The 126328-nt window shown below is 49.4% G+C and overlaps 1 protein-coding gene across 1 annotated transcript; it reads left to right on the top strand.

The window, feature by feature from the left end:
* The first annotated feature begins 17524 nt into the window (after positions 1 to 17524).
* On the top strand, positions 17525 to 126056 carry LOC147736968 (uncharacterized). The gene is made up of 7 exons (XM_086954193.1): positions 17525 to 17658; positions 40104 to 40230; positions 44330 to 44440; positions 68257 to 68358; positions 76990 to 77091; positions 110850 to 110960; positions 124887 to 126056. The coding sequence occupies exons 1-7, from the start codon at positions 17617 to 17619 to the stop codon at positions 125564 to 125566; spliced, it is 1275 nt and encodes a 424-aa protein (XP_086810319.1). The 5' UTR covers positions 17525 to 17616; the 3' UTR covers positions 125567 to 126056.
* The last annotated feature ends 272 nt before the right edge of the window (positions 126057 to 126328 follow it).

Here is a 126328-nt window from a genome sequence, read left to right as displayed (position 1 = left end):
GTAGGACAAAAACACATCTATGACAAGGGAACCAAGTGGAGAACCCTGCAGGTAAATGACTGGGTGCTGGTCCTCCAATCAACCTCCCTCTCCACTATCAAAAGGTAATGGAAGGGTCCATTCAGAGTGGTAGCCACCATAGGAAAAACCACATATAGACTCCAGCTGGGTCCCAACAAGTACCAAATGTACTACATTAATCTACTCAAACAATGGATAGGGCCGCCACCCTACAACAACCACCTGGTCCTGTCCATGAAAAATAAATCCTGTACATTGGAGGATCTGATAGTTAACAACTCCCTAATGAATAACCAACAGGTAGCCCTGTTAGACGTATTAGAGTCCTCTGCCTCCCTTTTTTCTGACCTCCCAGGAAGGACCAACTTGGTAGAGCACTGTATCGAGACCTCCCTGGGAAGGTGGTCCACCAGCGGCCCTATAGGATACCAGCTGCTCTCCAGACTGCCATTGCTGAGGAAGTAAAAAAAATGCTACAGATGGGCGTTATTCGGCCCTCACGGAGTGAGTGGACCTCCCCCATTGTTATGGTGCCCAAACATGATGGGTCCATCCAGTTCTGCATAGTCTTCTGCCAAGTAAACACCATCTCTAAACTAGATACTTTTACCCCTTGCCCAGAGTGGATGAACTTATTGAAAGGTTGGGGAACCGACGCCTGCAGACACCATGCTTTCGGAATCTCTATGAGAGGTCGCTCATGCCCTACATTTCTAAAAGGTACTGCTTGCGGATCTTCCTGACACCGTAGCTGGCCCGCGATCCCGCTGTCAGCCAGAACTCTTTGGATTTGTTTGCTCACAATGCCGTGATAGCCCCAGATGGAGCTATCAACTCACCTGGAGCTCACTCACTCGCCTGGAAGAGGTGATGGCTACCAGAAATGCAGTTTTAAGAGTTAAAAGCCCCAAAGGACAGTTGTGAAGCAGCTCAAAGGGAGCACACATCAAATAAGTTAACATCAGGTTCAATTACCGCTGAGGCATAACGATGGGAATAGGTGGAAAGAGATGAGTTATGCCTTTCAAGAAACGATTTACAACCTGGTGCTTGAAAAGGAAAGGATGGTCTGGAAACCGAAGGGAGGCAGAGATGGCTGAGAGTTAGCCCTTGATAGTGCCCAGAGCACAGCCCTGCTGGGCCAAAGAAACAAGAAAACCTCAGAAAGAGGGGCAGAGAGGGAATCCACAGCTTTGCTGCCCACCATGCCACAAATTTGTTCCACTGCCAGGCGTATGCCGTCTTAGTGGAGGGACGCCTGGCTGACAGAATCACATCACAGACTTCGGGAGGCAAGTCAAATGATGTCAACTGCCGCCACTCAATCTCCACGCAAGGAGGCGGATAGGTTTGGGTGGAGGACAGTCCCCTGTTGATGCGACAGAAGATCCTCCCAAAGTGGCAGATGGATTGGAGGATCAATGGCAATGTTGAGCAGCTCAGGATACCAGACTCTTCATGCCCAATCCGGAGCCACAAGAATGACTTGGGCCCGGTCGAGCCTGATCTTCCTCAGCATTGTGGGCAGAAGTGGTATAGGCGGGAAGGCATACAACAGACCGCAACTCCACTTGCGACGAAAAGCGTTGCCTAGCGAGTGCCGCCTTGGAAATTCCAACATGCAGGATTGCTGACATTGCGCATTCTCTTCGGTGGTGAATAGATCTAACCAAGGCTCTCGTCATTTGTTGTTAGAGACCTTGCACCACCTTCGAGTGAAGATGCCATTCGTGATCCATCATGCACCTGCGACTGAGTTTGTTGGCCCTGGCTTTCAGTGAACCTGCCAGGTGTTGAACCACCAGGGATATGCCCTGATGTTTCAGCCATGTACAGAGGCGGAGGGCCTCTTGACAGAGGGTCCATGACCCCACCCCGCCCTGTTTGTTGCAGTACCACATGGCGGTGGTGCTGTCCATGAACACCTGCACCACTCTTCCCCGGACAGAGGGAAGGAATGCCTTGAGTGCAAGATGGATCGCCCAGAGCTCCAGGAGGTTGATATGGACCCCTGATATCTGCCTCTTCCATGTGACCACCCCATCCCAGAAGGGTTGCGCCCGTCACCACTGTGTGTTCTGGTTGGGGAAGGGAGAGGGATCTGCCTTTGACCCAATCCTGGTTCGTGAGCCACCACTGCAGTTGTCGAGCAGTGCCCTCCGAGATCGGAAAGTAATCGGACAGATTCCCCATGTGCTGCCCCCACTGGAACTTCAGGTCCCACTGCAGAGCCCACCTGGCATGATCTACCAGCAGGATGCAGGAGGCCATGTGGCCCAGCAACCTCAGGGTCAGTCTGACCAAAACGTGGGATATTGGCTGAAAGATCGGAATCATAGCCCAAATATCCTGGACTCGCTATTCGGGAGGATAGAACCGAAACCGCATCGTGTCCAGAATGGCTCCAATGAAGAGGAGCTTCTGAGAGGGACTCAGATGTGACTTCAGCACATTGATGGAGAACCCCAGGGAATGCAGAAGGTTGGCCATAGTCTGGAGGTGGGAGACGACTGCCTGGGGCGAGACAGCCTTCAATAACAAGTCGTCGAGATAAGGGAAGACTGGAACCCCTGATCTGCACAGATGAGCTGCGACCACCATCACTCTGGTAAAGCCATAGGGGAGCACGGTAAACTGAAAATGCTTGTGGCCTACTGTGAACCGCAGGTAACACCGTTGGGCCGGAGGGACCGGGATCTGAAAATAAGCGTCCTGCAAATCCAACGCTACCATCCATTCTTGCGTTTCGAGGGCAGAGAAGACCTGAGCAATTGTCAACATATTGAACTCCTCCTTCGGGGGAAGCAGTTGACGTTCCTGAGATCCAAGATAGGACGCAGGCCCTTCTCCTTCTTGGGAACCAGAAAGTAGTGGGACTAACTACTTCTGGGATAGGAACGTGCTTGATGGCTCCCATGACTAAGAGAGCCGTAACTTCCTGCTGGAGAAGGTCCAGGTGACCCTCCGACATGCAGTGGTATTGCGGTGGTATGGCTGGAGGGGTAGCCTCGAAGGAGAGGGAGTAGCCCCTTCGGATTATCTGCAAAACCCACCTGCCCAACGTGATGGTGCACCAGAGGAGGAGGTGATGGCGAATCCTGCCGCCCACTGGCGTTTGTTGGGTCTGAAATGTTGGACTAGGAAGGTTTAGAGGCTGCTGCAGAGGGGGGTTGGTGGACTGGCCCGCCCACTGGCCCCCAGAACCACGATGGTTGTTCCCACGTCCCTGACCGCGCGAAGGTTGGATAACTTGCTGGGGCCTGTGGCTCTGGGCGGGACGTAGCTGGGTTCCCCTTCCGTAGCCACGGAATGGGCAAAAAGCAGACTGTGCGGTTGGTGGATGGAGAGGCCCAAAGACTTGGCCATAGCTTGTGAGTCCTTGAAACGCTATAAAGCTTTGTCCGCTTTTTCGCCGAAAAGGTGACGGCCATCAAAGGGCATGTTCATGAGGGTATTATTATATACATCCCCTGAAAAGCCAGTGGATCTCATCCAGGCATAGCGTCTAAGAGCTACTGACGTAGAAATCGTTCAACCCAGAGTCAGCAGTATCCAGTCCACAACAGATGGCAAACTTTGCCACATCCCTCCCGGCGGCAATAGCCTGGAAGAGGACTGTCCGGGCAATCGAGTCCCACACAGAGTGGGAATAACGTCCCAATAGACATGTGGTGTTTATCGACCACTGTCCCAAGCTGGCGGAAGAGAAAATCTTCTTCCGAAGATGATCCAGCTTCTTGGATTCCCTTTCCAGTGGAGTGGTAGAGAATGCCCTTTTGGAAGTAGATGCTTGGAGCACTATCAGGGGTGGGGTGTTGGGAGAGGAAAATGGGGTTGCCCGGGGCCGGGCGGTGGAATCGGGCAATAATCATGTCTACGGGAGTCCCCATGTTGAGCCTGGACTAGGTGCCCAAAAGGATGTCAGTAAGGGCCTCGTTGAACGGAAGCAGAGGCTCCGAAGAGAGCACCTCCGGCTGAAGCACCTGTCAGGAGGTTAGTCCTGACTTCCACGATAGGGAGTTCGAGGTTGAGAGCCTCGGCTGCCCTACACAACACCACTGCGAATGAAGCTCTCTCGTCCGTAGCCACGGTAGGAGGAGATAACATGCCAAGGTCAGGGGAGGTTTCCAGACCATTCACATCCCCCAGTTCCTCTCTCCAGTCCTGCTCAGATTCCATCTGATCAGTTAGAGGGTCTCCTGACCCCTCCCAGTCCTCCACCTCATCCTCTGGGTGCCAATCTGGCTGAAAAGGGACCCCAAGAGGTACAAAAACCATCTCGGCGCCGGATCCGGTGTCGAGCGATGCCGGTCCGGCTCCAGGTCCACATCGGGATGGAGGCCGGGGTCAACGGCGACCGCGGGGCCGACCGGTGTTGAATTCGGTAATGGTGTCGAAGGAAGCTGCGCCGGTGGAGGTGTAATCATGTCAACTGGCGCTGTTCCTGATCCAGGCCTGGATCCAAGGGGGGCCTGCAGTGCCGTAGCCGTCGGCAGAGAAGACCTAGGCCCCCCAACCGGTTCCGTGGGGCTCAAAGGTGCGCCGGTGGGTCTGTGCCGCCAAAAGATTGCATGGATCGCCTAGTAGAATGTACGAAGCTGGGCAGAAGCCCCCACCTTTCACTCCTGAAGGATATTGAGTCATGTGAAATACTGACTGTAGCACAGAAGTGTGATTTCACAACAAAGAATGGATGTTACTTGTTTTCAGCACTGTTTTGCCACATAACTGAATTTGCAATGAACTCGCTATTTTTCTAGAGTTCCACCAGAAAAGCTATGTTAGTGCAGAAACTGTGGGTGTAAAATTAGAATGTTGTTCGCCCCACTCACCCACACTCTTCAACTTTTAGATGGAACAATGTACTAGAAACCATTCCTCATTCAAACATGAACTCCAACAAGCAAAGTGGTGGCAGAAATTAAGGCAAGGTGTCGACTACAAGATTACTGGCATGGAAGGCACTAATGATGCCCAAGTCTTTGTACATACATACCTGGCACATCACCTCACCCTACCTTTAAAACTAGTGTTGACGGAGAATTCCAAATGGTCGAGAATCAGGAAAATACTGCAATCATCCTTTTAATGCTAGCTTTAAATAAATAGAAAAAAGCCCGAGCTGAAAAAAGTAAAGCAATAATTCCTGTCCGACTAGCAGCTTTTTGGGGTGCCATAAGCAGCTGTGTGTGCACAACAGTTAGCCTTAGGTTCCATTTTAATGCTGGGGACTGGATTAGGTTTAGCACTGGTTGAGTTAGGGGAGAGAGACTGAAATACATTTTCAGTGTAAAAGAATTTGTTGCAGCAGTTTTACTTTAGGGATTTTTCTGATGTTACCAAATCGTTTAGGTTTCTATTCAGATATTTATCTGTGACAGTATTTCTCTAACCAGTTTTACCTCTATAGTAGTGTCTCTCTGAAAGCGTTGTTTATAGTGACAGTGAGTGAGCCATATGGGTAGGCTGGGCCATGAGCGAATTAGGCTGCCCTGCAGAAGGTGACAACATTTACCATTGCTTTGAAATTATTCTTCATAAAAAACCACCCTTGGAAGAGCCAGGCTTTGCCAAGTCCTAGAACTTCCTATCTGTTCCAGAGGAGAAGAACATGCCCGATGCAAGTGTGTCACCCCCATGCTATGGTTCCTTCTGGTTGGTATTTAGTCTGTCAAGTTTTTCAGTCTGGAGTCTCCTTAGTGAGCTGTTGTCTAAAGCATTGTCAGGGCACTTTTCTCCCGTGTTGGACCAACTCAGCTGGTGCTCTTATGAGGAGTTTCTACTTTGTATGGACTTGCAGTACCATTAAACCAAAGCAAAATGAGTCAGTGAAGTAGTCTGAGAAATATCATGCTTAACTCGCTTGAGTAGGTGCTTCATATAGGCTAACGCTCACATGGGCTGGTCTTCAGTCCTGTTGGGGTTAGTGAACCTGTCCTGCAACAAACATTTCGAAAACGGGGATGATGTGCAGGCAGGATTAAACACCCATCCAACCCCAAAGGCAGATGCGATGGAAAAATAGGGGTAGGCAGTGATAATCAAATTATCAGACTGTTGCACTCTCTCCTCAGATTTGCATGGACTATAATTTGAGTTTGAGCCCCCAGTTTCATCCGACCCGCCTTCTGCATATGATTGATGTAAACTGAGCTTGTCCCCATCCTGATACACCTGCACTGTTAAACAGTTCAGCATTGACATAAAGTGAGCTTGATCACCTGGACCCCCCCTGCACTCTCTCTGCAGTTTAGGATTTGTCTAAACTGAGATTAAACCTCCAGATGCACCTGTGCTCTTCACTCAGGCTGGTATGGATCATTAGCTGACCTTGAGCTCCCACATTCATGTGCATTCCTTGGCACGGACCTGCTTTGACCATTGGTCACCTAGATTCACCCGTACCTGTTTGATCTTTAGCTCCTCTTATTCCCCAGATGCATCCAGATTTGTTGGTAAGGGCTAGCATTAAATACTGTTTGATTATCACAGACCATAAGCTGATCTTGAGCCCCAGATGGGTGTGTATCCCTTGGTATGGGCTAGCACTGACCATACGCTGATCTTAAAACCCAGAAACATCTGAAATCCCACCAGCAGCCCAGCATTGACATTAACTGTGATTTGGCTTCAATTGCAGCTGTTGACAGAGAAGGAAGATCCTTGGATGAAGGGAAAATCTAGGAGAAAGTCTTTAGACACTTCAGGAACACCAAGGAACATCTAGTACTTAGTGGGATCGGGGGATTCTTGAATGTAAGACCACTAGGGATGCCTATGTGTGACATTTCCCTGGTTTATGGCCTAGCCCTGGCCTGGATGCTTATGTATTTGAATTTAAAAGCATTTCTATAGCGCACTTTTACCGTACGGTTTCTTGGCGCTGTTGGATTGTGAGGAAGCAGGCAGGAGCGGAGGGGGATTTAAGCATTGTAAGCTCGGGAAAAGAGAAACGTTTTGAGACCCTTCCGGAACTCGATATAGGAAGATGACATGCGGAGTTCCGAAGGAAGGGAGTTCCAAAACGCAGGAGCAAGCACTGCGAATTTCGTACCGCCAGTCTTTTTCTTGCTGAAGCGGGGGATGGTTAGCAGAGCCTGATGAGTGGACCTAAGCTCTCGTCCAGGTGTGTAGGGGGTGATGGCGGAACAAATAAATTCCGGGGCGGTGCCCATTTTAGCCTGAAAAGTGGTGCAGCCAAGCTTAAACAGGGCGCGCTCTTTCACCGGCAGCCAGTGCAAGGCCTGCAATAAGGGGGTGGCTCGATGGTATTTAGGCAGGCCATGAATCAGGCGGGCAGCCTGATTCTGCACTAGCTGCAAGCGGCGAATGGCGTAAGCTGGAGCGCCATTATAAATGATGTTCCCATAGTCGAGGCGCGAAAGCACCATGGCCATCACTATAATTTTTAGGGCGGGTAAAGAAAAAAAACGAGAAATCTTCCTGATGATTCAGAGGGAAAAGAAACAGGAGGAAACAACCGAATTGACCTGGGAGTGAACGGAAAGTGAGGGATCCAGGAAGATGCCAAGGGTCTTGACCTTGGGAACTGGGAGCGGGGGAACACCAAGTGAGGGGGGCCAGTGAGAAGGGGACCAGGGACTGCAACCACCTCTGGTCAAGACTAACTCCGTCTTGTCCGGGTTGAGTTTGAGGTGGTTGCAGTTCATCCAATCCTGGATGAACAACATGACGGATTGGACATTTGAAGCGGAGGAAGAGGAGTGGGAGAGGTTAAAAATTAGCTGGAGGTCATCGGCGTAATTGAACACCGTGACCTCGAGCTGCTGTAACATAAAAATGAGGGGGTAAATGTATAGATTAAACAAAAGAGGGGAGAGGGAGGAACCTTGGGGGACTCCACATACAACCTTACGAGGGGCAGCGGTGAAACCAGCAAGATGGACTGCCTGAGCCCTATCACTCAGGAAGGACTTAAGCCAGGCGAGGGCCAGGCCCTCTATGCCCGCCGCCTTGACACGGGTGAGGAGGATGGAGTGGTCCACCGTGTCAAAAGCTGCGGATAGATCTAAAAGAATGAGGGCCTGGGGGAGGTTGGTATCAATGCCCTCGCGTAGGCTGTCCATCACTGAGATCACTACCTTCTCCGTAGAGTGGAGGGGGCGAAAGCCCGCCTGCCGGGGGGAGAGGCAGTGGTTGGTTTCCACGTAGGTACTCAGGGTGCTGGTTACATGGGTCTCTAAAACCTTGGCCAAGTAAGGTAGAAGGGAGATGGGGCGGTAATTGGAAGGGGATGAGGGGTCGGCACCGGGTTTTTTTAGGATGGGGATGACTGCCGCGAATTTATGGGCAGTAGGGACCACTCCAGATTTGAGTGAGTCGTTTAGAAGTGTGAGGGGAGGGGTAGGACAGTGTAGGAAGACTTCTCGCAAAATGCGAGCAGGGGCAAAGTCTAGGGGGGAACCTGACTTTACCTTTTGAAGCAGGGGAGAGAGTGTAGCTATAGTCAAAGGGGGGAAGGAAGTGAATTTGGAAGTGATGGCGGGAGGGGAGGGATTGATGAAGGTAGGGGAAGGGGGGGAGATATTAGCCTTGATCTTGGCAACCTTATCAACGAAAAAATCGTTGAGGGAGTCGCAGAGCGGTTGAGAAGGGGGGATCAAGGCCGTGGCTCTGTTGGACGAGCCAAGCTCATGTACTGTAGCAAAAATCTCTTTAGATTGAGATTCAGCTGCTAGTATCCTGTTTGAATAAAACAGGGTCTTGGCATCAAGTATGCTTTGTTTATATGCTTTGAGCACAGAAAGGTAGATGGTTTTTTTGGCGGGGCAGTATTCTCTTCTCCAGGCGCGCTCTGCTCTGCGTGCCGCTAATTTCTTCTCCTTGAGGTCGGGGGTAAACCAGCGATTGGCAGCATGGGCACGTTTCACCGTGATCCGTCTCAGAGGAGCAAAGTCATCGCCTGCCCGGGTCAACCAGCCATCGATGGTAGTCAGCTGGTCCGGGGCGGCGAGGCCTGAGAGGTCAGGGCAGGAGTTGGCCAGGGATGAGCAAAAGGATGGCATGTCTGCCTTACCCCATTTTCTAGCCCAGGTGTTCTTGGGGAGAGGAGGTTTAGGCGCTGGGGCTAACGCGAGAGAAAAGGAGATTAAAAAATGATCCGACCAAGGGCAGGGGGAGATGACAGGGGGAATAGTGGGGATATTTAGGGTCCAAACCTGGTCAAGCGAGTGGCCATGAACATGAGTGGGGCTGTGGACGAGGGGAGAAAAGTTAAGACTGGTCATGAGGCTGGTAAATTCTCTAGAGAGGGGGCTTTCGGCGGGATCGTTAGGCCAAAAGTTGAAGTCACCCAACACCAACACTGAAGAGTTGTTAATAACCAGTGTGGCGAGGATGTCTTGAAAGCAAGAGACAAAGTTGGAAGTTGCGTGGGGGGGTCGATAAATGAGAACAGCAGTAAGGGGGGTCGAGTGAGAGCTAGCGCGAATTATTAGGTAGTCTACCTCAGGGATAGGAGGAGAGGGGAGTATTTGAAAGTGGGAGTCAGTATGTGTTATCAAGGCTACTCCGCCGCCTCTCCTACCCTCCGGGCGATCCGCTCGAATGATGGAATAAGAGGGAGGGAGTGCGGCTAAGACGTTGGGAAGGGAGTCTGCCTTGAGCCAGGTCTCTGTTAAAAACAAGAGATCCGGATTGTGGGTGTCAAGAAAGTCGTGTAGCTCATGCTGATGGCTAACGACGGATCTAGTGTTGAGGAGCGTGGCAGTAGTATTATAGGACGGCGTGTGGGGAATAGGCAAAAGGGAATGAGTAGGAGCAGCGGCACAAGGCCGAGGAAAACAGCTTTGGATAACGGCGGGTGGAACAGCGGGGGGGCTCGTGAGGAGATTTAAGTGTAGTAAAGAGTTAGACACAGTAGCTTATGTGCGACATTTCCATGGTTTAGGGCTTGCCTGCTGGCTTAACTCATGTCATACATTTACCCGAGTATTGTTCTTTGCTCAAATTGGTGCATGGAGCACTGGAATATTTCACATGTCCCATTTCAATGCATTAGTCATTTTAGCAAATTTATTCCAAAATTGTGCTTTAAATGCACTTTTGATTTACTCTTTTTGAACATTTTTACTGGGCAGGGGAAGGCACCCTTGCTGAAATTCAGATCGGTATTACATCTGATTTTCAGCAGTGCCAGTTGAGGATGTGGGTGGAGCCAATAGAGGAAGTAGGTGGAGCTAGTGGAGAAAGTGGGTGGAGCTGGGGGAAGTGGGTGTGGCCTCCAACAAACATTTGAGCGCCTGGACCTCATATTTTACAAATTAAGCACTGGTTGTGACTCTCTATGGTTGTGATTCTGTACGGGTGTGACTCTCTATGGGTGTGACTCTCTATGGTTGTGACTCTCTATGGGTGTGTCTCTCTATGGTTGTGACTCTCTATAGTTGTGACTCTCTATGGTTGTGACTCTGTATGGTTGTGACTCTCTATGGGTGTGACTCTCTATGGGTGTGACTCTCTATGGTTGTGACTCTCTATGGGTGTGACTCTCTACGACTCTCTATGGGTGTGACTCTCTATGGTTGTGACTCTGAATGGTTGTGACTCTCTATGGGTGTGACTCTCTATGGGTGTGACTTTCTATGACCCTCTATGGGTGTGACTCTCTACGACTCTCTATGGTTGTGACTGTATGGGTGTGACTCTCTATGGTTGTGACTCTCTATGGTTGTGACTCTCTAGTGGAGAAGTGTGGCTCACTGGTTAGAGCAGGCAGACCCTGAAGCAGAGGTCAGACCCGGGACCAGGGTTCAATTCCCGACGCGGCAGGGTCTTGAGCTCAAATGTCCATGGACTTGATAATTCTCGCTTCGGTGCCTGACCTAATCATGGGTTCACACTCTGCAACTCTGGGCATTAAGCTTGCTTAATCTCCACAACGGCCCCCCCACGGCGGGATGCCTGGCTTTCACCTTGGGGATGCCCTGTAGGGGCTATCTCACAGGAAAAAACCAGGACGGGTTCCCAAGGCAAGCGCGGAGATACCCCTTCGGGGGTCGATTCTGGCGCTATATAAGAATATAATAATAATAATAATAATATGGGTGTGACTCTCTATGGTTGTGACTCTCTATGGGTGTGACTCTCTATGGTTGTGACTCTCTATGGGTGTGACTCTCTATGGGTGTGACTCTCTATGGTTGTGACTCTCTATGGGTGTGTCTTTCTATGGTTGTGACTCTATGGGTGTGACTCTCTATGGTTGTGACTCTCTGTGGTTGTGACTCTCTATGACTCTCTATGGTTGTGACTCTCTATGGTTGTGACTCTCTATGGGTGTGACTCTCAATGGGTGTGACTCTCTATGACTCTCTATGGGTGTGACTCTCTATTACTCTCTATGGTTGTGACTCTGTATGGGTGTGACTCTCTATGGTTGTGAGTCTCTATGGGTGTGACTCTCTATTGGTGTGACTCTCTATGACTCTCTATGGTTGTGACTCTCTATGGGTGTGACTGTCTATGGGTGTTACTCTTTATGACTCTCTATGGGTGTGACTCTCTATGGTTGTGACTCTCTATGGGTGTGACTCTCTATGGGTGTGACTCTCTATGACTCTCTATGGTTGTGACTCTCTATGGTTGTGAGTCTCTATGGGTGTGACTCTCTATGGTTGTGACTCTCTATGGTTGTGACACTCTATGGTTTTGACTCTATGGGTGTGACTCTCTACGGGTGTGACTCTCTATGGTTGTGACTCTCTATGGTTATGACTCTCTATGGGTGTGACTCTCTATGATTGTGACTCTATGGTACTGACTCTCTATGGGTGTGACTCTCTATGGCTGTGACTGTCTATGGTTGTGATGGGGAACTAGGTGCTCATGGGTAATTGAGTTTTTTGAATAAGTGTTAGGTAGAGGATGGGGTTTGTGGGCCAGAGCTTCCGACGCAGGTGCTGGAGACCAGGGTTCGAGCCTTGGGGGCGCATCCACCTCCTGCGATTCTGGGCGAATCACTTCATCTGCGCGTGCCTGAATGTGTAATGTAAATACGTTGCTCGTGTAAAGCGCTCCAATACCTTTGGGGCGAGTTGGCGCTACATAAATATGAAAAAACAAAAATTGTTCTTAGGTCTCGCACCTGCGACGCATCGCGAAGCGAGACCTATAGTCGGCGAGTCTGCTTTCAAGGAGACAAGAGATGGGCACACGCAGCATGCCGTAATCGGATCAGGTTGCGCGTGCGTTCACCATCTCCTGTCTCCCTTGAAAGCCTCCAACACACACAGCCACACCCCCCTGCTTTTGCTTCGCACACACACGCAAACACACACAAACACACACACACAGAGACACATGCACGCACACACACACACATGAGCGCACAGAGAGACACACGCACGCACACACTCGAGCGCACATACACGCACGCACACACACACACACAATCGCACACATACAGAGACACACACCACACCCCCGCCACCCCCCTCCCGTACAACTAAGCCCCACTCACCGCATCGGCGCCACTCCGGACTTCTGCAGCCTCCGCGGGGCTCTCCCTCGGGCATGGGAGCCCTGCGTCACCACTGCTCCTCTGGGTCAGCCACTCCATTGTCGCGGGCTTCAGAAGACGGAAGTCCCGCCCCACAAAAGACGTGACGTTCCCTAACTTCTGGTACATCTCCTCGCAGCTTGCAATTTTACTAATTTATTTTTAATACCGGGCATCGCCTAGTGTTTGCGCAGTTTTCATGCTCCCTTTTTGCCATCTAATCGCAGCTTGCTAGTTTATTTATTTATTTGCTTTTAATCCTGGGCCTTGTTTTGTAGCAGGTGTTAGTGTCTCCCTGTCTGGTTGTCCGTCACTGCCTCAGTTCTCCTTTTCCTTTTCGTGGCATCTCTGCCCCTTGTCTCGATCCCCATGTCTGTTTCCCCCCTAACACCGTCCCCTTCACCTCCATCCCTTCCCCCGTTGGTCTTTCTGGCCCAGTGTACAGATTTGTTCTCTCTTGCTTTCATTTAGTGCAAGCGCGATATTTAGGTATTGCAGCCCTTTGCACATCACATACGTTATAGATGAAAACATTTGTTTTCGGTAGGTGCGCAGAGATTGTTATTCCTGATGACTGTGTGGGTGGAGTCAAGACTGCTCTCCTTAGGTATGTGACTCAGGTTGCCATGGAGCTAATGGCGCCGTGCCGTTACGTTGCAGGGACGATGGCCAAGCAGGTTCTTGTCCAGACCGAGGCACCTGCCCTGGTGCCGTTGCTAGAGGTGCAGCCCTCCAAGCTGTTGCATTTTTCATTAGAAGCTCTTCGGGGAATGACCCAGGGCAAACCGGAGGCACAGAGCTGTAGGGCAGTGTTAGATGGTATGCCATTGCTGTATGTGTGTGGTGCCTGTCTGCAGTGTGTGTATGCAGTGCCTGTCTGCCATGTATGTGTGCGTGTGTGGTGGCTGTCTGCAGTATGTGTATGCAGTGCCTGTCTGCGGTGTATGTGTGCTTGTGCGGTGGCTGTCTCCAGTGTGTGTATGCAGTGCCTGTCTGCGGTGTATGTGTGCGCCTGCGGTGCCTGTCTGCAGTGTGTGTATGCAGTGCCTGTCGGTGGTGTATGTGTGCGCATGCGGTGGCTGGCTGCAGTGTGTGTATGCAGTGCCTGTCTGCGGTGTATGTGTGCGCGTGCGATGGCTGTCTGCAGTGTGTGTATGCAGTGCCTGTCTGCGGTGTATGTGTGCGCGTGCGGTGGCTGTCTGCAGTGTGTGTATGCAGTGGCTGTCTGCGGTGTATGTGTGCGCGTGCGGTGGCTGTCTGCAGTGTGTGTATGCAGTGCCTGTCTGCGGTGTATGTGTGCGCGTGCGGTGGCTGGTTGCAGTGTGTGTATGCAGTGCCTGTCTGCAGTGTGTGTATGCAGTGCCTGTCTGCAGTGTGTGTATGCAGTGCCTGTCTGAGGTGTGTGTGCGCGTGCGGTGCCTGTCTGCAGTGGGTGTAAGCAGTGCCTGTCTGCGGTGTATGTGTGCCCGTGTGGTGCCTGTCTGCAGTGTGTGTATGCAGTGCCTGTCTGTGGTGTATGTGTGCGCGTGCGGTGGCTGTCTGCAGTGTGTGTATGCAGTGCCTGTCTGCGGTGTATGTGTGCACGTGCGGTGCCTGTCTGCAGTGTGTGTATGCAGTGCCTGTCTGCGGTGTATGTGTGCGCGTGCGGTGGCTGTCTGCAGTGTGTGTATGCAGTGCCTGTCTGCGGTGTATGTGTGCGTGTGCGGTGGCTGTCTGCAGTGTTTGTATGCACTGCCTATCTGTGGTGTGTGTATGCGCGTGCAGTGGCTGTCTGCAGTGTGTGTATGCAGTGCCTGTCTGTGGTGTATGTGTGCGCGTGCGGTGGCTGTCTGCAGTGTGTGTATGCAGTGCCTGTCTGCGGTGTATGTGTGCGCGTGCGGTGCCTGTCTGCAGTGTGTGTATGCAGTGCCTGTCTGCGGTGTATGTGTGCGCGTGCAGTGGCTGTCCGCAGTGTGTGTATGCAGTGCCTGTCTGCGGTGTATGTGTGCGTGTGCGGTGGCTGTCTGCAGTGTGTGTATGCAGTGCCTATCTGCGGTGTATGTGTGCGCGTGCAGTGGCTGTCCGCATTGTGTGTATGCAGTGCCTGTCTGTGGTGTATGTGTGCGCGTGCGGTGGCTGTCTGCAGTGTGTGTATGCAGTGCCTGTCTGCGGTGTATGTGTGCGCATGCGGTGCCTGTCTGCAGTGTGTGTATGCAGTGCCTGTCTGCGGTGTATGTGTGCGCGTGCGGTGGCTGTCTGCAGTGTGTGTATGCAGTGCCTGTCTGCGGTGTATGTGTGCGCGTGCGGTGGCTGGTTGCAGTGTGTGTATGCAGTGCCTGTCTGCAGTGTGTGTATGCAGTGCCTGTCTGTGGTGTGTATACGCGTGCGGTGCCTGTCTGCAGTGGGTGTAAGCAGTGCCTGTCTGCGGTGTATGTGTGCCCGTGTGGTGCCTGTCTGCAGTGTGTGTATGCAGTGCCTGTCTGTGGTGTATGTGTGCGCGTGCGGTGGCTGTCTGCAGTGTGTGTATGCAGTGCCTGTCTGCGGTGTATGTGTGCGCATGCGGTGGCTGTCTGCAGTGTGTGTATGCAGTGCCTGTCTGCGGTGTATGTGTGCGCGTGCGGTGGCTGTCCGCAGTGTGTGTATGCAGTGCCTGTCTGCGGTGTATGTGTGCGCGTGCGGTGGCTGTCTGCAGTGTGTGTATGCAGTGCCTGTCTGCAGCGTGTGTATGCAGTGCCTGTCTGAGGTGTATGTGTGGGCGTGCGGTGGCTGTCTGCAGCGTGTGTATGCAGTGCCTGTCTGCGGTGTATGTGTGCGCGTGCGGTGGCTGTCCGCAGTGTGTGTATGCAGTGCCTGTCTGCGGTGTATGTGTGCGTGTGCGGTGGCTGTCTGCAGTATGTGTATGCAGTGCCTGTCTGCGGTGTATGTGTGCTTGTGCGGTGGCTGTCTGCAGTGTGTGTATGCAGTGCCTGTCTGCGGTGTATGTGTGCGCGTGCGGTGCCTGTCTGCAGTGTGTGTATGCAGTGCCTGTCGGTGGTGTATGTGTGCGCATGCGGTGGCTGGCTGCAGTGTGTGTATGCAGTGCCTGTCTGCGGTGTATGTGTGCGCGTGCGGTGGCTGTCTGCAGTGTGTGTATGCAGTGCCTGTCTGCGGTGTATGTGTGCGCGTGCGGTAGCTGTCTGCAGTGTGTGTATGCAGTGCCTGTCTGCGGTGTATGTGTGCGCGTGCGGTGGCTGGTTGCAGTGTGTGTATGCAGTGCCTGTCTGCAGTGTGTGTATGCAGTGCCTGTCTGCAGTGTGTGTATGCAGTGCCTGTCTGTGGTGTGTGTGCGCGTGCGGTGCCTGTCTGCAGTGGGTGTAAGCAGTGCCTGTCTGCGGTGTATGTGTGCCCGTGTGGTGCCTGTCTGCAGTGTGTGTATGCAGTGCCTGTCTGTGGTGTATGTGTGCGCGTGCGGTGGCTGTCTGCAGTGTGTGTATGCAGTGCCTGTCTGCGGTGTATGTGTGCGCGTGCGGTGCCTGTCTGCAGTGTGTGTATGCAGTGCCTGTCTGCGGTGTATGTGTGCGCGTGCGGTGGCTGTCTGCAGTGTGTGTATGCAGTGCCTGTCTGCGGTGTATGTGTGCATGTGCGGTGGCTGTCTGCAGTGTTTGTATGCAGTGCCTATCTGCGGTGTGTGTATGAGCGTGCAGTGGCTGTCTGCAGTGTGTGTATGCAGTGCCTGTCTGTGGTGTATGTGTGCGCGTGCGGTGGCTGTCTGCAGTGTGTGTATGCAGTGCCTGTCTGCGGTGTATGTGTGTGCGTGCGGTGCCTGTCTGCAGTGTGTGTATGCAGTGCCTGTCTGCGGTGTATGTGTGCGCGTGCAGTGGCTGTCTGCAGTGTGTGTATGCAGTGCCTGTCTGCGGTGTATGTGTGCGTGTGCGGTGGCTGTCTGCAGTGTGTGTATGCAGTGCCTATCTGCGGTGTATGTGTGCGCGTGCAGTGGCTGTCCGCATTGTGTGTATGCAGTGCCTGTCTGTGGTGTATGTGTGCGCGTGCGGTGGCTGTCTGCAGTGTGTGTATGCAGTGCCTGTCTGCGGTGTGTGTGCGGTGCCTGTCTGCAGTTTGTGTATGCAGTGCCTGTCTGCGGTGTATGTGTGCGCGTGCGGTGCCTGTCTGCAGCGTGTGTCTGCGGTGTATGTGTGCGCGTGCAGTGGCTGTCCGCAGTGTTTGCATCAAGTAATCAGTATTAACTGAACAGACACAAATGAAACTAGATAAAAATACATTTTAAATACATCTTTATTGCTCAATAACGTTCTACACTCCAGCATGGGTATTTTGGGGTGCTGCAGCTCCACCTGCACCCCTAATTCCAGTGCCTACATCCGGATCATGTTGAAAATAATACTCCAAATATTACTTCTGCCAAAAGCATAGATGCTCCTGAACGTGCCGAGATTCACTAACAGCTATGCTCATGTGTGGAAGAGAATACGAGACCTGTTGCATTGCAAATGCTTATTTTTATTCAAACACCGTTGGCGTAGCGATCTCACATGGCGCATGCGCAGACAGACGTGTCTGTCGCAGATGGGCGTGGCCAGCCGGATATCACCACCCTGGTCATGCGCATGTGACCCACTGTGTACCACGAGCGTGGACGCGGCCCGAGGGATCATACTGAGCACGCGCACATCGAGCAGTTCAAAGTCAATGGAGCATGCGCGGACGAGCATGTCTCTCTAGTGGGCGATCGGCGTTTAATCATACTGCGCATGCGTAGGCTCGCAAAACTTCAGTTTTTTTTTACTAGTATCATCCACTGAGCATGCCCAAAAGAAGAACAGCAGATGGGCGTGGTCTGGCTGTAATCTGCCGTTGACCATGCGCGGATGGTTAGTGTCTTAAGTGTGCGCTCATACATCTTTTCTGCGCATGCGCCGATGGATAGTCTCCCCAGTATGCGTTTATATATTTCCTCTGCGCATGAGCAGTTTGTTTAATATCTTGATTGTAGGCACCGAGGTCTCTTCTGCGCATGCGCCAGCAGAGGCTGACAGTGAAGGCTGAAGACAGCGACCCTGACCCTTCACTCTGAGGCCTCTGAGCAGAGAGCGGCGACCATGAGAGGCCGAGGAGAGCTGTGTCAGCAGGCCCCAGGGGAGGTGAGTGCAGAGGATGAGAGGAGAGAGCTGTGTCAGCAGGTCCCAGGGGAGGTGAGTGCAGAGGATGAGAGGAGAGAGCTGTGCCAGCAGGCCCCAGGGGAGGTGAGTGCAGAGGATGAGAGGAGAGGAGAGAGCTGTGCCAGCAGGCCCCAGGGGAGGTGAGTGCAGAGGATGAGAGGAGAGAGCTTTGCCTGCAGGCCCCAGGGGAGGTGAGTGCAGAGGATGAGAGGAGAGAGCTGTGCCAGCAGGCCCCAGGGGAGGTGAGTGCAGAGGATGAGAGGAGAGGAGAGAGCTGTGCCAGCAGGCCCCAGGGGAGGTGAGTGCAGAGGATGAGAGGAGAGAGCTGTGCCAGCAGGCCCCGGGGAGGTGAGTGCAGAGGATGAGAGGAGAGAGCTGTGCCAGCAGGCCCCAGGGGAGGTGAGTGCAGAGGATGAGAGGAGAGAGCTGTGCCAGCAGGCCCCAGGGGAGGTGAGTGCAGAGGATGAGAGGAGAGAGCTGTGCCAGCAGGCCCCAGGGGAGGTGAGTGCAGAGGATGAGAGGAGAGAGCTGTGCCAGCAGGCCCCAGGGGAGGTGAGTGCAGAGGATGAGAGGAGAGAGCTGTGCCAGCAGGCCCCAGGGGAGGTGAGTGCAGAGGATGAGAGGAGAGGAGAGAGCTTTGCCTGCAGGCCCCAGGGGAGGTGAGTGCAGAGGATGAGAGGAGAGGAGAGAGCTGTGCCAGCAGGCCCCAGGGGAGGTGAGTGCAGAGGATGAGAGGAGAGAGCTGTGTCAGCAGGCCCCAGGGGAGGTGAGTGCAGAGGATGAGAGGAGAGAGCTGTGCCAGCAGGCCCCGGGGGAGGTGAGTGCAGAGGATGAGAGGAGAGGAGAGAGCTGTGCCATCAGGCCCCAGGGGAGGTGAGTGCAGAGGATGAGAGAGGAGAGAGCTGTGCCAGCAGGCCCCAGGGGAGCTGAGTGCAGAGGATGAGAGGAGAGAGCTGTGCCAGCAGGCCCCGGGGGAGGTGAGTGCAGAGGATGAGAGAGGAGAGAGCTGTGCCAGCAGGCCCCAGGGGAGGTGAGTGCAGAGGATGAGAGGAGAGGAGAGAGCTGTGCCAGCAGGCCCCAGGGGAGGAGAGTGCAGAGGATGAGAGGAGAGAGCTGTGCCAGCAGGCCCCAGGGGAGGTGAGTGCAGAGGATGAGAGGAGAGAGCTGTGCCAGCAGGCCCCAGGGGAGGTGAGTGCAGAGGATGAGAGGAGAGGAGAGAGCTGTGCCAGCAGGCCCCAGGGGAGGAGAGTGCAGAGGATGAGAGGAGAGAGCTGTGCCAGCAGGCCCCAGGGGAGGTGAGTGCAGAGGATGAGGGAGGAGAGAGCTGTGTCAGCAGGCCCTAGGGGAGGTGAGTGCAGAGGATGAGAGGAGAGAGCTGTGCCAGCAGTCCCCAGGGGGGTGAGTGCAGAGGATGAGAGGAGAGAGCTGTGCCAGCAGGCCCTAGGGGAGGTGAGTGCAGAGGATGAGAGGAGAGGAGAGAGCTGTGCCAGCAGGCCCCAGGGGAGGTGAGTGCAGAGGATGAGAGGAGAGGAGAGAGCTGTGCCAGCAGGCCCTAGGGGAGGTGAGTGCAGAGGATGAGAGGAGAGAGCTGTGCCAGCAGGCCCCAGGGGAGGTGAGTGCAGAGGATGAGAGGAGAGGAGAGAGCTGTGCCAGCAGGCCCCAGGGGAGGTGAGTGCAGAGGATGAGAGGAGAGAGCTGTGCCAGCAGGCCCCAGGGGAGGAGAGTGCAGAGGATGAGAGGAGAGAGCTGTGCCAGCAGGCCCCAGGGGAGGTGAGTGCAGAGGATGAGAGGAGAGGAGAGAGCTTTGCCTGCAGGCCCCAGGGGAGGTGAGTGCAGAGGATGAGAGGAGAGAGCTGTGTCAGCAGGCCCCAGGGGAGGTGAGTGCAGAGGATGAGAGAGGAGAGGAGAGAGCTGTGCCAGCAGGCCCCAGGGGAGGTGAGTGCAGAGGATGAGAGGAGAGAGTTGTGCCAGCAGGCCCCAGGGGAGGTGAGTGCAGAGGATGAGAGGAGAGAGCTGTGCCAGCAGGCCCCAGGGGAGGTGAGTGCAGAGGATGAGAGGAGAGGAGAGAGCTTTGCCTGCAGGCCCCAGGGGAGGTGAGTGCAGAGGATGAGAGGAGAGAGCTGTGTCAGCAGGCCCTAGGGGAGGTGAGTGCAGAGGATGAGAGAGGAGAGGAGAGAGCTGTGCCAGCAGGCCCCAGGGGAGGTGAGTGCAGAGGATGAGAGGAGAGAGTTGTGCCAGCAGGCCCCAGGGGAGGTGAGTGCAGAGGATGAGAGGAGAGGAGAGAGCTTTGCCTGCAGGCCCCAGGGGAGGTGAGTGCAGAGGATGAGAGGAGAGAGCTGTGTCAGCAGGCCCCAGGGGAGGTGAGTGCAGAGGATGAGAGGAGAGGAGAGAGCTGTGCCAGCAGGCCCCAGGGGAGGTGAGTGCAGAGGATGAGAGGAGAGAGCTGTGCCAGCAGGCCCCAGGGGAGGAGAGTGCAGAGGATGAGAGGAGAGAGCTGTGCCAGCAGGCCCCAGGGGAGGTGAGTGCAGAGGATGAGAGGAGAGAGCTGTGCCAGCAGGCCCTAGGGGAGGTGAGTGCAGAGGATGAGAGGAGAGGAGAGAGCTGTGCCAGCAGGCCCCAGGGGAGGTGAGTGCAGAGGATGAGAGGAGAGGAGAGAGCTGTGCCAGCAGGCCCTAGGGGAGGTGAGTGCAGAGGATGAGAGGAGAGAGCTGTGCCAGCAGGCCCCAGGGGAGGTGAGTGCAGAGGATGAGAGGAGAGGAGAGAGCTGTGCCAGCAGGCCCCAGGGGAGGTGAGTGCAGAGGATGAGAGGAGAGAGCTGTGCCAGCAGGCCCCAGGGGAGGAGAGTGCAGAGGATGAGAGGAGAGAGCTGTGCCAGCAGGCCCCAGGGGAGGTGAGTGCAGAGGATGAGAGGAGAGGAGAGAGCTTTGCCTGCAGGCCCCAGGGGAGGTGAGTGCAGAGGATGAGAGGAGAGAGCTGTGTCAGCAGGCCCCAGGGGAGGTGAGTGCAGAGGATGAGAGAGGAGAGGAGAGAGCTGTGCCAGCAGGCCCCAGGGGAGGTGAGTGCAGAGGATGAGAGGAGAGAGTTGTGCCAGCAGGCCCCAGGGGAGGTGAGTGCAGAGGATGAGAGGAGAGGAGAGAGCTTTGCCTGCAGGCCCCAGGGGAGGTGAGTGCAGAGGATGAGAGGAGAGAGCTGTGTCAGCAGGCCCCAGGGGAGGTGAGTGCAGAGGATGAGAGAGGAGAGGAGAGAGCTGTGCCAGCAGGCCCCAGGGGAGGTGAGTGCAGCAGGATGAGAGGAGAGGGCTGTGCCAGCAGGCCCCAGGGGAGGTGAGTGCAGCAGGATGGGTGGAGAGGAGAGAGCTGTGCCAGCAGGCCCCAGGGGAGGTGAGTGCAGAGGATGAGAGGAGAGAGCTGTGCCAGCAGGCCCCAGGGGAGGTGAGTGCAGAGGATGAGAGGAGAGAGCTGTGCCAGCAGGCCCCAGGGGAGGAGAGTGCAGAGGATGAGAGGAGAGAGCTGTGCCAGCAGGCCCCAGGGGAGGTGAGTGCAGAGGATGAGAGGAGAGAGCTGTGCCAGCAGGCCCTAGGGGAGGTGAGTGCAGAGGATGAGAGGAGAGGAGAGAGCTGTGCCAGCAGGCCCCAGGGGAGGTGAGTGCAGAGGATGAGAGGAGAGAGCTGTGCCAGCAGGCCCCAGGGGAGGTGAGTGCAGAGGATGAGAGGAGAGAGCTGTGCCAGCAGGCCCCAGGGGAGGTGAGTGCAGAGGATGAGAGGAGAGAGCTGTGCCAGCAGGCCCCAGGGGAGGAGAGTGCAGAGGATGAGAGGAGAGAGCTGTGCCAGCAGGCCCCAGGGGAGGTGAGTGCAGAGGATGAGAGGAGAGGAGAGAGCTGTGCCAGCAGGCCCCAGGGGAGGTGAGTGCAGAGGATGAGAGGAGAGGAGAGAGCTGTGCCAGCAGGCCCTAGGGGAGGTGAGTGCAGAGGATGAGAGGAGAGAGCTGTGCCAGCAGGCCCCAGGGGAGGTGAGTGCAGAGGATGAGAGGAGAGGAGAGAGCTGTGCCAGCAGGCCCCAGGGGAGGTGAGTGCAGAGGATGAGAGGAGAGAGCTGTGCCAGCAGGCCCCAGGGGAGGAGAGTGCAGAGGATGAGAGGAGAGAGCTGTGCCAGCAGGCCCCAGGGGAGGTGAGTGCAGAGGATGAGAGGAGAGGAGAGAGCTTTGCCTGCAGGCCCCAGGGGAGGTGAGTGCAGAGGATGAGAGGAGAGAGCTGTGTCAGCAGGCCCCAGGGGAGGTGAGTGCAGAGGATGAGAGAGGAGAGGAGAGAGCTGTGCCAGCAGGCCCCAGGGGAGGTGAGTGCAGAGGATGAGAGGAGAGAGTTGTGCCAGCAGGCCCCAGGGGAGGTGAGTGCAGAGGATGAGAGGAGAGGAGAGAGCTTTGCCTGCAGGCCCCAGGGGAGGTGAGTGCAGAGGATGAGAGGAGAGAGCTGTGTCAGCAGGCCCCAGGGGAGGTGAGTGCAGAGGATGAGAGAGGAGAGGTGAGAGCTGTGCCAGCAGGCCCCAGGGGAGGTGAGTGCAGAGGATGAGAGGAGAGAGTTGTGCCAGCAGGCCCCAGGGGAGGTGAGTGCAGAGGATGAGAGGAGAGGAGAGAGCTTTGCCTGCAGGCCCCAGGGGAGGTGAGTGCAGAGGATGAGAGGAGAGAGCTGTGTCAGCAGGCCCCAGGGGAGGTGAGTGCAGAGGATGAGAGGAGAGGAGAGAGCTGTGCCAGCAGGCCCCTGGGGAGGTGAGTGCAGAGGATGAGAGGAGAGAGCTGTGCCAGCAGGCCCCAGGGGAGGAGAGTGCAGAGGATGAGAGGAGAGAGCTGTGCCAGCAGGCCCCAGGGGAGGTGAGTGCAGAGGATGAGAGGAGAGAGCTGTGCCAGCAGGCCCTAGGGGAGGTGAGTGCAGAGGATGAGAGGAGAGGAGAGAGCTGTGCCAGCAGGCCCCAGGGGAGGTGAGTGCAGAGGATGAGAGGAGAGGAGAGAGCTGTGCCAGCAGGCCCTAGGGGAGGTGAGTGCAGAGGATGAGAGGAGAGAGCTGTGCCAGCAGGCCCCAGGGGAGGTGAGTGCAGAGGATGAGAGGAGAGGAGAGAGCTGTGCCAGCAGGCCCCAGGGGAGGTGAGTGCAGAGGATGAGAGGAGAGAGCTGTGCCAGCAGGCCCCAGGGGAGGAGAGTGCAGAGGATGAGAGGAGAGAGCTGTGCCAGCAGGCCCCAGGGGAGGTGAGTGCAGAGGATGAGAGGAGAGGAGAGAGCTTTGCCTGCAGGCCCCAGGGGAGGTGAGTGCAGAGGATGAGAGGAGAGAGCTGTGTCAGCAGGCCCCAGGGGAGGTGAGTGCAGAGGATGAGAGAGGAGAGGAGAGAGCTGTGCCAGCAGGCCCCAGGGGAGGTGAGTGCAGAGGATGAGAGGAGAGAGTTGTGCCAGCAGGCCCCAGGGGAGGTGAGTGCAGAGGATGAGAGGAGAGGAGAGAGCTTTGCCTGCAGGCCCCAGGGGAGGTGAGTGCAGAGGATGAGAGGAGAGAGCTGTGTCAGCAGGCCCCAGGGGAGGTGAGTGCAGAGGATGAGAGAGGAGAGGAGAGAGCTGTGCCAGCAGGCCCCAGGGGAGGTGAGTGCAGCAGGATGAGAGGAGAGGGCTGTGCCAGCAGGCCCCAGGGGAGGTGAGTGCAGCAGGATGGGTGGAGAGGAGAGAGCTGTGCCAGCAGGCCCCAGGGGAGGTGAGTGCAGAGGATGAGAGGAGAGAGCTGTGTCAGCAGGCCCCAGGGGAGGTGAGTGCAGAGGATGAGAGGAGAGGAGAGAGCTGTGCCAGCAGGCCCCAGGGGAGGTGAGTGCAGAGGAAGAGAGAGGAGAGAGCTGTGCCAGCAGGCCCCAGGGGAGGTGAGTGCAGAGGATGAGAGGAGAGGAGAGAGCTGTGCCAGCAGGCCCTAGGGGAGGTGAGGGCAGAGGTTGAGAGGAGAGGAGAGAGCTGTGCCAGCAGGCCCCAGGGGAGGTGAGTGCAGAGGATGAGAGGAGAGGAGAGAGCTGTGCCAGCAGGCCCCAGGGGAGGTGAGTGCAGCAGGATGAGAGGAGAGGGCTGTGCCAGCAGGCCCCAGGGGAGGTGAGTGCAGCAGGATGGGTGGAGAGGAGAGAGCTGTGCCAGCAGGCCCCAGGGGAGGTGAGTGCAGAGGATGAGAGGAGAGAGCTGTCCCAGCAGGCCCCAGGGGAGGTGAGTGCAGAGGATGAGAGGAGAGGAGAGAGCTTTGCCTGCAGGCCCCAGGGGAGGTGAGTGCAGCAGGATGGGTGGAGAGGAGAGAGCTGTGCCAGCAGGCCCCAGGGGAGGTGAGTGCAGAGGATGAGAGGAGAGAGCTGTGCCCGCAGGCCCCAGGGGAGGTGAGTGCAGAGGATGAGAGGAGAGGAGAGGAGAGAGCTGTGCCAGAGGCCCCAGGGGAGGTGAGTGCAGCAGGATGAGAGAGGAGAGAGCTGTGCCATCAGGCCCCAGGGGAGGTGAGTGCAGAGGATGAGAGAGGAGAGAGCTGTGCCAGCAGGCCCCAGGGGAGCTGAGTGCAGAGGATGAGAGGAGAGAGCTGTGCCAGCAGGCCCCGGGGGAGGTGAGTGCAGAGGATGAGAGAGGAGAGAGCTGTGCCTGCAGGCCCCAGGGGAGGTGAGTGCAGAGGATGAGAGGAGAGGAGAGAGCTTTGCCTGCAGGCCCCAGGGGAGGTGAGTGCAGAGGATGAGAGGAGAGAGCTGTGCCAGCAGGCCCCAGGGGAGGTGAGTGCAGAGGATGAGAGAGAGGAGAGAGCTGTGCCAGCAGGCCCCATGGGAGGTGAGTGCAGAGGATGAGAGGAGGGAGCTGTGCCAGCAGGCCCCATGGGAGGTGAGTGCAGAGGATGAGAGGAGAGAGCTGTGCCAGCAGGCCCCATGGGAGGTGAGTGCAGAGGATGAGAGAGGAGAGAGCTGTGCCAGCAGGCCCCAGGGGAGCTGAGTGCAGAGGATGAGAGGAGAGAGCTGTGCCAGCAAACCCCAGGGGAGGTGAGTGCAGAGGATGAGAGAGGAGAGAGCTGTGCCAGCAGGCCCCAGGGGAGGTGAGTGCAGAGGATGAGAGAGGAGAGAGCTGTGCCAGCAGGCCCCAGGGGAGGTGAGTGCAGAGGATGAGAGGAGAGGAGAGAGCTTTGCCTGCAGGCCCCAGGGGAGGTGAGTGCAGAGGATGAGAGGAGAGAGCTGTGCCAGCAGGCCCCATGGGAGGTGAGTGCAGAGGATGAGAGAAGAGAGCTGTGCCCGCAGGCCCCAGGGGAGGTGAGTGCAGAGGATAAGAGGAGAGAGCTGTGCCAGCAGGCCCCAGGGGAGGTGAGTGCAGCAGGATGAGAGAGGAGAGAGCTGTGCCAGCAGGCCTCAGGGGAGGGGAGTGCAGAGGATGAGAGGAGAGAGCTGTGCCAGCAGGCCCCAGGGGAGGTGAGTGCAGCAGGATGAGAGGAGAGAGCTGTGCCAGCAGGCCCCAGGGGAGGTGAGTGCAGAGGATGAGAGGAGAGAGCTGTGCCAGCAGGCCACATGGGAGGTGAGTGCAGAGGATGAGAGGAGAGAGCTGTGCCAGCAGGCCCCAGGGGAGGTGAGTGCAGAGGATGAGAGAAGAGAGAGCTGTGTCAGCAGGCCCCATGGGAGGTGAGTGCAGAGGATGAGAGGAGAGAGCTGTGCCAGCAGGCCCCGGGGGAGATGAGTGCAGAGGATGAGAGAGGAGAGAGCTGTGCCAGCAGGCCCCGGGGGAGGTGAGTGCAGAGGATGAGAGAGGAGAGAGCTGTGCTAGCAGGCCCCGGGGGAGGTGAGTGCAGAGGATGAGAGGAGAGGAGAGAGCTTTGCCTGCAGGCCCCAGGGGAGGTGAGTGCAGAGGATGAGAGGAGAGAGCTGTGCCAGCAGGCCCCATGGGAGGTGAGTGCAGAGGATGAGAGGAGAGAGCTGTGCCAGCAGGCCCCAGGGGAGGTGAGTGCAGAGGATGAGAGAGGAGAGAGCTGTGCCAGCAGGCCCCAGGGGAGGTGAGTGCAGAGGATGAGAGGAGAGGAGAGAGCTTTGCCTGCAGGCCCCAGGGGAGGTGAGTGCAGAGGATGAGAGGAGAGAGCTGTGCCAGCAGGCCCCAGGGGAGGTGAGTGCAGAGGATGAGAGAGAGGAGAGAGCTGTGCCCGCAGGCCCCAGGGGAGGTGAGTGCAGAGGATGAGAGAAAAGAGCTGTGCCCGCAGGCCCCAGGGGAGGTGAGTGCAGAGGATGAGAGGAGAGAGCTGTGCCAGCAGGCCCCAGGGGAGGCGAGTGCAGCAGGATGAGAGAGGGGAGAGCTGTGCCAGCAGGCCTCAGGGGAGGTGAGTGCAGAGGATGAGAGGAGAGAGCTGTGCCCGCAGGCCCCAGGGGAGGTGAGTGCAGAGGATGAGAGGAGAGAGCTGTGCCAGCAGGCCCCAGGGGAGGTGAGTGCAGAGGATGAGAGGAGAGGAGAGGAGAGAGCTGTGCCAGCAGGCCCCAGGGGAGCTGAGTGCAGTGGGATGAGAGAGGAGAGAGCTGTCCCAGCAGGCCCCAGGGGAGGTGAGTGCAGAGGATGAGAGGAGAGGAGAGAGCTGTGCCAGCAGGCCCCAGGGGAGGTGAGTGCAGAGGATGAGAGAGGAGAGAGCTGTGCCAGCAGGCCCCATGGGAGGTGAGTGCAGAGGATGAGAGGAGAGAGCTGTCCCAGCAGGCCCCAGGGAGGTGAGTGCAGAGGATGAGAGAGGAGAGGAAAGAGCTGTGCCAGCAGGCCCCAGGGGAGGTGAGTGCAGAGGATGAGAGGAGAGAGCTGTCCCAGCAGGCCCCAGGGGAGGTGAGTGCAGAGGAAGAGAGGAGAGAGCTGTGCCAGCAGGCCCTAGGGGAGGTGAGTGCAGAGGATGAGAGAGGAGAGAGCTGTGCCAGCAGGCCCCAGGGGAGGTGAGTGCAGAGGATGAGAGAAGAGAGAGCTGTGCCCGCTGGCCCCAGGGGAGATGAGTGCAGAGGATGAGAGAGGAGAGAGCTGTGCCAGCAGGCCCCATGGGAGGTGAGTGCAGAGGATGAGAGAGGAGAGAGCTGTGTCAGCAGGTCCCAGGGGAGGTGAGTGCAGAGGATGAGAGGAGAGAGCTGTGCCAGCAGGCCCCAGGGGAGGTGAGTGCAGAGGATGAGAGGAGAGAGCGCCAGCAGGCCCCATGGGAGGTGAGTGCAGAGGATGAGAGGAGAGAGCTGTGCCCGCAGGCCCCAGGGGAGGTGAGCGCAGAGGATGAGAGGAGAGGAGAGAGCTGTTCCAGCAGGCCCCAGGGGAGGTGAGTGCAGAGGATGAGAGGAGAGAGCTGTGCCAGCAGGCCCCATGGGAGGTGAGTGCAGAGGATGAGAGGAGAGAGCTGTGCCAGCAGGCCCCAGGGGAGGTGAGTGCAGAGGATGAGAGAGGAGAGAGCTGTGCCAGCAGGCCCCATGGGAGGTGAGTGCAGAGGATGAGAGGAGAGAGCTGTGCCAGCAGGCCCCATGGGAGGTGAGTGCAGAGGATGAGAGGAGAGAGCTGTGCCAGCAGGCCCCAGGGGAGGTGAGTGCAGAGGATGAGAGAAGAGAGAGCTTTGTCAGCAGGCCCCAGGGGAGGTGAGTGCAGAGGATGAGAGGAGAGGAGAGAGCTGTGCCCGCAGGCCCCAGGGGAGGTGAGTGCAGAGGATGAGTGGAGAGGAGAGAGCTGTCCCAGCAGGCCCCAGCGGAGGTGAGTGCTTCGTATTACTATTGGTTGTCGTAGTGTTGATGTTATCGTACTTTTGAGCGAATGTATAGACTCTTCCCTGTTGGTAATCATTTAGGTCGCGTCTGAATTTTCAATTTTTTCTCTGTATGATATCTTCTTCATATTCATCCAGGAATTTGTTCAAGATGTCATAGTTCTTTACGGTAATTTCTCCCCAGTTGGCTTCTTCAATTCTCTTAGATAGATTGTCCACTCCTTTTTTATTTGTTTCATATTCCTCCTGTGCAATATCAATTAATTGTCTTATTATGTTGTTGGATGCTGTACGGAGATTTTCCTCCCATAGTTGTAATTTTTCTGGGGATGTGGTATCTATTGGGGGGAAGATAAGGATACGGAGACTTCGTGGGATAAGATTGTGTTCCAGATATTTTTTAAGTGATGCTCCTTCCCACCATTTGGAGGTCTCTTTCTTCGCTGCTCTTTCTAGTGCTTGGAAGGTACTTTTTGCTGACGTCAAGTTGGTTGTGCTGGGTGTTTTGCTAATTGCGGCTCCGGTAGGGTCAAAGGCTTCTGCTAGTCTGTTGTTGCGTCTATCCCGGCGATTGCCGTATGATGACATTGTAGTCGTAGTTATAATCTTTCCTTTTTTGACCAAATTGGTTTCGATTTTTTTAGCACTCTGGTCACATACTTTGATTTAGTTGGATATGGTGCTTGGATGTCCATTCATTTGTTTTCTACAGAGAGGGAGTGGTCCACAGGAAAATCCAAGTCCACATCAGTTTTCACAAGGCTTTGGTGACGGTAACACACTCAAAAAAACTCTGGACCTCTTGAGTTTTTAGACAATTAAGTTTTGAAGGGGGTAATGAGTGTGTTAGGTGTTAGGTCTTAATGTCCTTAGGCTCAATCCTTATTTGTATAAACAGAATCAAGAAAGTCCTTATTTTGTAGAAAAGTTGCTCTTTATTTGTGTAGATAAAAACGTGGACAGCCGACACGTGTTTCGCCCCTATGGCGATTTGCGCCAGGGCTTTTTCAAGGCTGTAAGGAATCACAATTGAATATGTAAGTGTACATGAATTAGGAAAGAATGCCTTTGACCCCAATACACGTGCAAGGATTCGAGAAAAAAGTAGTGTAAAGTCAGGACATGTTAGTGTAGTTTCTGATATATGATCAACGGATAGATAAGACCCCAATGGTGAGTTTTTGAGAACATGGAAAAAAGGGTAAGTGCATAAAGGCAAGGACCATTAACCATGTGATTTGACTACCTAGGTTTTGTGAGAGTTATATGTAAAGTTGTTAAGAGTGAAAATACAGGTTTGTTAGAGGTGAAAGAAGATCAGAGTGATCATGATTTAGAAAACACTAATGCTCTGCGGGTATGGCTTCCTTTCATTCTTCTACATGGGACACACAATGATGCTCTGCGGGTATGGCTTCCTTTCATTCTTCTACATGGGACACACAATGATGCTCTGCGGGTGTGGCTTCCTTTCCTCCTTCTACATAGGAAACGCACTAATGCTCTGCGGGTATGGCTTCCTTTCATTCTTCTACATGGGACACACAATGATGCTCTGCGGGTGTGGCTTCCTTTCCTTCTTCTACATGGGGACGCAGTGATGCTCTGCAGTTGTGGCTTCCTTTTCTTCTTCTACAGAGAGGACACAGGGATGCTCTGCGGCTGTGGCTTCCTTTCCTTCTTCTACATGGGGACGCAGTGATGCTCTGCGGGTGTGGCTTCCTTTCCTCCTTCTACATGGGGACACAATGATGTTCTGCGGGTGTGGCTTCCTTTCGTTCTTCTACAAGGGGACACAGTGATGCTCTGCGGCTGTGGCTTCCTTTCCTTCTTCTACATGGAGACGCAGTGATGTTCTGCGGGTGTGGCTTCCTTTCCTCCTTCTACATGGGGACACAATGATGTTCTGCGGGTGTGGCTTCCTTTCCTTCTTCTACAAGGGGACACAGTGATGCTCTGCGGCTGTGGCTTCCTTTCCTTCTTCTACATGGGAGACACAGTGATGCTCTGCGGCTTCTTTTCCTTCTTCTACAAGGGAGACACAATGATGCTCTGCGGCTGTGGCTTCCTTTCCTTCTTCTACATGGGGACACAGCGATGCTCTGCAGTTGTGGCTTCCTTTTCTTCTTCTACAGAGAGGACACAGGGATGCTCTGCGGCTGTGGCTTCCTTTCCTTCTTCTACATGGGGACACAGTGATGCTCTGCGGCTGTGGCTTCCTTTCCTTCTTCTACAAGGGGACACAGTGATGCTCTGCGGCTGTGGCTTCCTTTCCTTCTTCTACATGGAGACGCAGTGATGTTCTGCGGGTGTGGCTTCCTTTCCTCCTTCTACATGGAGACACACTAATGCTCTGCGGGTGTGGCTTCTTTCCTTCTTCTACATGGGAGACACAGTGATGCTCTGCGGCTTCTTTTCCTTCTTCTACAAGGGAGACACAATGATGCTCTGCGGCTGTGGCTTCCTTTCCTTCTTCTACATGGGGACACAGCGATGCTCTGCAGTTGTGGCTTCCTTTTCTTCTTCTACAGAGAGGACACAGGGATGCTCTGCGGCTGTGGCTTCCTTTCCTTCTTCTACAGAGAGGACACAGTGATGCTCTGCGGGTGTGGCTTTGTTTAATTCTTCTATATGGGGACGCAGTGATGCTCTGCTGGTGTGGCTTCTTTCCTTCTTCTACATGGGGACGCAGTGATGCTCTGCGGGTGTGGCTTACTTTCCTTATTCTACGTAGGGAACACAATGATGCTCTGCGGGTGTGGCTTCCTTTCCTTCTTCTACATAGGGGACACAGTGACGCTCTGCGGGTGTGGCTTACTTTCCTTATTCTACGTAGGGAACACAATGATGCTCTGCGGGTGTGGCTTCCTTTCCTTCTTCTACATGGGAGACACAGTGATGCTCTGCAGGAAGCCACACCCGCAGAGCATCCCTGTGTGCCCCATGTAGAAGTAGGAAAGGAAGCCACAGCCGCAGAACATCACTGTGTCCCCATGTAGAAGAAGGAAAGGAAGCCACACCCGCAGAGCATCCCTGTGTGTCCCATGTAGAAGAAGTAAAGGAAGCCACAGCCACAGAACATCATTGTGTCTCCCAAGTAGAAGAAGGAAAGGAAGCCACACCCGCAGAGCATCACAGTGTCCCCATGCTGAAGAAGGAAAGGAAGCCACAGCCGCAGAGCATCACTGCGTCCCCATGTAGAAGAAGTAAAGGAAGCCACAGCCACAGAACATCATTGTGTCTCCCAAGTAGAAGAAGGAAAGGAAGCCACAGCCGCAGAGCATCACTGCGTCCCCATGCTGAAGAAGGAAAGGAAGCCTCAACCGCAGAGCATCACTGTGTCCCCATGTAGAAGAAGGAAAGGAAACCACACCAGCAGAGCATCACTGTGTCCCCATGTAGAAAAAGGAAATTAAGTCACACCCGCAGAGCATCACTGCGTCCCCATGTAGAAGAAGGAAAGGAAACCACACCAGCAGAGCATCACTGTGTCCCCATGTAGAAGAAGGAAATGAAGTCACACCCGCAGAGCATCACTGCATCCCCATGTAGAAGAAGGAAAGGAAGCCACACCCGCAGAGCATCTCTTCGTCCCTGTTAGACCCGGCCTCGTGGCGTGGTCCTCCCTGACCCGTAGCAACACCCTTCCGAGCTTTACACCACACCAGACCCCTGAGTCCCCCGGCCTAGCCAACCCTTCCCTCCATGTTACCCATAACCATCCCCGGACTTCCCCGTCCGTGCCTCCATCTTCCCGGCCCGTAGGCCCTGTGTGCCCACTTTCCGGCACCTAAGATGGCCGCCCGAGCCAGCGTGGCCTAGGCCGAGAGGCGCCACCCTGGCTGGAGGACAGAGCGCTCCCCTTGAGTGGGAGAAGAAGAAGCGGTATCATTCACACCTCCGACCTCTCCTCGAGAAGTGGGTTTCGATCGCCCCTCCGGCCACCCGGAGGGCTGGCTCCACGCCTGCTGTGTATCTGGGACTCCTCCCGAACCTGACATGAATGGATCAAAGGGCCGCGTGGCAGGAAACCCCAACAAGCGGCCCCCAGGTGCTAAGACCCCTGCAGACCAGAACTCCGGAGATCAAAGAGGACCAGTCCTATAACTGGGGTTGCTCCGGGACTATCGAGAGATTCGATTCTGGAATGACGAGAGCCCTGCTGACGTGGTCGCGGCTCGCTTGGCAGAGAAGGACTTCTGCTGGAACCACCTGAGCCCTGATGAGTGACTCATGGCTCCCTTGCAACTTTGAAACACTTGAGCCCTGCTGAGTGACTCGCGGCTCCCCTGAAGATCGTAAGACCTCCGACATCTTGCTTGAGCCCTGCTGAGTGACTCGCGGCTCCCCTGAAGATCGTAAGACATCCGACATCTTGCTTGAGCCCTGCTGAGTGACTCGCGGCTCCCCTGAAGATTGTAAGACCTCCGCCATCTTGCTTGAGCCCTGCCGAGTGACTCGCGGCTCCCTGACTCTCCGGGTCCGGCTGGACCCCAAAGATCGCATTGTATCCCCCGGCTCGAGGATTGAGAGCTGTGCGCCGGATACACACCAATATTGACACTGATCCCGAAAGACTGTCCCGCTACCTTTACCCTAACCAAGATTCTTTGAACCTTACTCTATTTGTAACCACCTGCCTTTGCCGATCATAAAGATCCCTTGAATCACGAGATAAAGAAACGTTCTTAAGAAGCTACGGTGTGGTGTCTCTTTGTCGTGTGGTGCTTGTGCAGGGTGTACGATCCTAGGTTCGAGACTCTCCCCCTGAGAAGTCTCCCGCCAGCGCTCATCTTGGTAACTAGGGAGGTGGATCCCAGGGTGGTCGGGTACTCTTCCTGCCCTCCCCTGATGTCGCCTTCTAACAGTCCCCATGTAGAAGAAGGATATGAAGGCACACGCGCAGAGCATCACTGCGTCCTCATGTAGAAGAAGGAAAGAAAGCCACACCCGCAGAGCATCTCTTTGTCCCCATATAGAAGAATGAAACAAAGCTACACCCGCAGAGCATCACTTTGTCCTCTCTGTAGAAGAAGGAAAGGAAGCCACACCTGAAGAGCATCACTGCGTCCCCATGTAGAAGAAGGAAAGGAAGCCACACCGCAGAGCATCACTGCGTCCCCATGTAGAAGAACAAAAGGAAGCCACACCTGAAGAGCATCACTGTGTCCCCATGTAGAAGAAGGAAAGGAAGCCACACCGCAGAGCATCACTGCGTCCCCATGTAGAAGAACAAAAGGAAGCCACACCCGCAGAGCATCACTGCGTCCCCATGTAGAAGAAGGAAAGGAAGCCACAGCCGCAGAGCATCACTGCGTCCCCATGTAGAAGAAGGAAAGGAAGCCACACCGCAGAGCATCACTGCGTCCCCATGTAGAAGAAGGAAAGGAAGCCACACCGCAGAGCATCACTGCGTCCCCATGTAGAAGAAGGAAAGGAAGCCACAGCCGCAGAGCATCACTGCGTCCCCTTGTAGAAGAAGGAAAGGAAGCCACACCGCAGAGCATCACTGCGTCCCCATGTAGAAGAAGGAAAGGAAGCCACAGCCGCAGAGCATCACTGTGTCCCCTTGTAGAAGAAGTAAAGGAAGCCACACCCACAGAGCATCACTGCGTCCCCATGTAGAAGAAGGAAAGGAAGCCACAGCCGCAGAGCATCCCTGCGTCCCCATGTAGAAGAAGGAAAGGAAGCCACAGCCGCAGAGCATCACTGTGTCCCCTTGTAGAAGAAGTAAAGGAAGCCACACCCACAGAGCATCACTGCGTCCCCATGTAGAAGAAGGAAAGGAAGCCACACCCGCAGAGCATCACTGTGTCCCCATGTAGAAGAAGGAAAGGAAGCCACAGCCGCAGAGCATCACTGTGTCCCCATGTAGAAGAAGGAAAGGAAGCCTCAGCCACAGAGCATCACTGTGTCTCCCATGTAGAAGGACAGGAAGCCACAGCCGCAGAGCATCACTGCGTCCCCTTGTAGAAGAACGAAAGGAAGCCACACCGCAGAGCATCACTGTGTCCCCATGTAGAAGAAGGAAAGGAAGCCACACCACAGAGCATCACTGCGTCCCCTTGTAGAAGAACGAAAGGAAGCCACACCGCAGAGCATCACTGTGCCCCCATGTAGAAGAAGGAAAGGAAGCCACACCGCAGAGCATCACTGCGTCCCCATGTAGAAGAACAAAAGGAAGCCACAGCCGCAGAGCATCACTGCGTCCCCATGTAGAAGAAGGAAAGGAAGCCACAGCCGCAGAGCATCACTGTGTCCTCTCTGTAGAAGAAGGAAAGGAAGCCACAGCCGCAGAGCATCACTGTGTCCTCTCTGTAGAAGAAGGAAAGGAAGCCACACCCGCAGAGCATCACTGCGTCCCCATGTAGAAGAAGGAAGGGAAGCCACAGCCGCAGAGCATCACTGCGTCCCCTTGTAGAAGAAGGAAAGGAAGCCACACCCGCAGAGCATCACTGTGTCCCCATGTAGAAGAAGGAAAGGAAGCCACACCGCAGAGCATCACTGTATCTCCGATGTAGAAGAAGGAAAGGAAGCCACAGCCGCAGAGCATCACTGCGTCCCCTTGTAGAAGAACGAAAGGAAGCCACACCGCAGAGCATCACTGCGTCCCCATGTAGAAGAACAAAAGGAAGCCACACCCGCAGAGCATCACTGCGTCCCCATGTAGAAGAAGGAAAGGAAGCCACACCGCAGAGCATCACTGCGTCCCCTTGTAGAAGAACGAAAGGAAGCCACAGCCGCAGAGCATCACTGCGTCCCCTTGTAGAAGAAGGAAAGGAAGCCACAGCCGCAGAGCATCACTGCGTCCCCATGCTGAAGAAGGAAAGGAAGCCACACACGCAGAGCATCACTGCGTCCCCATGTAGAAGAAGGAAAGGAAGCCACAGCCGCAGAGCATCATTGTGTCTCCCATGTAGAAGAAGGAAAGAAAGCCGCAGAGCATCACTGCGTCCCCATGTAGAAGAAGGAAAGGAAGCCACAGCCGCAGAGCATCACTGCGTCCCCTTGTAGAAGAACGAAAGGAAGCCACAGCCGCAGAGCATCACTGCGTCCCCTTGTAGAAGAACGAAAGGAAGCCACACCGCAGAGCATCACTGTGTCCCCATGTAGAAGAAGGAAAGGAAGCCTCAGCCGCAGAGCATCACTGCGTCCCCATGTAGAAGAAGGAAAGGAAGCCTCAGCCGCAGAGCATCACTGCGTCCCCTTGTAGAAGAAGGAAAGGAAGCCACGCCGCAGAGCATCACTGCGTCCCCATGTAGAAGAAGGAAAGGAAGCCACAGCCGCAGAGCATCACTGCGTCCCCTTGTAGAAGAACGAAAGGAAGCCACACCGCAGAGCATCACTGCGTCCCCATGTAGAAGAAGGAAAGGAAGCCACAGCCGCAGAGCATCACTGCGTCCCCATGCTGAAGAAGGAAAGGAAGCCACAGCCGCAGAGCATCACTGCGTCCCCATGTAGAAGAAGGAAAGGAAGCCACAGCCGCAGAGCATCACTGTGTCCTCTCTGTAGAAGAAGGAAAGGAAGCCACACACGCAGAGCATCACTGTGTCTCCCTTGTAGAAGAAGGAAAGGAAGCCTCAGCCGCAGAGCATCTCTTTGTCCCCATATAGAAGAATTAAACAATGCCACACCCGCAGAGCATCACTGCGTCCCCATGTAGAAGAAGGAAAGGAAGCCACACACGCAGAGCATCACTGTGTCCCCATGTAGAAGAAGGAAAGGAAGCCACAGCCGCAGAGCATCACTGTGTCCCCATGTAGAAGAAGGAAAGGAAGCCACACCCGCAGAGCATCACTGCGTCCCCATGTAGAAGAAGGAAAGGAAGCCACAGCCGCAGAGCATCACTGCGTCCCCATGTAGAAGAAGGAAAGGAAGCCACACCCGCAGAGCATCACTGCGTCCCCATGTAGAAGAAGGAAAGGAAGCCACACCCGCAGAGCATCACTGCGTCCCCATGTAGAAGAAGGAAAGGAAGCCACACCCGCAGAGCATCACTGTATCTCCCATGTAGAAGAAGGAAAGGAAGCCACAGCCGCAGAGCATCACTGTATCTCCCATGTAGAAGAAGGAAAGGAAGCCACAGCCACAGAGCATCACTGCGTCCCCATGTAGAAGAAGGAAAGGAAGCCACAGCCACAGAGCATCACTGCGTCCCCATGTAGAAGAAGGAAAGGAAGCCACAGCCGCAGAGCATCACTGCGTCCCCTTGTAGAAGAACGAAAGGAAGCCACACACGCAGAGCATCACTGCGTCCCCATGTAGAAGAAGGAAAGGAAGCCACACCCTCAGAGCATCACTGTGTCCCCATGTAGAAGAAGGAAAGGAAGCCTCAGCCACAGAGCATCACTGCGTCCCAATGTAGAAGAAGGAAAGGAAGCCACAGCCGCAGAGCATCACTGCGTCCCCATGTAGAAGAAGGAAAGGAAGCCGCAGAGCATCACTGCGTCCCCATGCTGAAGAAGGAAAGGAAGCCACACCCGCAGAGCATCACTGCGTCTCCATGTAGAAGAACGAAAGGAAGCCACGCCCGCAGAGCATCACTGCGTCCCCATGTAGAAGAAGGAAAGGAAGCCACGCCCGCAGAGCATCACTGCGTCCCCATGTAGAAGAAGGAAAGGAAGCCTCAGCCACAGAGCATCACTGCGTCTCCTTGTAAAAGAAGGAAAGGAAGCCTCAGCCACAGAGCATCACTGCGTCAACATGTAGAAGAAGGAAAGGAAGCCTCAGCCACAGAGCATCACTGCGTCCCCATGTAGAAGAAGGAAAGGAAGCCTCAGCCACAGAGCATCACTGCGTCCCCATGTAGAAGAAGGAAAGGAAGCCACACCCGCAGAGCATCACTGCGTCCCCATGTAGAAGAAGGAAAGGAAGTCACACCCGCAGAGCATCACTGCGTCCCCATGTAGAAGAACGAAAGGAAGCCTCAGCCGCAGAGCATCACTGCGTCCCCATGTAGAAGAAGGAAAGGAAGCCACACCCGCAGAGCATCACTGCGTCCCCATGTAGAAGAACGAAAGGAAGCCTCAGCCGCAGAGCATCACTGCGTCCCCATGTAGAAGAAGGAAAGGAAGCCACACCGCAGAGCATCACTGCGTCCCCATGCTGAAGAAGGAAAGGAAGCCACAGCCGCAGAGCATCACTGCGTCCCCTTGTAGAAGAAGGAAAGGAAACCACACCACAGAGCATCACTGCGTCCCCTTGTAGAAGAAGGAAAGGAAGCCACACCGCAGAGCATCACTGTGTCCCCATGTAGAAGAAGGAAAGGAAGCCACAGAGCATCACTGCGTCCCCATGTACCAGAAGGAAAGGAAGCCACGCCCGCAGAGCATCATTGTGTCCCCATGTAGAAGAAGGAAAGGAAGCCACACCGCAGAGCATCATTGTGTCCCCATGTAGAAGAAGGAAAGGAAGCCACACCCGCAGAGCATCACTGTGTCCCCTAGTAGAAGAAGGAAAGGAAGCCACAGCCGCAGAACATCACTGTGTCCCCATGTAGAAGAACGAAAGGAAGCCTCAGCCACAGAGCATCACTGTGTCTCCCATGTAGAAGGACAGGAAGCCACAGCCGCAGAGCATCACTGCGTCCCCTTGTAGAAGAAGGAAAGGAAACCACACCACAGAGCATCACTGCGTCCCCTTGTAGAAGAAGGAAAGGAAGCCTCAGCCGCAGAGCATCACTGTGTCCCCATGTAGAAGAAGGAAAGGAAACCACACCACAGAGCATCACTGTGTCCCCATGTAGAAGAACAAAAGGAAGCCACACCCGCAGAGCATCACTGCGTCCCCATGTACCAGAAGGAAAGGAAGCCACACCCGCAGAGCATCACTGTGTCCCCATGTAAAAGAAGGAAAGGAAGCCACAGCCGCAGAGCATCACTGCGTCCCCATGTAGAAGAAGGAAAGGAAGCCACAGCCGCAGAGCATCACTGCGTCCCCATGTAGAAGAAGGAAAGGAAGCCTCAGCCGCAGAGCATCACTGCGTCCCCATGTAAAAGAAGGAAAGGAAGCCACACCCGCAGAGCATCACTGCGTCCCCATGCTGAAGAAGGAAAGGAAGCCACAGCCGCAGAGCATCACTGCGTCCCCTTGTAGAAGAAGGAAAGGAAACCACACCACAGAGCATCACTGCGTCCCCTTGTAGAAGAAGGAAAGGAAGCCACACCGCAGAGCATCACTGTGTCCCCATGTAGAAGAAGGAAAGGAAGCCACAGAGCATCACTGCGTCCCCATGTACCAGAAGGAAAGGAAGCCACAGCCGCAGAGCATCACTGTGTCCCCTAGTAGAAGAAGGAAAGGAAGCCACAGAGCATCACTGCGTCCCCATGTACCAGAAGGAAAGGAAGCCACAGCCGCAGAGCATCACTGTGTCCCCATGTAGAAGAACAAAAGGAAGCCACACCCGCAGAGCATCACTGTGTCCCCTAGTAGAAGAAGGAAAGGAAGCCACAGCCGCAGAGCATCACTGTGTCCCCATGTAGAAGAACGAAAGGAAGCCTCACCCGCAGAGCATCACTGTGTCTCCCATGTAGAAGAACGAAAGGAAGCCTCAGCCACAGAGCATCACTGTGTCTCCCATGTAGAAGGACAGGAAGCCACAGCCGCAGAGCATCACTGCGTCCCCTTGTAGAAGAAGGAAAGGAAACCACACCACAGAGCATCACTGCGTCCCCTTGTAGAAGAAGGAAAGGAAGCCTCAGCCGCAGAGCATCACTGTGTCCCCATGTAGAAGAAGGAAAGGAAGCCACACCGCAGATCATCACTGTGTCCCCATGTAGAAGAACAAAAGGAAGCCACACCCGCAGAGCATCACTGCGTCCCCATGTACCAGAAGGAAAGGAAGCCACAGCCGCAGAGCATCACTGCGTCCCCTTGTAGAAGAACGAAAGGAAGCCACACCACAGAGCATCACTGTGTCCCCATGCTGAAGAAGGAAAGGAAGCCTCAGCCACAGAGCATCACTGTGTCCCCATGTAGAAGAAGGAAAGGAAGCCACAGAGCATCACTGCGTCCCCATGTACCAGAAGGAAAGGAAGCCACGCCCGCAGAGCATCATTGTGTCCCCATGTAGAAGAAGGAAAGGAAGCCACACCGCAGAGCATCACTGTGTCTCCCATGTAGAAGAACGAAAGGAAGCCTCAGCCACAGAGCATCACTGTGTCCCCATGTAGAAGAAGGAAAGGAAGCCACAGAGCATCACTGCGTCCCCATGTACCAGAAGGAAAGGAAGCCACGCCCGCAGAGCATCATTGTGTCCCCATGTAGAAGAAGGAAAGGAAGCCACACCGCAGAGCATCATTGTGTCCCCATGTAGAAGAAGGAAAGGAAGCCACACCCGCAGAGCATCACTGTGTCCCCTAGTAGAAGAAGGAAAGGAAGCCACAGCCGCAGAGCATCACTGTGTCTCCCATGTAGAAGAACGAAAGGAAGCCTCAGCCACAGAGCATCACTGTGTCTCCCATGTAGAAGGACAGGAAGCCACAGCCGCAGAGCATCACTGCGTCCCCATGTAGAAGAACGAAAGGAAGCCTCAGCCACAGAGCATCACTGTGTCTCCCATGTAGAAGGACAGGAAGCCACAGCCGCAGAGCATCACTGCGTCCCCATGTAGAAGAAGGAAAGGAAGCCACACCCGCAGAGCATCACTGCGTCCCCATGTAGAAGAAGGAAAGGAAGCCACATTTGCAGAGCATCACTGCGTCCCCTTGTAGAAGAAGGAAAGGAAGCCACACCCGCAGAGCATCACTGTGTCTCCCTTGTAGAAGAAGGAGCTCTGTCTCAAGTGCCTTCTTATCCAATATCGGAGCAATTTCTTAAACTAGCTGGTTGCTTGTGAAATACTGCTGTTGTTTCCTGCTGCCTTGTCCAGAAATGCATTCCAATCACAGCTTTACAGTTTCCATTTTTCCTCTTTTAGCTGCCGAGATCAGCCCTCCATAACTTCAGCTGACATATGGGTTGGGAGTGGGAGCTCATTTTGCTCTGGTATCGTCCTGTTATTTATTGGCAAGTGGTTGAACTGGTGACTTTGTTCATCAGCTTTGCACTGTCTGCAGGATATCTGTCTGGAAGAACAAAGGTGTGCTCTAGCCTCAAACCTCTTGCGTTCTGTTGACGAAGCGGCGCATGCCATGTTTAATCCCAATATCTAATCCTGAAATGTTAGTCCTTAAAGGAGGAAGGTGCCCAGTACTTTTCATCGAGGCCACTCTGGCTACTTGACCATCCCTTCCTCACTGTTCTTTCAGCTAGGTTTGTGGAATGTAGATACCACATACACATGTACATATTTATTTAAAAAGTGGTCAGAAAAAATGGGGAATAGCTAAAACAGCTAAAAGAAGCTATAAAAGTATAAACCCATTACCCATACTGGATTAGTGTTTCTTTCCAGTAATTATGTGATTATAATTTACTAGACATTTGTTTCTGTTGGGAAGGGATTCCAAAATGTTCCAAAATGAGTTTTTATTTGCTGAAACTTGTATAGTCTTGTGTTCTGTTTTAAGCAAGTTTTGGATTTCTCAAGTTGCCGCTGACTGGCTGAAGGCGTAAATCTGGACTTCGAGTTGCTTCAAAGTGGGGGAGTCACGTCTTCTTCTGGTATCTTTTGAAACTGTGAACACTTGGAAACGCTAGTCGTTGTGACAGAAATATGCGGTCTGTGTTGTGCTAGATTCAACTCTGTGCTCTGATGCTTGCTCTTCCAGGCCCCGCTGACGTTCTGTGATGTCGCCGCTTGTTTCTCTGACGAGGAGTGGGAGCTGCTCCAGTGCTGGCAGAAGGAGCTGTACAGGAAGGTCATGAAGGAAATCCAGCTGGCCTTCAGCTCTCTGGGTAAGATGACCCTGGCACGCTTAGGGTACCAGTATGTACTGTACGAAGAGCCCTGCTCAAGATGTGCGGACATTTCTGTGTTTTTTATAAGAATAGATTACTTTATACTCCCTCATCATTCTGTTTCATGGTTTCATCGTGTATCATGTTTAGATGAGGCAAATCAGGCTGCATCCATGTTAGAATTTAAGGATGCCCAGTTACTAAGATTTAAACCTTCAGTATAGTCTATTCGGCGAATAGACTACACTGAAGGTTTACATTTTTCTCGACGTGACGGGAGGAGATGAGTTCAAAAGACTCAACGGCTCCCTGACGAAGAGCAATTAAATCTCCAAATGCATTGGAGCATGGAATATGGAGCGCTCTGAAAATTAATGATGGTTCAAAAATATGGAAGATGATAAGATGAAAAGAGAAAGAAAAGTCACATGCAAATGAAAAGAGTTCATTAAAAGCCCACAAGTGAAACAATTCAACCAAGGTTCTATAATCATTTATACCGTCAAAAGAGGACTGATGGAGAGTGCACACTGCGGGATGCAACCAAAATGCTTTGGAAGCACAATTTAAAGAGAAATAAGGCACACTTTCTGCGATACCGACTGGAGATTGTATTGTATTGTATTGTATGGCACATTTATAGAGCGCAACTGTCACCCCACGGGTATCCTGGCGCTGTGATCCTCAATGGCCTGAGCACAATATTATAGTGGCAGCTGTAATTACAATGTCCTTGGGAAAAGATGAGTTTTTAGTCCCTTTTTAAAAGAGGATAAGTCACCCATGCTTCTAAGAGACAATGGCAGCGCGTTCCACAGCCTTGATGCCGTATATCTGAAAGAACGACCACCCATTCGCATCCTCTGGATCTTGGGAACTACCACCAGGTAGGCTGAGGCAGAACGAAGGGATCTAGTAGGGGTGTACCAGGAAAACAGCTCCTGCAGGGAGATTGGCCCCTGACCGTGGAGGGCCCGAAAGACCAAGCAAAGGGCTTTAAAGCTGACACGTTGGGAGACAGGCAGCCAATGAAGATCCGTATGTGCTGCCAAGGAAGAATCAGAGCGCCGACGAGAGAGTGCCAGCTTGGCGGCAGAATTCTGCACCCGCTGCAGTTTGCCCAACCAGGTTATGGGTGCCCCCAGAAGTAGTGCGTTGCAGTAGTCAAGTCTGCTTAAGATGATACTACGCACTACTTCTGGTCTGGCATGGGCCGGGAGCAGGGGAAGAATCTTCCGCAAGGTGCGGAGCAACAGCATGCAGGTGGACATCGTTTTATTCACAAAGCCATCCAGGTGGAGATTGGGTTCGAGCATCACCCCTAGATTCCGAACGGAGTCTGCCGCCGCTACCGTGCCCTGAAAAGAGGGTGGCCAGAAATCCTGTGGTAAAGGCCGGTAGATATGGTCCATCGAACAATGCAACACCTCGGTCTTAGGGCTGTTGAACTGTAAGGAGTTGATGCTCAACCATTCCGCCGTGTGGGTCATACAATGGTGGAAGGTCTCCTGTGACACCGCATTCTTACCTTCAAAGGAGAAGATAAGCTGGGTGTCGTCGGCGTAATTGGTGACCGCAATGCCGAAAGATTTAATTAACTTGACCAAGGGGCGGAGGTAAAGATTGAATAGGATGGGACTGATGGCCGATCCCTGAGGCACGCCCTGTTCTACCCTTTTGATGTTGGATTTAAAGGGTGGCAAGGCGACCACCTGGTGTCTGTCACCAAGGTAGGGGATCAGCCAGTCCAGGGCCAAGCCCAACACCCCAGCCTCCTCCAGCCTCCTGACCAAGATGGCATGGCTGACCGTGTCGAACGCTGCAGACAAGTCGAGCAGCACTAAAAAGGCTGCTCGACCTTGGTCGACGCCCGAACGAAGGTCGTCCAAAAAGGTCATCTGTGCCGACTCTGTCCCATGGGCTGGTCTGAAGCCAAACTGCGCCACGTCCGGGCAAGCATTGGTCTCTAGGAAATTGGACAGATGTTTTGTGGCCAGTTTCTCCAAGATTTTAATCGGGAAGGGGAGCAATGAGATGGGCCTATAATTTGCTGGACACATAGGGTCCAGCGTTTATATATACATGTTGGAGCTCTAACACCGCACAAGTAAACACACATAAAACAGCTATAACCTTAGCAGCTAGTCATATCGCTCTCCAGTTAACCTCCATGAATGGAATTCAAGAACCTCAAGCAGATGCTGGAGGGGTTGCGACTCAGCAGGGACCTTGATTTATTTGCTACGAACTTGCACAAAAACTCAGATCTGGTGGGGAGAAGTTCTCAACACAACGGAAAAACTCTTTCAAGACAAAACTACCAGACTTTCCACATACATGATTCTTGGCCTACTGAAAAAAAATACTTTCCTCTTACAGTCCCACAGGGGTAAGCAAATCTTGCTGGCACTACTAGCAGCGGATAAGATGGCGATAGCACTGTAGGGGAGAAGAAAATGCCCTAAACGCAGGATTGGCTGCATAGGCTAAAAAGAGCACTCACTCTCTCTTATGCCACTGTGTGCTTGTACCGTGTCTGGCAACGCTTCCTAGACTGTCGCTAGTGTTCAGTTCAGGTCAAGTAACTTTATTGCGGCCACGAGGGCAATAAAAGTACCCACAAAATTAAAATAAAGAATACTTAATAGAAACATAGTTAAACAATGTACAAACAATTGCTAACTTAAAAAACAGATAAAAAAACTAAAACAGTAATTTACAAAACGTACATATAGATAAAACAGCAAAATGGCAGCTAGTAAATAATACAAACAGTTTAAGACAACTACAGGGAGGGAAAGCACACTCCTTCTGATCACCCACATAGAACACAGAAATGTGGCAACAGCCGGACGGCAGTCTGCCCTGAGAATGCGAAGTGCAGCAGAGTTTTCGGGTTCACTTAGCAGCCTGCATATGGGAACTAGCCAGGTCCTACTGGTGGAGGCATAGGCTGGACACAAAAAATGTGCACAACATTCTCCTCTGCAGAATTACGGGCCAGTCACAGAGTCCCCCCCCCCCCCCACCCAAACTCGTATGTTAGTGCTTACAAATACTGAAAACAGTAGCCACACAAAGTCCCAGTTAAGGCAGAAAAGTCCCAGGTCTCTTTGAATATAGAAATAAGCTAATGACGCTCAATAACAATACACAAACTGTCCCTTTCACAAGGAATCAACATTTCCCTTGGGTATAATATATTGGATTTTTATTTATACCAACTCCTAAAATGACTTTTTGACTCGATACCAATTCGCTGTTTCGAAGGGCCGTGCTGTAATGGTCCCTCCCAAATAGTGATCCCATACAAGATGTATCAATGTTTTGCAACGAACATTCATTGCAAATCAATGAAACATGACAGACTCCTGAGGTTGGATGGGAGTGTATTCTCAAAAGGGACGTAGGCCCCTTGGAACCTTTTCTTGTTTATGATTGTAAAATAACAGTTTGTTTGGTTGAAGGGCAGTGGTCCACGAGATGACTAAAAACTCTCGAACATATTTAGCTCACATAAAAAAACGTCTTTTTTTAAACACTGCGGTTCCAAAGGTGATCACAGACATGGTCGTGTGCTGACCCTGCCAGTCCTCCATCCCTGTGATGGCTACCATCGGAGTGAGTCGCAATTTTTAGTCTATTCATTAATAAACGTTCTAGATTCAGAATGCGACCCACTCCGAATTGGAATTTAGTGAACTGACCTAGTCATATATTGGTCGGTTCACTGCATTCTTTACTGGTCTCAACTCTTGCGATTAGCAGGCCAGGCCCTTCAGTCAGCTGCTTCCCTCTAGCATCTGAAGTTAGAGGTTCGCGCCCACCAAGAAATGACTGCAGCTCCGGTGAGATGGCAGATGCACTATGGAGTCAGATTATTAATGCTGCCAGGCTTGGCCGGTAGCATCGATAACGTGGAGGCTGGCACAGGAAGTACAGTTTAGGGCCTGCACTTTCTTCCCTCCCATTTATCACTGGTACTTTTTTTTTCATTCTACTTTGTCTACTTCCGAGTTCCTTCATAGCAATGCTTCTGGTGTATTTTGCCGCTTCACAAAAGCTTGAATTAATAATATTTTTATTTTCATTGCAGGCCCCCTGATTGCCAATTCTGTTTTTTCATTAAGACCAAAGGAAAAAGAAGACTTGTGCTCTAAAGATCTTGAAGATGTAGAGAAAATCATCAATGTTGACCTGTCCACAAGTGAGTAGGAAAGAAAGAAACTTTTTTCGATGGGATGTGATGGAGGGTAGGGATCTTAATGACAAGGAGTGGCGTAAAGTATTGCGATATCCTGGGCAAACCTCCCGGAACACCCGACTGAAATATAGACAATTTAATTATACCCATATGACCTACATGACACTGCATCGGCTCAATGTGACATATGTAGGGGAAGTAAGACCATTCCCCAGGTGTATGCATCCTGACGCCGACTTTGTCCATATGACTTGGGTGGGATTGCCAGAGGTTGCGCCCTTACTGGGAGGCGGTTCTGGTTAAGATCGAAGGCGTGCTTGGTAGAGAGTTGGCCTTAACAATTCAGACACGCCTGTTAGGTCTCTTCCCCAGACCGCCTAAACGCAAAGTCGGGAATTGTTTGATTGATGCTTAGCTGAACGCAGGAACGCATTAGAGTGGAAATCTGTGAGAGGACCGCAGATCTCGGCTTGGGATAGGGATGTCATAGAGTCGTTGGTACCGGAGGGCAGAGCATTGATGAGGGAGGAAGCTAGAGGCGTGAGGAAGCTCCCGATGGCCCAACAGTGGTGGGAGGTAGCAGCTGCATGGGAGAGGCTGGCGGAGTCGGGCAGTGACGAGGGAGGATCGATGGGTTGCCAGACCTAAATGGTGGGACCCAAACGCTTGAGCCAGGACAGTCGGGAGCTGCTGCGGTGTGATGTTTAGTGAGGGATTGGGTGGACCTAGATCGCGCTCATATTTGGTCAGATCTACGGAGGTCGGAGAGCACCGATAAGAGGGGGGTGGACGGGTGATCCCTCGCATCAGCCAAGTTTGCTTCTGTTGGTGGGTTGGGATAGTCCCAGCTCTGCTAGTTGTTTGCATATTGCTGTGACCACACCATCCCTCTGCACCAGTTAGCCCTTGTTGGGTTATTCTTTGTTTTAATTTTTTCTGGCAAGTTAGGATCCAAATCACGAACGGGCATGTACAAGATAGATGGATGTTGAACAACTCTTCATAACATACTAGCAGCCCGCCCCGGCGTTGCCCGGGGGCTGGGGGCTGCATTTTGAGCATTTGTTTAGTCCCGGCCGGGTTCCCCGCACCCCCGCCCACCCCGACATTGCCTATACCGCTGCCCGCCCGCCTGCCTCCCGCATAGATATACACCACTCATTTTGCCAGTGCAAGTCTTTTAATGAGCTTAAGGGTCACTAATCCTCTGACTCTACTCTGACATGCCATTTTAGTAAAGGCCATTATTGTGAACAGACGTTAGAAAACCACTCGTTCAAGCTTTTCTTTTCCTTAAAAATGTCAGATGATGCAGTAAGTGGTTGTGTAATCAGGCAGACGTCTATCGGTGAACATAGGAAAGTCTTAGATCCTCAGTCACACACTTCTGAGCTTGGCAGTAGACAAAAATATGCCTCTTTTACTTACATACGTTTATCCTGGCAGTGGAACTGACTCATACTGTTAACCCAGTATGTGGTCTACTGTGAAAAGTCTTGTCGGGCCTCCCGCCCGCCTCCCGCCTCCCGCCTCCCGCCTCCCGCCTCTGCCTTACCTCAGCCGCGCTCTGGACTTAGCCCCCACTCCCGGGCCCCCGCCCGCCCCGACATTGCCCGGACCGCCTCCCGCCTTACCTGAGCCGCCGCGCCACTCCTCGCCGCACGTCACTCCTCGCCGCACGTCGCCGCTCGTCACCGCTCCTCCCCGCCTGTCGTCATCACGCAAGTGTAGGTCGCGGTCAACGCTACGTCGCGGCCGGCGCTTGTTTTAGGGGACTACTTTGTTTACAAATTTTAATTTTTTAATTTACGTTTTTTTTAAAGTTAATGTCGCCTATGTCCATCTACACACCCTGAGGATTACAACAATGTATTGGGTGTGCGGATTGGCGCTGTGGTTCCCGTGTTTACCTTGCCAAAAGGTTTCTGTTCTCTTTTTATACTAGTAGCATAGATGAGCTTGGGGCCCCCAACGTCCCCCTCCAGCTGCATTCCCATGGCAGTGGGACCGCCATGAAAAGCCAGTCAGAAAGGGTGCCTGCCCAGGCACCGCCCTCATAGTAGGGATGGGAGTCCCACCGGCACCCTGATGGGTTCCTTCAGCCTGTCGGAGGAGGTGGTCTTTCCCCCTGACATCATCGCTCTGACCGCCGGTAGTGTAATCCATCGGTCGGACCAATGGCCTGGATGTTGGGCAGAGCCCCACCCATGGTTTGTTTGTGGTGGTCTGCCCTACATCAAAATGAGGCTCATTATGTCACTGACCCGTCTGCCCTATGCCCTCTCAAAAGGGCCCCACAGTTTGCTATATTAGTCTCTATTCTTCAGCTGAGAATTTTCGAAAACAAACAGGTTTTAGTCAGTCAGTCAGTCAAAAAACTTTATTTCGGCTATGCAGCCATAAAAGTGCATGATTATAACAATACATAAATGACAAATTTCATATGACCGACAATGGGGTATTAAAACGAGAGCGCTAAAAACACAAAGCCTTAAGCAATGTGCTACAGTTTTATAACATATTTTCTCTCCCCACTACTACTCCAAACCTTGGTTAACCATCCTGTGCTAACCTAGCTGTTGCTAGATTATTTTATAAGAAGTGCTTTAAGGATCATCTAAAATAATTGGAATATAAATAAGAAATGTTCTTTTAAAAAAATAATTGAAAAGAAAAACATTAAAATCGATTAACAGAAAAAACAGCGATATCAAAACGATTTCCCTACTCCAAGATATCTGCAGATACAGATCACTGGCAGTTAATAGGAAGACACTATGAAATGTTACCCAGCTCTTTACCCGTTGTAATGCCTCTGCGTAGGCACCACAGTGCAATTTCGAGATTGTGACTACGAATAATGGGTGTGTCTCATATTTCAGTGGCCTTAAAACCTCGATGTAGTTTCTAAGCCCCAGGTTTCTACATAGTTGGATGACCCACTTAGACCTTCTCTAAGCAGGACAGAAGAGTGTGACATGGAGTTCTGTTTCTTCTGCCTGAGTGCACCCAGGGCAATCTAGTTTGATGTCTCCTTTCCATTTATTTGTGAATGCACGAAGTGGGAGTGTCCCGTGTCTAAATTGGAAATACAATTCTTTGCCATGAAGGGTTGGATACTATCAAGGGCCATCTCCAACTTGTCCTGCTGCTTGACATCCAAGAACCTGGAGGTCAGACAGCAAGAATTCATACTCTGGGACAGGTGGGCTAATTTGAATTCTTAAAGGCAAGGGTTAGGGATTTTTTAGAGTCAGAAGGGCAGTTCTCTTCTGGTGTTAGCCACACATTTGCCCTTCCCATTGCGTAACATGTGCTCCTAATATAGGACAACCAAGGTAAATTCCCAGCTCCCAGTATGGACACAACATCCTTCAACTCCTCCCTATATGTTTCTAACTCGGGCGCTCTCCGTAGGCGACGCCAGAATAGAAGTGGGCGAGAGGCAATTAAGTGGGTAATGGGGCCAATGCCCAGATCCATCCTTAATGGGGTTAAGAGAGTCCTTTTGGGAAGTCCCATCATCTTCCTGATGAAAGTGTTCTCTGTTACAGATAAAATATTGTTGGATGAACAATGTCCCTAAAGTTCGGCTCCATAGGTTGAAGCTCCCCATGCTTGGGTCTTATACAGTTCAGCTGGAGGGCCCACCACCTTTTGGATGCAATTTTTATGTACTTTTAAAATGCCCCCTATAAACTGAGTTATTTAAGGTTGGCTTTCTTTATTTGGGTCCCCCAACCCATCTTGTCATTCAGTGTGAGGCCCAGATAATCAAAAATGGACACCCTCTCTAAAGGCCCACCTTCCATTTGGGGGTGAGGGCAGTTTCTAGTGTTGGCATGGAAGACCATATATTTTGTTTTCTGGAGCTTTATCTCCAAATCCCTTCCTACAAATTTGGTTGAACTCTTCCAATACCCGCTGCATACCCATAGGTGATTTGGAAAGGAGCAGAGTATCGTCCGCAAACATTAGAGCGGGTATTTTGCGGTTCGCTAACCTCGATGAATCTATGTCCTTCACTGCCAGGAGAATTTCAATTAGACCATTTAGAAAGAGGGAGAACCGAGTCAGCGCTAGGACACATCCCTGTCTCGCCCCTGTCTCTACAGGGAAGGGAGCTGTCAATTCCCCGTTCTTACCATGTCTTATCCTCGCATAAGTACCATCGTGTAGGCGCTTCAGCTGTTGGCAAAGGTATACAGGTACTCCCATATCAAGGAGTAGACCCCATAGCTTATCGCGGTTCACCATATCAAATACGGGTTTGAGATCCACGAAGGTTAGGTAAAGACTGCCACCCTCCAAGATTACAGATTTCCAGTGAATCAATTGCAATCTGAAAATCTGGTCGATGGCCGAAGTTTTTGACCTAGAACCAGCTTGTAAAGGAGTTAGGATGTCCACCTCATCCATCCATGATTGCAATCGGCCTAGAAGAACCCGGGCAACTATCTTTTGGTCAACATGAATGAGGCTTATTGGCCGATAATTTTCCAGGTTGAGAGGGGAGCCTTTTTTAGGTCTCGTAGCGATACAGCGCGTAAGCGCTGTACTCGCCGAGATCTATTGTTACGGAGTCTGCTTCCCAGGAGACAGCACCTGGCCGCGCGCATCTCGCAAAAGGAGGTCGGCGCAGGCCACGCGCACGCGAACGCGCTCGCCGTGTCTGTCTCCTGGGAAGCGCATACATACACAGGCACACTTCCCCCTGCACGCATGCGCACACACAGACACACACACGAGCGCACATACACGCACGCACACATACAGAGACCCCCGTCACGCACACACACACACACACACACGCTCCCCCGTCGCACGCACACACACACACGCTCGCACACACAAGCGTACCGCCCCCCGTTCCACTTACCGCCAGTCCGGTGTTCTGTAGGGTCCGCGGGGCTCGAGCATGGGAGTCCCGCGTCAAGGTGAATTAGTCCGCCTTCCAGCGCGTGGAAGATCCGAGGCCGGGGCCAATGGACTCCGAGAACGAGGCTGACGTCACAGCACCCCTCCCCGCCCCCTCCTCCGCCGCCGCCGCCGGACGACGCAGACTGCCATTTGACCCGTGAAACCCCTTGCGCTGTTCCTGGTAACTCGTAATGGTTTGTTTATTTATTTATTTATTTGTTTATGCAATTTTATATAGCGCTGACTTTACCCGAAGGCGTCAGAGCGCTAACGCGAGCTGTCTCGAGCTTGAAACGTATTGATGCATAAATGGGTAGTTTCGTCCCCTGGTAATGTAAACCCGCATGCCCTCTCCAAAAAACCCAAAAGGTTATTCGAAAAAAAGAAAAACCCAGCTGCAGTGTTTCTTGCAGATTAATATGCAGAATCTGCCCTTGAGAGATTGTGCTCTGGTTCACTTCCCAGAGCTGCAATTCATATTAGAAATGAATGGCCGGGTGTTTCTGGCTCACCGTGCATAGGAGTCACAATAAAATACTGCGTAGGCGGACAAGAGCTGCAAGTACAGAGATGTTTACCTGGTGACATTGCAGAATTTGCAAAGAATTTCTGCAATATCTTTAAGCGTTGACCTTAAAGCATGGGCGTATACAGAGAATTTACAAACTTTGATTTAATATAAAACTGTGGTCAATCGTTTAAACACGATTTACACATTTTTGGTGAATGTAGCCGATGTATGGGAAATACACCAGTGTAAAAGATAGGGTAGCCCCACTCCTTCAAAGGTTCAACTAGGAAGTCTCTCTGAGACACCGACAGTAGCTCGAAACTGTCATTAAAACGGAGGGGGGGTTTGGTGGGGTTACCATATCTCTGAATTTCTGAACAGTTTCGCAGTGGATGGCGAGACACCATGAGGCCATTGAACCTATTTTGGGAGGGGACTACAACACTTATTTCGGATACTGTAGCAAGGCAGTTCATGTGGTGGACAAATATCAAACTTTAAATTGCATTTTTTGTCTGCCAATCCTGCTTATAAATTAAATCTGTCCACACTGCACCGGGTGCAAAAGATTCTATTTTAATAAACGTTTAGCAACTTCTATGGTGGGGTGACTATCAGTCAATACCACACATGTCTATTCCAACCGGGGCCCCCCTCTCTCCTCTTGTCCCTGCTCCTCGCTCTGTCTCTGCCTCTCCACCCGTGGGCTCCTCTGTGTGTCTCACTACCTCGGGCGCCCCCTGTCTCGCGGTCTTATTTACCATCTGTGCCTCTAGCTAAAGCACCCTGCAAACACACCAACACAAATAACATAACGTAAAACCTAACATAACATGCGTATTTGTTAAGCACACGTTCACCCTTGGTATCTTGGCGCTGATAACAGATGTTTATGGTTACCCAACTCAATGAGACTCATTTTATCGTCCTCGGAAGGATGAATTGCTCAGAAGCAACAGCTAACCATTACAGCTAACCATTCACAAACAATGTTTATATACCAATTGCAAATTAAAAAAAAATTAATGCAAAGCATTGTCATTTACAATGCCAGTAACTCAAACTTTAATGCTGCGAGACCTATTGCATTGTAAATGCTTGTTGTAAATAGTAATGATTTCTGCGCCTGCCCAAGTTGGTGGAGGTGCCATACCTTGAAGGATGGCGTTAAATAAGACCCGTAGGTAAGTGCCCATACTATTTGTTCATTCCTAAACAGATCACCAGGAATTCTGTCCAACCCTGGTGCCTTATTTGGTAACAGTTTTGCCAGTGCCAGAAGAACCTCTGCCAATGTGCAGAGAGGTGGAGCAGTGTTTAGGGGAATTGGCTCAATAACAGATACCCTTGCAACTACGTCTCCACCTAAAGGCCTTGAATATAAAAGTTTGAAAATGGGATCTCCAAGCTTCTTCCCCTAGATTGGGTTTGATTGCTGAGTTGCCTTCGGATTTACCAGTTTTTACTCGGTTCCAAAAGCCTCTCATTTCTCTATCGTCTAAAGCTTTCTTAATTGCTTCCCATTTCTCAGTCTCCCACTCTGCTTTGGCTTCAGCTAGGGTTTTTTTTATAGTGTTCCCTAGTTTCTTTGATACATAGGTTGTCCTTATCCTTAATACCTGATAACAAAGCACATTTTGCTTCCGTACATGCTTTGTTGTACCAGGGATGTTTCAGTTTGGGGTCAGACTTATTATTATTTTTCCCATTGTAGAAAAACTCCACCAAGTTTGAAAACAAATCCTGGCGATTCTCACCTAACGCTAGCAATGATTCATGGCCTCGGCTATTTCCTGAGACATCAAATGCGTTTTCTAGAAACGGTATAATTTGTTGGTAGAGGGAGGACATTTTTTCTTGTGATTGTGCAAATGATCGCCATTGTATTCTCCTGCCTCCTTCAGTTTTGGGATAGAATGTGATACCATTCCCGGGTCAACCTTGGGCTGGGAGCAATGGGTTGTGATCGCTCTCACATCGAGGCTGGACCGCGACGTCCAGAATTCTATGCCATAACTCAACCTCTACTAGAATATAGTCTATTATGGATGCCTGTCCCTGTTTATTAAAAGTGGGATTACCCGGACTGTCAGAGGGAAAGCGGCCATTACACGCCCTAAGCAGATGACTGAATGTAAATTAATTCATTTGAAGAACGAGGGGGGACCACCCCCTTATTGGGTAGATATTACATTCTGGTATTTCCCAGACCGAGTCTTCCTCGCTAGTAATGGTCGTAGTTAAGCCGTTAAGAGGTTCGAAGTGACAATTAAAGTCCCCTCCAATAATTACGTGTATAGACTCGGGTAGAGTGGGAAGGAAGGAAGCCAAGGAAGGAAGCCAAGCACTCTAAAGTCTGTGAGGTTTGTCCCCGGCCTGACTGGGCGAGAATAAATATTAATAATAGCCATCTTTAGAGAGTTATCAAAGGAAAGGAGAATGGACAAGATATCCAGGGAGGAGGTGTCTACCATCTTGATTGTACAACTCAACTGTATACCTGCCCAGATGCAAAGATCACCGGAGGGTCTCCCCCTGGGCCCCTGAACAGCTGGCGTGCAGTATGCACCGTATCCTACTCTAGTCAATGCTACCGTTGACCATGTTTCCTGGAACAAACATAGCTCATGGGTATCTATACAGTCTCCCCAATCTGGAAGATCCATTTTAGAGGAGAGACATGCTATGTTCCAGGATAAAATCTTAGTGTTTTGTGGTTCTTCTGCTGTCCCAGTCTTCCTGTGCGTAGGGCCTGTGTGGTAAGGTGGTAATCCCCTGGTATTATAGCAGGAGCGCCACAGATTCTAACTACAAATGTAGCCTCATCGTTTTTTCTTAAGAGGTTGTTCTGGGAGCACCAGGCTTTCACAATTTTGGGGCTTAACGAGCTGGTTATTCATAGGTTCCTGGTGATTAGCATAAGGGTTTAGTCAATCAACCCGGTCTAGGGGGCTAAAACTATTGCTGACAGGGATGTTAAACGGCAAGATGGTTTCAGGACACCAACATGGGTTTACTAGATTCTGGTCTCATTTCCCACTTTTTGTACACACTTTCCATTCTCTCTATCAAAGGGCTGGGAGGATAAAAATAGCCTAGGTGGAGTGTGTGAATACCACTTGTCTTTGTGGGCGGTCTCCATTCGAGAATGTGTTGTACCACCCTGCTGTCCCTCAAGTTAATCAAAACACTGTCACCCGGGATTTCTTTCTGCCTGTGTCCCAACCAGCTAACCCTGCGTGCAAATAAAATGTCACTGTGGATTCGGTTGGGGAGAGGTCTACGCTTGTTTAACCAAAAGATAGTTTTGTTTTTTAAATCAGGATACGACTCCCCGCGACCTATCTCCAGCTTTGGGACTCCAGCTGGTATGACCACATATGGAGAAGAAACTGGGGGCAAATCTATACATGGCAAAGTGGAATTTTTTTCCCTTAGTTTCGATTGGTGTGTAGCCCTATTATCTCCTTTATGATTACTAGGTAAAAAGCGTTCCGCTAACGGGCCAGGTATGGTTGCCATGTCCCTAGAGCCATAAGCATTGTCTGCAGCGTGGTTCACCCTATGTTAGGGAGTGGCTGGGGCCTGGATTTGTTGGGTTAAGGGGATAGTTCTAAGGCTTTCATTTGTGCTGTGGTTTTTGCCTTTCAGGGACAGGTAGCACAGTAAGGGCAGGTGGAGTCACTTGATTTTGTTGGGGGCAGTAGTCTGGGCCAAAGAATTAACGGATTCAGTGATTGGCAAAATTGCATTAATTTTACTCCCCCCAAGAATCTACTAATGATGTCAACTTTACAATCCGCCTCGTTGCAAATTCTAGCTCAGATTTTATGAGGTGTTCAAAGTAGGTTTTAAACTCTTTTACCAGGTATGTTGCCCATATCGGTGGCTCCCTTGATCCTGAGCTATTTTTCACCAGCTACATGTCCCGCGGGTCGATGATTTATCACCACCTCAGGGTTATGGTTCACATGTTTCCCTCCCTTATCATCTTTTTGTTTCCGGAGTGCTCCTTTCCTTTTTGCCCCCCCCCGTCATAAGTTTACTAGAATTTTCGAGAACTACACTTTCTTGTTTAGGGAGGGAATCTGGAGTGGTCAGGAGATCAGGTGTTTGGAAAGAAGGGAGTGCTCCTGGCTACAAAGTGTGTGGGGTTCTTGGAATCGTTGGTGTTCTAGAGAGGCGTCTCTCAGTGCATGCTATTGCCTGTTGTAGCTTTTTACGAATGGCTGTGGGTTTGGCAGCGGGGTTAGCACAGGGGTATTTTGCCTCGTAGTTGACCTTGTAGGCGGTGGAGTGCTCTTCCCCATACTTATTTAATAAGTAGGCCTCCTCAATCTTATACACAATTATCTAGAACTATTCGGTTAAATAGAGCGAGCTTATTCCCCACTAGACTTCGAGTGCCTCAGTCCTTTGACTTCAATCTTTAGTGCCCCCGCAAGGTCACCCAGGTTAAACAGCACACTGCAGTAACTGATGTGCAATCTTTGGACAATGTCACTCACGTACACCCAGATAACACGGGGGTGGCCCAGCCCAGCCTCGTTCAGTCTCGGACGGGCTCAGACGGGCCCACCCTTGGCACAGGCTTCGACCGGGCGTGTCCCGCCCCGCAGAGGGAGAGGCTGCTCTTTGTAGAGCGGTCGAGACTCCTCCCCCCTCTCACCTGCAACACCTGTGTGGGGAGGGTGCTGGTCTTCCACACGGTGCACCCTGGGACTTGTGGTCCCACCAGGGTGGATGACGGTCCGGGTTAATGCGGTGGGGAAAGTTCTAAAAATATGCAGCGTCCTGGGCTTATGCTCCTGCCAGGATTAAGGAATGCAAGCAGCAAGGGCTTCGTGGCACCGGGATCTCTTCTCAACCAACAGGTTTTTACTTCTGTTTTTTTTTAACAGGCCCTGGTTCTTTTTTCCTAGGAGATTTGCCCTGCACGCTTCTTTCCTCATGTGTTGTTCCCGGGTTTCCTGTTACACCACAGTGTACTTTATTTAAAAAAATGTCAGTCGGGGACCAAGATCTTAAAAGCTGACTGTTGCTTATTAAAACCCAGAGTTTGGGGCCAGATCACACTGCGTACATGATCTTTGCAAGTAGATCAAGCCATAATGAACTTTATTAATGGACAAACATTACTGAAGTCGAAGTTCCAAACCTTTACCACATTTAGAAGATAAACAAACTTCTACTCTCTGGCCGAGATAGAATGATCTGTATGTTTTAGTTATGATACCAGAATACTGTTGAACCAATGGAGCATGGGGAGAGGGCGGTCGACCTCACATCTGATGAATCGGGTTCGAGTCTCGGCAAGGACGCGCATCATCCTGTAATTCTAGGCAAATCACTTAATATCATCGTGCCTAACAAAAATAAATGTGTCCTTATGTAACGCAACTGATGCTTGTGTAAAGCGCTCTGATTCCCAATACCTTCGGGCCAAGTTTGCGCTACATAAAACTCCGTAGAATGAATAAATAAATAAAATAAATAAAAATGGAGCAATAATTCCAAAAAACAATATTTAAAACACAATATTTCTGTCAACAATACTCTGACATACAACCATTATTTCAGGATAGACTGTCCTGACTGGAGAATGACTCTTGCAGCAAGTGTTGACCACTTCCGTAACTGGCCTACAGAAAGCAACCCTGAGTTGTCCATAAAATCTCACACCACAGCTCTCCCCAAGGTTACATTTCTGTCTTTAATTTGCTGCATAAGCCTGCTGACATTCAATGATAACATTCAGGTTTCAGTTACTAGTATCAATCACTGGCACAGCATACATTTAGTAACTCACTTTCACAGACACAAATTCTTGCAGTTTGCACCTTGATGCACTGAGAATCTCTGGAAACTAATAATATACATTAGATTAGCAATAGCACTTCCCTGGCCTCAATATCATCGACTGACATGGTATTTTAGATTGTGTGACATTCAGTACATGAACATTCCTTGTGTCAGTTCCATTTAGCAAGCCGAGACAGGGTAATTCACCTCAGCCTTGACCTAACACCTCCTGGACTGTCAGTTTGTGTTCTCCTTCCAGAGTTCTGGCACTATTTTATTTTTCCTGTGTAACACAAATTGAGTCTTGGGCTTGTTGAAGATATTACTGACCGGGCAACCAGTATCGCCGTCGACTCTCATGATGGGTCTTCCTCTCGGCTGCTGCAGACTCTTTCTTTGAAATGCTTAGATGTCTCTGGTGCAGTAAGGATTCAGGCTTAGTGATTGTTCCACATGCTCCGAAGGGCACTTTATTCCTCAAGTCAACGCCGTCTCCGCGTCCTGTTTCAACATCCTGCGCATGCTACGGAAGATCTTCCGGTGGATCCCCACCGAGACCAGGAAGACGGTCACCCAGGCCCTCGTCACCAGCCGTCTAGACTACGGCAACACCCTCTACGCCGGAACCACCGCCAAGCTCCAGAAGAGACTCCAGCGGATCCAGAACGCCTCAGCCAGACTCATCCTCGACATCCCCCGACGCAGCCACATCTCCGGACATCTGAGAGACCTGCACTGGCTCCCCGTCAACAAGAGAATCACCTTCCGGCTCCTCACCCACGCACACAAAGCCCTACACGATCAAGGCCCGAGCTACCTCAACAACCGCATCAATTTCTACTCTCCCAAACGCCACCTCCGATCGACCAACCACGCCCTCGCCGCCGTCCCCCGCATCCGAAGAGCGACAACAGGAGGAAGGTCCTTCTCCTACCTGGCCGCCAAGACCTGGAACACCCTCCCTACCGACCTTCGCCTGACCCAAGACCACCTCTCCTTCAGGAAGAAGCTCAAGACCTGGCTGTTCGAGCATTAGCAGCACCCCTCCCCCCCCCCCCCCCAAGCGCCTTGAGACCCTCCGGGTGAGTAGTGCGCTCTATAAATGCCTTGATTGATTGATTGATTGAATAATTCTTCTAGGACTTACTGTGTAATGTTGGTAGAACTTCTACAGCATAGATCTAAAGTGTGTCCCCCCACCCCAAATGGGCTGCATGGGTTTTCAGTCTTGCCGTTATGCATCACAATGCCACAGAGTTTGATTTTACCAAATGAAAACCGTACACACTTTCAGAGAGGATGCTTCGATCCAAGGGGGCTGAAATCTACAGACCTATCCCTAATGGAAAAAGGAATTGTCTCTTACTCTTCCCTCGACAGCTAGAAAAGTCATGCTTTTCTGAGCAGGACACTCTATTCGAGACATAATCACAGATCGCATTCATATCCAATCCTAATTATTGCTCGGATCGCAAATGTTTTGCGGATACCAGCTTGGTTCTTGCTGATATGTTACTTCCTTTTGCATTCTTTGCAAATACCTTATGCAAAAATGTTATCCTGTAACTATATAATACTGATTCACCAGTACTGAGTACACTGTATTAATGTGTATTTTTTGATTCCTTATGCAGCATCTTTGGTGACGCTGTTCTCCCAAATCGCAGCTTCAATGTTTCAAGTGCTAGAATGTTTACAAGCACTGTCTGAAACCTAATTTAGACTTTTGTCTGTCCATCTTATTGATTCAGCGAAGAGGTAAGGCAAGTAGATTTATTGGCCGGACAAGTAGATTTTTGTGCCATTTTGTCCCTCGGCAAGTAGATTTTTTAAACAATTCCACACCCCTACCATTGTCAACAACTCGGTTTGAGATCACAAATGTCTTCATTGTTCAGGTGGGGAACTTTTACCACCTGATGTTTGCCTAGAAAATGTTACTGGAGAAAGTATTCCTTTGGTAAGATACAGGACCTCTTTGTGATTGAGTTTAAAAATGATAGAGGCATGGGAAAACTATATGTGGCAGTGAAGGGAGCCTCAGTTATAAGTTGGGTAGACCAAAAAACCGTGGGGATCACACTGAATCTCAACAGTGTAGAAGAGGCGTTATTGATCGATGATGAAGGTGAGGGCGTGTCATCCTTTGCGCAAGAGTCCCTGAGGTTTTCACAGGAAATATTTGAGAATTGCAGGGGTTCACTCACAAGATCACCTTTAAGGAAGATGCCAGACAGATTTGTCACATAGCGAGGAGTTTACCTTTTAGTGTGAGCGATGAGGTCAGTAGTGAATAAAACAGACTTGTTGACCATGGAATATTTGAACCTGTGGCGTTGACTGAGTGGTTAGCTCCATCGACCTCACCTCAGGTAAGTTCGCAGCCAGATAGCAAGAATGAGACGGCTTTTATCACCCCTTTTTGGTTCTCGGTTCATAAGAATGCGTTTTGGCCTAGCGTCTGCTGCTGCTATATTCCAGCTGTTGATGCATCACATTTTTAAAGACACCACTGGAGTTGAATATTTTCAGGTGATCTATTGGTGATGGGAACATGATGATAAGCTGCAAACGGTGTTGAAACATCAGGGGGTGACAGCAGAGTTTTAAAAATGTGCATTTGCTGTGAAATCCGTGACATACAGTGGGCATGAAGTGAGTGACATGGAATCACGCATAAAAAAAATAAATCTTGGGGTCCACCTGCTTCGGCCTCAGAGGATGAAGTCAGATCCTTTCTGGGGTTGTCAGAACGATGTTTTGTAAACAACTTTTGCGAGCAAGACTAATGGAATGAGACAATTGCTTAAGGATCGTACTGAGTTTGTATGTAATAATCAGTTGCAAAAAGAATTTACTGCAGTCAAAGGTTATGTATGTCAAGCCATTCTACGCAGGGTTTTAATCCATTGGCTCGTTCTGTTGTCACCACAGATGCCCATAGAAAGGGGCTCAGTTCATTGCTTTCCCAAATTGACAAGTAGGGAAATGAACCCTTATTGTTGTTTATTTCACATTCCATGTCTACTGAGGAGTTAAAAGCACCGCCATATGTAGTCCGAATGTCTCAGAGGCTCTTGGATTGTAATTATTCTGTTGAATACTTCCCTGGCGCACAAAACAATGGGGCAGATTTTCTAATCAGGTCTCCCTTGATCATGGATGAACATATAGGGGGAGAATGGGAGGACTATAGCCTAGGCTTTTCTGAGGTGACGAAGACGGTGCCATTTCTGTGGATGATTGGAAATGTTGCTTTACGAGGAGGATAGAATTTTATGTACAATCAAAGATTTCTGTCTAGATGGTTGGGCCAAGTATGAACTTTCTGGACAAGAGTTCCAAAAGATGTTGGGAAGTAAGGAATGAGTTGTCAGTTGATAGCAAGGGGTGCTTGCTGCGAGGAGATAGGATAACACCTCTTATATCCTTGAGGTCCAAAGGTTTGGCCATCATACATGAAGGACCTTTGGGAATGATGAAACCTAAGATACGAGTTAAAATGTACTTTTGGTGACCTGGTGTTAATGTGGAAAGGTATGTGAGGAATTGTATGTCCTGTGCCAATGTGGACAAGTCCCAGATCACATTTAAACCACCCCTAGGAGCTATGAGTATTCGCTGGGGTCTTTGGAAAGCCATTAATATTCTAGGGATGGGTCTTGATTGTACTGGAGTTCCAAAATACTTTATGTTTAAAGCATTTTATTGAGACATTCACAAATAAAAAGAAACAGTTGTCACAAAGAATAATTGCTTATGGTACAACCATATAGTAGCGCACTAGCGCATAAGGGCTCTGCAAACGTAATGTCCATCCAAGTGTGATGCCTGGCGCGTATGCTGCAACAAGAACTTCAGAAGTAAACAAACCCCCCAAAACTCCCCCTCCCCTTCCCAACCCCTCAAACCCCCCCTCTCCCCTCCCGTCCAGTGCTAAGGTCACCTTCCTGCATCAACACCCCCAAGCCGCCCCTCCCTCTCAGCAGCTCACAATCCTAGGCTCATTGGTTATCTGAATCCGCTTGTGAAGTCAATCTCAACAATCGAAGATATCGGGGGCATGTAAGTTCTGTAAATTCCTTAACGAGTAGTGAGTGAAACGGCTGACACAGGTCATTAAACTGCTCCACCTCTACCGCCACCATAAGCGACAACTTTTCCATCCCCAGGACATGCCATAATCTATGCAACCAACCTGTTGTGGAGGGGAGTGTGGTGGTGCGCCAGTGAATAAGTATATTTTGAACTACAGAGCCCAGTGCTATCGCAATTTGCCTCCCTCTACGAGACCTCAGAGGATACATGAGCCCATTGGGTAAGCCCAACAATACATATGCAGGGAAGCGAGGCAGTTCAATGTCGAAGTTTGAGTCAATCTCATCCAGGACTTCCTTCCAGTAGGGGCACAGTAGAGGGCAGTCCCATAAAACATGAGTGAGGGTGCCTATCTGCCCACAGGCCCGCCAACAAGTGTTCTCGATGTTGCGATTCATCTTATGCAGTCTCTGAGGTGTGTAATACCAATATGTGGACACTTTAGTAAATGTGTCTGTAAGCCCAGTGTGGTATGCAGAATGACGTGGTCGGTAAGAAATATGGTCCCACTCCCTGTGACTTAAGGATCTCCCCAATTCTCGTTCCCAGCGTTCCCTACCCGGGTTATAAAGACAAGAGGAGGAAGGCTGCAAGAATTTATATAGATCTGAGATGAGTTTCGTGTCTGAGATGCGTGTCACAAGCCATTTCTCATAGGGCAGGAGTTTCCTGTCCGCCGACTCACGCACCTGTGGCTGCAGCGCCCAGTGGCGCACCTGCATGTATCGCAACCGTTCCGTCTCGGGCAATTGATATTCCTTCCTGAAGTCTGGAAACGGAATGACGCCGTCCTGAGTATATACATGAAATAGCGCTCTGCATCCCGCAGCTCGCCAGCGCGCAAAGGCCCCAGGTTCCATTCCGGGATGAAAATCTAGGTTGTCAACCAATGGCGTGAATGGCGAGGGGAAGGTAGTGAGTTCATGCATCGCGTTGGTGGCGTCCCACACCCTCATCGGGACTTGTGTGATAAAAGACGCGTTTAAGTTGGATGGACGATGAGCCCTACGTAAGAAGGGCACCTCCTGCCGAGTCCGGTCCGCCACCGCCTGGTCTTGAAAAAGCCAGTGTTTGTCAGACTCCCACTTGCTCCACTCCACCAGATAGCGTAATTGTGCTGCCTGGAAGTATTTGCGTAAGTCCGGTACCCCCAGCCTCAGGGGCCAGTGTGGACAGGGCCCTCTTGAGCCTGGGTTTGCGACCCTGCCATATGAAGCGTGCAAGGTCCGCCTGAGTCTGCTGGAGCCATCCTTTCGGGGGCTGAAGCGGCAGAGCCCGGAACAGGTATAGCGCCTGTGGCAGGATGGTCATCTTCACCGCGGCTATTCTGCCCAGCCAGGACAAGGTGCCCCTTCTCCAACGACCCAGTTCCTCCTTTATTTTCTTACCCAGGGCGGCGTAGTTAGCGGTCACCATGGCGGGTAGTGTGGGTGCCAGAAGTATGCCCAGGTAGGGCACCAGGTCTTTAGACCAGTGCATGGGGAACCGGTCCTGCAAGTCGGTTCTAGTGGCAGCAGTCAACGAAACGTCAAGGGCCGCCGACTTCCCCATATTCATTTTGAAGCCTGCGACAGCAGCAAAGGTCTCTAATTCAGCGATGCATGCCGGAAGTGCCCTCTCTGGATCTGCCAGTGTCAATATGATGTCGTCTGCGTAGAGGCTAATGGTGTGGGTATACCTCCCCATCCGTATTCCAATCACATTCGGGTTTTGGCGTATCCTCTGGGCAAGGGGCTCCATATAGAGTGCGAAGAGATGTGGGGACAATGGGCACCCCTGCCTGGTGCCCCTCTCTATCTCAAACTTTTGGGAGCTGCAGCCATTAACCTGCACCACTGCAGACGGGAATGTGTAGCAATTGAACACTAGGGTGCGAGATTTCTCACCTATGCCCGCTTTCGATAGGACCTTCTCCAGATATGGCCAGTGCACCCGGTCAAAGGCCTTTTCCGCATCAACAGCTAGCAGCATTCTCTCCCCGGGTATCCGGGAGGCCTTCTCCAGGATATGGACCACCCTCTTGGTGTTATCCACTGTTTGCCTCCCGGGGACAAACCCCGCCTGATCTGGGTCTACCAGTCCCGGTAGATGAAGTGCCAAATGGGCCGCAAGGATCCCAGTATAAAACTTGAGATCGATATTCAAAAGAGAGATCGGTCTGTAGGAACTGCATTGCGTCCGGTCCTTCCCCGGTTTAGGGATGACCGACACTGTTGCTCAGAGTAGATCTGGAGGGATAGCTCCAGGAGTGGAGAATGAGTTAAAGAGGCGCGTCAGGATCGGGGCTAGCACGGGGCAGAATGTTTTGTGTAGCCGTCCGGGCCCGGAGCCTTCCCGTGTTTAAGCCTGGAAATGGCTGTAATCACCTCCTCAACTTGAATGTCTCTTTCGAGGTATTCCGCTTGTTCTGGAGTGAGAGAGGGAAGTTCAACCGAGGCCAAATAATCTGCTTCTGCCTGTGCCGACGGGGGTTTGCCCGTGTATAGGTCAGCGTAGAATCAGCGGAAGCCCTCCGCTATCTGGCTATCCTCCGTAGCTATCACCCCAGCAGATATCGATAGCTCCTTCACCAAATGCCTTTGATGTGCCTCCCGGAGCTTGTGCGCCAGAAGCCTGCCGCATTTGTCTCCACCCGTGTAATATGCGTGCTTAAAGCGTAATGCAGCATATTCCGCTCTATCCATATCTAAGGCCGACAGGAGTTTCCTCGCTGTTTTAAGTTGCTTCCAGATTCTGAGAGCTCCCGTCCTCTGGTGTACCTGTTCCAGCTCTCGCAGTTTACGGGTGAGTTCGTCCCGCTTTTGCTGTCGTTCTCTATTCTCCGCCGAGGAAATGGCAATGAATTCCCCTCGGAGCACTGCTTTCAGTGCCGCCCACTGTGTCGCCTGGGTTGTATCAGCATTATCATTGTGCGTTTGGTAATCACGTATCGAGTCTTGGATGTGCTTCACCACCGTCTTCTTATGCAAAAGAGTATCCCTGAGGCGCCAGACCCCACGCGTGGGTGACATCGGCGGCAATTGGAACGTGCCCGTGACAGGGGCGTGGTCCGACAGAGAGAGAACCCCTATCTCGAAGGCTGTGGCTAAGTCACAGACCGGCCCCGTGACTAACAGATGGTCCAGTCGTGCATAGGTCTTATGTGCGTGTGAGTAATAGGAATAGTCTTGGGTGGTGGGGTGGAGACGGCGCCAGAGGTCGTGGAGATCTAATTCCTCCAGTTGGCTTCTGCCCACCTGCGCAATTTCCCCCGCCTGCGAGTGTCTCTGTGCTGATCTATCCAAGGAAGAATCAATGACCATGTTCAGGTCTCCCCCTATAGTTATGTGCCTGACTGAGGTGGCGGTGATATCCACTATGGCCGAATTAAGAAATCGTTCCTGATGTACGTTGGGCCTATATACCGACCCGTTGGTGAATACCAGACCACCTGACTTAACCCTATAAGCTAGGAGTCTACCTTTCTGTTCAGCAAATTTATGTATGACCTCCCCTTTAAATGTTCTGGACACTAGGATTGCTACCCCGGCTGTCTTGGTAGTGTTGGAGGAGAGAAATTGTGTGGGGAATTTGTGAGAACGCATCCTCTGACAGTCTCGGGCTAGGAGATGAGTCTCTTGCAGGAGACAAATATCTGCTTGTGTGTGGTTCCAGTAGGGATAGCACTGCTCTCCTCTTGACAGGGTTATTTAACCCTTTCACATTAATGGTGACTACTTTAAGGGCTGTCATCTGTGTGGGCGAAAACAGAGTTCAAGCAGTGAATCACGGCCCAGGAGCGGCGGCTCTGGTGCAGATAGTGCGTAGAAGCACCGGAAGGCTAGGGCGAATGAATCAAAAACACTGGACGAACCCTGTCCCTCCCCCCCAACTCCCCTCGAACATCTCCCGAACTGCCTTTCCCCTTCCACCTCCCTCCCCGTCTCCCTCTATCCCCCAACAAACCCCTCATGCAAACAACCAAGCGCCCTCCTCCCCCTCCCTTCTTCAGTCCCCTGAAACCCCAACAAATTTCAGTCCCAGTCATGTCCTAGCGGACAAGTCTGTGGTGATTTACCAAGGTGGACGTCCGGCCACTTACTCCTCCCCATGGCCCCCCTCCTCCCAGGACCCCAAACCTGCTACATCAGTAAGGCTGTGGTGTTCTCCCCCCGGAGCTTTGTTATGCTGTCAGCGCTACATCACCACTGGAAGCAGTGTCTCTTGCTGCCTCGGAAACTGCATTCGCCATGCCAGTTCTAATGGTGGGCGAGTCCGGTCTTCTGTGGGCGGCGGGCACCCGTCTCCGCGATACCCTCTGCCAACTGTCTCTAGGGCCGCGTCTCTGGCTTGGCATAGTTGTTTCTTCCTCCTCCGCCGTGATCCCCAGAACCTCGCATGTCTCCTACAGCGATCGCAGTTGGTGCATCGTGCCATTCCATCTGAAGATGAGGCGGAAGGGGTGTCCCCAGACATAGAATGTTTCATGCTCTTTCAGAAAGTCAGTTGCTATCTTAAATGATTTCCGCCTCTGGAGGGTGATGGCGGACAAGTCCTGATACAGGGCCACAGAATGACCACGAAAAGTGAACAAGGGTTGCTTCCGCTCCTCAGCCATGATGCGTTCCTTCAACGGAAAGTCTGGGAGAAACGCTAGAATGTCCGGTGGTGGCGCAGATACTCGTCGTGGCGGTCCCACCCTGTGTGCTCTATCAATCCGGACTGGGAACTCCGCCGGTTCGCCCAAGATAGCCCTAAACAGGTCTCGGAAGTAACCAGCCACATCCGGGCCCTCTTCTGTAGATGGAATTCCCCGGACTCGGATGTTGTTTCGTCGTGACCTGTTTTCAAGGTCCTCATTGTGCGTTTGCAGATCCAGATGCTGGTCTCTGAGGCGCAACACTTCCTGTTGCATCTGCACGATGTCCTCGTCGAGTCGGTGGTTCGTGCTCTCCACTGTGGCCACTCGCTCCCCCAATTCATCCACCTCTCTGCACACCTCCCGAACTTCTCCCGCCACTTCCTGCTTTAGTGTCTGAAAATCGTCTCTGAGGGTGCTAAACAGAGCTTCCAGGAACGATCTAGTGACAGGCGGTTCCCCTCCACTCGCACCCTGCGATCCTCCGGCAGAGCTTGGAGACGGTTGCCCCCTATCTCCTCTCTGTTGAGGCCTGTTGAGCATTTCAGGGAGAGTGCGATCCCCTCGTTTGGTGCGTTTGCCGGACGCCATCTTGGAACGAGTGTAGGCCAGTCCTCCCCGTCCCCTCGGCTCTGCGGGTGCCTTCCCGGGCTGAGTAGGGGACTGTCGGTCGTCACCAGCGGCAGTCTCGAGTACGTCCAAAAAATCGCTTCCAGCACTTCCGCACTCAGTCGAGCAGGCCGAAGCCACAACCTCGAGTGCCGCCCACAGCTGCTCTGGTAGAGCAGGCCCGCAGGTCTTGGCTATTATTCCAGGCTATTTGGGCGCTGTGGGGCAATCCTTCCTCCGGCGGTGCGCGCTGATCGATGGTGGGCGTGGTTGTTCTGTCGCCTTCCCATGTGCCTCGGGGGCCGGCCTCTTTCTCTTCCGACTCCCGGTCCGGACCTCCAATGCTGTCCGACGGGCTGTCCTGAGGCCAATTTGAGACCAGTTCCAGACCAGGGTCTTCACGTCGGGTTACGCCACCTCTCCCTGCGCCGCTGAGCTCTGGCGGGGGGAGAAATAGCTATATTTCAGGCCTTGGGCCTATTCGGATCGGGGAGCTGCGAAAAGAAGCGTCCTCTCACTCCGCCATCTTTGCCACGCCACTCCAAAATACTTTATAGCCCTTTTGGATTTGTTTTCTAAGTGGCCAGAAACATATGTGTTTACCATGGTTGATTCTCGTGCAATTGTATTTTCTTTTTCTTTAAAAGGGTGTTCCTCAGAGAGGGAATACCTAAGACATCGTTGACTGATAGTGGATCACAGTTTGTGTCAGAGTTGTTGGAGCAATTCTTGTCCACTCTATCATCCTGCTAGCAATGGGTCGGTGGAGCGCTTCAATAGGGTGATTATCGACAGTATACAAATTGCCGTTCAGAATGGTAAGTGCTGGGAAGAAGGGTTGGACAAGTTGATTTGGTTTTACAGAATGACCCCTACCATGAATGAGCGCAGCCTGTGTCGAGTGTCAACGAGTCGAGAACCATTTATGAAGGACAATGCTCCTTGGTTGTCTGGAGATCGACATGAAGAGTGGTCTTCCTCTGTGATGATGAGTAGCATGAGGAGAGCCTAAGAGGTGCTTAAAGAGTACTTTGATCAGGAACATGGTGTTACGAATGCGGTGTTGGAGTCAGGTGATTGGGTGCAAGTTGAAATGGGTGTGAAAGTTAAGACAGTCCCTTCAGGTGATCGCATTTGTTTCTATTTCTGCTCCATTAAGTGATGGTTAAGACAGTCCCCTTCAGGTGATCGCATTTGTTTCTATTTCTGCTCCATTAAGTGATGGTTAAGACAGTCCCCTTCAGGTGATCGCATTTGTTTCTATTTCTGCTCCATTAAGTGATGGTTAAGACAGTCCCCTTCAGGTGATCGCATTTGTTTCTATTTCTGCTCCATTAAGTGATGGTTAAGACAGTCCCCTTCAGGTGATCGCATTTGTTTCTATTTCTGCTCCATTAAGTGATGGTTAATACTTTGCAGTGCAGTAAATTATCCAAATGTAACAACATTCTTGTGTGGAAGGAAGAGAAGGTGAATCCAGAAGGTGACGTGGAAATAGGGAATGGTTGGCTGTGGAATGATGAGGGCAAAAATGTATGTCTTGAGTGTGATGACAACAGTGTTTTAGTTATGAGAGCTGTTGTAGGGAGGGGAGTGATGAGAATGTTGTGGAGATGGGTGAACAAGGGGACACTCCTGCATGCAACGGTATGGAGATCCCTGGTATGGTTCCTGCACAATCTTCCCACACTAATAAGCGGGTAAGAGACAGTATGCAACCAGAACAAGTTAAGGATTTAGTTATGATTTAACAGAGAGGACTGCCATGCAGTTGCTGGCATTATGTTGTATCCTGCTCCTTGCTCAAGGAACATATTGTATTTATAATTATTATGTGTATTTTTTATTTATTGTTGTAGGGTTATAACTTATTGGTTTATTTCATTATTTTGGTACATTTTGCAAGGTTTTGTTGTGTTTGTAAGTGGCACGTGCCCTTTGTTGGTATTTGGAAGGGTAGTGGATCTGGAGTACGGAGCGGTTGAGGGGATCTTTTGTGTGAGGCACTGGCAACACTCGACAATGCTTTGCCTTAGTAATAGACTACCATTTAACTCACATTGGATGCGTGAATCGTTACATTATCCTTGGTGACGACTGAGAATGGGCCCAAATAACGCATCTACCTTTATCGCCAAAATAAGTCATTTTTGACAGGAAATGGTGATGTCTCCACTTTGTTTTTTGGGGACTTTTGTGCATCATTCGTGTTCGCAAGCCATGCCTTACAAGTGAGGTACCTTGTTTATCAGGAGAAGTGTTGCACACAGAATGTGCAACAATTGTTATTATGAGTTCAATGTCTCTCCATTATTGGCTTCCAAATGTGAGTGAGTGTGCAAGAAGGATCTCATTTTGCAAATTACCCTCTGAATCACATGATGGTGTGGGCAACCTAAGCTCAGGCCTCTCCGAGTAACCACCATCCCTGGAATCAGTATCTGGGACACAGTTAAAAAATGCCTAGATGCCACTCATTTTTCATCCTTTACATTTCCCAGTATGCATTGAAGCCTGGAGGGTACACAGGGAAATATCATTATAAGCTGCAGCTCAAATGTTGTGGACAACCAACAAACGCTATATAAACCTACAATGAGAAGGGTCTAACGGACGTAACCATGTATTGCTTTTGTAAATTGCCATTCAGGCAAAAAATTACAGATGAAAATGTGAGTTAATTCTATTTTTTTTATTTTAATGACCGCTTACTTTGGAGAAATCAGAAGCAGACTAAAAAAATACCTGTTGCTGAATTTGTAATGTTGTCTAGTCTTCAGAAATGTATAGCTTTCCGGGTTCACCTCTTTCTCCAACGCAAATTGCAAGTAGGTTGAATGCACAAAAAAAGGGAAAATGGACCATACTGTGGTGTTTTGTTTTATAACTTTGGTTGTACCTGAAAGCTGTGAAGTTAGTGATCTTGCACTTCAAACCTTTTGTTGATGTCCCTTATTGCAGGGGGAATGTTTGGAAGGCTTAAGTGTGTGAAGTTCCAGAAACATAAATGAAAGGACTTATCACAAGGGAGAAAATTCTTTGCTACAGGCGAAATCAACCAAAATGTTTGTTTTCACATATGAAGTATTTTTTGTTTTTATATCATTTACATATCTAGTGAACACATCCCTGTGTAATATAATTAACTTTAAAAAAGAATATTGATAAATTAATATGTGCTTAAAGGATTTAGAGCCTCAAATTATTTCATGTGATCTCACACACAAAGTGTAAAGCACGGCTGTTGTCTTACTTTGACAGATCATGCGACTGCTGATTATGATGTGTTATTCGTTGGAAACGAGTTTATGAAGGATACGCAAGTTACATCTGTGAAGGAGCAAGACGAGAGTCCCGGCACAGGTGAGAGAAAGAGATGAAAATGCGTGTCACCTGCAGAGTGGATGCATGCTAAGATTAAGGTCCTACCAGATCCTTCTTGGCCCACTGAAGAGAAAGGTCTATCTCACAGGCCCTGCAGAGCTGAGAGAAGGAGCACGAGTCCTGTAGCCCCTCCCTCAGACTGTACCTGAAGGAACACTTATATATAAACCTTCACTCAGCAGATTCTAGCTTATGAGGGAGATGGGTCATTGGTCACTAAAACGAAGACCTACACACGATGGAGTCTTTTAGATGCTGTTCAACTAGGGGTCATTTTAATGCAAAGATGGCTGCTAATGACTTAATAGGAACTAGAAAAAATGGTTAGGGGTTAATTGGAAGCCTTAATCTATAACGAGATATGGAGTCAAATGGATTGTTAATTTATATCTCCTGAAAGTGTCATTACAACTCTGCTCACACTGCAGTACTTCACGTAATGAACTATCAGATACGAATTGTCAAATCCCAGGGACTTTACGATGTCAGAAGATGCCCGTCATCTCTTACAGATGTTGTGATTGAGTACACCTCTGTTGAAGGTGATCGTTTGGGGCTGGTCTCCTAAGAATCTGACCCTGACCCTGTGCACCATGAGTATAACTCAAGATCCTTCGTCAAAGGTCGGATGTTGTTGACTCTTGAGAAGGATGAGCCTGTTGCCACTCACGCAGATCAGGTGCGCTGCGGAGACACTCCGCCGACGTGGAGAGGAGAAGTGCAATATTATGATGAAATGTATGAATGATGAACCAAGTAAGGGATCCAGTGAGCTGCTCAGGGCATTGAACAGATTATGATAACTGGATTGCTTTTGGACTGAACCATCTGCTTAGAATAAGTCAAGGTGTCAGAAAGGGAGACCAAACTGCCTGATAACCTACTGTCTGACAGCGAAGCTCATGACTGCCATAGAAACAAAAGGCTCCAGGTTCAGGATGATAAACACAGCATCCTCTGCATCCAGGCCTTTTAATATATGTATTGCTGGCATGCACCTATTGTTTGCGGCCTTAATAAGCCATTATCTGCTCCTCAGTCCAGCATTACGTTGAGTTGCCTTTTACAACTGTTGGAATGCAGTGCAATCTCTACGAGCGCACGAACTAACCTAAAGCTAATAAGTTAGTAGTTCACATCTACCAAGTTCCTTATTAATTATTTTGAGATGCTCCTCAATCTGGGTATGAAAAAGCATGTTTAGTTTTTTTTGAAAGACTCCTTACCCACCAACCTTGTTGGTGGCTTGCGTCATCATTCAGGATACCTAGCGCTTCAAGAGTGTGCCTTTGTCGCCTATTTACAGTGGAGCGGGTTTTTTTAGGGGGGAGGCTGATTATCTCAAATGAGAAAAGAGGTGAATTAAAATTTTCTTTTGAATTACCCAACAGTGTGGTCTACTTTAATAATGGCAACCGTAGACAGGGATTAAAAGCAGTGGTGGCTGCGTTGTGAGAAACCAACGGACTCTCTCCTTATTGGTATGGGTCGACATGTTTTTTTCTGCTCCAAGATGTCCAACTGGTAGGGAGCTCCGTCTGGAGGCTCCCAGGGCTAGGGATCGCCATTGGCGCAAATCCTGTCGAAAGCCCAGCCATCGTCCCCCCACTCATGAGAACAGGGGATAAACATAGGGGCCAATGCAATCGGAATCTAGCGCCCCCAGCAGGACCGAGGACAGAAAAAGAAGCTGCAAAGCTTACCAGGACATGCAACCCACTCCACCTGCTCAGCCTACCTCACGAGCAACCCCTGCCTCGCACTGGGTAGCACCTAGGTGGTTCAGTGGGGACATCGGTGACACATATTGTGCTGCATTGCGCACCTCAGCGTGGTCTGCTTCTGGGCATGCCTCATACCGACGGCGAGTCCCGTGGTGTTAGGCTCCGGGGGAGAGTGCGGCACCCAGCCCTCTGGACGCTGCTGCACTGTGTACTGCGGAGCGGGGTCAGGCGTACATGTGCTCTCGCTTCGACTGCAGAAATCTTGTGCGTGCCACCTCCTGAGTGATCTTGCCTCGACTGCCATCTCCTGGGTGGCCATCGGCCCCACTCGGCCCCACTCGGCCACCACTGCATCGTAAAGGTTCTGCTGAGTGGGCTGCTTCTCTCCGCCCCTCACTGCAGCCCGGGAGCCCATGGTGGATATCTGATGAAAGTGAGCGTGAAGGTTATGGAAAGCCTGGCGGGAGGAGGGTGTGATTCCAGGCCCTCCCAACTCTGGTGTGGAAGGGTGAGCGTAATTGGCCTGCCACTACAGTGACCCACCTCTTAGCTTGTTATTTCCTCTGAGTCAAGTCACCTGGACAACATGGCTGCTAACACAGCTGGCCCCTCAAGCCCGTAATACCTGCCTCAGCCTAAGGATTGCTCCACCAGAACTTGGGGCACAGGGTGGAGCTGCTGGAGCTGCCCTTCTGCACAGCGGCCCTAAAATACGGTTTCATGTCTGATTTCTACCTTTTGTTTTTGAGCTTCTTCATAGTAGGAAGGCTTCGGCTACCTCACAACAGGCATCTACTTCGGCTGCTTCATCAGTGTGATTTCCACCTGCCTCCAGCCTCAGCCTACTCTTTGCGTTACCTCTTCAATTGAAATGCTCTTTGGCTACTTCGGTGGGATCTCCACCAAATATCAGGCTCTGTTTTCTGTTTGGGCTCCCCATGCAGCTGAATGACATTGGGAAGCGCTCGCTCTAAATATGTTTTTTACCAGTCACCAGCTCCTATTTGTGGCTAATCTTCAGCTGAAAGCACCTATGACCAAAGCATAGATTTCGATGCCGGAACACGGTTAGGTCAAAACTTGGTACTGTGGACGTACACTGCTAACGGGCGGGCTTACTATATTTCCATGCACGTACTGTCACTCACAACGTCAAGATATTCTGTTTACCATATGCCAATACTGGCCTGATGCTTAATCATACTTGCATCTAATCCTGGTTTTGTCTACCTTACAACATTATTAGTTCGGTGCTTAAACCTGTCCACATCTACTGCTTGTATTGTGCGACTGTATCATTATCTTGTGTGTTTCACAGTGTTTCTGGACATGTACTGTTTCTTAGGTCTACAAGTTTTACTACACAACAACACTGTTTTGATGATGGCGCATGCGTATGTATGAACTTGGCTCTTGTCCGCCTTATGCCATTATTGGTTCGGTGCTTGAACTTATCAATGTTAGTCCCTGGTATTGTACGACTGCATCATTACCCTAAGCATTTATTGTGTTTCTTTGCATATACTCTTCCATATGCTTACAAGCTGACTCTGCCCACCAATATTGTCTTTTTGCATACACTGTGATTTCATGTAGATGTTGTCTTTTGTCCACGTTGTGATCTTTACCTACTATACCTCGTATCAGCAGTAGTGTCCCTGCCTGTCCAATGTATGCTGTACAGGTTTACCCTGACGTCGTACCCATGTTATTAATTTATTCAGTATATCCATGCCCTAGAACTGCGTAGGCCTCCCCGGAAAAGTGGCCTACAAACAAACAAGCGCAGACAGCATCGCCCCCATCAAACCACCCAACACCAAGAGGTCCAACAAACACGCCATCTGAGAATGCAAATGAATGGAGCGACGCGGGCGCTCCAGCAGAGACCCCACACACCAAACCGCACTAAAGTTCACCCTCAGAAGATATCACTTCTCCCTCAAAGAAGCCAAAAAAGATACCCTGGCCACTCGGATCGAAACCAGCAGCAGCCACTCGAAGGAACTATTCAACATCATTAGAGAGCTCTCTGCCCCAGAAGCCGTCAAAAACACAATCCCCACAGGAACTCTGCGACGCCCTGTTGAACCACTTCCACAACTACATAGCAAACATCTACAGCAATTTCAACGCTCAATCAATGGAGATCATTCCACACGATGACTGCCAACATCCCGCACAACCACCTCACCGACTGGACCCCCCTCAACACTGAGACCACCGTGACCATCATGACTTCCTTACACTCAAGCACTCCAGCAGACCCCTGTCCACACCACACCTTTAACCTAGGATGGAAGGACAGCTGCCCTCAGCTCAGTTACATCCTCACAGCGGCCATCAACACCTCCACCTTCCCACAAACATAGAAACTCAGGGAAGTGAGACCCCTCCTAAAGAAACCCACCGCAGACCCCAACGACCTCAAGATTTACCCCCCTCATTTCACTCCTCCCATTTCCTATGAAGGTCCTTGAAAATGCCATCCTCCACCAGCTCACAGACAACCTGGAGAGAAAGAACCTACTAGACACCTCCCAATCCAGCTTCTGATCCACACACAGAAATGGCCCTCATAGCCTCAACAGAAGAAATCAGAACCATCCTCCAATTGTGGAGAATCGCTGCCCTTATCTTCCTCGACCTCTGACACTATGTCCCATCACATCTCGGTCAACAGACTTCACCACATCAGCATCAGTGACAACGTCCTCAAGCTAATCACCTAATTTTTTCATGGGACACTCACAAAGAATTCGCCTACCACCCTACACCTCCTAAGTCAAGGACGCCATCTGCGGTGTCCCCCAGGACTCCTCACTCAGCCCCACCTTCTTCAACATCTACATGACTCCGCCAGCCAACATTGTCCGCAGCCACAGACTCAACATCATCTCATACACAGACGACCCCCAACTCATCCTATATGCCACTGAAGACACCTGTGCCACCAGAGCCAACTTCCGGACCGCTATGACCAACATCGCCGGCTGGATGAAAAATAACTGCCTGAAATTGAACAAAGACGAGACGGAAGTGCTCATCTTTGGAAGAAGTCCTCCTCTGTGATACGACTTCTGTTGGGCCCACTCTCGGACCTGCACCAACCCCTTCCCCCCACCACCCACACGAGGAATCTGGGCATCATCTTGGACAACGGGTTCTCCATGATGCGCCGGGTCAGCGCAGTAACCTCCACAAACTTCCACCTCCATTGGCTTCCAGTTGCTCTCAGAGTGCGCTTCAAGGTCCTAACACTGGCCTTTAAGGCCTTACATGGTCCTTGCCCACCATACCTCAGTGCCAGGTTTGCCTTCTATCATCCCCCGCGACAATTGAGATCGGCCTCTCTCAGACATTTGGTCACTCCGAGATTTAAGAGAGCTCGTCTGGGAGGAAAATCCATGACGGTCATAGCCGCACAGCTATGGAATAGCCTCCCTGACCATTTGAGACACACGACTAACCTCACTTATTTTAAAAAACACCTTAAGACTCACTTATTCAAGCAATTTATGTAAATGCACATCTTCTCTCCTGTTATGTTATCCCTTTGTTACTTTCTGACACTGAATCCCTTTTCGCGCCAGGACAGTCTTGACTAGCAGTGCGCGCTACAAGAAATATATAACATAACATAACATCCTCTGAATGCTCTGGAAGATCTTTAGATGGACGCCGCCCAGCACCAGGAGAACAGTAACACAGGGCTTCATCACCAGCCGACTGCACTACGGAAATACATTCTACGTCGGAATTACCACCCAGCTCCTGAAACGACTCCAGACAATCCAAAACGCATCCTCGATCTCCCAAGACGATCAAGCATCACGTCCCACACATCCATCGGATACATAGAGGAGGTCGATCCTTTTCCTGCCGCGCTGCTAGTCCTGAAACTATTTGCCCCTCCACCTCTGGACCTCCACCACCTTTGCCGACTTAAGGAGAGCACTCAAGACCTGGCTGTTCGATTAAACGGCTCCTACTTAGTGCCTGGATACTGCCCGGATGATAAGCCATACTCTACAAATCCTGTTGATATGATATGATAGGCTATGATATGATATGACACAAACCCTACTGCAGCCACTAGCCATTGACACCTCAACCATTATTGCACTCGAGAAATTCAGCACAAATGTACTACTGGGCAATCTAGGCACCAGTTACTGCACAGGTAACCCATAAAATCCTCAATGACTTCCCCTCTCCACGCATCTCTGACTCACTACTCGTCTTAAGAAGTGCCCCCACTCCTCCAATAAAGACACAGGCAGGCCACCTAATCCATGGAACGACCCTCCGCTGCAACAGGCAATTATCTTGGCAGATCCCCTCCCCCGAGAAGGCCCCTAAATAGCCGTCTGCGTAATAGGACTGTACACCAATGTTACACCGCAACTCCACCATGGAAAGGTATGGCCCCAACTCAAACCGTAGTAGGTTCCCATGAAACCTCTGCAAAACTGCTGCAAAAAATGTCAAGCACAAATTCCTTTAATAACACCCAGAGACACTAATAACCGGCATCTTCTACAGTCCTGCAGACGGAGGCATTATAGCTGACTTCATCTTCTATACTAAGAAATCGGCCAAATGGAGAGAGATGTCCAACAGCACCTTCGCATAACTGACACTACCAATGTCCCTTATGGAACTAAGCTCAGTATATCCCCATCCCAGAATGTCACGCAGAATTGTCCATGACCATCTACAAAAACTGGAACATTCTAGTCCAAGCCTCTAAACAAAACCTAACCCTCTTTGATCGCCACTTACTTAAGCTCTGTGTCGCCATGCCATCTGGTTCCACCTCCTCCCCCCCCCGCCCGCCCCACCCTCCTGGGAGCCAACCCCCCCTCACCATCTACTAGAGAACTAATCCAGGCACCCTCACCTCCACCCAAGAATCCTTCTACTCTAAATCCTCCTTGCACTAACTCCACCCCCTTCAGCCCCCTCTATTGCCAGACAATTTAACGATACAGCTTCATTATCAGAATCACTCTTATCCTACACATCCCATGTCTTAGACTCCTCCCAATCCAGCTTCCGAAGCAACCACAGCAGGGAGACCGAACTCCTCGCTGTCACCGATGACATCTGCTCTCTCCGAGACAAGACCGCAGCTCTCATCCTACTGGACCTCTTGGCCGCTTACGACCCAGTCTCCCACTGCACCCTAACCATGAGACTCCATGACGCCAGCATCCGCGAGAACGCTCTAGACTGGATCCGCTCCTTCCTCACCGGCCGGAAACAGCGAGTCAGACCGAGTCAGACTGAGTCAGACTACCCCCATTCCTTTCAGAATCTACAGAGATCAGATGCAGAGTGTCCCAGGGTTCCTCCGTGAGCCCCACCCTCTTCAACGTCTACATGGTCCTCCTCGCAGACATCATCAGAAGCCATAGACTCAACATCGTCTCCTACTCCGATGACACTCAGCTGATCCTCACCAACGATCCCACAACCGCCAGAACCAACTTCCACAGCAGAATGAAGACTCTAGCCACCTGGATGAAAGACAGCTGCCTCAAGCTCAACTCGGACAAGACTGAAGTGCTCAACCTGGGTCCCACCACTTCCAACTGGGACGACTCCTGGTTGCCAGCTGATCTGGGACCTCCACCTATCCCTACGGACCACGCACTCAACCTTGGCATCATACTGAACTCATTGCTCTCAATGAACCGCCAAATCAACTCCGTTTCCTCACCCTGCTTCTATACACTCTGCCTGCTTCGAAGGACATTCACTAGGATCCCCATAGAATCCAGAAAGACCGTCACCCACGCACTCATCACCAGCAGATTCGACTACGGCAACACACTTTACGCCAGCTTCCCCCAGAAACAATTCAAGAAACTACAGTATGTTCAAAAGGCAGCCGCCAGACCAATTCTTGACGTCCCCTGCCGCAGTCACATCACGTAACACCTCCGACAACTCCGCTGGCTCCCAGTCAACAAGAAAATCATCTTCAAGCTCATCACACATGCCTACAAAGCTCTCCACAACATAGGACTAGCATACCTGGACCACCGCCTATCACTCCTCGTACCCTCCAGACAACTCCCATCTGCCTATCGCGCCCTAGCCTCCGTCCCCAGGATCGATAAGACCAGAACTGACAGAAGATCCTTCTCCGTCCTCGATGCCAAGACCTGGAACACCCTGCCCCTCCACCTCCAATCCGCGTAATTCAAGAAGGACCTTAAGACCTGGCTCTTCGAATGATCCTCCACACCCAGGAGGACAAGCCCCCCCCCCCCCCCCCCCCCCCCCCCCCCCCACCAGTGCATCGAGACCCTCACGGGTGAGTAGTCATGCTTTACAAACCCCTGATTGGATTAATTGATTGACACATGGCACTCCTCCACTGCCCAGCTAGAGCTACCTATTGAACCAACATCCTCACAGTCCATCAACCTCTGCATGAAGCCGGCATCACACATCTCTGACCCACCCCTGCGGCACTTGCAAAAAATCTCAGCCACACCATCTCTCCTGTAGGGACCAAAATCACAAACTCCTCCCTATTTAGCGGCTCCATGTCGGCCACCCTCAAACTCTGCCAAGTCACCCCCCTTCTCAAAAAGCCAGATGCCGACCAGAACATTTGCAGACCTATCACTAACCTCCCGCTTCTTACCAAAATGATTGAAAAATATGTGCTTGCACAGCTCAACAATAAATACGTCCAGTATAAAATAAATAATTGTTGGGGTGGAAGACCAACATTTCCCTTTAATGGATCTTCCAACACTGATTATTATTCTTTGTTAATAATTATGTTTAACAACCTGAAGAACAAAGAACCTGTTTCTCCCAACCATTCATTTGTGCTGTACTTCCTTTTTTATTGCTGGGTTTGCAGATATTGTATCAATTGGTTCACCGAAAATTAAAACGGAGGATGACTCTTACTCTATCCATCACCTCGACTTCGAGAGAAGAGAGCGCATACCCAGCGGTGCAGGTGAGTGAATTCGTCTGCATGGATGCTCCAAGTGAAAGAGATTCAATCTATCCACTCATATTGGTAATAGGCAGGATTAGTATGCCCTGGAGTGTGTCCCATTCATGAACTTCGAATGGGAACTGTCCCTCCACCTGCTACAGCGCTGAAGGCCATCACCAGGGACTAAGTACATAACACCAGATGTCTACAAAACGTCCTAGGTCAAGAAATGGTGGGCGAGATAAGAGAAACAATAGCAAAGAGGCTAACGTATGAAATAGAAAAAATGCGAATATTGTATCAACAAATTGAATGTAACACATGGAACAACTTCAGCTTCGATACAGATTCTCATTTCTATTTCTGACAGAGACTTAATGTAGGAAACCCTGATTTGTATTTGTCCTGGTACGAGCCACTTCATTTTCTTGTCATTTGCAAAAATTAAATCAAGGGTAAGTGGCAGTTTTATAGATGCTATTTAGGCTCTGCTGTACTGGATCAAGAACATTTTGTCTTTTATCCATCTCATGTTTTGTCATAGTCTGACCGGAATTAGCGTGGAATTTAGCGCGGGGACACACTGTGCTGAGTGCAACCAGGCGCTTTAGAAATGGTTTTATTATTATTATTATTATTATTATTATTATTAACACCTTAGATGCGGCGCAAATATCCCTCCCCAGTGCTGCGCTGTCCATTGGAACTAGTGCTGAATGGACGTCCAATGGTCGTGCGCAGCACTGGGGAGGTAGTGCTGCCGTCGGCCAACGCCCCGACGCAGCACTTAAGAGGTTATTATTATTACTCTGCCTTTGAAACAGATTGCTTACACATGAATATGACGTGCATTGAAAGAAGACCTCTTTTTATGGACTCTGAGTCATTTAAGTTCTGAATTGATCACTGACATTTTTCGATGTTTAAGAACTCTTTTATGTAAGAATAGCCTTCAGGATGCAAGGCCATATTTTTCTGTGTGCAGTTTGCGTTACACTCAGTTGTATTCCTGGTTAGCGAATATTATATCTCGTCTTCGTCCTTACAATCAACCTGCGATTTACTCCTGCGTTGCTGGAATAGTTCAGTCTTTCTTAGACAAAGTCAAGAAGTCTTAAGTATAGATGGCCCCAGAGGAACTAGAAGATCTTCATTGAAAGACCTTTTTAATTTGACAACATTGATTGAATTTCAGCCAAAAATCTATTTTTGTTCTAGCGAAGGAATTACAGGTGAATGTTATCAATATGTGTCCTGGCTCGACCATTTCTGGAGGAAGCGTGGGTCGGGTACAGAAACAAGGTTTGCCCGGTTGGAATATTTACCTCCCGACTTAATCTCTGAACTGGAAGTCAAAAATGCTCAGTGGGACAAGACTGCAGGCTGTCCCTCCAGAGAGCTCCACGGCAGTGAATCGCTGCTGGACAAGGTCCTGGTGAAGCCGTTGCCTTTTGGCAGTAAATCTGAGACCCAGAGAAATTTGAATTCTGCACCCAGTGAAGCTCCCTTGCCTGCCGGATACTTTTAGCGCCTTCGCCCTGGGAAGATTTCTACGTTCGGACTTAGTCACTTTTTTGGTGCTTGGATTCTTCCAGCGAGACTAGGATGCAGGCTCTAGCCGAAAAGTGTTCCACAGCCAGATACCATCCCCAACAGACTCTGCTGATCTGGATTTGCTGCTGCAGAGGTTTTACAAGTGGGAACAACCTGCATCCTAAGGCCAGCTGGAATGCACTTTCGTCGGAACAGCTTGACAGGTTGGTCCCAGCCCCGCAGAGGTCTTTAGATCCAAAAGGTTTCTGGGTTCAAGTTTTCAGGATATGTTAGGTAAACTTTGACAAAATCAAGGCTCCCGGGACAGACCTTGGGGTTCAAGACTCACTTCAGCAGAATCATCTAACCGCACGGACCAGGGCAGCTCCAGTTGGAACTGGTCAGCTGTGCAGTTGCAGTAAAGGCCTCTTGTAGCTTTTCATGTCCCTGTAGCTTGAACAGGAGGTCAGCTTCTTTGTCCTGGGTTCAAGAGGGACAGCAGGTTCAGTCTTCTAGGCTCTTCCCAGGTCCCAGACTGCAAGTTCAGTCCTCTTCTGGTTCTGATCTTCCATATGTCCAGTAGTGTTCTGAAAATAGACATTTATACCCGGCACCAGCCTGTTGGTGGGGGTGGGATTGCTGCCCCACAGCAAGCAATCCCACAGTGCCTCGCCCTGCCTAAATGCAAGGGGACAAAACCTTTCTTCCCCTAGGCAGATCCTGTGTGCCCTCCCCAGAGGTGTGGGCAGGAAAATGAGCAATCCTTTCTCTGTGGTCCCTCTAACCCAGTTCTGGGGGTAACTGTTATCCCTTTGGAATTGGAGGCTGCCTGACTAAGGGAACACAGAAGTGCCATGCCAAGGTGTCAGCTGACTTTTGTCTGTGGTAGGGTAAGACTCTTGGAAGGGAACTTAGTTCCTGGACAAACCTCAGATAGTCATTCTGCCAAAGGAACAGAATCACCAACCCACACCCAAGGCCTTTGTCCTGCTCAGGGAGAAAATTTCACACTTCATCACGGAGGCTATTCAACTGCCAGGTGAAAGCTGGAACTCATGCACATAGAGGCTTAAGGTGGTTAAAAGATAGCTTTCTAAAAGTACCCTTTCCTTATAATTGTTAAAAATTGATTCTACCATTAACTCTGATTTGAAATAACTACTAAAGGGCCTTTAAATTAGATTTCTAGCTGTTTCCTAACTGAAGTTAGCATTATTAAATGTAATAATGTAATTCAGTGTCTTCCTGTGGGGCGTGGCCACGGAGGCCAAAATGGCGGACATGGATTAGATGAGCTCTGCGGCGCGATCCCATAATCTGCATTTTTATCCTCAACCCAATGGCCATCGACTCCTCTGATTGACCGCGGAAGCTGTCTTCGGAGCTGGGGAACCAGCTGCAGCATGAGCGGCCTCCGTGGGGCCCGCGGATAGATAGCTCTCAACAGCAGCCCGCTCTGAAGCCACGTGGCCCATTGGTATCTAGGGAAACGCACAGCCTGGTTAGACTGTTGCCGGGCGGGGCTCGCTTCATCCCACCTCGCAACTCCCTGCTCTGCACTCTCCCCTTGTTCGTCCAGAGAAGAAAACTTGCTGAATATTGGTCAGGGTCCCAAGGCCTCTGGAGCAGCGACTGCCACGGCCTGAGCCATTCGCCCCCTGTGGTAATTATCAACAAGTGGGGAACACCCAACATGGGCAGCATACATCTCTCTGGACCAGCAGGACCTTTCATCACGGCTCTGGGTGTGGGGCTGATGCCATTGTTTGATTCAACTGGTCTGCGCTTGGGTTGACAGTAGGTCTGGAGGCCTGTATTATGGGACAGCACAGACTGTAGGTCCTGCATGACTCATTCTGGCCAAACGGCCCACATTACATAGACTCCAAATGGAATCCCTGCTTACCTGATATTTCTTCACTGGGACTCCCTTCTGGTGCACACCATCTGCAGGGGTGTACTAGTGTCTTTTACTGACCACCGTGGACTACACAGATGGACCGCTCCGAGGTGCCTGACCGGTGCCTGACAGGGACCTGACTGCCCTCAATCAAATATTGCGGGAGCCGTAACCTGATGGCGTTGGCTGGAGGCCGCCGCTGTTTCTACCTTCCCTATAGGGCACAATACCAGACTGTTTCCAGGACCTGTTGTGGCCTACATACCTGTTTCTCCCCTGACACCATCTGCCGCTCTGGGCTTCTCTTGCTGTGGGGTGTCGTTGCCTGAGCTGGCAAGCTAGCCTAAATCCAGAATACGCCACTGAACCCTTAAGCAAAGTTGAAACCACAGATGCAAAGATGTAACTCCTCCGATCCGGTGCCCAGCTCATACACTCATGACCACTGATGCCGCTGTTGGGTGTTCAGAAGCCTGCAGAATCCAATCTTGCCTCAGTCCGGTGCCCAGCTCATACACTCTTGACCACTGATGCCGCTGCTGGGTGTTCAGAAGCCTGCAGAATCCAATCTTGCCTCAGTCCGGTGCCCAGCTCATACACTCTTGACCACTGATGCCGCTGTTGGGTGTTCAGCAGCCTGCAGAATCCAATCTTGCCTCAGTTCTAGGTAAACTTGATGTGGTGCTTGCAAGAATAGATCCCTGGAAAATAAAATAGATGCTCTAGCTATAGATCTCACAGTACTGAGAGATTATCATCGGAAACTCTAACACAGCGCTCACTTAAAGGAACAACCACTGGCAACTATCCAACCTCAAACAGAGGACATGCAGTCCCACCTGCGTACACTATGCAAGGAGGTACGCACCCTTGAGGAGTGTGCGGTATATGCAGAGGGCAGGTCGTGGCGAAACAACATAACACAGGTGGGCCAAACCTGAGAACATGGAGGGTCGAGATGTAGAGTCATATCTTGAAACCTGGATTTGCAGGTGTGTTCCCTTAGAGGCACTTACACAATTGTTCTCAAAGGAGTAGGCCCACAGGGTCCCATCGCAGAGACCCCCGCTGGGCGCCCCGTCTAGACCATAGTGGCACGCCTTATGCACTACAGACACAGAGATGTGGTCTTGACCGAGGCTCGCAAAAAGAACATCTTGACTATTGACAATGCCAAAGTGACACACTGGTAGTCAAACGGAAACGTAATACGTTTCTTGCAGTCAAATGTAAGTTGCAAGAACTCAACATCCAGTACTCACTCCTCTTCACGGCTTGTCTCCAGGCAGATAGCAAAACACATTTCTTTACTGTCCCAAATGATGCTTTGTCCTGGATGGAAAGTTATGTGCCAGCAGGAATTGATCATGGATCTGGTGTTCTGGGTGGAAAGCTGCCCAAGTGTGGAAACCACCAGAGACGCAAAAAGGGGGACTCATCAACTCCGCATGTCCTGCTCTCTGAACTTAGATGTCATCCAGGAGTGCCAGAGAGCGCTGCAGGCAGGATTGGAGTTCCACAGCCCCACCCCGCCTTCTAATGCAGACAAGAGCAACTCCAAATCCTTGGGAGATGAAGAGTCTTTGACCTCAGCTTTCTTCCCCTGGGCTCTGACATGCTGCCCACAGTAACCAACAATTAAGTTAATGTGTATCGTCTGCCCTTTAAAAGTGCTGATGTGGCTGATACGACAAGAGTTACAGTGGTGATCCCACTGGCCATTCAGTTTGAAGCTGGGGTTCTAGTACACACAAAAGAAAATCCATGCCCCGTTTAAAGGCCACTATGTGACACTTTACACGTCGCCTACACTGTCCTGCCTCAGGCTTCGATTGAACACAGAGAGGAACTTAATGAGGATATTACGATCTTCAAGAAGGAGGAGGCTAAACCACGGTCAAGACTCCCAGGCCTGATGGATTGCCATCTAAATTTTATAAGAGTGTATCCCCCTTGTGGGTACCACATTTAGCAAGCATTGGCAATATTTGCCAAGTGGATCGTCCAATTCATCATGACCTGCTATACTGACGCTTAAAGCGCCCTGCCTATGCGAAATCTAGTGGCTTTGTTAAAAAAAAATTCATGTCATGCAACTGTTGAACTTCGGTGCAATATGGCATAAAGTAAAAAAAAATTAACGCTACGACGCGGTCAATGTTGCAAGGCAGTGGGACTTGACTTCAAAGATATACACCCTCGAAGAGGGCATGTCCACGATTTATTTTTTAATCTGGAAGAAGCCTGTGGCCAATGGAAGGACACTGACCACAGAAAGGAAACTGTACTTGGTCACTCCTTGGCAGGCAGGAGGTCGGGGAGAGGTTTACTCTCCTCTTCCACCCCATCATCAGTAGCCAAGAGCATTGCTAACTCAGACCTCTCAAAATGGGGTTTGAGGCGTTTCATTTGCAAGACCCTTAAGGAGTTCCTAGGAGTCCACAAGTCCACCAGGGAGGCGACATAACTCTTGCGTCCCTTCCCACCATAGGGGCTAGACTACTTGTCTTTTAGAGCATGGGGATCTTCTGGCTCCATCATCCACACTTTCTGACCAGGCTGAAACTTAACTAGAGTGGTGTTCTGGTCATACCTGCATTTCATGTCCTCCTGGCTTGCTTCCAGGTTCACCTGAGTGAGTTTCCTGAACCGGGTTGTCTGGTTTCAGAAGGCCAGCATATAGCTAAATATATCCCTGGGAGACTTCTTGGTAGCTTCCTCCCAACCCTCCTTGACCAAACTGAGAGGTCCTCTCACAGGGTTCCTGTACAACAGCTCAAAGGGGCTAAAGCCAACAGCTTTCTGCTGTACCTCCCTGTAGGCAAAGAGAAGGCATGTCAAGATGACATCCCAGTTATGCCTCATGGGTTTTGACAGACCCCAGTCATGCCTTTCAGAGTTTGGTTTAATCTCTCACCCAACCCATTACTTTATGGGTGGTAAGGAGTAGTGAATTTGTAGTTCACCCCACAATCTTTCCACATGGCCTTAATTTACAGTGACATGAAGTTGGTACCCCGGTCAGATACCACCTGCTTGGGGAAACCCACACAGGTAAAGATCCCCATGATTGCCCGGTCTATGACCGGTGTCTTCACTATCTTGAAAGGTCTAGCTTCCAGGTACCGGGTGGCATGGTCCACCAAGACCTGGATACACCTGTTGCCCATGGTTGACTTTGGATCCAGAGGCCCCACAATGTCAATGCCCACCTGCTCAAAAGAGGTGCTCACAAAAGGGAATGGTTGGAGATGAGCATTACACTCCCCCTCACTTTCCTGGCAAGTTTGACAAGACCTAAAAAATGCATCTGACTGCCTTCGTATTTGGGGCCAGTAAAAGAGGGTGACAAACCTGTCAAAGTTCTTGCCCTGCCCCAAATGTCTGCCAAAGGCACAACATGACCCAACCCCAGGAGGAAGGTTCTGAAGCGCAGGGGTACATCCAGCACATGAGCTGCTCTATGCTCAGCAACCTTAGGCTCACTATAAAGGAGACCATTCTTCCAGTGAATCAAATTTGACCTGTGTCCGGGCAGAACTCTTCCCTGGTGGCACCCCCTTATTGCTGCTAATGGGTCAGCTCAGATAAGTCTTGCAGTTCAGATAACTCTGTAGGTACCGGGGCATCCCCCTCGGGTTCAGACCACGCCCCCTGCCCCACCGTGTCACACTCCAGTTCCTCTTGATTACTCTGGGCTACCATGGACTGTGTGGTCATGCTGGTCCTCTCCGGCAACCCAACATCTCCAAGGGTGACCTGAGCTCTACCTCCTTCCAGAAAGAATGCTCCAGGTCGTTCCCCAGTGGAAAATATACAGGAATGGATGGGCTCACAGCTACTCACAAGGAACCGGAGACCCTGAGACCCCTGAGACCGCACCCCCCTCAAAAGAAACCAGGGCCACTTTACAAAAGCAGTCACTCTTTTCTACTGTCACAACTTGGTTAAGGTACACAGTCACAATATCGAGTTTTTAATATCGAGTTACAAAAATATCGAGTTTAAAATATAGAATGGACACAATATCGAATGGACAGAATATAGACTACAAAAATATCGAATAGAATAGCAGTATTATCGAATCAAAAAATATCGAATCAAAAAATATAGAATGGACAAAATATCGAATGCCAAAATATAGACAACAAAAATATAGAATGACAGAATATAGACAACAAAAATATCGAATTTGAGGTAAGTTGATAATATTTTTTAAAGTATTTTTTATTTAAGTATATGTGTGGAAAGTGTATATTTGTTTTATAAATTATTTTAATTATTTAATTTTATGGTATTTAATTTTTGCGTAATATAAATCTGTAGCGGGTTGTGGGTTTATAGGGAAATAGGGTGGGAAGTAATTTAATTATAATTAATTAAATATGTTAATTTATTTATTGGTATTTATTTAGAATCAATAGTTAATTGATAATTAATTAACATATAATTGTTAATCATATTAATTAATTGATTAATTGATAATTATGTTAATTTTATTAATGTATTTTCTGTAGTGGGTTGTGGGTTTATAGGGGAACTAGCAGCCCGTCCCGACGTTGTCCGGGGATGGCCGATGTTCAGTGTTGCCGTTACTTTTTGTTTGCATTAGTAATGTGTGTTTAATTCATCCACAAGTTTTCATTGAGCCACACCTAATTTTGTTTTGCTGTCCTTGTTGAGAGTGTTTCCCCTGTGTGCGAATATTGTTGTTTCCCAAATGTTGTAATTTGCGCCGCAAGTGCAGCAAGTGTTACAGTGGTCGCTCAGATGTTTTTGCCTGAAATTGCTTGTTTGTGAAAGCGGCTTTCCTTGTTTACGTTTTCGATCCCTTTACTAATGTCTTTTTTTTTGTTTTTATCGGCGCAAGTACTGGCAGTCTTCCACTGATAACGCAGAGTATTTGAAATTCGGCAGTGTTTGTGTAAGTTTTAAATTTTGTCCGCAGCATACGTAATTATTTGGAGCTTGTGAGTAAAGTCTTGTTCATGTTCCGTCCATTGGCTTTCTTGTCTAAGAAATGGGCGCCTCTTTTGTTTACGTTCCTCACCCTGTGACAACCTTGTCGATTGTCAAATGGTTAAACATGTTATATTTTTGTATCACAACTCGTGTGTGTGTTAATCATTGTGTGTCTTGATTGGTGGGCTGTGCGAAGCAACGCGAATGATAGGCGGCCCTTTTTGTAAGCCTGCCCCCTGTGGCACTGTATTATTATGGATGGCACCCCCCCTTTTTGGATGTCATCCCACAAAGGCGTTAATGTTTGAAGGGTAACGCCGACGAATGCGCGAATGTCGAGGCGAGTGATAGGCGGCCTTTGCAAATTCGCAGGATGCACAATTAAGTGTGTGCCTTGCACAGTGAAATCATTGAAATCGCATTTGTGCTATGCACATTGAAGTGTGTGGTGAAGTGTGTGCCTTGCACAGTGAAATCAATGAAATCGTTTGGCATATGTTTATTGTTTGTACTTTGGGCCATGCCCCTGTAAAGGCCCACATCTTTTGTTTGACACGCCCCTCTAAACGCCAACATCTTTTCTTTGACACGCCCACCCCAACGCCCACAAGGGACTACTTGCCCACTTTTGGCGTTTTTGCTTTTTTAATGTATATGGTGTCCACATCTATAGCCTATGTCCTTCTGCTACATCTCCCCTTTCAAATGGTGTATTGGGTGTAGTGATTGGTGCAGTACTTTTTGAGTTTACCTGGCTCAAAGGTTTGTGTTCTCTCTTTATAATAGTAATATAGATAGGGTGGGAAGTAATTTAATTATAATAACATTAATTAAATATGTTCATTTGTTTATTGGTATTTATTTAGAATTAATAGTTAATTGATAATTAATTGGTAATTAATTAAAATATAATGGTTAATTATTTTAATTAATTGATTAATTGATAATTATGTTAATTTTATTAATGTATTTTCTGTAGTGGGTTGTGGGTTTATAGGGGAATAGGGTGGGAAGTAATTTACATTTAATTATTTAAATGTTTTAATGTATTTATTGGTATTTATTTTTTATTTTGAATTAAGTGATATTTAAATTTTAAATTGGTAATTAATTAAAATATAATTGGTAATTCATTTTAATTAATTGATTAATTGATAATTATGTAAATTGTATTAATGTATTTTCTGTAGTGGGTTGTGGGTTTATAGGGGATTTGGGTGGGAGGTAAATTAATTATAATTAATTACATTTTTAAATTTATTTTTGGTATTTATTTGGAATTAATTGATATACACTTTTAATTGGTAATTAATTAAAATATAATTGATAATTGACAATTAGTTTAATTGTTTATTATAATAATTTTATTAATGTATTTTCTGTAGTGGGTTATGGGTTTATAGGGGAATGGGGTGGGAAGTAATTTAATTGCGAATAAATAAATGTTGTTATTTATTTTTTGGTTTTGTTTTGTTGTAATTATTAATACATTTTTAATTGTTAATTAATTAATTGTTAATTGGTAAATAATTTGTAATAATAGGTAATTATTTTTAATAAATATTTTGTTGTTGTTTTTAAATGAAAAATTATTATATTATATAAAATTGTTATTTATTGTTAATTTGTATTTGCTATAAATATTTAATTTATTTTTATTCATATATGAAGTATTTACTTTCTCTACTGTTGCACTCTCTGGAGTGTGAATAGTAATTTTTACCCCTTCGCTGTCCAACGCTTTCCCTACTGTTGCACTCTTTGGAGCGGAAATAGTAATTTTAAATCTCCCGCTATCCAATGCTTTCCCTACTATTGCACTCATTGGAGTGGGAATAGTAATTTTAACCTCTATGCTATCCAACGCTTTCTCTACTGTTGTACTCTTTGAAATGGGAATAGTAATTTTTACCCGTACGCTATCCAACGCTTTCCTTACTGTTGCACTCTCTGGAGTGGGAATAATAATTTTTACCCCTACGTTATCCAACGCTTTCCCTAAAGTTGCACTCACTGGAGTGGGAATAGTAATTTTTACCCCTACGCTAACCAACGCTTTCCCTAAAGTTGCATTCACTGCATTGGGAATGGTAATTTTTACTCCTTCGCTATCCAACACTTTCCCTACTGTTGCACTCTCTGGAGTGGGAATAGTAATTTTAACACTCCCGCTATCCAACGCTTCACTACTGTTGCACTCTTTGGAGTGGGAATAGTAATTTTTACCCCTACGCTATCCAATGCTTTCCATACTGTTGCAATCTCTGGAGGTGGAATAGTAATTTTTACCCCTAGGCTATCCAACCTTTTCCCTACTGTTGCACCCTCTGGAGTAGGAATAGTAATTTGTACCCCTACGCTATCCAACGCTTTCTATACTGTTGAAATCTCTGGAGTGGGAATAGTAATTGTTACTCCTACGCTATCCAACGCTTTCCCTACTGTTGCACTCTTTGGAGTGGGAATGGTAATTTTTACCCCTACGCTATCCAACGCTTCACTACTGTTGCACTCTTTGGAGTGGGAATAGTAATTTTTACCCCTACGCTATCCAATGCTTTCCATACTGTTGCAATCTCTGGAGGTGGAATAGTAATTTTTACCCCTAGGCTATCCAACCTTTTCCCTACTGTTGCACCCTCTGGAGTAGGAATAGTAATTTGTACCCCTACGCTATCCAACGCTTTCTATACTGTTGAAATCTCTGGAGTCGGAATAGTAATTGTTACTCCTACGCTATCCAACGCTTTCCCTACTGTTGCACTCTTTGGAGTGGGAATGGTAATTTTTACCCCTACGCTATCCAACGCTTTCCCTAAAGTTGCACTCACTGGAGTGGGAATAGTAATTTTTACCCCTAAGCTATCCAACGCTTTCCCTAAAGTTGCATTTACTGGAGTGGGAATAGTAAATTTTTACCCCTACGCTATCAAACACTTTCCCTACTGTTGCACTCTCTGGAGTGGGAATAGTAATTTTAACCCTCCCGCTATCCTACGCTTTCCCTTCTGTTGCACTTTCTGGAGTGGGAATAGTAATTTGGACCCCTACGCTATCCAACTCTTTCCCTACTGTTGCACTTTCTGGAGTGGGAATAGTAATTTTTACCACTACGCTATCCAATGCTTTCCCTACTGTTGCAGTCTTTGGAGTGGGAATAGTCATTTTTACCCCTACGCTATCCAACACTTTCCCTACTGTTGCACTCTCTGGAGTGGGAATAGTAATTTTAACCCTCCCGCTATCCAACGCTTTCCCTACTGTTGCACTCTCTGGAGTGGGAATAGTAATTTTAACCCTCCCGCTATCCAACGCTTTCTCTACTGTTGCATTTAATGGAGTGGTTATAGTCAATTTTACACTTTCCGCTATCCCACAGTAAAAATATTGTAAATCTTTTAATAATATTAGGTTTATATATATATATTAACAAATTCATTTGTAAAACATTTTTTTAATTATAATAATTAATTATTATTTTAAGGTTATTTAGGTATTTTAAGTATGTTTAAGTTAATTATATTTATTATTTAATTACTTTTTAATTAATTTATAGCATTTTTTAAAAATTTATATTTTGACTAACTATATTTTTTACATCGATATTTTTGATTCAATATTTTTGTACTTACCTGTTTAGAGATAGGAGGTCGATATTTTGGTATTCTATATTTTTACCTTGATATTTTTGTAACTTGATATTTTTTACATCGATATTGTTTCAGTGATCCCTTGGTTAAGTACATAAGGAACTACTTGCTTTTCAGACACCAGTTTACACCTGATAGTAGTCACGCTGTTTGCTTTATCTCTCAGAGTCTGTACCCTCTGTCCATTGGTGGTCTCTCACTCTGCTTGTACTTCTTAGTGTTATCAGGCATTAGTTTTCTCTGGGCCATCTCACTGTTTCCTAGCACGACCAGGCTTATCGCAGCTTGGTCCCCACACCCTCCTGGGACCAGCTCCTCGCCAAGCGCTACACTAGCATTCACCCTTGTCTGCTCACCGGTGGGGGCTGTGCCCACTTGGGGTGACTTCACTTGGGGTGGACCCTTCTGATCAGAAACATTCCCTGGGACCCCTCTCTCCAGTCTTCCCTGAAGAGTTCCATGGTTTCTTATCACCTGGGAGGCTGGAATCTTTACCCTGGGAACATGTTTACAGCCCTTTAGAGTACTGCTGCTGTTTACCCTCCCGACCGCCCCTACCCCCCACCCCCAGACTGTTTTGTTGGGGACCCTGCCCACCTTTGGCGGAGTCTCCTCCATATAACCTCCTTTGGACCGTGATACTGAGCCAGCGGTCTGCCTCCATATCAAGCCTCCTGAGGTCAGTAAGTTTATTATCAGTCAAGTGCTGGTGCCGTTCTGGAAAACATAGACCAGCCAAGTGCTCCTATGCAATCAAATTATAAAGCACTTGAAAATCGGTCACCCCGCTGCCCTTCACCCAACCATCCAGTGCTCTGCGAAATGTACCCGTACACTCCAACCTGGTCTGTGACTCCAGCTTCTTATTCTCCCTGAGCGTGACCCCGCACCTCTCACAAGTAAGGCAATATTTCTTGATCAGCACTTCTTTAATCTCGAGGTAGATATGTACCTCTGGTGACCCGAGTGCCAACAAAGAACTCTGACCCTCTGATGAAAAATGCTTTCACAGACTCGCCCTCAAATCTCTCTTAGGGACCCGGTGCCTCTGTAAGGCATTCCTCATAACCCTTAAACCACAGATCTATGTCTGTCTCCTTGCTGTAATCCTGTGTCAAGCTCTTAGGGATGTACGCGTTTTGCTCCAACTGGACTCAATTAACACTGCCACCATCTAGGCTGGACTTGGACTTCGAATCCAGAGCCCTTAAATTCAGTTCTTGATCCAAAATCATCTTTTTGCCCTCTATTTTGAGCCTGGAACTCCCTATCTATTTTGAGCTTCAAATGCGCAAATTATGTTCCGGCAGGCCATGCCGCCTTCGGTGGCAGGCCATGCGTGGCCCTCACGAAGACGGTTATGCTGTCCACAAGCCCTTCTTTCAGTCCATAGAACGCTTAATGGACGTTTTTACATGGCATAAGACACTCCGTTGGGTGGCCTTCCCTAAGCTCTGTCTTCCAGAATGCGGTGGACTGGGTGTGCCCAATTTTGAACAAAATTACCTGGCCTCGGAACTGCAGTGGGTGGCATGCTGGTTTGCTGGATGCCGATTGCAGGGCGCTGTGCCCATCCTCCCGCAGTAGGACCTGGAATGCTTCTTCTACACTTTCACCCTCTGACTTGGGCGCCACTGCCACGTGCACTCCTGCTTCGGGCGGTATGTTGTTACTTCCATAGAGCCTTCTTTCTTACCAGATTGGTGGCACCTTACACCCCGTGCTTCCACTGCTTGGCATGCCGTGGGGAGCCATGGCGACCTCCACTAGGGAACTGGCACACAGCGGATCTACGGAGTGTAGGTGATTTATTCCAGGAAGAGATCCTCATACCCATAGAAGAGCTCCTTGTGGACTCTGGTCTTCCACCCGGGCAATTCCTAATATACGCTTCCTTCATCCGATCACTGGGACAGAAGTTGGGCGGTATACAACATCCTGCATCTGATTTTACGACACGACCTTTGTTCTGTTGGGGTGATTCGCAAAATCATTATATCCAAGGGGTGCAGAGTGACCTACCAATGAATATCAATTAGGCAGATGGTAATTGTGACATCCTGTGACTGACAACACACATATATATGGTGGCCTGGATGGGGTATCAGACCACCATGCCAGAGTATGCATTTGCAAACTGAAATATTTTTTTCTTTTATTTGTTCAAAAACAGCCTGTTACTTACAGTAACCAGCGCTGCTTAAAAAAAAACAAAAAAACAATGTGTGTCTGTTTGGAATAACATCAGCGGGAGCAGGCACTTGCCCTGTGGACCACTGGCGCCTTGACGCCCATTGGGCTAAGTTTGCGCACAACAAGATTCCTTTATTATTATTACTGGCTGCTCTCCGTGAGGCTGTCACCATGGTTCACGTACCACCTCCAGAATTGTGTTTGCAAACCATCAATACATTGCATACCGAATTTCTGTTTAGAAGGAACGCCTGTTTGACACCTCTTCCAAATTGTGATGTGGTATGGTCGCAAACCCATTTAACAAGTCAGACATCAATTCCCACTTGTAACAGGAACCTCTGCAACACCTTACAATACCACAACTACACTTAGTGGGGAAGGGAATGATTGCCCAGCTCCCTGTGCATACACATGGCCATTTCCCGAAACGGACTGCGGCAACATTGGGACACATACCTGGACCACAGTTGTTCAGATAGCGTCCCGCAATCCCCACTTCAAAATAGTACAAGTTTATTTATTGCACACAGCCTATTTAATTCTCCACTTAATCAATTGATATTATAACTGCATGGATGCTATGTGGCCCCATTGCCTTACCCCGGACGTGGATTTCCTACATATGCTTTGGTCCTGTCCGTCACTTGTAGGATATTGACTGGATGTTATGACACACCTGGCGCGATGCCTCACCATAGCATGTACCCGGGAAATATGTTTACTGGGTCTAATATGCCACACCAAGAAAAATAGGGCAGTGACACACTTTACGGACCTGGCCCTTATCGTAGCAAAACGCCTGCTCACCCACAAGTGGAAGGCGTCAAACTCCCCTACTTCCTCTGCCTGGGCCCTCTCCATGGGCGCAGGCCAAGAGTAAAGCCTTGCATAGAGAGGAAAGAAGAGGCCTCAGTAAATACCCAATCTCTGATAGCTGGGATAAACTCCTGGAGAACTCTGGGCACACTGCAGAACAGCCCTCAGTCAGTCCCTCTGGGCTGTTCCCCTACTGCACAATGCCCTCGGCCGTTGGTAGGGCTTCTGTGTGACCACGTCATTTTCTTTTCAAATCCCCGGGTACATCCTTGTTTGTTCACAATCTTCGTATTACTACCTCTGCCACGTATACTGAGTGCAAGATCATTCCTTTCATTGCAGTTGCACATAGTTCTGTTCTGACGTATTCCTTGCATCAGTTAACGTCGCCTGTGCCTAGGTGCACTCATTGATGTACCTCCAACCTTGGCGGTAGGTTATACTCGTACTTATAATCCGGAACCGTTTAATTGGCTGTATTGTTTTGTAGTGAGTTAAAACAACCACACTGCTTGTGATGAACTGTATGTTTTATACCCTCTACAATGTCTATGTAAATGTTAAAATGGAAATAATGTTTTATTTTTTTATTATTCTGTGTTTTCCTATGGAAAAGCCATCCTTGTAAAGGGGAAATTGATTTGGGGCTTTGTTTTATTATATTTATTTATTTTATTCAAAGTTTTATATAGCGCGAACAAGATCTTTGCAGATATCAGAGCGCTTTACACAGACAGGGGTAGGGGCAAGGAGAATAGATACAATAGTGGGTACAATATGATAGCATAGTAGAATAGGATAACAATCGAGTACATATATGAGAACCAGTAAACGATCAAATAGCTAATAAAACAAAAAGCTGTGCAGAGACTTAGATCCAGCAACAATAGAGATCAGGTGAGCTTAGGCCAAAACGGATGGCTATTACCTCTTTCTTACTGCTTGCAGGAACAAGGGGTAGGGGCAACAAGAAGGTAGTTGGAACCGACTGTTAGGAACAAAATAGTAGTCGGTGGTAAGTGAAATAGCATAATAGGATAACAGTCATGTGCAAATAAAATACAATAAACAAACTGGTAACCAGTCCAGCGGCAACGATACAGACGCCTCTGTTCTAGCAGCAGAAGAGTTCAGGTGAACTTGGCCATAAGTAAGGCTTTTACCTCTTTCTTAAAAAGTGCCGTGGAGGGGATATGCCTAGTTTCAGGTGGGAGTGAGTTCCAGATCCTGGGCGCCATTCCTGAGAAGGAGCGTTTGTATGTTTTTTCCTTCTGGAATCTACGAGGTTTCTGGAGTAGATTTTTTGTACTTCTATTGGATCTCGAGCCTCCTGATATAGCCAGCTCTTGGGTGAGGTAGCTGGGTGACTTGTGGTGTACGGCCAAGTGTGTCATAACGGCTATTTTCAGCTGTATTCTGGCCTCAAAGGGCAGCCAGTTCAGAGATTTTAAATCCGGGGATATATGCGAGTGTTTCCTAGAACCAGTGATGAGTCTCGCGGCAGCGTTCAAGGAGGCTCTTAGGGGAGCGGTTGTTGAAAGAGGGAGTCCGCTAAGGGTCGCAATTCCATAGTCTATGCGAGGGATGACTAGGGCCTGTACAGCAGTTTGGAAGTCCTTAGCTGGGAGGAAGGTTTGAGTTTCCTCCAAGTGTTGACTTGGAAGTTAGCTCCTTTAGTGGCTTTGCTAATGTGCTGCTGCATGTTGAGCTTGGCGTCAAGTGTGATGCCTAAGGATTTCGCAGATTCCACAATGGTGGGTTGGACATTGAGCGCAGTTAGCTGATTGAGCCAGGTTTGTGTGATGGCAATTTTCGTGGGGGGTGAGATCAGAAGGAACTCAGTTTTCAGAGCATTTAATTTGAGGTGATTATCGGCCAACCATGATTGGGTGTTTCTGAGTGTGGAGTTCAGAAGCTTAATGTCTTCCGGGGATTGTAGCTTGAGGTAAAGTTGAGTGTCATCGGCGTACATATGGAAGAGTACATTTGATGCTTGAAGAAAGGAGGTGAGTGGTTCCATGATGAGGTTGAACAAAGTGGGGGATAGGGAGGAGCCTTGTGGGACGCCTAAAGTTACCGGCACCGGTGAGGACAGCACGTTGTTGATCTTGAACTTCTGTGAACGGTTATGTAGGAAGGAAGTGAACCATTTGAGAACAGTTCCGGATAGCCCCATTCTGGTCTTTAGCAGCTACAGAAGGTTCTCATGTTTGACAGTATCAAATGCTGAGGAGAGGTCAAGAAGGATGAGGAGGCAGGAATCGTTGCGGTCAAGGATTTGGAGGGCGTCATCAATTATGTGAGTCATAGCCGTTTCCGTGCTGTGTTTCGCTCGGAAGCTTGATTGATGAGGGTTGAGGAGGTCAAACTGATCAATGTGTTTAGTCAGTTGGAGTTGTACGCATTTTTCCAGCAGTTTGGCCAGTGTGGGGATATTAGTGATAGGGCGGTAGTTGTGTAGGTCAGCCGGGTCAGCTGTAGGTTTCTTGACTATAGGCGTGACTTGCCCCACTTTGAGGGAGTCTGGGATGAGTCCTTGCTGAAGGGAGCGGTTAATGATTTTAGTCCAGAGTGGGAGGAGCAGGGGGGTGAAGTCTTTCACAGCATTAGCAGGTAGGGGGTCAGTGAAGGGAGTTCGGGTTGAGATTCTTCATGTCCCTTTTCCAGATCTTGGATTTGGTGGGTTGAGCCATGTTAGGTTTAACTTTTTCGTTGATGAAGAAAGAGATAATGTGATGGTCTGACCAGTCACAGGGCTGGATCGACCCCAATTGGTTAGCGTCCTCTTTGGCGATGATAAGGTCGAGGATCGAGCCTTTGTCGTGTGTCCGGCTGTTACAGATTTGGGTGAGGTCAAGCACATTAAGGAACGTTTTGAGACTATTCACCACTGCGTCTTTCTGATCGTTCCAATGGAGATTGAAGTCACCCAGGTAAATTTGAGTGGACTGCCGACCGGCATTGGATGAGATCGTGTCCATGAGTTGTTGGGTGAAGGTGAGGTTGTCCCCGGGCGGGTGGTAGATGACATGTAAAGAGCATACAGGTTTGCCCTCGCAGGAGATATCGAGGCAGAAGAGTTCACAGGAAGTGAGGGAGGGGGAGGTGACTTTGGTCACAGAGAGGGTGCTCCTAAAAATGCATGCGATTCCACCGCCCGTCTTGCCGGTCCTGTCGAGCCTAATGATGTGGTAGTTGGGGGGGGGGGGACTAGTATGTCCATTATAGGCGTAGAAGTTTCAGTTAACCACGTTTCAGTCAGAATGGCCAGGTCGAGGTCCAATGCTATAATGAGATCCGCGATGTCGGAGGAGTGTCTCGGGGCCGATCTACAGTTGAGTAGGATGCATTTGAGTCTGGGGGAGAGAAGGGTGATCGATTGTTCTAGAGAGCGGGGGACTTCTCTGAGGTTATTGGGGACGGAACTTCTGTTGCTCAGAGTGGGGGGCCTAAGGGGATTAGTGAGGATTGTGGGAATGGGGAGGTGTGTAGCGGTTGTGTGTTTTAAGGGACCAGGGCCGAATGAGCGAAGGATGGTGCATAGTTCATGGTCCGAAAGGGGGTTGAGGGCGCAACGGGGGTGTGTGTGATTGCGGGCGGGGATAGAGGGCCAACGCGGGGAGTATGATTTGTGAGGGTATGTAGGGTGGGTGGGGGGTTAGTTGCGTGAGCGGGCGGTAATAGGTAGGGGTTGTCTGGTGAGTGTGGTAAGTAGGTCTTTGATGGTGTGGAGCTCTTCTTTGACTTGTAAGAGGGTGGCTATAATCATATCCAGAGGAGGGTTAGGGGTTGAGTGAGGGATGGGCGCCGTGGGCGAGTCGTTGATTAGGGAGCTGGAATGGGGACTGGCAAGGGGGTGGGGGGCTATGCTAGCATTGGTGCCGGGCTCTGAGGTAATAGTGAGTGGGGTGTCATTCGATGGGTGTGTGAGAATGTGGGTGAGGGGTGTGGATGGGTAGGGGGGGTGTTGGAGGCATAGGTGGGGGTGCTGGAGGGGGGCGGAGCAAGTGAGTTGAGGGGTGGGGAAGGCTGGAGACAGTGGGGGTGTGTCGAGGGTATTGGGGGCTGAGAGTGGGGGGGGGGGAGCGAGGAGGAGGGGTTGAGGTAGGGGAGGTGGTGTGTTCCGCGACTCTGGTTGGGAGAGTGGGGTAGTGGGGAGTAAGCGTGGGAGGGGAGATAGTGTGAGAGATGGACCTGCCGCGGGGCGGGGGGGATAAGTTCCAGCCGATGGAGGGTTCTGCAAGACTCATAGGAGGTGAGAGTTGGGGGGTAGGGAAGGTGGGGGTATGGAGGCTGTATGAGGGGGAGAAATCTCCGCCATTGGGTGGGGGGAGTGGAGAGGTTATATCCGGTAGGTGACCGACTACAGCGCTTGGGATATATGAGGGGGAGTAGTCCTCACGCATGGATGAGATGTGTGGTGAGGTTACAACTGGTGGGTGACTGACTACAGCGCTGGGGGGATGGGAGAAGTGTGTGTCGTTCAGCTGATGTGCTAGGATAGGCAAGTTAGATTGGAGATTAGAGGTGGGAGTGGGGGGGGGTTGTGTAGCTTGAGAAGTTAGGAAAGGGGGTGCGCCGGTTAGATATGTGTTCGAAGAAGGTGGGGAACAAATTGTCGAGCAGGTCCAGGTTCTTATCAGTGGATTGGAATAGGATGGTACCGTTGTTGTAGATGGTGATGGTGGCTCTACCTGGGAAAGTTTGGGATGGGGTGGTAGTAAGTGTTAGGCCATGAGCGGATTTTCTGGTGGTGGAGATAGTGAGAATGGAGAGGAGGGCTTTCCTCCACTGTGCTCTGTGTAGAGTGTAAAGAATGAAATCAGTGCTCGTGGTACCATTGATTGGTGAAAAATAGATGTCCACAAACGGGGTTTCAGGGTGGGCCTTCAGGAAGTTGTGTTTGAAGCGTTTGGCGTTATTTTTGGATAACTCGGGTGGGTAGTTAATTTTGAATGTGTGCTTGCCCATGCGTTCTATAATAGAGGAGTAGTAGGTAAGTAGGTAGAAGAGGGGCGGGTGTGCATAGATGAGAGTGTGAGGTTACAGTGGTGTAGGCCTGAAGAGAAAAGAGAATGAGGATAGTCTTAGGTGTGGGCAGTTGTTGAGGATGACTAATCTAAGATGGCCACCAAAGTGGAGGACTAGTCCAACATGGCCACCAGAGTAGCATATACAGGGACCAGAGTCCTTTGTCGTAGTCCTTTGTCTATTGATGTGTTTTAGAGAGTTTAGTTTCCCTTTCTAAACCAGGGGAAGTCGAGTTAGTCCATCATCTATGTTGCTAGGCGGGGAGGAGAGAGTACAGCTTCAGAGTTGCATGGAGGTGAGGAGAGAGACTTATCTCTGTTTTTGGTGACCCCTGAACTCAATGGTATGCAACCTCATGATCATCTGGTGGGCAGTGGAGGCGATTTATGGCTCCTGTTTATGGCCCCCGCCATTTTAGGTAATGAAAAGTGCAGGGACTGCTGTGTCCGCAAAAGTAATTTTAGATGCAGGTACCCCTATAGGAAACCGTAGAGATTGTTTGAAATAATATTTTTTGTGCTGATACCTTCAGGAACAGCGTGCTCATTGTGGTTGCCCGACTGTATTGATGTTGTACAAATCCGTCGCTTCAAGGCAGTGTTGCGTTGATACTGACCGATCACCCAGGCTGAGCACACCGGGGACGCTCTGATTGCCCAGCTCGCCTGTGTGTAAGCGAGCAGTTGGGGGCAGATTCCACTCTCACGGATCCTATATTGGGGGGGGGGGGGGTCGAACGGAAGAGGCATCCGGCTGAACACAGGACGTGAGCGAACGTTCCTCTCTCCCACGAGAGTCTCCACAGAGGTGGGGGCGCTCTCGATCGCCTGTGCCAGGTCAGACCGCACTGCCTTTCATCTGCCTGGATCCCGTTGATAGATCCACGATATCGCTAGGGCTGGGGTGGGGGGGGGGGGCATCGTGCTCACTCTGGCAGCAGGGCGCCAACTTCCTCTGGTGTCGCCGTGGTGCGCAAGGCTCAACCCCAAAGCGAACAGGCAAGCACACCGCTCACCGGGCGGGATAGGGCAGACACCCCCAACGTGAGCGGGACACCGGGGTGGTCTCGGCGGTAAACGCAGGCAGTCAGGAACAAACTCCGCAGTGGGGCTCCCAACGTCCATCCGGCGCCAGCCGCGGTCCGGGTCCCCTTCCTCGACCGGACCACCACAGCTGGACTCGCAGGCAACTCACAGGCAACCAAGGCAACTCACAGGCAACTCGCAGGGAATTCCGCAGTGGGGCTCCCGTCGTCCGACCGGCGCCAGCAGTGATCCAGGTCCGGGTCCCCTTCCACGACCACGACCGGACCTCCACAGCTGGACTCGCAAGCAAGCAGAAACGCACAGCAGTTGGCCACGGCGTGCTCCAGGCAACAGGCATCCGTGCCGTGCTCCGCAAATGGCCAGGGAGAGCCCCAGGTCCAAGAGGAGGGTGGGGGTGCCTCGGTCTTCTCCTGTGAAGCTCAGCCTCCAGGCAAATCGGGGGATCCTCGGAGGGTTTCGTCCTCCGCACCGGCAGGTAAGGAAGATATTGTTCCAATCCAGTCACTTGCTCAATCCAGTTACTTGCGTGATTGCTTTACTCGAGGCGGTGGAGATGCTGCTGGGTGCTAATAGGGATAAAATCCATAGAATGGGATCCCCAGCACTTGGAGCTCTTAGCAGGAGCTCCTACCCGGCGGCCATCTTCTTAAAGTTAGACATGTCTCTCAGGACATGTCTAACATTAAACTTTTTCATGTCCTACTTTTAAATACTATGTGACCTGCCTTATGGGCAGTAAGGCACACTTAGGGGCGGCAAATAAATCAGTAAAAAGAAGATTTAAGCCTGTCATAAGGGGTTATTTTGACAGGTAAACTTTGCAGTTTAAACCTGCAGCTGCCAAGTCTCATTACTACTCATTAGGAGGGATAAAGTGCAGAGTTGTACAGCCAACAAAAACAGTCAAGGCAGACGTCTGGAGGTGCACCACGCAAAAGATGAGCATTTCCTACAACAGAAAAAAGTAAAAATACGCCTGTTTGATTTATCCAGCACCTGCATCGAGCTGGTTTGACATACCATCCGAAAAGATTTTCAGTTTCTGATCTGATTTAATGCCCAGATGCTGTAACATGGCTTTGTAATAACATGAATGTTATCTTGTGCCGTGGGAAGCCTATGTCACAATCATGAGGCTGGTGTAAATCTGATGCCTTGTAACTACAGTAAAAGAGAACAGAGCTGCATGAACCTTAAAGGCTGCAGAGAATCCAAATAAACACATTAGAGGGAAGACATGTTGCTGAATTCTGGGGTTGGAAAGCTCATTTTACATTAGTTCGAAACATCGCAGCTGAAAACCGAGCAGCATGCACAGTTGTTTGTTCAGTTTTCTACCAAAACACAGAGAAAGCTTCGAAAAATGTACGGTTATAGGTAGAGGAAACCGCTGCTATAGCAAAGGCGAGTGGAAGTCGGAGAAAGGGGACTTCAGGAGATGTGGAGTAGGGCGCACCAGGGCTAGTAAGAATGAGATGGAAATAAAGAATACAAGGAAAAAACAAAATTAAACCATATGTCAAATGGTGATATTGAAGCTTTTATTGTAAAGATTTTCTTTCCTGAGAGTGTCTGAAAGGCCATAAATATGAATGTTAAGTGTGCTCCTCTGGCCCCCAAAGTTATGTGAGGTGTAAAATGATTTTGGCTCAGGTTTTGTTTCTCACAGGTACTGTCCTTGAATGCTTCACGTTTTTACAAGATCCGTTCCAGGTTTATTGTCCCTGGTTTGGAGCGTGAGTGAGACCTTCTACACTCGCATAGTATATACTGCTTCTACTGTGATCTGCTGCTGGGGTTAAAGTGAGAGCGAGCTTCACCTTGATTTATCATATGGCACGTGGCCTTCATTCGGGGCTTGATGTCTAGTCAATCAATCAATCAATCAATCAAAGCATTTGTATAGCGCGCTACTCACCCGTAGGGTCTCAAGGCGCTGGGGGAAGGGGGTCCGCTACTGCTCAAACAGCCAGGTCTTGAGTTGCTTCCTGAAGGAGAGGTGGTCTTGGATCAGGCGGAGGTGGATGGGGAGGGAGTTCCACGTCTTGGCAGCCAGGTAGGAGAAGGATCTTCATCCCGTTGTGACTCTTCGGATGCGGGAGACGGCGGCGAGGGCGTGGCTGGTCGAACGTAGCTGGCGGGTGGGAGTGTAGAAGGTCAGGCGGTCGTTGAGGTATCTTGGGCCTTGGTTGTGGAGAGCTTTGTGTGCGTGGGTGAGGAGTCGGAACGTGATTCTCTTGCTGACGGGGAGCCACTGCAGATTTCTCAGGTGTTCGGAGATGTGGCTGTGTCGGGGAATGTCCAGGATGAGGCGTGCTGGATGCGTTGGAGTCTCTTCTGAAGTTTGGCTGTGGTTCCGGCATAGAGGGAGTTGCCGCAGTCCAGACGGCTGGTGAGGAGGGCCTGGGTGACCGTCTTCCTGGTTTCGGTGGGGATCCACTGGAAGATCTTACGTAGCATGCGGAGGATGTTGAAGCATGACGAGGAGACGGCGTTGACTTGTCTTGTCATGGAGAGGGAGGAGTCCAGGATGAAGCCCAGGTTGCATGCATGGTCTGTCGGTTTGGGTGCGCTGCCCAGGGCAGGGGGCCACCAGGAGTCATCCCAGGCGGAGGGCGAAGATCCCAGGATGAGGGCTTCCGTCTTATCTGAGTTCAGTTTCAGGCGGCTGTTCATCATCCACTCGGCTACGTCTTTCATCCCTTCGTGTAGGTTGGTTCTGGCGGTGGCGGGGTCGTTGGTGAAGGAGAGGATCAGCTGGGTGTCGTCGGCGTAGGAGATGATGTTGAGGTTGTGTTGGCGTGCGATGGCCGCAAGGGGGCTCATGTAGATGTTGAACAGCGTGGGGCTGAGTGATGACCCTTGGGGTACGCCGCAGATGACTTCGGCGGTCTCGGATCTGAACGGGGGGAGGCGGACTCTCTGGGTTCTTCCGGCGAGGAAGGAGATGATCCACTCCAGTGCCTTCTCTTGGATTCCGATGTTGCTGAGGCGTTGTACTAGGGTGCCGTGGCAGACTGTGTCGAACGCCGCGGAGAGGTCCAGGAGGATGAGGGCCGCAGTTTCTCTGTTGTCGAGCAGGGATCTGATGTCGTCGGTGGCTGCGATGAGGGCGGTCTCGGTGCTGTGGTTGGCCCGGAAGCCAGACTGTAAGTGGTTGAGGGATCCATTCGTCTCGAGGAAGGCGGCCAGCTGTCTGTTGACGGTCTTCTCAATGACTTTGGCTGGAAAGGGAAGGAGCGAGATGGGTCGGTAGTTTTTGAGTTCGGTGGGGTCCGCTGATGGTTTCTTCAGTAGGGCGCTGAGTTGGGCGTGCTTCCAGCTCTCTGGGAAGGTGGCGGTGTTAAAGGAGGCGTTGATCATGTCCCGCAGGTGGGGTGCGATGACGGAGTCGGCCTTGTTGAAGACGTGGTGAGGGCAGGGGTCGGCTGGTGATCCGGAGTGGATGGAGTTCATCGTGCGGATGGTATCTTCGGTGTTAACCGGGGTCCAGGCGTGGATGGTGGTGGTGGGGGCGTTGGTGCGGTCGTAGGGTGCATCGGCTGTGTGCTGAAACTGTTGTGTATGTCTGCGATCTTGCTGTGGAAGAACGAGGCGAGCGAGTAGCAGAGTTCTTGAAATGGGGTGATGTCGTTGTCTCTGGCGCTAGGGTTCGAGAGCTCTTTGACGATGTTGAAGAGTTCCTTGCTGTTGTGGGCGTTGTTGTCAAGTCGTTCCTTGAATGTGGTTTTCTTGGTGGTGTGGATCAGCTGGTGGTGTTTTCGAGTGGCGAGCTTGAGGGTGGTCATGTTGTCTGTAGTTGTGTCTCTGCACCAGGCTTTTTCGAGGGCTCGGCAGTTCTTCTTGGAGCTCTTGAGTTCGTCGGTAAAACAGGATGCTTTCTTGGTGCCGGGTCTGGCGGGGGGGTCTTCAGTGGGGCGAGGTCGTCTGCGTTGTTGTTGATTCACCTTGTGAGGTTGTTGGCGGCTTGGTTGGGGTTCGTTGAGCTGGCGGGAGGGTTCTGGCTCAGGGATGTGGCGAGCTGGTCGGCTGTGATCTTGTTCCAGCTTCTGCGGGGGCCTGTTGTGGGCGGTGGTGGATCGTGATCCTTCTGAAGCTGAAGTGGACGCAGCTGTGGTCCGTCCAGTGGAGTCCGGTGGCGTGGCTGAAGGCGATGTCCTTGCTGGAGGAGAAGATGGGGTAAAGCGTGTGGCCGGCGTAGTGGGTGGGGGTAGTCACCAGTTGCTTGAGTCCAAGGTTGGCGAGGTTGTCCAGCAGGGTGGTGGTGTTGCGGTCGTTGTTGTTCTCCAGGTGGAAGTTGAGGTCCCCGAGGAGGATGTAGTCAGCGGAGGGGAGGGCGTGTGGGCTGATGAAGTCGGCGATGTCTTCGCTGAATTGTGTGCGTGGTCCCGGGGGTCTGTAGATGAGGGTGCCTCTGAGGGTGGTCTTGGGGTCGGTGTGTATCTGGAAGTGCAGGTGTTCGGCGGCTGTGAGGGTGTCGTTGGAGCTGCTCGTGATGCGGATGGTGTTCTTGTGGACGATGGCGATGCCTCCTCCTGTCTGGTTGACGAGGTCCCTCCGGGTGATCTTGTATCCATCCGGGATGGCGATGGGGATTTTGGGCGCTGCACTAGTTAGTTAATGCAACATATTGCAGTGAATCTGCAATGATTTGGGTAACGCCTCTGTGATATTTGCCTGTATGTCAATTGGACTCCTTCATAATCAGGTGTGATTGGGTTTATGCCTCTCTGAGATAATCACCTATATTTAGGGCTGCTTTATAATCAGCCGTGATTGGATTTATGCCTCTCTGAGATAATCACCTATATTTAGGACTGCTTTATAATCAGCCGTGATTGAGTTTATGCCTCTCTGAGATAATCACCTATATTTAGAGCTGCTTTATAATCAGCCGTGATTGGGTTTTTGCCTCTCTGAGATAATCATCTATATTTAGGACTGCTTTATAATCAGCCGTGATTGGGTTTATGCCTCTCTGAGATAATCACCTATATTTAGGGCTGCTTTATAATCAGCCATGATTGGGTTTATGCCTCTCTAAGATAATCACCTATATTTAGGACTGCTTCATAATCAGCAGTAATTGGGTTTATGCCTTTCTAGGTTATTCATACACAAACCTGGAACTATTTTATAATCAGCTGTGATTGGGTTTATGCCTCTCTGAGATAATCACCTATATTTAGGACTGCTTTATAATCAGCCGTGATTGGGTTTATGCCTCTCTGAGATAATCATCTATATTTAGGACTGCTTTATAATCAGCAGTATTTGGGTTTATGCCTTTCTAGGATATTCATACACAAACCTGGAACTATTTAATAATCAGCCGTGATTGGGTGTATGCCTCTCTGAGATAATCACCTTTATTTAGGGCTGCTTTATAATCAGCCGTGATTGGGTTTATGCCTCTCAGAGATAATCCCCTATATTTAGGACTGCTTATAATCAACCATGATTGGGTTTATGCCTCTCTGAGATAATCCGGTATATTTAGGGCTGCTTCATAATCAGCCATGATTGGGTTTATGCCTCTCTGAGATAATCACCTATATTTAGGACTGCTTCATAATCAGCAGTAATTGGGTTTATGCCTTTCTAAGTTATTCATACACAAACCTGGAACTATTTTATAATCAGCCGTGATTGGGTTTATGCCTCTCTGAGATAATCACCTATATTTAGGACTGCTTTATAATCAGCTGTGATTGAGTTTATGCCTCTCTGAGATAATCACCTACATTTAGGACTGCTTTATAATCAGCAGTATTTGGGTGTATGCCTTTCTAGGATATTCATACACAAACCTGGAACTATTTTATAATCAGCCGTGATTGGGTGTATGCCTCTCTGAGATAATCACCTTTATTTAGGGCTGCTCTATAATCAGCCGTGATTGGGTTTATGCTTCTCAGAGATAATCCCCTATATTTAGGACTGCTTATAATCAACCATGATTGGGTTTATGCCTCTCTGAGATAATCCGGTATATTTAGGGCTGCTTCATAATCAGCCATGATTGGGTTTATGCCTCTCAGAAATAATCACTTATCGACCGTGTTTGGGTTTATCCCTTTCTGGGATATTCACACACAAACCAGGAACTATTTTATAATCAGCAGTGATTGGGTTTATGTCTCAGAAATAATCACTTATTATTATTATTATTATTATTATTTAAAATCTTATATAGCGTGTAGCTACCCTTGGGCATCCCGGCGCTTCCAGACAACATCAGATGGTAGAGGGGACAGCATCGAGGCGTTATGCCGGAAACAGAAAGGTTTTAAGACCTTTGCGGAAACGCAGTGTACAGGGTTCAGCTCGAAGTTTTAGGGGGAGCGAGTTCCAAAGCTTTGCCGCATTAAATGAGAATCTTCTCCCACCAGTGCGGGCCTTTTTGACTCTAGGCACCATCAAGAGATGTTTCGTGTCTGATCGCAGCGTTCTGCCAGCTTTGTAGGGAGTCACTAGATTTTTTAGAATAAGGGGGCCTTTACCTGCGAGAATTTTATGCGCGGTGCAAAGTGCCTTAAAGGTCACTCTCTCCCGCACGGGGAGCCAATGCAATGCCTTCAATGCCGGTTTCGCTGATTGCGTCCTCGGAATGTCCATAAGCAGCCTTGCCGCTGCATTTTGGACCTGTTGAAGGGTCTTAAAGGTTGATTCAGGGGCGCCCAAAAAGATGGCGTTACTATAATCGAGTCTAGATGTTATAAGACCCTGAATCAGCAGCTTCCTCGATGTTACCGGTAGTAGAGGGAAGATTTTCCGAGCCGACCTGAGCAGGGCATAACATACTCCTGCTGTTTTCTTGGCTTGGGTGCGGAAAGACAAGTCTGGTTCTAGCCAGACTCCAAGGCTTTTGATCGCATCTTTGGGGGCCGGGGGATCGCCCATACATCCCGGCCAGCTGAGCGGCGGGAGAAGGGTAGTTTTACTCCCCAGCAGCATTATTTCCGTCTTTGAGCCGTTTAACTTGAGGGAGGAGTCTCCCATCCAAGTGTGAACATCTGCCAGGCAGGAGTTCAAGATGTCGGGATTGTCGGCCAGATGTGATAAGGAAACCACTAGCTGCGTATCGTCAGCGTAGCTGACGATTTTGATGTCATATGGGGATACTTATCAGCCGTGGTTGGGTTTATGTCTCTCTGAGATAATCACCTATATTTAGGACTGCTTTATAATCAGCCGTGATTGGGTTTATGCCTCTCTGAGATAATCAGGTATATTTAGGACTGCTTTATAATCAGCCGTGATTGGGTTTATGCCTCTCAAAAATAATCACCTATATTTAGGACTGCTTTATAATCATCCGTAATTGGGTTTATGCCTCTCAAAAATAATCACTTATCGTCCGTGACTGGGTTCATGCCTCTCTAGGATAATCACACACAAACTTGGAACCAGCAGTGATTTGGTTTATGCCTCTCTAGGATATTCACACACAAACTTGGAACTGTTTTATAACCAGCAGTGATTGGGTTTATGCCTCTCTAGGATATTCACACACAAACTTGGAACTGTTTTATAACCAGCAGTGATTGGGTTTATACCTCTTAGGGATTTTGCCTATACTTACAACTGCTTCATAATCAGCAGTGACTGGGTGTCTGACTCTCTGGGATTATCACCCATACTTACAACTGCTTCATAATCAGCAGTGACTGGGTGTCTGACTCTCTGGGATTATCACCCATATTTACAACTGCTTCATAATCAGCAGCGACTGGGTGTCTGACTCTCTGGGATTATCACCCATACTCACAACTGCTTCATAATCAGCAGTGACTGGGTGTCTGACTCTCTGGGATTATCACCCATATTTACAACTGCTTCATAATCAGCAGTGACTGGGTGTCTGACTCTCTGGGATTATCACCCATACTTACAACTGCTTCATAATCAGCAGTGACTGGGTGTCTGACTCTCTGGGATTATCACCCATATTTACAACTGCTTCATAATCAGCAGTGACTGGGTGTCTGACTCTCTGGGATTATCACCCATATTTACAACTGCTTCATAATCAGCAGCGACTGGGTGTCTGACTCTCTGGGATTATCACCCATACTCACAACTGCTTCATAATCAGCAGCGGCTGGGTGTCTGACTCTCTGGGATTATCACCCATACTCACAACTGCTTCATAATCAGCAGTGGCTGGGTGTCTGACTCTCTGGGATTATCACCCATACTCACAACTGCTTCATAATCAGCAGTGGCTGTGTGTCTGACTCTCTGGGATTATCACCCACACTCACAACTGCTTCATAATCAGCAGTGGCTGGGTGTCTGACTCTCTGGGATTATCACCCACACTCACAACTGCTTCATAATCAGCAGTGGCTGGGTGTCTGACTCTCTGGGATTATCACCCATACTCACAACTGCTTCATAATCAGCAGCGACTGGGTGTCTGACTCTCTGGGATTATCACCCATACTCACAACTGCTTCATAATCAGCAGTGGCTGGGTGTCTGACTCTCTGGGATTATCACCCATACTCACAACTGCTTTATGCTTTAGGCGATGGGTGCCTTGCAGGTCCTTTCTGCCAGGGACTGTTTTTTAAAGACAACGGTCTAAAGACCGCTCAAAGCCACTTGCCCAGAATCTGCCCAATCCTACCAAAGTCAGCAATAGGGCTATCACCTGCAGGGTGGTAGGGGTTTCACAAGAGGCCCCTTTAGGGGGGATTAGCACTAAGGGCAGAGGCACCCCAGTAAGGAAGCTTACCCTATATCCCCAGACCACACAACACCTGTCAGTGGGAGGCTGCAGGGTTTTTTCTCCTTGCAGGGAGGTCACCCCTGACCAGTGACTCTTGCCCGTACTAGAGCACGGTAACTGCCTAGAGCTCGTTGCCACCCCACCAAACATTCCCCCTCGCACCTACACCCTGAGACCAACACACCTTACACTGCTATTCTTGGAGGTTTTGGCGCTCCTGTCCAAAGGAGCCATTGAGCTAGTGCCCATCGCCACCAGGGCAAAGGCGCCTACTCCATATACTTCCCCATTCCCAAAAGGACAGTTCTCTCAGGCCAATCCTCGCCCTCTCCATAGATACATCCTGCCAGAATACTTTCACGTTTGCAAGGGGAGTTCGTGGCCATTCTTAATCTGAAGCATGCCTACTTCCACATCTAGATTCATCCACCTCATCTTTGCTACCTCCACGTCACAGTAAGGGGCCAGCACTACCAGTACTGCCCTTCGTAGTCACTACTGCCTGAAAGTCTTTACCAAAAATTTAGTGTTAGTATGTGCTCACCTCCGAAGGAAGAGAAATCACATATTCCCCTACCTAGATGACTGGCTGATCAAGAACGCAAGCAGACAAAAATGCCTGACACTCAGATCCCTCCTACGCAGTCTAGGTTTCACGGTGCATGCCACACAATCACCACTAGGAGCCTCTAAATCCAGGCTTTTCTAGGGGTAGTGCTCACCTGAGTCGTGGCAAAGCCATCCACAGACCTCACAGAGTACAGGTGTTCAGCAGCTTCTGCCCCTTTGTCAGACACTCAGTCTGCTTTTGTTCGCATGGTTTTGCATTTGCAGGGAATGGTGGCCTCATGCATTGCCAAAGTGCCACATACCAGGCTTCATATGCGCCTCTTCAAGAGCGCCTCCCAAGCAAGTGGCCACAAGCGAAGGGTCAGAGGGAAGATCTGGTGTTGGTAAAGGCCAGCACCCTTCAATCTCTGCCACGGTGGAACAGCAAGGCGGTCGCTTTGCAGACCCAATTCTGCAGGTGACCATCACAATGAACACATCGCTAGCTGGCTTGGGGGCCCATCGCAACAATATGAGAGTCTAATGTCTTTATTCAATGTCCTTGGCCACCTCACTGCAGGCATCTACACATCAGCCACTTAGGACTGTTAGCCATTCATCTAGCACTCCAAGCTTTTCTCCTACAGATTCAAGGCAAGGTAGTCTTGGTGCATACAGACTATACAACCGCCATGTTCTACCTTCATAAACAAGGAGCCACATACGCATCTCACCTGTCATCCCTAGAGCAACAGATTTGTGGTTGCACCATCTACCATTCACCTCCTGGCACAGCGCCTTCCGAAGTGGACAACAATTTTGCAGGCCTGCTCAGGAGGACACAGCAACACGCCCACAAGAGGAAACTGCACCTGAAAGTCCTGCTTCATTCTTTCCACAGACAAAGGCCTTTTTACCTCCGCAGAAAACGCGAAATGCTAGAACTTCGCCGACAGGTTTCTAAGCACCCAGTCCATGGGTAGTGCTCTGTGATGAACTGGTAAGGGATCTTTGCCTACGCTTTTCATCATCTCCTCCTATTCCGTTAGTGGTGAGGAAGACAACCATGATTCTGAACCCTGCTAGGGATATCCATTGTTCCACCGGAGGAGCTCTTCAACAGGCCGAACCTACTTCCTCAAGACCAAGGCAAAGTCCGGCACCCAGACCCCAGGCGCCTCAATGTAGTGATTTGGCTCTTGAGGTCCTAGAGTTCGGTTACCTTGGTCTGCTGCAGGATGCATGAACATTCTCAGAGAGGCTCGTAGGCCCACCACACACTTTCTACACTGCAAAGTGGAAGGGTTTTGTGCACTACTATACACCAAACAACATCAATCTGCCAACCCCTCCAGTGACATTATTTGTAACTCCCTACATCTTCAAAGGGCGGATTTGGCTTGAAAATCTATCAGGCTACACCTATCTGCCATTGCTGATATATGCAGAACAGAAAACATTCTTTCCTCTTCAAAATCCCTGCAATGAAAGCATTCATGGAAGGCCTTAAGATTGTAATAGCATCGCGGGTGCTCCCTTGTCCTGTTTTGGAACCTTAAAAGTGTCCTTACTAAACTCACGGGACTCCCTTTCGAGCCACTGCATCCTTGCCCCCTTTAGTTCCTAATCATAAGGTTTTGTCCAAAGTGGTCTTCCCTTTCCACCCTAATTAGTCTATATTACTCCCAGTGTTTTTCCCTCAACCTGACTCTGTAGCTGAAAGGGCACTCCACACACTTGACGCTAATCGTGCTCTTTTGTATTACATAGTCAGGACCAAATCGCTGTTTGTATGTTTTTCCCAGCCTGATAATTCCATCCCATTTCAAAGGCAGTAATTGCCAGGTGGATCGTCAAATTCATCCAGACCTGCTATGCTGACGCTAAAAGCGCCCTACCTTCCTGCCCCAGGTCACACTCCACTCGCAATCAGGGACCTACTATGGCGCTCTTGGGCAGTATACCTATTGCTGCTATACCCAGTCCTGCTTCATTACTTCCACAGGGGGAGCTCCACAGACAAAGACCATTTTACCTCAGCAGAAAACAGGTTTCTAAACACCCAGTCCATGGGCAGTGCTCTGTGGATGAACTGGTAAGGGATCTTTGCCTACGCTGCTCTGTGGTCGACTCCGCACACATTTATAAAACACTGTGGACGTTCGGGCAAATTAGCAGGCTTGAGTTGGTCAAGCTGTCCTCAAGACCTTGTTTCTGACCTTTGCACCAAGCACTGTCTAGCCACCACTTAAGGGTGCACTGCTGTACAGTCTTTGCGCAGCGTGTGTTTCTACAGCCACTCATGCAATGAATAGAATATGTGCTTACCCTGTAAGCATCTGTTCGATGCTTGTAGTGCTTTAGATTCACATGTGCCAACCCACCTTCCCGGAAGCCAGCGGGTGCTGCAGATATCTTTTAATTTTAATGTCTTTATTTTCTACTTGCATGGTAACTTAACTTCTTTACGCACTACTCCATACATACTCTCACCTGCTCGGTGAAAAGTAAATTAACAATGGAGTTAATGACATGTCGGTGAGTGGCGCATTTAGCGCCAGAGATGTTACTGAAACCTCAGGACTCAAAAGCTTTCATCGAAGAAAAACAACTTGCACCATCTGACCCAAACACTAAATGGCAGGAGTATGTCCAGCAGGGGAATCTACAGCACTGCATGCCAAGGACAGGTGCTTACAGGGTACGTTGCATGTTTCTTTCTGTATGTTACCCATATTTAAAAATACAGATAGGAAACTTGATGGTTTTCTGTCCATATTTATGTGCAAAAATGAGTACAAACTGAAAATCGGGAGCCCTAGTTATAATTACAATCCGCACTGATTGGGTTTATGCCTCTCTCGGATATATTCACATATACCTGCATTCTTTTTTTATAATCAGCAGAGATTGGTATTATGACTCTGCAATATTCACACATGCAAACACACAAGCATACACACACACTTTGATCTGTTTTATAATCAGCAGTTAGTGGGTTTAAGACTGCAATATTCACACACACTCACACACACACACCTAGCTCTGTTTTATATTCATCAGTTAAGGGTGTTTATGACTGCGATATTCACACATACATTGATTTGTTTTATAGTCTGCAGTATAGGGGTTTAGGACTGTGATAGTCACACACAAACACACACACTTTAATCTGTTTTATAATCATCAGTGATATTCAGGCGTGCTCGTGTTTATGCGTCTGTGGGATGTTCGCCTACTCGTAGTACAATTGTATAACCAGCCCATAGAAGGGTTTCTGTTGCATGATGAGCAGTTATGGTGTTCATGCCTAACTGGAATACTTGCCTACATTTAGAACTGTTTTCTCATTTCAGAGCTTGTAGTCGGCAGTGGAGGTGCACCAGCTGGTGTTAATGCTGATGAAGAGACGCACGCCAATGCTGTCCAGGCCTATCGAAGAAGAGAACGCTGGAGCAGTCCTTCAGGTGCAGACATTGTGCTATTTAGAATTGATTCAATAATCTGTGCAGAAGACAATTTAGAAGTCTTTTGAATCTTGTATAGTGAGCGAGAACCAAGGTGTTCAATTGTACTACCCTTTTTAGTTCATACTTTGTTAAGGTGACTGGTTCTGATTCTCACACGTCAGCCTTTAGGAACGACCCGCTTGTTAGTACCAGTTCTACGATATATGAGAGGTTTAGTTAAGTGACAGAGGAGCTAGGGGCCAGTTTATAATTCCAACAGATAGCAGGTGGGTTTACAATTGGAGCCATGTTCCAGTCTCCTGGATGTGGCATCAGTGATTTGTGCAGAAGTGTTGTGTGTGCACCCTGATAGCTCAGAGCGCTGCAATGTGAAAGCAATTGGTGGATAATGTTTCTGTTTAAAAGCAGGCTTTACAACTCTTTATAATCTGCCTAGGTGCTTAGGTGCTGTACTAGATCGAGGTGCCCAATGTTGGTCTGCCTAGGCCAGACCTAACCCAAATTTGAAAATCATAATGAGGATATTAGGGAAATCTGGAATGGATTCAGCTCTCGCGGATCAGTGCTGCTCACCCCTCCTTCAGCTATAGGTGAAGGTCACTGCTACAAAGAAGCAGTTGACGCGTTCTAGTTAGAAGAGATGGTTTCCTGCTCTGTCCATCCTCACATGGATACTTCTGCAGGAGGGTTGTTCGTGATGACAATGACGCCTGTGAGGTATGTTCTTATTTGTTTACCCATGATAAGTGAGTTTTGACATGTGTTGTGTGCATTCTTAAACATAACTGAGAATTCCAGTGTTTTCCACGTTTGAGCCTCAAACACAGCTTACCTTTTAGCTGTGCTTTTTTCCAGTGAACATAAATATATGCACAAAGCTAGGATCCTTTGACAACAACAGCGCTCACTCCAAGGTGCTCAGTTAATTTATTAGTGCCCATTCACTATCCAATTTGGTGATGCGGTTGGCACTATGGCCTTGGTCATGGATGACATTGGCCAACAATACGTCACCATATGTATTTACACCAATATAAAACATTTGAAACATACTATGTGTCCATCACACGAGCAACCAGGGCACCATCTTGGAGTGTCCCTGATTCACCGCGCCAGATTGCTTCTCTCCATCTGGGGGTGATCAGCGTTCATGTCCCATACATTTTCCACTGCATACTAATTTTGGTTAAAAGGAGGACCGCTGCCAAATCAGTCAATGCATTAATAGATCTGCCTTGTTGAGTACAGTGATGACTCTTATCGTGCCCCAGTGGGCCAAGTCTACTGCCACGCTTGTAGGCGAAACTTATCTCAATCGGTTAAAAAGCTGTTTCCCATGTTAATCACATCCTAATGGATTCAATGGCAGCCCATACTGCTTGCTCAATATATATATATATATATATATATATCTCCACCGATTCTGCTCTCAGTTGCAGACCCCTGGCGCTTCCATCTCCGGTGCCGTACTCCTCAGCAGAGCCACGCTTTAATTATATTCAACAACCTCCTCGTTTAAGGAAATGAGTACACACTCACAAAGTTCTTCGTTTCCCAAAGTTTTAATTCGCAGTTATTACCAGCATACAAGCAAATAAATCTGACGCGTTTCGCTACAAACGTGTAGCTTGCTCACGGTTAATGCTATGAAACATTTGAGCCCCTCCTATTTCTACGGAGGTCCCGCCAAACATTCTATTATCATTGCATCACTTCCTATTACCTGTATCGGATGTAACTTGGGAAATGTAGTTTTTGCACTCTATTTAGCCTTTCAAATTCTATTGTCCATTCTGGCATCATTATAGCAATGTTTTTTATATATATATTTTTTGTGATATTTTATCTATGATCTTCTTTAGAAAAACCAGGGGACATCCATTTACTTTTGTTAATACTTTAACAACCGATTCCGGTACTTAGCAATGTCCGATAATTGTGCCCGTTTTGGGTTCTAACCAATTTAGTTTTAGAACATTTTGGCCCTGCAGTGGGCATTTTTATTCTTAATATTAAATTCGATCCTTAGATTATTTCAGTTATGCAATTAATTATTACAATTCGAGTGTGAACCTAGTTCATTTTACTGCAAACATTTCATGCCCTTTAGTGGGCTACCATGGGGATCGAATACAATTGTTACGGACTATCATGGTTTATAAAATTCATGCTCTATAAAGATATATGGATGTCCCAATAATTTATGCACTAAGAGGTAAACTTTATCCATGCCAGTTATTTCTGCTATTGTTTTATCTTATAAAATATATATTTTGAACATTCCCAACTTTTTTATATTGCACATTTTTTCTTTCTATCCCTCGTTCCTTTTCAATGAATAATTCAAAACAACTCCCACAATCACACCAACATTCACACAGCTTTCTAACAACAGTTACCTGCTTCTCAATAAAATGCACTCCTACTGTTGGACCTGGGCCTCTTGGCAGGGTCATCCCTAAACTTTTTGCCTTCCTCCAATACTCTCTCTGACCTATTTTTGTTGGTTTAACGACTCTGGGCACTTTACCACTGCTGACCAGTGATAAAGTGCATATGCTCTCCCTGTATAAAGTGTAACTGTGATTGATGTTCATGATTGGTTCATTGGATGTACTGTCAGTCCCCAGTAAAGTGCACCAGGAGTGCCAGGGCTTGTAAATGCCAATACTGCTAGTGGGCCTGCAGCGCTGGTTGCGCCACCCACAGAAGCAGCCTTAAAATGTGTCTAGGGTCTGCCATTGCAGAACCTGTGTGCAGTCTGGTACTGTCATGCTGGCTGGGCAAGTGCACACACTTGCCAGCCCCTAAACCTTCCCTTAACTTCATATTAGTCACCCCTATGATAGGCCCTAGGGCAGGGTGCATTGTAAGTGTAAGGTAGGACATGCTCTGATGTGTGTGGCATGTCCTAATAGTGAATTACAGCCAAATTCGTTTTTCACTATTGTAAGGCTACCTGCTCCCTTTAGGCCAGAATGGGCTGCTGGAATTATTACACTCTATAATCCCAGCAGGCTCAGGGAACATGGTAGAACTTAATGTTTAGTATGCCTGAACTCAGAATAATAAAATACTTATTTTAGTAAAGTTTATTTTAATATCCTGTGTTTGCAAATGCTACTTTTAGAAAGATAGCCTTTGCTTGCCTAACCATTTCAGCCCGCCTCTGCAGTATGTGTATCTGACTGTCTGGGATGTGTGAGTGACAGGGCTGGGGGATGACAGGTGGTGAATGCAAGGATTACACCTTAGTGGGAGGTAGGAGTGCCCCTTGACTCTTAATCTGGCTGTGCTCTGCCACCACAATGCTGGCTCCGCCCCCCTGGGGAGCGACTGATGACTCAGCCTGCACCTGGCCCAGGAAGGGCGAAGCCCCATCATCAAGGTACTCCTGGCTGCCCCTGTCCACACAATGCTGGCTCCACCTCCTGTGGAGCGTCTGATGTGCCTGCCCCTCACACTGAAAGCAGAAGCAAGATTGCACCCAACAAAGTGCTCAGAGACTGAAAGTGGCTATGCAAAGGCCCCCCTGGCCTGTCAGAACAAAAGAAATGCAGTATAAAGGTAGGAGCCCTGCTCCTAAGAAATTAGAACCCTGTTTTACCACGAAGGACCTCTACCCGACTAGAAGGAGAAGAGACGCTGGAAGGACTGGCCTGCTGCTTGCCTTGCTGAGAAAGGAGAGGAGAAGACTTGCTGAGAAAAGACTTTGCTTCTTTGTGCTTTAAACATTCTCCAAGGGCTTGATTGAGCAAGCTCCCTGACCTGGACCCCAGGACTAGTGGGTCCTTGGTGCTTTTGCTCGTCCTGACATTCGAGCCGTGTGTGCATCCCGCTGGAGCCAGACTGCGCCCCTCATCGCCCCCTCCTAGGGCTGTGGCACTCGGGAGCTTGCCTGCCTTTGTCCTGTGAGAGCCTCGCTCCGACCGGAGTCGCTCTCTGCCCCCAGGCTCGGCTACCTGCTCCTCTGCCCCTTGTCTGCTACTGGAAGCCCTGAAGCGCTCTCCCCCCTCCTGCCGGAATTCCCTGCAAAGATTGTGATCCACGCCGGGTCGACAGCTGCACAGTCCGTGCCCTGTGACCCCGCTTCGTGATCTTGGAGGCTTGTCAGGCCGCGCCGCCCCCGCTGAGGAGACCCCCGCACAGTCGTGCCAAGGGTCGCGGCCGCGCCTGCCTGATTGCACACGCCCGCTGGCGTCAAGATCCAAGAGTGCCCCCAATCACCGGAGTCGCACAAGCCTGTGCCGACCCCCGCTGAAGAAGAGGAAGTGTTCGTGAAGTGCTCCTCAAATCACCACCGGGCTCGGGCCCGCAACTTGTGTTTCCCCCGAGCCGAGCAGAGAAGCATTCCTGAAGACGACATCAGCCTTCCCTGTGCCTTGGCCCCAGAGGCTCCTCTCATCGCCTGCTTGCTGCTCTGCTCCGCAGCTCAGCCCCCACCTCTGGAACAGGCCCAGGGTTTCCCCGAGGCCCTATCTGGTCTCCATTCCAAGCATACCGCGAGATGCGTGAGCAGCGGTAGGGGCTGAGTCAGTTTCCCCCGTGAGAGAGAGGGAGGCGCTGGGAAGCGCCGAATGCCCAGGGTTACTCAAAACCCTCCGAACTGGTGCAAAGAAGTGCTCTGGAAGCATCAGAAATAAAGAGACTTGCAAAGCAGGGATTTTGACAGAGAACACTGTGGAAAATAAATTGAACCAAATAAGAACTGCTTTGGAACTAAGCTAGAAATCAGAGTGAAGGAACCGCCTGCAATATTGAGAGAACTGTGTTAGAAGTGATTTTACAAGGAAATTCACATTTAAACTACAACAAAGAACTGTTGGTGAAACAGAAGAAAAAGCTTTGCCTATTTACAACCTGTGGTATACAAAAACGTTATTTAAGGTCTTGTGTTAAATATCTGCCTGCATACATATTTTTATATAAAGAAGCCATATTTTGATACAACCACAAGCCTGGTGTCCATTTGTGGGGGGATTGGCATATGTTACTGTGTGTGTTATTGCAAATGCTTAACTCCATAACGCCTGAAGAATAGCCTTGGCTGCTCACGCCACGCACCTAGAGGGTGAGCAAGGGTCATTCTAAGGGGTCATCCTTCGCCCTGACTTGGAGGAGAGGGTCCCTGCTTGTCACAAATACATACTTGCGCCAACCAGGGACCCCCAATTCTAACACCTACGGAATGTGAGCTGGCAAACCACATATCCTTACTATTTCAAACACAGTAACTTCCTGTGGCAATATCTATTCCCACCCACAAAAACTAACTCCCAAACTTCAACTTGGCCTTCAATTCCTAGTTTGAAAACACATTTCAAGAAACAAACCAAACTAAAAGCACCTTTGTTCAGAACAGAAGTCTCCCTCACTTCTGCAAAAGAAATGTATCGACTGCAGATACCACGAACTTCAAATAAAATACACTCCCTTTTAAATACGAACCGCCAATTACACTTTGTGAATTGTTACACAATTTTCAACACATCTCACGCTCAAGGTCTGGCACACTTTTTTAACACGTCTCCTACAGCCTTGTAACATGCTTTCAAATTGTTCTTCTTTTAATACCAGACTACATTCTGACATTCATTTGCTCATCTCTGGAATAAGAGGAACAGTGCCCATAATTCTCGCCCTCTTTGCGGCCATCCTAAAACTAATTCTACTTCTAGAAATGGCTACGCTCTCTATGGTAACAACTATGTCCGACAGAATACTCTTCTACGCAAAGCTACATCAATACTGTAAAAAGCTGAACAACTTTTCGGCTACCTGCCTCTATCTATTATCGGAGCTAGCTACAACATAACATTTATCTACACTTAAGCAATATGCGTACAACCATCATTTGATTGCAAAACTTGCCCATTGGACTGGCGAATGGATCTATGCCTTGCCAATATCTCAACAATCGCTCCCGATATCCACCAGGTATTGGAGTATCTTGAAAACCATGAGCAATGGCGAATGCAATGCAAAAAGGAATCGCAGCGGAGTGGGATTTCTGCGCAGCCGCGAAAGATCTCCTGCAGCGTGCGACCTTTCACAACATCGCAGATTGCCTGCCCATTCAAATATCCGCTCCAACATTCAAGGAACATTACTGTCCCTTCGAAGATATGAATTGGATCGCTTCGCTTTTCTCACACAATGGCAACAATAGACTCTTGGAACATTACACATCTCAAGCCGCTGAAGAACTTCTAGACTGGAACCTCCAAGACTTGTAAGAAACTCACGTTATTCTTGAATGGATTTTTTCCCATCTTTTTTTACTTTTCCTTTTACATTTTTATAATACACTCCAATCCTACTACTTTGATATAATAACTTTCTAAGTATACTCAGACATTTGAACTCTATCTTCATTATTGCCCCTTACGTCTCCACTCTTAACCAGGAATCGGTGATGTCTGGCCTATGCAAATACGCTTCCTAAATTGACCTAAACCTGACACCAATTGAGAAACCACGTCTATTCTTTGTGCACACGCATCTCGGCCTGCCTGTTATTCACAAAGCCCTTTCACACAATTGTACTCTAAGTCAGCCTATGCTCAGAACTTCATGGTAGAAATGTAAAAAGATGACTTTGTTTAGGAACTGGTTGGCACAGTGTGGTAATCAGAAACTACCTTTATTTTCATTATACAATTTATTCATTCATGTCTATTAGCTATTGCGTAGGTCACATAGAAATGTAACATATAATTTGCAATTCATTAATGCGGGAGATTCGATTTGACTACAGCAGAAGCAGTTGGAGTTTGTCTCAGCTCGATGCCTTAGCTCTCTACACAAGAATGTTTTTTTGAAACAGTTGAAGACAATAATGAACGGTTTGACTACAAAGGTATCGAATGTGCTTCTCAGAAGCGCAATGTTTGTATTCATCCTCAAAGCTCCAAAGTGGGTAGAACTAGTACCAATTCTGACACGCATCACATCGAATCTACTGTACAACAGATTGCTAACTATTCTACTGTTGATAATTTTCTGTTACAAACATGCACTGCCAAGGTACCTAAAAAGTTTCATGATTACATTTTGCAATTTCTTTTTTATTTCTTTCTTTTCTTAAACGATACATGTGGTACTCATATTATACCTTTTATTTTCCTTGTAGAGTCATTCAAGTGTAATAGCTTTTGTTTATTTCACATGCAACTGTAACATGTAATATACAATTCACCGATGCAGGAGCTTACGTTTGAATACAGCAGAAGTGGTTCAACTTTGCATCAGCTGGATGCCCTCGCTCTTGCACCAGTGGGTCCAATTATGGCACTTAAATAAAGACACTTTCTATATAATTTTCAAACTCCATCCCTTTATTACACACAACCACTTTCTTAGACAGAACTCATTTTACCATTTTCCTTCTCTGGCATTGCAACATTCTGCATTATATCCTTCATGATTATTCCTTTATTCCTGCTTCCTAAAACAATACATTCAACTCTTCAGACCAATAGGGATGAGTATTTCGTTTCCCACACCCTGTAAAGAATAAACGCACACTAACACTACTTACACAGGTATGCTACAGTGCCCAGTATCCTACAGCTCCCACACCACATAACTTCACAGAAATAAACTCATGACTTACACTCACAGTTTCATCCCCGAGTCTTCATACCGGTACCACTGAGTACTTTGCTTCCCACTCTCGCTATACTCTAAACGCATACTAACACCACCTGTACAGATATACTTCGCCACCAAAAGCACATCACTTTACAGCACTCTGCTCACAGTTGAGACGCACAGTTTCATGCCCGAGTTTAGCGGTACCTCACCTCTGCACCATCTCACTCTAGACAAAACAGAACTTTAACACCGGTAAGGATACATACTTCGGTTCTGCCAGTATGCTGCAGACCACTCAGCTCACAGTTTAAGTGCACAGTTTCATCCCTGAGTGTACCAGCACCTCACCAAAACACCATCTCACAGTGGGCAAAACAGCACTTTCACAGTAGTAGGAGTAAATACTTCGCTTCACACTCCCGCTATAGCACACCCTAACCACCCTACAAAACTCACAGTGCTCCTACCCTCCTCTTTCCAACTTTTTTCTCCTTTTTTTCCTCTTACTCGCTTCAACGGAATCACAAAATGCCAACACTTGCAACGCTCGCACCCAATCAGCAGCAAGCTCATGACGCCTCAGCCAATCAGATGGCAAAATTCCCAAATATCTATATCTGTAAATTTCGATATTTCTCGAAAACTACTGAACGCATTTACACCAAATAAACAAAATCGTGCTTTCTAGACCAAGACTCTTCTCCCTGCCAAATTTGCAGTAATTCCGTTCCTCCGTTCGACCTGTAGCCTTGTCTAAAGTTTCCTATGGAAATTAACATGGAAAAAACACATTTTTGGACCCCCCTTTTTTCTCGCCCCCCCCCTTGACGAATCACCCCCAAACCTTCAACATAGGAGCTGATATCAACAAAGTAACAAAGAATTAGTTTTGAAAATTTCATGAAGATTCATCAAACGACGCCAAAGTTATTGGGAATAGAATGTTGTGATTTTCCTATGGTAACTAGGTCCCAACTATAACTACCTACTGGAAAAAACCATAGGTTTCATTGACGTTAGAGTTAGTTGGACATTTCACTCGTACAAAACCAGAGAAATTCTGCCGTTATAGTTAGTTCAGCTAACTATAACTCGCTCCCCGCAATGCACTGCTGATGACGTCACATATTGCATCATTCATGACATGGTCAGTGACATCACTGATGACATCACTGGTGACATTTCAAAACGCTTTTCCTATGGAAACTAGGTCCTAACTATAACCGACTGCCAGTAGGTAATATACATATTAAGCACGCACTATGGACTGGCATTGGATCCATAAGGATGTGATTAACCTAAGTTTTGCCTACAAGAGTGGCAGTGCATGTGTATGTGTATATATTACCTACTGGCAGTCGCCAGTAGGTACTTATAATTAGGACCTAGTTTCCACAGGAAAGCGTTTTTTGATTTGCCAATATCTTTGGCTCCGTTTGACAAATCTTTGCGTAATTTTCAAAACTAATAGGGCGCTCCGGTCAGCTCCTGCATTGAAAGTTTCGGGGTGATTCGTAAAGCGGGGGCCGAGAAAAAAGGGGGTCCCAAAATGCATTTCCTCCATGTTAATTTCCATAGGAAACTTTAGACAAAGCTACAGCCTGAACTGCTGAACGGAATAACACAAAATTTGGCAAAAAGATAGGTCTTGGTCTAGAAACCGTGCTTTTTTTAAAGGGTGTGAATCTGCTTAGTAGTTCCTGAGAAATTTATAAAATAAAAATATCGATATCTGAGCACTGTGAAGGAGCCACGAACTGTCCCGGGCACGAGCTTCACTCTGATTGGCTGTCAACACTACAAACCAGGAAGTGTTGGCAGCCATCTGGTGACTCAGTAACCGAGTCACAAGTAAAAGGTAAAACAAAGATTTAAAAAAACAAGAAAAGGGGGCAGGGTAGAAACACCCTGACCCCCTAGGCCTGCTCAGGCCCCAAAAAAGCATATATATATATACTTTTTTTTAAACAGCAGGATTCACGGATCCTCCTTTTGGTGCACTGCTGGTGGAGCGATGGGGTCCTCTTGTGTCCTGAGGACCTCAGGACACAAGTAGACTTCATCCCCCGAGAAGTAGTGCGCCAGGAGGTGCGTTTGCAGAGTGGTGTAAAAAGAGTGCTTTGCCCTAGACAACTCCCAGAAATCCATCTGTGTGGGGCTTACTAGAGACAACAGGAGGGCTAGTTGGCCCCCAGGGACCCTCAGGAGGCAAGGGGACTTCATCCCTCAACCAAGAGCACTCCAGGAGGTGCGTTTGCAGAGTGGTGGAGAAAGGGGGCGTGGCCTTTGTCCACCTCTCCGCAATCCCACTGTGTGGGGCTTACTGGAGGTAAGAGGTAGGCTAGTTGGCCCCTAAGGCCCCCAGCAGCGAAGAGGACTTCAATCCCCATCCAAGAGCACGCCAGGGAGTGTGTTTACAGAGCGGTGGGCAAAGGGGGCATAGCCTGCTATGAGAACTTTGTAATCCTGCTGTGTGGGATGTAATGGAGGTAATAGGAGGGATAGTTTGCCCCCAAGGACATCCTTGGGGGCCACATACTCCATCTATTACCCCAGTAAGCCCCACTCAGTGGGATTGCTAAAACATCTTAGGAGGCCATGCCCCCTCTCTTCACCACTCTGCAAACGTGACCTGGCAGACTAGGGGAAGAGGGATGAAGTCAAATTTACTCCTGAGGGACTCTGGGGGCCTAGAAGCCCTCCTGGTACCTCCTATAAGTCCTATTCAGCGGAATTCCTAAGCACTGGTCGGAGGCCCAGCAACCTTTCTCCACCATTCTGCAAACACGACTACTAGTTAAAGAAGTGTTTGCAATGTAATAGGTTTTGCATTTTCGAGAGTTAGAGCTATTGGCGTTGTAAATGTAAACGTTTTTCACTAATGTTTTTTGGAGTGGATGTACGTTGTGTGTAGTGGAATTATGTGGTAAGTTGTGCGGTGAAATTATGTGGATAGAAAGTATGTGGTATTTAGTGTATAGGAATTATGTAAAGTGGGACTATGTGTTATGAAGAGTAATTATTTGGTATGATAGGCATGTGTTGTGGACTGGTAACCTCAGGTTTAGTCTTCCTCGTTTCCATAGAAGCTCAACTATGAACTCAGTGAGACAAAATAGAAGGAATCAATGAGGAGCACTTGTGGACCTAGTCAGAGGTTTGAGCAGGGCCACTGGAATCATGCAACTGTTTGGCTGCACCGACCTTCGGAAAATTATACATTTTCTCCATTAGCGACATAATCTATTGTCTGCTCCCTAATCTGCAGATTTGAACAGAAAAAACCTTGTTTCTAGCTCAAACAGCTCAAACGTTACCAAAAATGCAGCATCAAGTGTTAAAGCGTGGTGGAAGGCCCTTTGCAAACCTAGAATGGTCACCTGTTATTTATTGCTAAATGTGGGTGTTAAATTGGCACTAATGGTGTGCAAGCCACTCTTGCTTCTTTCTGTACCTCTGTCTGCACTTCTCTTGCCTCTTTCTGCACCCTTCTTGCTTCTTCATGCACCTCCGTTACTTCTTTCTGCACTTCTATCGCCTCTTTCTATACCTCTGTTGCCTCTTTCTGCACTTCTCTTGCCTCTTTCTGTACCCATCTTGCTTCTCTCTGCACCTCTGTTGCTTCTTTCTGCACCTCTATTGCCTCTTTCTGCACCTCTCTTGCTTCTTTCAGCCCCCCACTTGCCTCTTTCAGCACCTCTCTTGCTTTTTTCTGCAGATATCTTGCCCCTTTCTGCACCTCACTTGCCTCTTTCAGCACCTCTGTTGCTTTTTTCTGCAGATCTCTTGCCTCTTTTTGTACCTCTCTTGCCACTTTCTGTACCCCTGTTCCCTCTTTCTGCACCTTTTGTGCCTGTTTCTTGACCTCTCTTGCCTCTTTCTGTACTTCTGTTGCTTTTTTCGGCACTTCTCTTGCTCTTTATGCACCTTTTGTGCCTCTTTTTGTATCCCTCTTGCCTCTTTGAGCACCTTTCCTACCTCTTTCTGTGCCCCTTTGGTCTTTTTGCACCGCTGTTGGTTTTTTCTGCACTGCTCTTGCTTTTTTCTGCACCTCTTTTGCAATTTCAGCGTTCCTCATGCCTTTTTCTGCACCCTTCTTTGCTATTTCTCCACCTCTCTTGCTTCTTTCTGCACTTCTCTTTCTTCTTTCTTCACTGCTCCTCTCTGGCATGTTTCCGTATCCCTCTTACCTCTTTCTGCACCCCTGTTCCCTCTTTCTGTACCTTTCCTGCCTGTTTCTGCACCTTGCTTGCCTCTTGCTGCACCTCTGTTGCTTCTTTCTGCACTTCTTTTGTTTCTTTCTGCCTCCTTTTTCCCTCTTTCTGAATCATGTTTGCTTCTTTCTGCACCTCTCCTGCCTCTTTCTGCACCCTTCTTGCCTCTTTCTGCATTTCTGTTGGTTCTTTTGCGCTGCTCTTGCTTCTTTCTACACCTCTCTTGCACATTTCTGCACCCCCTTGCCTTCTTCTGCCCTTGTCTTTAAACTTTCTTCACCTCTCTTGCCTCTGTCTGCACCTCTTTTTCCTGTTTCTGCAACTTTGTTGCCTCTTTCTGCACTTCTCTTGCCTCCTTCTGTACCTCTGTTGCTTCTTTCTGCACTCATCTTCTCTCTTTCTGCACCCTTCTTCCCTTTCTTGTGTCCCTCTTGCCTCTTTCTGCAGTTCTCTTGTCATTTCCTGCACCTCTGTTGCCTCTTTCTGTACCTCACTTGCCTCTTTCTGCACTTCTCTTGCTTCTTTTTACACCTTTTTTGCTTTTTTCAGCAATTCTCTTGCTTGTTTCTGCACTTCTCTTGCTTGTTTCTGCACTTCTCTTGCTTGTTTCTGCACCTCTCTTGCGTCTTTCTGCACCTCACTTGCATCTTTCTGAACCCCTCTTGCCAATTTCTGCACCCTTCTTTCCTCTTTCTACACTTCTCTTGCCTCTTTCTGCATCCCTGTTCCTTCTTGCTGTACCTTTCCTGTCTGTTTCTGCACCTCTCTCGCCTCTTTCTGTACCTCTGTTGCTTCATTCTGCACTTCTCTTTCTTCTTTCTACTCCTCTGTTTCTTCTTTCAGCAATTCCCCTCGTGCCCCTTTTTGCACCCCTGTTCCCTCTTTCTGTACCTTTCCTTCCTGTTTCTGCACCTCTATTGCCTTTTTCTGTACCTCTGTTGCTTCTTTCTGCACTTCTCTTGCTCTTTCAGCACCCTTTGCGCCTCTAGTAAGCTTATTCAAAAGTGTAAACGTACTCACAAGTGTTTGTTACCTTTGTGAATTAGGCTGTATATCTCTGACTCTAGTTGGGGCAGACTCAGGAGTTTTATGGAGTGTTTTTAAAAAAGCACAAGCAGAGGCAAAAACAAAAATGAGCATGTGGCTTTGTTTAGAGAGGGTTGGTTGATGTGCAGAGGGGTTGACAGCCCAAGTGGGTTGGGCTTGGTTTGTCTGAGTAGTTTGTCTGCACATTAGAGGTCAGTAATGTTTTGCTCTAGGTGGCCTATTTGGGTGTCACATTGTGCTTGCATGTCACAAGATGGGAAAAGCTTCCTCTCGGTGGCCTGTTTGATTGGCTTGTTCTGCAGTTCTGCACCTTAGGTGGCAGCAGCGGTTCTCTTTGGGTGGCTCGTTCAGTCTGCATGTTATAAGGAGGCACTGGCTCTCTCTGGGAGGTTCATTCGGTAGGTCTGCATGTTACAAGGTGGCAATGGCTCTCTCTGGGTGGCTCGTTCTTCCTACACATTACAAGGTGGCAGTGGTCCTCTCTTGGCACCTATGTAGGTGTTTTGTTCTACAGGTCTGCACATGTTAGGAGATGTCAATAGCTCTCTCTGGACGGCTTGTCTGACGGGCTTCCTGTCGTTCCACATTACAAGGTGGTAGTGGCTCTCTGGCTGATCTGTCTCAGTGGTTCCTTCTGCAAGTCTGCACATGTGAGAAGGTGGTGATGGTCCACTCCTATTAGCCTGTCTGGGTAGTTTATTCTGTCTGCACATGTTAAACTCTAGCAGTGGCTCATTCTGTAGCTTTCGTGGGTGGCTTAATTGAGAGCGGAACTCGTACCCATTTCCCTGCTTCTTTTCACAGTCTGTCTTGTCCTCTCTCCGGCCCCGTGCTGTTATTGTCACAACATAAAGAATGCCTAATGTATTCACTGCTTACTCTTACAACTCTGATCTTTGGTCAGACGTGATTCTACCACCTGGTACCCATGGTCCAGCCACAAAGTGCTTGGTTGTGTATACTGAGCTTGCGCTCTTAGAGCCTTTCGATACACTCCTGCTGTGTAAATGATTGATGCACCATTTCCCTTCTAGAAAGCTAACATTCATTTATTTCAATCTTACAGGAAATGGATCGATGATGAGCAACATGAGTACCTCTTTTCAATATCATGAAAAACCTGCAATTTTCAAATCTGTGGCACAAAAGAGGAAAGTAAACATGGTCCAGAACATTTCTGAGAGAAGACATTCCAATAGCCAGATGCCACCAGCGAGTACTCAAAAACAAGGAGGAGAGAAAAGTGCAGATTGGCAAAGAGTTTGCAGTGCTCTGCAGAAGTCGACACCCTACGAGTGGAGATTAAACAAGAGCTGTGAGAGTACAGTGAAAAACAACAGTGTTCTCTGTGAATCAACCACACCGCAAAGTAGCAAACCATACACACATGCTGACAGTGGGCAAACCAGCCTGAAGAGCTGCTATGTACAATATCATCAAGAACACAACTTAAAAGGAAGATATGCATGTACTGAATGTGGTAAAAGCTTTGGAGCGATGTCAAATTTACTCATACATAGGAGAATACACACAGGGGAGAGACCTTATCATTGTACTGTGTGTGGAAAAAGCTTCAATCAAATAGGAGCTTTCCATAGGCACCAAAAAATGCACACAGGAGAAAGACTGCATCGGTGCACTGTATGCGGAAAAGGATTCAACCGAAAGGACCATCTGCAGGTTCACAAGAAAATACACCCAAACATGGGAGACGATTGTGAGTTCCATCTAGTGGAAATTATGTAAATACCAAAGTGTGGACCATGAGCTAATTAGAGAGCACATGGAGTTGTTATCGTCCTTTTACCAATGCATAAAAAAGAGAGTTATAAGAGACTTCCAGATAGAATTAAAGACAACTACACATATATGGCTCAGAAGAAGAAAATGTATTGCAACTGATTGTTAAGTCTTCCCCACAAATAGTGAGAGGAATAAGGATGGCCAGTGATGATTGCAGCATCTTGTCTAAACCGTGAAATGTATAAATCGTTCTAGATGTGTTGTGGCACATTACGTTGATTTTGTGACCGAACCTAGAAATTGAGTCTATGAAAGGGACTGGGTATGGACCCCATAAAGAAGCTAAGTGTTAACAATAATCTGGATTTAGTTTGAGAGAATAGTAACAACCCTTGTCTCTTGATGGAGGTCCAGACCTGGTATACAAAAAAAAGAAGCTGGGTGTATAGTTGCCATCCCAAGACTACAGTGTGTGTTAGATGTACATTACCAGAAAAACGTCAGAGAAATGAGAGGAAGGAGGTGGGTGGAATGTTATAGGTATACCTAAAAACCAAGAAAGCAGATATACATCACTTCCTTTGCAAAAACACAGCGAGTATAGGTCCATCATCGTAGGTTTGGAAACTCCTGGCTGGAAACACAGTTAATAGCTATGGCAGTTGCCCTGCCCACTCACATGTGTCCAAGTCTTATGTGGTAGTCATAGAAGGTGAAACAATTACTGTTTTAGGCCATGGGCATTGTTTTGGGGCAGTGGAGCAG

Source organism: Lissotriton vulgaris, chromosome 1_1 (assembly GCF_964263255.1).
Source record: "Lissotriton vulgaris chromosome 1_1, aLisVul1.2, whole genome shotgun sequence".
NCBI lineage: Eukaryota > Metazoa > Chordata > Amphibia > Caudata > Salamandridae > Lissotriton > Lissotriton vulgaris.
Note: the sequence above shows the minus strand (reverse complement) of the source record. Positions and strands in the feature narration are given on the sequence as shown.

Excerpts from the sequence above, each read along its gene's own strand:
- LOC147736968 (XM_086954193.1), top strand. The coding sequence starts at position 17,617 with ATGAGAGGCCGAGGAGAGCTGTGTCAGCAGGCCCCAGGGGAG. Across the intron at positions 17,659-40,103 it reads GTCAGCAGGCCCCAGGGGAG|GCCCCGCTGACGTTCTGTGA; the intron begins GTGAGTGCAGAG and ends TTGCTCTTCCAG. Across the intron at positions 68,359-76,989 it reads AGACGAGAGTCCCGGCACAG|ATATTGTATCAATTGGTTCA; the intron begins GTGAGAGAAAGA and ends CTGGGTTTGCAG.